The 103,887-nt window shown below is 38.3% G+C and overlaps 3 protein-coding genes across 5 annotated transcripts in view; all 3 read left to right on the forward strand.

The window, feature by feature from the left end:
- LOC134822003 (uncharacterized) overlaps positions 1–8,734 on the forward strand; it is a 68,901-nt gene extending 60,167 nt beyond the window's left edge. For both annotated transcript variants that reach the window (XM_063832837.1, XM_063832836.1), the window contains 14 exons: positions 433–605; positions 809–899; positions 3,494–3,631; positions 3,859–4,015; positions 4,190–4,327; positions 4,545–4,628; positions 4,936–4,998; positions 5,133–5,216; positions 5,530–5,669; positions 6,020–6,208; positions 6,788–6,903; positions 7,185–7,290; positions 7,561–7,702; positions 7,882–8,734. In XM_063832837.1, the coding sequence (XP_063688907.1) occupies positions 433–605; positions 809–899; positions 3,494–3,631; positions 3,859–4,015; positions 4,190–4,327; positions 4,545–4,628; positions 4,936–4,998; positions 5,133–5,216; positions 5,530–5,669; positions 6,020–6,208; positions 6,788–6,903; positions 7,185–7,290; positions 7,561–7,702; positions 7,882–7,952 (1,692 nt within the window). In that variant the 3' untranslated portion in view covers positions 7,953–8,734. The remainder of the gene's footprint in view (positions 1–432; positions 606–808; positions 900–3,493; positions 3,632–3,858; positions 4,016–4,189; positions 4,328–4,544; positions 4,629–4,935; positions 4,999–5,132; positions 5,217–5,529; positions 5,670–6,019; positions 6,209–6,787; positions 6,904–7,184; positions 7,291–7,560; positions 7,703–7,881) is intronic.
- A 7,447-nt stretch (positions 8,735–16,181) lies between these two features.
- Positions 16,182–63,166, forward strand: LOC134821714 (uncharacterized). 2 transcript variants are annotated; one of them, XM_063832447.1, is made up of 22 exons: positions 16,182–16,349; positions 34,928–34,982; positions 35,232–35,329; positions 38,368–38,408; positions 41,686–41,779; positions 42,012–42,124; positions 42,653–42,807; positions 43,116–43,191; positions 43,633–43,745; positions 44,284–44,405; positions 45,080–45,144; positions 45,428–45,555; positions 48,361–48,499; positions 48,749–48,857; positions 48,962–49,123; positions 50,880–50,962; positions 53,549–53,620; positions 56,866–56,996; positions 60,617–60,839; positions 61,160–61,321; positions 61,448–61,533; positions 61,715–63,166. In XM_063832447.1, exons 1-22 carry the CDS (start codon positions 16,201–16,203, stop codon positions 61,868–61,870), a joined length of 2,532 nt encoding a protein of 843 aa, XP_063688517.1. In that variant the 5' UTR covers positions 16,182–16,200; the 3' UTR covers positions 61,871–63,166. The 2 variants fall into 2 exon arrangements, with proteins under 2 accessions (XP_063688517.1, XP_063688518.1); XM_063832448.1 differs by having other exon boundaries at positions 16,200–16,349; positions 50,868–50,962.
- Positions 54,430–56,335, forward strand: LOC134822115 (neuropeptide FF receptor 2-like). The gene has a single exon (XM_063833011.1). The coding sequence runs from the start codon at positions 55,029–55,031 to the stop codon at positions 56,181–56,183; it is 1,155 nt and encodes a 384-aa protein (XP_063689081.1). The 5' UTR covers positions 54,430–55,028; the 3' UTR covers positions 56,184–56,335.
- Positions 63,167–103,887: the final 40,721 nt, after the last annotated feature.

Here is a 103,887-nt window from a genome sequence, read left to right on the forward strand (position 1 = left end):
TGGGACTGGGGGAACATTAGGAACATTAGGAAGGTTAGAATATCACTATCTGAGTTTGGGTAACATTAATATATCGTGATGTGTGTCATCAACATTGTATTTACAGTGAGTTTTTAAGCTACTCATTGTCCCTCGATTAGATAGACGCAGCTAAATGTAAAAAAATTTATTGAAGCATTAAGTTAAACTATTTGTCTGGATGGGTCTAATCCACAAATTCATATTTTATAATTATTTTTCTTACTTCTCACCAAGGTTATAACACATTCTGACATATTTACCGCCGGTGCGGTTTCAAAAACAATTAGATACCTATCAAACCTAAGAACCTTTTTTTACTAGAATTTTTCAGAACATTTTGCAGGATCTTGAAATTTTTAAAATGTAATTCATTAATGCGTATAATTCTAACGACTTTTACCTTATTCTCAGGTGAATTGCGAGACGGTGATAGCGCACTGTGACAAGAAAAACGACTGCTTTCCTTTGTTGAAGAGTAGAGACCGAGTATGTTCAGGGTTCACGGTTCAGAACCAGCTGTGCATTCCTGAGTGTGCACAAGCCAACCAACTTCTCAAGGACAACTTCGTTGGACAACACATGACGTGAGATATGAGCTAATTTTCTATTTATCTGCGTGTAAAACATATTATGCACACGCTTACAGCTACTTTTAAACAATGTTGGTAAAGAAGAAGGACTATAAAACCACCTGCAACTAGTGACCTGTCTAGTGACCGGCTACTAGTGACCTGTCTGTGATGTTTACATATTCTAACAATGTTCATCACCTTTTATATATCTTCAGGACCTGTAAGTTTGAAACACCCTCGCACGAAACCACTAAATTCAGTAATCTCATCATGTCCTGCCTGCCAAGAGATACTGTGGTGACTCAGGTAACTGCACAGATTGTAATCCTCCACTCCTTTTAACGAAGCTGTATCCATGACAACTTGGTCATGTGGTCACGTGGTCACGTGGATGAGAAATCAGAATATTTGCGAATAGGGAATTTTATTTGTCCATCAGCTCAAGCTATTTAATTATTCTATAATAGAAGTTCAAGTATAGAATACCAGAGTATTTCCTCGAAACCCTTCACCTCCAACTATTAACTTATTAATAGTTCAAAGTGTAACACCTTTGGTCAGTGACATAACCACGGCTCCGGTCACGACAAAGGAGTTATAACCCCGGCCCTGTAAAGTATCTGATGGCATTTTGCCAGAGCTTGTACCCTTTTTAAAGCTTGAGTACAAACTGCTGAAACTTTGGGCATTTTAATTTACAAAACCAATCTCTCCAGCATTTCGTGAAACCATGGGTGTCTAGAGGTTAAACCCTTGATTCAGTGTTATCCATACTGAGATAGTTTGAGTTATTCCTATCTATGACAAGCTGCACTGCTGGGGCTTGGGCTCCCGCCTGTATAATAAGGCCTAGTCAGACTCTCCAACTCCTAAATTCTTGAAATGTCTATAGAATCTGGAGAAGAGACTCGACATAAGACATGTCGAGTCTGTAAAAACTTTAATTTGCCATGATGGACAAATAACATACTTTGTCATCACAACATCAGAGACAATTGTAAAAAATATATAATTGCATTATTATTAAACTTACAACATGAAAACATTATCAATCATGTTGTGTATTTTGATTTTGCTAAGGCATTTGATTCTGTAAATCATGATATCCTTCTTCATAAGCTAAAGACCTTATAAAACATTGATGGTACACTTCTCAAATTTCTTACCAATTACCTTCAAGGCCGTTACCAAAGAGTGGTTATTGGTAATGAGATGTCATCTACCCTCTCAGTTAATTCTGGTGTCCCCCAGGGCTCTATTCTTGGTCCCTTACTTTTTGTATTGTTTATCAATGATATTCCTCCTGGCCTTTCGGATAATACTGATATTGTTTTGTATGCCGATGATACAAAAATCTGGCGTAAAATACATTCATCTTCTGATAATACTAATTTACAAATGGATATAGACTATCTCTCTGACTGGGCACTAAGAAACAAAATGCGATTTCATCCAGCAAAATGTAAAGTGCTTATTGTTTCAGGAAAACCATCTTTATCTCCTCCATTCGCATATAATCTTGATGGCTCTCCTCTTGTGTATGTAGAGTTAGAAAAAGATCTTGGAGTCGATGTTACACCCAAGCTAAGTTGGAATAGTCAGTGCGACAGAATTTATACTAAGGCCTGCCAACAACTTGGTATGGTCAGAAGAGATGGCCATATTGTCATTGATCAGAAACGTCGCCGGGCGCTTTACCTCTCCCTGGTTCGTAGCCAATTCGAAAATTGTTCCATAATCTGGCGCCCTTGTAATAAATCACTTAGTGATAAATTAGAAAGTCTCCAAAAGAGAGCTATTAAATGGATTCTGTCTGAAGAGGGCCGCAGTTATCCACCTGAGCAATATGTCAAAAAGTGCAAGCTTGTCGACATTCTCCCTTTGTCTCAAAAGTTTGACTTGAATGATCTTATTTTTTCCCACAAAGTTCTTAACAATTTAATTCCTGTATCGCTGCCTCACTATCTCTCTTTATATCAGGGCACTTCTCGACTAAGACGTTGCCACCTCGACAGTCTGTCTATTATGTCATCAATTTTACCTAAGTTAAGTCAGAATTCACACACCACATGTACCTCAAATAGCCCACTGGCAAAATCATTTTTCTACAGAACCCATATACTGTGGAATGGACTCCCTTTACAGGTAAGACAGATTGTGTCTACTAGTCTTTTCAAAGCTGAGGTCACTAAGCATCTCTGGAAATGTTTATTGGATAGTGAAACAACAGTCTAGCCTAGTCTCTTTGCTCCCCATATTATTATTATTTTTGTTTTATTAATTTTTTTTTATCTACCTTCCTATACTTTCAACATCATATCACACTTCACCCGCACACCTTCTCACACATTAATGACCATTTCAGACCTGTATCTTATGTATCTGGAATTTGACGTATTGACATACCAATTTTGACTCTATATCCACAGTTATTCACCATGGATTTGTTTGTTATTAAATAGTTTTTCATAAATTTTTGGATTTAGATTAATTCGATGTAATGGGTCCAAGTTACTGCGGACATAGTTCACTATGTGTTTACCGTGTTTGGGTGCCCATCATATTTTACAGATGGGGGCGATATTTTGAACGATTCTATTTTATATTCATCTATTGCTGTACTCTGTAAAATTTGAAAAGTATTTAATAAAAAAAACCCTAAATTATCACATCATTCCGGCAATATAATCAAACTTTCAAAACACAAAACGTCCAATCTGAATAAAGAAATATCTAAAAATAATAAACAGCACATACTACAACATCCTACAATATCTGGATCTGACACATGTAAATTTGTAATGATCTTTCTAATTTCTAATTTCTAATTTCTCTTTTTGATTATAATGTCAGGATACTTTTCACAGTCGAAACTTATTTACTGATACCTCACTCTCCAGAGTCCGACATATCGAACAGAGCACCCCAGCAGACCTCTTGGAGACTGCAAACGACAGTTCATGGAGTGTACCGGGAATGACGACTGTATTAGAGGCTACAACAAGGTCATGAAGGAATGCAAGAAGAAAGCTGCTAATGTGAGTCCTAGAGAATAATTATTAAATAAAGTGGAAACGGTTTTATTAGTTAAACTGGGATTCAGCTCTAACCGTGCAGAACTTTGGCCTTAACAGCCGATGAACTGTAGAATTGAAAACATCATTGGTAGCTGGAATCTTTTATTTGAATCTCGTAAGTATTAAGCTGTTTGCGTTCATGAACACGTATTATAATTCATCCCCTTAACGTGCACATCCATTTTCAGAAGTTCGAGATATCGACATGTAACTCGAAGTGCGTGACAGCAGTGGGGCAGTTCAGGAACCTAGCTCAGGGCAGTGCCCTCTGGGGCTGTTCCTGTACTGGACAACTAGCATCCAGGAGGTGTGACGTCATCAAGCATACCTTCAGCGATATTTGCAGTAAGGAAGAATTATCATGACGCCATTTAGACTTTCTATATTTATGGTTCATTCAAATTCACAAAATTAATAAAATCGACCGCTTTACCAGACTCTAAATTTCTAATTTCTCCTCTTTAATGTTAACGTTGTCTGTATCGTGTTTAACGTTTTAACGTTATCTTTACTGTGCAGGTAGTGAACCGTGTGTGGATGTCGGGCTGCGGGATGAATGTGAACAATGCGCCAAAACCAAGTCCTGCAACAGTGACTGTGGTCTTCTCTGTAAGAAAACCTGTCAAAGATGTCCTGACTCCGTTCAGCCCGATGATCGTGAGTAAATAAACAAAAAGTACTGTTTATTTTGGAAGCGCAGATTGTTCGTGTCTTGTTGTTTTGGTATTTAGATTATTTAGATTATTTAGATTATTTAGGTATTTGGTATTTTGCTATATCACTATTTCGGTATTTCGGTATTTACTGTTCACTTTTTTTGAAATTGCACTCTTATTGCTAATTGTTACTGTAATTGTAATATTTCCTATTTCAGCAACTACGGACGGACCATCCAACAAGCCTCTGACACTGAGTACACAGGATGAGACATTGGCCACCTCCCAACCTACCCCAACAGGTTAATTATTAATTCGATTGTTTAATTAACTACATAATTGTTTGATTTAGATAATGTTTTCCTTATCAACAAAAAATGGGCGCACGATCATAGGTAAACTGTTGAATTAATTAAAACTTAAGATTATAAAGCTATCTGACTTGAAAATTTGATATCTAGATGAAGTCCTGAAAGTTATTTTTCTAAAATAAGACTTGAGAGTTGTATTTATAAATTGAGACTTGAGAGGCTGCATTTATCACAAAATTGATATGTGACAACCTCGTGGAGATCAAAATTATTCGTTTGATAAATTTCGTTTCCTCAGAAACCTTACAGATGGAAACTAAAACTACATCGGAGAAGAAAATCTTACAGAAATTTTACAAAGGTAAAAATTGTAACTTTTTTCAATCCACTTCATACTTTCATAGTTTCATTTTACTTCGAATGCTTTGTTTTTTAAATTCGCCATTCCAATATACTTGTCCATTGATAGTATCCTAACTTAATGTACAATTTCAGTAAATGTAACATGTGAAGATTACATGAGTGTCAGGATAGATTACAGTGCTGAAATAGACTACTCACCTCATTTCACTGCAGAAGGTATTTACTTAATAGACAAATTAATTTGCTTATTAAATAAATAACAGCAGTCTGTTCCTTGTATGTACGTGTTATTCCTTCATTTAGTAAAAATATGAGCTGTATTCGAAAAGCTGATGAAACATAAAGTGTAGCTAAGAATTCGTATATACACGGTGCTGTGTGGCCCATAACTATAAGTCCGCGTGTAAACGTTTGGGCTGACCTATGGGCCACCCTGTAGCAAATTAAAAGCAATTGATAACCAATCAAAGCCTCACAAAATCTCATACAACATGTCTAAAACCTGGAACTAACAGTCTCATCTCCCCAGACAAGTCATGCGAAGTGGAAGGATCTCAGGGGTCTCACACAGCTACCCTCCGACTAAAATATAATCCACCTGACTGTGGAACTAAAGTTGTGAAACCTCATGCCTCCTCCGGTGCCCAATACAGGGTCATGAGAAATAGGGTCAGTATTCTCCTCTTTTATTGGCCCGATAATTTGCTATTTTGTTTTTATCTTGCTTGTTTGGACAGTTCACTGTTTTGCTGACAGAAAAGTATAAACGAAATTGTCCGATAGTCTATCAAAGTATCAAGACATGTCTAAAACTTAGTCCATTGTTTTTCTCTCTTTGGGTCAAACCTAAAAACTGTGTCACCACCGTTATTATCTCATAGTCACACTTTGTCAATCGGGAAATGATGCAAATAATTTAGATTTTCTGTTGTTGAAATCAAAAGATTTATCAAGAAAAGCATAATTCCTTTATTACCCCTTTATTACCCATTTATTACCCCTTTATTATTTCATCACAGATATACGTAAGAAGCTTAGCCGGAGGAGGATACGATCCTATACAAGAAATAGAATGCCCGATTCCTTTCGATAAACCACCTGCAGAACCCATCGAGATGTCTTTTTACAGCGACAGCCATTTCACAAGACAGTTCGGATCTTTTGTTAACGAAGTGGACCATGATGTTTTATATCTTGGAAATAATAAGGTGAAATATTGAAATATCTTTTGTTAACGAAGTGGACCATGATGTTTTATATCTTGGAAATAATAAGGTGAAATATTGAAATATCATCTGTTTTTACTCGTTTAAATTTGTATAGTATTAGGCTTAAGATTAGAAAACAGGTTAAGGAGAGGATTGAGAGACTTATTTTGCGGACAAACTGAACAATTCACGGTTATTACTCTCAATCATTCTCAAAAATGTCCATTACGATTAAAGAATGCAAACTATCACATGCTATGCATGGTAGCCCGTAGCCATTATACATGGTATGCATCTACATTCTACTTCTCAAATTCCTCTTTACTGAATTTTAAAGACCCTGCCAGTGCTGTACAATTCTGGCTACGTTTTGTAAGAAATAATTTCTATCGTGTTATATTTCCAAACCAATACATTGTTTGAAGACCTAGCCATAATTCTTCCTGTGTATTACAATTGTAGCTTACAATTTATAAGCGAAGATGCGGTTTCTAAGGTGATATTTTCCCATGTGATCATCTCAGACAGTCAAACTATGGAAAATTTCGAAGATCATACTAACCCTCATAATTTTCACAGACTGTTTTCGTGGAGCTGAAATCAAACGATAGCAGCAGCTTTATATTGGAATCCTGCTTCGCAACTCCCAACGGAAAAACTGATTATCCACATCCTCACTATTTCATCAAGAATGGGTAAGAATAGTTCGTAGTAGTTGTCGATGTTTCAGGCTACGGCACAAAAATTCGTTATCACAATTTGGCATTCTTTCAGAGCCGAGAAAATACATGAATAACACCATGGTTCAAATGAAGTATACGTATTTTACTATCTCGCAACTTAGCCAAAAAGTTTAGCTTGGAAATCTATTTTATGGCTTGTCTTTCATCACCTATCAAGTACTCAAGTCTTTCAAGTTCCGAACTTGTTCACACTTGCTTTCCTGTTGAAAGTCGGCTCACAAGTTCTACCCCAGGTGCAAAGAAGACGACAGCTTCACTGTGGCAGACTTCATACCTGGCACTAGAGCCAGATTCAGCTTCTATCGTATTATGTTCTCTGATAACAGATTCTCCGGGCGGGTAATTCTCAGATTTTAAGTGATTTTTAAAACAGACGCTGAATTAAACTAAATTAATAAGATTTTCATTTAACTATACCTGGATATTTTCACCTCACCCTTTAGAACCGCTCTGACGTGGTTAGTACCTGACAATTGTGTAAGTTGCTAATCATATGGGCGGTATTATACAAGCACAAAGCACATTATTTCATTTCATTTAACTATACCCAGCTGATTCTTTAAAATAAACTTCCAACAAAACTTAACTTTTAACGACTTTTTATTTCAGGTTTACGTACATTGTAACGTGCGGTTCTGTGTGGAGTCAGATCCCGACTGTCGTGTCAACAACTGTCGGATAAACGAGATGGACATGTTCGAGAAACTGTCCGTGTCCCAGGGACCTTACACCTACGCTCTCGCTCTGTCAAGTTAGTTATTCTTAATCTTATGAAATAATGTGATTATGATAAATCGGGATTCTGATTAACAATTATTATTAACTAATTAAGATAAAATTGTTCTAAAAATGATTACCCGGTTCACAAAATTAAGATACCAAATATACATTTTGAAACACCTTTAATTCTTAATGAAATTTTTTCTTCAGGAGTATCCAGGACGTCACATAATATCCTGTTGTTGGCTATCTCTTCACTACTCCTTCTAACCATCAGATGATAGGCTCACCGGCTAAGGACTGTTCAGTGTTCCCACACTAAACAGTTTTATCTTTACTCGACCATTCACCAGCCGATATCCCTGATTTACAAAGCCGAGAAATTGGAAGATTCAACAAAACATGTTAGAAGACCCTAATGGTACAGTGTAACACAACACTAAATGACATTAAGGAACTGTATGACATTGATAACGCTGTTGATGCAGTAAGAACACTATTATAATGTGCAGTGCGTCATGTAGACCCTTCTTATTTGATAATTGACTTCAGAATCTTGTTGAATGGATAATTTTATACGTTTCAAATAACACTTGGTGATTGCAGAATCATGATCAGTTTTCCAGTGATCCCAAATGTGTGCCTTTTTGTCGTACTTGAACTTCCTGAACAGCAAGCCTCAACTTGTAGCAGGTTAAAACGTTTAACCAGAAAGTTTAAGATTTCCCGTTTTGAATTTTGTATATACTTCTTAATTCTCATTTCCCGTGGGAATGTTCATTGTAATAATTTTAACCCACAACATTCGCACGGTCAAATGAGCCATGAACGAAAACTTTTGATTGAGAGAATTAACCATCCATGCTCGATTAAATTGCGAGCTTTTCATCAATGTCAGTTTTTTGTTAAAGCGCGAGCGAACTGAAATCATGGCTACAAATCTGAAATAAAAAGTTTGTTTTGTTATAAATGCATGAATATTGTTGTTATTCTTAAATTTAATATTTATAGATTTTTATTTTATTTATGATTAAATGGTGTTTCAAATCGCTTCCACTTATATAAATTGCTCGCCTCAATTTTTAAAAATTCTTGTGAAAAGGCTTTAAGGGTATGAAAGTAATCTAAAACGTTGTAATTTTGGACGCTGATAGTGATTCCAAATCCCCCCCCCCCCCCCCCCCCATTGCATGATGCATGTAGGGTTGATTGTTGACGGATGTTACTCGTCTAAATTTCTTCGAAGTAGCGCGCGCCGGGCCAAATCATTAACAATGGTCAAGGTTGATTGACGATGTCGACCCATCAATAAAATCGTTGTTTTGCAACGCACAGCAACAATCGTCGATGCGAAGCAAGAATGCTAGTTTATGCGGCGCGTCGAAGCGGCGAAGTCCTTCGATCCAGATGTAAGGTCAAAATGAGCTTCTCTGGCACAGGAGGCTGAAATTAGGTTTTCGATCAAACGTTGCCATTTAATTACATGCACCATGCGAAACGCTGCCATTTAATTCATTTGAACATTGTACTTAACGGGTGATACTCGTAAAATATTTGTTGCATACAGCTAGGACTGTCGACGAGTCCAACTCGGCGCGCGTCCTGGTAGGTTGTAAACTTACAAGCGAGGCCCATTGGACGGGCCATTGGTGCATCTCGCGTCGCCAATATTAGGGGGTGCACGATAAAAATAAACTTGCTCGGATTTAAAAAATTTTGGACCACTGTTTTCTAGAGCCTGTGAGAATTTTCACAATACCAAATTTGTCATACCTTTTTGAAAAGATCAGTGAGTTTCGCCTAGGTGCCATATTTAATGGTGCGCGGCTTTTGGAGCAAAAGTAGGCTCATTGAGACGAAACTTTTAGTACTAATATTTTAAGATTTAAAGGAATTTATTTTCCAAAAGTTTTTAATCTGAACACAAGGGTCCCCCCTTGTGTAAAATTTTGAACAAATTTTCGTGCTTTAAATATTATAATTTTGATACCAAAAGTTGTGTCTAATTAATAAAATGAATAAGTTCATTACGATCCTGTAAGAATTATTTCAAAATATTCAATATTTTAGGAGTTATAGGCATTTTAAGCAATAAATTAACCATTTTTCGTCCTTTGTACACTTTTGCAATGCACAGGAGACCCACATACATTTTAATGTTATCGTGCTACACTGCGAATTTTCATTATTAACAGTTAAAGGCAACTTTTGGTACCAAATTTATTAAAATCAGAGACAAAAAATCTGTGCCAACTCATGGCGCTTATTACATACACTACAAAGTAAAGCTTAGTATTAACGGTTGATACTAATTGTAAAATATTTGTCCCAATTTAAGCTTGACTGGCCGTCGACGAGTTCATCTTGGCGCGCGCGTTTCGGTCATTGTTGATTGTGCATTGACAAATTACTTGTATCACGTTGTGACCTGGCCCATTTCCGTTTCACTAAGTTTTTACAATACAGGGGAGCCGCGCACTCGTGCGCGGCGGGTCATACAACCAACAACGTATGACAACAAATTACCAACCTTTAAATAATAGCACGCGCTGCGGGTCAGTCCATTAATAATGGATAGCATTGTGCATGTTGCGCATTCGATTGGGGACCAGCTTTTGGTACACTGGTCAATGTATACTATAATATTAAAGTATTACAATTACATAAAATTAGATAAATATAAATTCCCTTTGCTTAGGACGTACCAAAATATCCAAAAATGAAACGATGCACCTTAGCACACAACACAATACATAAACAACTGGCAGTGTATCCTCAGAAAAGAGCCCTATAGATAAACCTGGCCTGGGTGAGACCTGCATTGCGATTGCTATTCAGCGATGTGTGCTCTACAAGTCATCACATACCTGAGTTACAATCACGGTTGCAGTTTATAATTTTTAATTTTCTTTAAATTGATTTGCATGGCAAAAGGTTCACATCAATAAAATTAATTAATATGCTTACAAATAAAGTCTATTTGATATTTTAAACAAAATCAACCATGACCAAATTATTGTCAAAATGTTTTTTGAAAACTGCAAAATAGATTTTGGCATGTTCAAGAATTGCCTGAATAAGTTTTTCTCCGCGATTTTGTCCTGACGGAGTGTTTCTATTGCTTCAGCAATATCTTTGTCTCTAGTCATCTGTGCCTCTCGGAGCAGATTCTCCCCTAACACAATAAAACACTGAAGGGTCTTCTGATTAGATGGAGCATCACTCCCCATTATTCTGCTCAAGTAATCTGCTTCCAGGTTACCCTTCAGCTAGTAAGTAAGTAAGTAAGTAAGTAAGTAAGTAAAGATTATGACATAACATCATCACAAGTGTCTACAAAATATCATTGCACTAAATAAAAAAATAATTTAAATAAATATATTTTTCCATCAACATTAATAATTTATCAAATTCAATTTTATTAATTAATAAAATCTAATACATTATCTATAAATAATTCATTAATACTTCCCAGTGGAATAAAGATTTAGTAATTAAGATTCAGTAATTAAGATTCTCTAACTCTAATATCCAACGGCTGATTTTCCCTCTGGGATCTTTCTGAATGAATATATGAATGTTGCTCAGTGGCTCATGATCCGAATAAAACGTGATCCTTTCATATATAATAGCAAAAAGCTTTACACTTTTTGCTGGCACTTAAAGTGATGCCATAAAGTTCTAACTCCGTAGCAAACCAGTTCTTGTATTCTTTGTATTGGAGAAACAAAGATTTCAATGCTCTAATCTACAATTTGACGATTAAGTTCTACCCTGGTGTCAGCAACAAAATGATTACCTTGAAATGAAAATATACGGTCCGTACATAATTCTTGTATTACATGAACTATGACATGAATAGAAACAATGTTTTGTATACAAGAATATTTAAAAATTAAATTGGATAGTGCATTTGTAAATGATATTGACTTGCTATTAAGTTTGTAAGTTGATAGGTCAGCTAGTCGGCAAGAATGACGGGTTGATGGAATTTTCGTCCCCACATATCGGTAGATTTTGAACCATTAGAAGGACTGAAAACTAAATTTTGATGGAGCTTGAGGCATGAATTGCTAAGCCAGAAGCTTTGGCTTTTTCTTGAAGTGGGAGCAGAATTCCTTATCTTAGCAATGTTTTTGGTTCCTGGTTCAGGTATTTCCATCTATCTGAATCTAAGAATTGGATTTTGATTCCAAACTCACATTGTCCTTCTCGTGACATGATTTGCTCTCCAGCACTTGCAGCAAGGATGTCAAGGGTATTGATATGTTCTGACATGGTGTGGAGCACAAATCAGGTTGTACTACGATCTAGCACCTTTCTTGCACTCTCACAACTTGCCCCTACCCTGCAACTTCCTTGCCCCGCTAGCTGCCAGTCCTTGACAACTTCCAATAGCAAAGATCAACTAGTCATTTACAAATTGAGCACTATACAATTTTGATTGTTTTAAATATTTGACTTTGTAAAATGAGCTAAAACATTGATTTATTAGTTTCATTGATTTATTAGTTTCATTGATAAAGTTCTAACTCCGTAGCAAACCAGTTCTTAGTATTCTTTTGGTTGAGGGTTTCGGAGTGATAACCAATGGGTTTGAATGAACTATCCCTATCATACTGCTCTAGCACACTCCTCACTGCAATCTTAGAAGCGTCTGTTCTTATTTAAATAAATCACAAATGGCAGACCAATCTGGTATGATCAGCGAAAGAGCAGCATGATTACGCGATTCAACAGGAAACATATCACAGAATAACCGTAACCAATAAATCTGCAATTGTAATTGGCTAAGCCCAGGAAGCTTTGTAGCTCTTTTCTTGAAGTGGGAGCCAGGAATTCCTTAATCTTAGCAATGTTTTTGGTTCCTGGTGTCAGGGTTTTCCCATCTATCCTGAATCCTAAGAATTGGATTTCTTGATATGCAAACTCACACTTGTCCTTTCTCAGTGACATGATGTTGCTCTCCAGCACTTGCAGCAGGATGTCAAGGGTATTGATATGTTCTGACATGGATGTGGAGCACACAATCAGGTTGTCAACATACGCATCTAGGCACCCTTTTCCTTGCACTCCTCTACAATCTTGTCCATACACCTCTGAAACGTTCCCTGTGCATTCTTCAAACTGTCTAGGATGCCAGTTCTTGCCTAATTCAATATGTCCTTCAACTTTGCTGTCATATAGTCATCTTTTGTCATGGTTGTTCCACTTTGGAGGGAACTTCTTATTGAACCTAGAAATTCTATTCAATGAAACAATAAGTTTTATTTTACATTCCTTTCATAAATAAAATAAGAGCTTAAACCACGAATTAGTTAAAACTAGAAGTAAACCTGAGGAAATATTCTTTAGTGGTTGTATATAATTATTTAAAAAAAACTTTATTTGTTAGTATTTTTATTATGGAAAGTGGTTGAATTTAGTGAGACAAGGTCAGTTTCTCTATTGTCTCAGAAAAATTTCTACTTTACAGTAGGCAATGCTGAGTGGCAGGTATGACGGACCAAAACGCTTGGGGCTAACAATGGCCCATTGTAGGGGCAACCCTCCTCATCATGTCCTTTTCCACCACAACAGCTACAGACTCTTTGGTCACATAAGATGACCTGTCTGCTTACAGATATCACATATTGGTCTGTCTTTTTTTTCAAACTTGCCATCTGAATGGACAGAATACATTTCAGTATCCTCCTCATCTGTCATTTGACTCACTTATAACCTTGAACGAAGCTCATCCACATCCTTCAGTAACTCCCGAGCCCATTGAGGTACTTGCTGTTCTTGCTCTGCCTGGAACGCAAATGTTTCACTAGCCAAAGCCTCTGAACTTGTTGAATTCTTTTGAAGCTTTTCCATACAGTCCTTGAAAAAACTGGCTTCATCTAGTTCGCTTTTGATTTTATCTTTCTTACACTCAAATAGCTTCTTCCCTTCGGGTACGTTTGTCAGAAACCGCATGATGAAGACATCAGACGGGATATTAGCGCGTCTGGCTACCTCCAGTTGGAAGAAATAAGACCGTATCCCATCATCGAAGTATTAAATGGAAGCAAGTTGAAAAATGTCATGCTTTCGGCGAACTGACATGGTGGGCCATCTATGAGATCTTCAAGGAACTTAAAAACTGTCGTCAAATCTGCCTCTTCTGATGCGGTGAATGCAAGTTGCTTCTCCCACTCAGTCCGGTGAATATAAACTGGTAAACATGCAAGCTGCTGTTGAGGTTTAAGGGTTGCTGTAGCTGCTAAGAAAACCTTCTTAAACTGTGCAATTTTCTTGCCTTTCCAGATGAGGAATTTCAATTGCCGTTATTATTCTTTGAGGATATAATGTAGGCCTGTAGTCTGGGGCAATGATAAACAACTGAGTATAATGAAAGTGCATTCGAAGTATTAACTCAGGAACATGTAGATAACAATATATCCTGAGAGATAACAAAGTTAAGGTAAAAGTATATAAGCCAAAGGTCCTATAATATAAACCAAAGGCGTAATATATAGAACTGGAAATATATAGCCTGACACTCTTTTGATGCTCTATCCTTCATTTCCTTGACTAAGTCTCTTTGGTTTTGACGTTTTTCTAGACATCGATCTGGACAGACAAAAACAGTTTAAAACTTTTCTGTCATCCAAAGATTCTTGGCGGTAGCATAAGCTGGTCAACAACAATAATTAAGCTTGATATTTCACTTTGACCAGCTGGGCAGTAACTGTATTGTCCCAACAATTGGGACAATTTTCAGTTTCTGTCCAATGTTTTGAAATATTTCTTAAATACTTTTGAAATGCTGCCCCCATTATATTTTTCTAATATCCTGATTTTAGAGAATACGCTGGCTTCTGAATTCCTGTTCTGCTGTAAAATGATCTCATTACGTATCTCAGTAGAACTGAAACAAGTCATAAAACAAATTGACTAGCTCAGGCTTGTTCAACTTAATTTCTATCTTATCAATATCACTAATGATTGCATAAGGTTTCTTCAACTGCATTAAGGCATATTTGCTCCAGTTAATTCCATTAAGTAATTCTCTTTCCGTTACAAGGTGAGGCTGTGGCGGTAAATCAAGCTGTGTAGAATACTAAGTGATAACATAGGTATTAGATTAGGTACAATTTAGCAACACATTTAACATTTTAATTACTGTGAAAAAGTGTAATTGCAATGTCAAAGCTTTTTGACTTTTGTTACTGAATGAGTCCTTTTTTAAATTGCCTGAACAAGGTTCTCTTATAACTGTTGTTTTTTTGCACTTAGAGCCCTCGACCTCAACACCTAAGTAAGGCGGTATTTATTAACTGAAACTTTCAAAATCCCTATATATTGCGTATAAAATATTTTGTTGACAAAGGAACTCATTACCTTATTTTAACTAATATATTCCGTTTTAATCTAATAATATGATATTGGTATAATGTTTAGAAAGTTAGAATGTTACAATAATATTATGTAGTATACGTGCGTTAAATATTAGGAAGCTACACATCAGGCCCTAGTAGGGGGCCTTCATACATCTGCCCCCAGAGGACAACGCCTTGTAGACGGCTCCACCCAAATAGTGATTGCCAATGCTCTAATATTTGAAAGTATTTCACTCAGACAACTTCCTATATAAAACAAGGACTCCCAGCATTCTTCCAGCTACAACAGTCTGCACACAGTTCATTGTGTCATTACTGATTACGATGCAACAACTTTTTCAATTCACAAACATCCCTTTTCTAAAATTAAGTTCAACCAAAAACCGAGAAAAAATATCTTTGTAATACTATATAGTAGAGGACCGCAGTAGGAATTTGGTCGTGTTCGGTTTAATGGAGACAGATGATGAGAAACTATCCGATAAAGTAGACGAACTGTTTGAACAAATCGAAGTAAAACCACGCTATGAAGCTGTCAGGATTGGAAGGAGATTAGCCGACAAGACCAGACCTGTCAAAATATCGGTCTCAAATACCAACAGTGTCCACGATATATTATTGAAATCGAAAAAACTGAAACTGAGTCAGCACCACAAAACAGTTTTCATTTCTCCGGATCGGTCATCTGAGGAGCAAACCAAACACCATCTGCTGGTATTGGAAATGAAACAGAAGGCAAAGGAAGATTTGAATAGACGCTATTATATCAGAAGTGGTATTATTTGTTGTGAGGACAAGATCCTAGACTAATTTAAATTATTTACGACATTGTCATATTCATTTTCACGCTTGTCTTTTTCACTCACCCTTTAGAGCCGCTCTGACATGGTTAGTAGCTGGCACTTGTGCCGGCAGCTAACCATATGGGCGGGATATAAGCACATTATTTCATTTCATTTCATTTCATAGTACAGCGAGAGTTGTGAAATTTATAATTACTTAAATTTTGTTTGCTACTGTAACATTATAGACACGCACGTAGCATATTATGTAGTTGTAGTATTTAAGTTTCCAGCTGTTCTTGCATAATGTAGTAGATAGTTTTATGTTTTATACTTACTTTTAAGTACCATATTTTATACAATAACTATTTATAGGTATAATGATACGACATCAAGTTTCATTCATTTTGATTTGCTTGCTTTTCCACCTGTCATCATGTCAAGAAGATGTAGCAATTGGAGAGGGATTAGTGACGATAGAGGCATCATGTGACATGACCATCAGCTCATGTACTTCACCTCCCTGCCGGTTTGTGGACACTGTTTACATTAAAAAATCAACGTGATTAAAAAGTTTGGTACATATTATGTACCAAACTTTTTAATCACGTTGATTTTTTTCCTTCAATTAGAGCTGTTATACAACAATGCATACTACGTTTTGAGTTTTGTTTATTTATTATTTGTTTTGACGAATTACTTTGAATAACTTAAAAGATTTGACAATTTAAAGGTTTATATGAATTTATACCGGTAGAAAAAAACTAGGCCTGTAATCTGAATGTGATCAGAGCCCTTATTTTTATCATAAGTTTATGAGTCGTGACACTTAAACATCAAAACAAAATTGAATAAGCAAATAAGTTCAAAGTTAATCACATAAAATTCAAATCTTCATTTTTAACCAAATGATCTTCGGAGAGCACCATATACGATGTTAGTAGCTCTGGTATTAGGAGTGCCACTCAGACAGACGATCACTGCACCAGGTCTAGTACTCATAGCAAGTCTCACTCCGTAGAAGAGTCGTCCAAGGAACATCTCGTTGATCACTCTTACAAGATCGGCATGAGAGGCCCTTTTCTCGAGTAGCTGTCGTCCTTTGAAAGCTTTATCGATGATACTTAGCAGCATGTCGACAATCTTTGAGAGGTCAAGATTCACGTCAAGTTCAATTGGGCCTTTAACTTGAATTTTGACGTTAGAAAACATGGGGTTTTCGTTGTTGGGTGCTCTGACGATTACTTCAATTGGCTTTGTTTCTGTTCCTGGGACAACGTTTCCATCTTTGTCCAAGATTCTTCCCGATGCTGCTACAGAGAAATGGAATTCTTGTGGCCTCGCTAAGAACATGGGGGATTTTGTGAGGGTTCCTTGCACAAACACCATATCGTTGAAGATTTCTCCAAAGAAAATCTTCAGAATGCTCCCTACATCAATAGCAAAGGAAGATCCAGGTGGGAGGAAGGTTCTGGAGGCAGTGTTAACCACAAAGTCAGATACAGAAACACATGTCATATGACCATCCTCAGCTTCAGGAAGAGGTAAACGTCTGATGCCACTGTGGTTGACACCCTTGTTATTGACAGGCCTCACCTCCATACCCACTCCTGCAACCATGTGTCGGCTCCAGGACCTGAAGTTCCTGACGGGGAACTCCAAGCGGAAGAGGTTGAGAACGTTGATGTTGGTGGGTAAAGCCTGGAAGACACTGTTAACCATCCCATCTCCGTACTTCTTCACTCCATTGCAAACTCCCTGGGTTACACCAGGCATCAGACCTTGGATAATCATGTTGGCCAGATAGTTGATGATCCCGCAATGGAGGTCAACTCGTGGCCGTCCAACGTGGAGATTACATCCCATACCTTGACTCCTGAACTTACCTCCGGCTACACTGAGTCCAGTGTCCAGCTGAGCGTTGATGCCATCTCCGTAAGTGTCGAACTGTCCTCCCACTCTAATTTTTCCTATAAGTACGTTGATGTAGACAGCAATCTGGGCGGTGAGATGTACTCTTCCGTTGGTAAGCTTCACTCCCAATCTGTTCCTCTCCATGATGATGTTCACGTTGGCAGTGTCCAAGGTCCTCACTTGGAATGACTCCAGATTGGCTGGTCCGAGCCGCATGTTGTTCACCCTGGTGTACCTCTTGATCAGGTCGTTGACTTTTCTGATCATTCCCCTCATCATATTCTCCACCACTTGGGTCCCTCTTGGGTTCAGTCTCCCGCGGAACGTCTCCGTGTTCACTGCCTCCCCGCTGAGCGCCAACGCTGCTATGAGTAGTACCAGTACTTTCATCTTTAGAATGGTCTAAATAAATGTGAGCTGACCAGAGAGATTAAAGATTTGAATTTTAAACTTTGATTTGGGTGTCATTTATACTGGATAGTTGCAGCTGGTACTTTAAGCAGATGTTCTGTTATTATTCATCGTGGCGTGAAATGTCCCATAAACCCGGCTTCCAATACAAAAGAAGTTTTCGAAAACAATGAAGGTCAGACTTATCGATAGATTTGACACCTATTTGAAAGTATCCATTGTTTGCGGAAAGTAACAGTTTGATTGATTTTTTTTTTTGGGAACTGGGTTTTACTACCCCAGTTAATGTTTACTAAAATAGATATTGAACAGCAATTTAATAAGATAAAAATCGTACCAGCGTACTTTAAAATCTGTATGATTCCTGAAATTAAAAGTAGCTATGACCATTAAGAGTTAAATATATTGTTTATATTCCCCATCATGGACTAGTGGCTCAACAAAACTGCGTCGGAAATTAAAGCTCAGCTAAAGCCTGAAGACTGTTCAGTCTTGTTTAGAAAATAACTACAGCTACCAATATGTCCCTCACAAACATGGTCCAAAACATATCAAAACAGCACACGAAACACACACTCAAAAAAAGTTGTCAACCGTTGCTCTCATCGGCACAATAAATTTGCCCGTTCTTTATGTAAAACTTTTTGGTCGGTTCTGCAAGTGCCCGCTTCTTCATGTCCTGTACCAGATCTTTCCGGAGCTTCCTCTGTTCGACAGACCGATCAGGGCTCAAGAAAACTGTCTTAAACTTCTCACTCTGCCGCAGGTTCCTGGCATTCCTCAGAATCTGATCAACGATGAGCGAGTTTGAGGTGATAACTTTAACTGGTCGCGTTGAGTCAACCGTTTTCTTTTTTCCTATTCTCTGAGCCTCTACTTTTGGCTTTATGCCAATAGTTTCCAGAACTTCACTGACTTGAGATTCGAGCTTCTCTTCTTTTTCCTCAGGCAGACCGAAGATAAGAAGGTTCCTGCTGCGGTCCTCCTCTGCAACAATAGTCTTGACTACAGACGTCAATGCTTCCGGGCTGATTACTGGAGACTGTGCTGGAAAACTTTGAACGACTGAGCTGTAAGATTGGAACTCCGCTTTCACTGAATCAGCTACTGAACTTGACACAGTTTTCTTCATCGCTTCAAGTTTCTCAGTCTTGCAAGCTGATAGCTCGGCCTGAACACCGATAACCTGCTCTTGCTTCTCAATTAACTGACCCTGAAGTCTGGTCAACACATTCTTATACGCTTCAACGGTCTCCATAAGATAGTTCGTATACTCAAAAGATCGACCACACACATCGACAATCTCCGGCTTATTCAGTCTGTTGAAGTTCTTAGCATCCGCAATGTCCTTTAACTTTCCGTACGGCTTGCCAAATTTCTTCAGAGTCTCTTTGCTCCAGGTGAACATCTCATTCCACATGTAATTGATACTTCCAAAGTCCAAATCTGCCATCGTAAAGATCAGCAGAACAAGCTAGCAGCGCAGTAGCGGTGCAATTATCAAAAGATAAGCAGTGCGATAACGAGAGCTAACAAATTTAAAACGGCAGTGAGAGTGTATTATTAAATAAAAAGTTTATATTTTCCAACTTCAGGAGGTTTTGTTTGTTGTTTGGGGACCGGTTTTTGGTACCCGGCCAATGTTTACAAAATAATATAATACATAACAATATAATTTTATTTAATATGCGTGAATATGAAAATTGAAAATGTTGATTACGTCTATTCATTAAAAACAAAAACAGAAACTTTAAAAATTAAAACTTGTATATCATGATTTATTAACATATAGTGACAAATAATTTGATTTGATACGACAGATGATCACACGCACTGTTTTATAAGCTACTTGAGGTTAAAACAAAAAAGAATAACTGAGCCCATGTCTTATCAGCACCTGCTAGCGCTATCTATATGATGCTATTAATATGACAGTGAATGGGCAGTGAAAAAAGTGGCATATGGTTGATAGTGACTAGTGTGCTAACCGTCTGGTTTTATTTATTCCTTAGTTTATTCTCGGTAGTTGATTTGTTGTGTGCCTGATCTTGTCGATTTACGTAGCCCGGGTATATTATTCTTCATCGTTTCCTGAGCTTTGTAGTTCTATCATTACACGCTTCGCTGATTTCTTATATATGCTTATTGAGAAAATGCTAGATGGGCAAGTTATGCGACTAATGTTGTGCTCGGTAATAGCTAATATAGGACCTTTATACAGAACACTAGCGCGTAGATCTGGTTGAGAGTACGTTGTTAGCCAGTCGATATTGTCGTCATAAGACGTGCCATACTTTGGTATATCGGGAGGAAATAAGTCTTTTATCGACGACGGCAGAAGGCCAGGCATGTAAGTTATCTTGTGCATCAGAGTCAGAGCATTTTTTATGATGACCCTGTTTACAGATAATATTTCGTACTCTTTAAACGTAGTTTTAGTATGATCCGGAAGCTTACCGTCCTTGTAATAGTAATTCACGTAGCCCGGCATAACTGCTCGTATTCCCTGCTTTTGTTTAGTGAACAGTGATTCAATATGGGATTTTGCAGCAAAGCCCCAAACTAGTGAACAGAAATTTAAGTGAGATTGTACAAAACTTTGGAAGATCTGTAAGCGTGCTTTGATTGGTAATTTGCAAAAGCTGATAAATAAACCAGCTTTCACAATAAAGTCATTAGCGTACGTGTGAACTGTGTATTTGAGAGGCTATTCAGTGAGAGGATGAATTTAATAACTGATCTCTTGCACAACTCACGAATAATTCAGATGTCTCATATTATAAATGTAAGATATTTCTGATGATGATAACAGTGAAAATCTAATATATATGGATACAAAGAGCATTTTACAATGTGCAATTTTATAATAATATTAAATCCGTTATAAATAGATGTTCTTAACAAACTTCTTAACGGCCATGTAATTGTGTTGCTGTTAAAAATTAGAGTGCTACTCTTGGACAGCCGTCTGAATACAATATGCTCTTAAGCGGACATTTTGTGTGACACAGTAAGTTTCCCGTTCTAACTTTAACATTCTGACATAAATGACGAAAAATTACGGCTCGTTTCTCACAATATTATGGTAATCACCAAATAAGAAAATATAAATTGTGCTTATAATACACACTGGTAGGAAAGTGATAGTGCCGTAGTTAAGTGTACCAGCTATCGAGATCGTGAGACTATCATTAATCATGCATGCTTGCTCTGGCATGTATTTGTGTACATCATCATATCATCATACACACGTGATATATACATCATCTATAATCCCTATAATACACGTAACACGCGCGTCTCTTTTTATCATAACGTTTAGTCGTTCATTCCATGGCTTCTACATGCCTTTGATTTTATCTTATCTCGTATTTAATCTTTCATTATCACCACATTTTGCCGTCAAACTAGGCCTGTAATCTGAATGTGAGCAGAGCCCTTATTTTTATCATAAGTTCATGAGTCGTGACACTTAAACATCAAAACAAAATTGAATAAGCAAATAAGTTCAAATTTGATCACATAAAATTCAAATCTTCATTTTAACCAAATGATCTTCGGAGAGCACCATATACGATGTTAGTAGCTGTAGTAGTAGGATTGCCACTCAGACAGACGATCACTGCGCCATGTCTTGTGCTCATAGCAAGTCTCACTCCGGAGAAGAGTCGTCCAAGGAACATCTCGTTGATCACTCTTACAAGATCGGCATGAGAGGCCCTTTTCTCGAGTAGCTTTTGTCCTTTGAAAGCTTTATCGATGAAACTTAGCAGCATGTCGACGATCTTTGAGAGGTCAAGATTCACGTCAATTTCAATTGGGCCTGTAACTTGAATTTTGACGTTAGAAAACATGGGGTTTTCGTTGTTGGGTGCTCTGACGATTACTTCAATTGGCTCTGTTTCTGTTCCTGGGACAACGTTTCCATCCTTGTCCAAGATTCTTCCTGATGCAGCTACAGAGAAATGGAATTCTTGTGGCTCGGCTAAGAACGTGGGAGATTTCGTGAGGGTTCCTTGCACAAACACCATATCGTTGAAGATTTCTCCAAAGAACATCTTCAGAATGCTCCCTACATCAATAGCAAAGGAAGATCCAGGTGGAAGGAAGGTTCTGGAGGCAGTGTTGACCACAAAGTCAGATACAGAAGCACATGTCATATGACCATCCTCAGCTTCAGGAAGAGCTAAACGTCTGATGCCACTGTGGTTGACACCCTGGTTATTGACAGGCCTCACTTCCATACCCACTCCTGCAACCATGTGTCGGCTCCAGGACCTGAAGTTCCTGACGGGGAACTCCAAGCGGAAGAGGTTGAGAACGTTGATGTTGGTGGGTAAAGCCTGGAAGACACTGTTAACCATCCCATCTCCGTACTTCTTCACTCCAGTGCAAACTCCCTGGGTTACACCAGGCATCAGACCTTGGATAATCATGTTGGCCAGATAGTTGATGATCCCGCAATGGAGGTCAACTCGTGGACGTCCAACGTGGAGATTACATCCCATACCTTGACTCCTGAACTTACCTCCGGCTACACTGAGTCCAGTGTCCAGCTGAGCGTTGATGCCATCTCCGTAAGTGTCGAACTGTCCTCCCACTCTAATTTTTCCTATAAATACGTTGATGTAGACAGCAATCTGGGCGGTGAGATGTACTCTTCCGTTGGTAAGCTTCACTCCCAATCTGTTCCTCTCCATGATGATGTTCACGTTGGCAGTGTCCAAGGTCCTCACTTGGAATGACTCCAGATTGGCTGGTCCGAGCCGCATGTTGTTCACCCTGGTGTACCTCTTAATCAGGTCGTTGACTTTTCTGATCATTCCCCTCATCATGTTCTCCACCACTTGGGTACCTCCTGGGTTCAGTCTCCCGCGGAACGTCTCCGTGTTCACTGCCTCCCCGCTGAGCGCCAACGCTGCTATGAGTAGTACCAGTACTTTCATCTTTAGAATGGTCTAAATAAATGTGAGCTGACCAGAGAGATTGAAGATTTGAATTTTAAACTTTGATTTGGGTGTCATTTATACCGGATAGTTGCAGCTGGTACTTTAAGCAGATGTTCTGTTATTTATGAAGATCTTTCTTTTGTGGCGTGGCGTGAAATGTCCCATAAACCCGGCTTCCAATACAAAAGAAGTTTTTGTAAAACAATGAAGGCCAGACTTATCGATAGATTCGACACCTATTTGAAAGTATCCATTGTTTGCAGAAAGTAACAGTTTAAATAAAACGTTTCTATTTTCCAACTTCAGAAGGTTTTAAAAGCTGATAAATAAACCAGCTTTCACAATAAAGTCATTAGCGTACGTGTGAACTTGAGAGGCTATTCAGTTAAAGGATGAATTTAATAACTGTTCTCTTGCACAACTCACGAATAATTCAGATGTCTGATGATGATAACAGTGAAAATCTAATATATATGGATACAATGAGCATTTTACAATGTGCAATTTTATAATAATACTAAATCTGTTATAAATAGATGTTCTTAACAAACTTCTTAACGGCCATGTAATTGTGTTGCTGTTAAAAATTAGAGTGCTACTCTTGGACAGCCGTCCGAATACATGCTCTTAAGCGGACATTTTGCGTGACACAGTAAGTTTCCCGTTCTAACTTTAACATTCTGACATAAATGACGAAAAATTACGGCTCGTTTCTCACAATATGGTAATCACCAAACAAGAAAATATAAATTGTGCTTATAATAAACACTGGTAGGTAAGTGATAGTGCCGTAGTTAAGTGTACCAGCTATCGAGATCGTGAGACTATCATTAATCATGCATGCTTGCTCTGGCATGTATTTGTGTACATCATCATATTATTATCATACACACGTGATATATTATACATCATCTATACACGTAACACGCTCGTCTCGTTTTATCATAACGTTTAGTCGTTCATTCCATGGCTTGTACATGCCTTTGATTTTATCTTATCTCGTATTTAATCTTTCATTATCACCACATTTTGCCTGAGAGTCCGTCAGGTATAATAAGATAATACTCGTGTGTTTGTTGAAATATTGACAAATGACGATTATTATTACACTGCCGCGAGAGACAAAATTTTATAATTCTCCGACTTAAAATTAAGGTCATTAGTTACCTACCTATTAGTTAAACACTTAAACTGTTTGAATTCTGTCTGACTCTACATTATATGCCTTAAATGCACGTCTTAGCTACCACAAAATAATAGTGACCGCAGTCTAGTACATAAGAGGCTAATTAAGAGACCGATTAAGAGACCGATTAAGAGACCGATTAAGAGACTGATTAATAGACTAATTACGAGACTAATTAAGAGACTAATTAAAAATTAACTATGACGTAATATGAACTAATTTCTCTTATTCGTGGTAGTGGGGTAATCGACATTTGAAAGTTGGAAATAGTGAATATACGATGGTGAAACAATTCTTTAACTATGCTACCCCCTCCTTAAGATTGCATTGTTCACGAAAGACCGAGAGAGGAACCCCTTTAGTGCACAATTCACGTGATATTATCTGCATATATACTCCTGATTTGCTCTCCTTAACAGTGGGGTAGTAATCAGCCCCGCCGTCCACCCTATCAATGAGATAATATATTTGAAATAAAAATGCCCAGTTTTGCTGATCCCCATATTATCTCCATGTTATTTTAATATGGATATATCCATGTCTAGTATAGTATGAAGAGGTCTAGTGTACCTGTCTACCCAGTAGATGTGTCTACTGAGCCTACCACTTACAAGGTAAGATTGTAGGCTCAGTAGACACATCTACTGCCTTATTGCACAATCTCTCAAGTATCACTACTCATTACGATATCGGTAGTTATACTCATTACAATATCGGTAGTGATACTCATGATGTATCACACTTTAACAGTAGGGTAACCATCCACCCCGCTGTCCCTGACATTATTTAGAAGAATTCTCTGGAATCTATGATAAATATATGGTAGTATTAATGACTATCGGTGTTGCACCGTGGTTATACTCAGTGATATCAAGACATGTGAACTGTGAGAGTGTCAGTTGCGATGCTAATGTAAAATGTAATTATATAATTGTATATCAAGTACCTAATGTATTATGTGTCAAGCATAATGACGTATCCACTTTATTACCCATATTAATCATACGGATCAGACATGTGGATCAAACGTTTAACAATGTATAGGCACAGCGAGTTATTAACATTATTTGGTGGATGACTACCATTGCTGGAGGAGTACTCCTTCATAAAATGTAATGTTAATAACTACCGTGATAATGGCTGCTGACAGGTTACATATTCATGGGGATGACATTATCGGTGTTTAGTGAAGGTTTAGCTGTTCTGGGATCAATTAGACTTCCAATTAGGAGGGAGATGTGATGAGTACTTTACATAATATTCTGTAGTATAAGTTGGTTAACAACTGTTTAAAATAAGTCAGTTCATTACTTTAGCTTTAGCTTCATTTCAGACCATTTAAGATCCAGATACTGTTAGGGAGGTTAACCATGTTATGTATTTTGACACGTGGCAGTGATTCTGAGATCTGATTGGTATATCAATGTCACGTGCCAGAAAAACAGTGCTAAATAAAACACTGCAGCCCTGCTTATCACAGACCACGTGACCAAGTTAATATCACGTTACTTAGAACTTTAGAAGTCGGTGCTAATTTCCGTTCCTCGTCTTCAATTTTATTCAAATATAAGGTGTTCCAGGTTATAAGTCGGTGCGAAATTCCGTTCCTCATTTCAGATTTAGTTGAAATAGATATGACTACTACTACTACTACTACTAAAGTTTCAATATTTTGGAGTAATGTTCACTGAAAAGCTCCACACACCCCACTAGTCAACATCTCACTAGTAAATCACAGTCAACTGCAGACAAATCGCTATTTAAACAGCTGCACTGGCAAACATTATTGGATAAACACAGGGAAGCATATCTATTGTCTGTAGATACATTGTTACTATAAACGTTCATTATGGTCTGTTTATAACTTTTTGTTGGGCTGTGCTTGTACGTTAATCGTGATTATTCCTTTAAAGAGACGGTCTGAAGAAACAGAAAAGACAAATTGCTGTCACGTGACAACCCACTGTTTTACCAGCAGCTGTAAGGTTGACCGCTAAAAAGCAGAATTACTTGTTTATGACATAAATTTCATTATAAATGTACTAATAATTTCATGATTCTTACAGTACATGTTAAGTTGTGACGACACTGCTACACACAAGTACTTAAACAAGCACACAAGTACTCACAAGCACTTAAACAAACACACACACACACACACACACACACACACACACACACAAGCACTTAAACAAGCACTCAAACAAGCACACTCACACTCACACTCACACTCACACTCACACACACTCACACACACATACACACATGCACACAGCCGATATAACTTTGTATTTAATCCTCTTCTTACATGTGTAAAAATACACAAGTACAACAATACACTACACCAGGAAATCAAAATCTGTCAGCCAGCCTGAGAGATCTAACCGAACTATCCCGTACCGCCCGGTACCTGGCCATTTATTACACTAATTTCCTAATTTCTAGCCCAGATTCCCAGGTTACGTCACTTAAAACTAAAGCGGGTGATAACTAAAACAGTAAAACGGGTGTGCCAGTTTAAGAGCTATTAAAGCTTTAAAATTATCTAGCTGACCAAGAATATTTTAAATATGTTAAATTCTTTAATATGGAATGAAGCAGCATACTTCTGACCGGGACCAGACGATTTCAGGCATTTTATATTTGGTGATTACAACAGTTCTGACTGACTTATTATCCGTAAAATTTGATTTGATTTGAGATGAATTGAGGTCCGCTGTAGTTTGGTTTATGGAGGTTAAGTTAAGTGAAACACGCCTTTTATTTGAGGATTGAACAATGAAATTACAAACGATATGTTTTTTGACTCAGCTAATCTCACAAGAGGTAAAGTACCTCCAAAGTCTCTTAATCAAGATCCAACATAGATATCCCAACAATCATTAAGTTCAAAAAGTTTGTTGATCAGATTTACACAAAACTGTCTCTCATACTCAGACTATTCTGCAGTTTGATTAGCTTGATCCTGGAATTTTATTAGGTCATGTTACATTAATTCTAGAAAATTGAAAAATAATTGTATAGTTGAACCAGCGGGGAACCTAGAAAAGAAAAGGAAATCATTCTAAAGAAATCCTGAAAGCTCACCCATGTAGAAGTCATGGACTATTATAGAATATGGACTTGTGATTTTTTGATGACAAAAACACTGTAGCGTCAAGAATTGTTGACAATTGACATGATCTGATGATTCGTCAGTGTATGGGAAAGAAATAGCTCTCGTGATTATAATGGGAGAATAGTTGATTACAGATGGTTAAAGATATCAGCAATTAGTATTATCATTATATACAATTAATAGTGTTATTATCATTATAATATGCATAGTATGACAAGAACAAAATAGCCACTGAATAGGAAGAATATAAACATTAAAACAAAACCAATCTTATTCAAATATTATGATGAATTGATATAATACTAATACAAACATGATATTAATATTTAAAGCATAATAAAATGAAGCGATAATGAGCATAAAATACGATATTAAGCACCCCATTCAGCACACGAATTAAAAAACACAAAACAAAAATAGAAGGTGAATAATTTCCTTTTTCTGGCAGACAATCTTCTTTTCTGGCAGACTGTCCTTTTTCTGGCAGACTGGCAGACAGTCCGTTTTCTGGCAGACTGGCAGACATTCCTTTTCTGGCAGACTGGCAGACTGTCCTTTTTCTGGCAGACTGGCAGACAGTCCTTTTCTGGCAGACTGTCCTTTTCTGGCATACTGTCCTTTTCCTGACAGACTGTCCTTTTTCTGGCAGAATGTCCTGTTCAAAGGCAATGAGTGCGACAAACTGTAGACAAACTGTAGACAAACTGTAGACAAACTGTAGACAAACTGTAGACAAACTGTAGACAAACACGACTGGAAAAATAACTGCTAATAGTCAGATCAGCAGAAAGATTCATAATAAAAAACAGGCTCTAATACCCCAGAACTCTTCCTCGGGGACTCCTCACTTTCATAACTTCTGGTTAACTCCTCAATCAAATCATTACAATCCATTCTCACATCATCAGGTCCACTGTCAAATTCGTTACAACTATCTGAACTACCAGCACTATTGTCATTTCTCTTTCTCGTTCGGAGCTTTAAGACTTGACATGACTTTATGAAACATGAAACAATTTTATTAACATAGGCCCTGAATTCCTCCAGTCTCCAATAATATATGATAGGATTAATAGCGGCATTAATGGCAACGCTTGAAATATAAACAATGCTCGGCATATAGAGGGAGAACCACCATGGTTCTGATGACAAGGCTGCAAACACACTGGAACCACTTAGGATCTTGATAACCAACGAGAAGATGTACACAGCCAGGGGAGCTTGAAATAGCAGATAGACAGCCATGTAGGATGATATTGTCACCATAGCTTGGAGTTGGAACCTTCTGGCTACTCCGAAATTGGCAGCTGCTCTGGCTCTGACTCGCAGCAGTTTGTATGTTATTATAAGGTAGCAGCCCAAACTGATAGGTATTGGAAGACAATATACTAGTCCAGGAATATGGGATAGAATTAAACTTTTAAGTGACTTAGGTTCGATGTTGTCGGCTGCAAAACCTGGGGTACAAGCTCCTATTATACCTATGTAGAAGAACTTTTCATTGTAAAAGAAAGGGCATATCTCAAGGACGAGGAGAAATACCGCAACAGCAATAAGCGTTATCTTCATTTTATTGATCGTTACCATCAAGGGGTTGTAAATGTTCATCACACGCATAACACTGGCGATGCAAACAATGTTGGCAGAGCATCTTGAAGCAAAGCTCCATATAGATCCCCATACCTGACATATCAATACGTTGGAAAAAGCCAAAGGACGTCTATCTCCGAAATGGGATATCGCTGGAAACACTGCAAGGGAGCATATAACTAGATCAATAACAGCGGCAGCCCGCAGGATTATTTTAAATTTGAAAGCTGTGGATCTTTTGAGGAAGAAGATGAAGGTGATGAGGTTGGTCATGATGCCAAAACAACAGCAACCTGCCAACAATGACCCCTGGATTATGGCCAAGACTTTGTCATTGCTGCCATCAATTCTCCCTTTGAATGCTTCCACGACATTTTGAAATGAATAAGGTTGAGGTTTTCCCGGACCAGACATAATCTGCCACTTTGCTGAAGTGTAGATGTTAAGTGAGCGAGTCTCAGGTTTGCACGATTGGTTTTGAATTGGCTGAAAATTTATTTCAAAAATATTGCTTGCAGTAAAAATATTCAAACAGAAAATCTAATCACTATAATATTAGATAGGAGCAATACAAGTCACTGCTATCAAAATATGACTAACAACGCTCACACTAGATGCAACCGAAAACTTCAATTAATTTAGACTGAGATTTAACGGCTTAGTGGCTCAGTTGGTTAATCCGGGCCTGGTATTGCTTGAGGTACCAGGTTCGATTCCCGACTCTGCCACTAGCCGTGGGGCGAGCGTCGTCGACGCTCAGCTAAGGATCCTGAGTGGTCTATGCAGCCCCCTGGTCCACTCAGCCAAATACTCGAGAAATCGGGTGTGAGGGTTAAATGAGGAGCTGCCCATTGCAGCAAAGTCTCGGGCGAAGAAAGTATGGTACACACTACCTTAACCGTCACTGGCCTAATGTATAATTGAATCCTTCGGCTTCCTGTAATTGGCTGGTTACACACTTGTGTAACAATGTGGCTGTTGGAATGTCCGAAGTAAAATAAGAGTTGAGATAAAAAAATCGACTTCGGGATCGCTGATCCTTTAAAGGATTCTTAACGCGTTGTTTCAATACCATCTTCCTCCTATTGGTTTAGCGTGTTCAATCCTCCCGAAGTATTTCATGTCTAATCAGCAAGCAAAGATCAAACAAGTTTAGTCACGCGAAAATCAAACTTTTAAATGCTCATTTTAATTATTGTGTCGTAACAGCGGTTTAATTGCCCTGTAAGATCCTTCAATGAAACGATCATAAAAAAGGTATTTCTGTTTATAAATAGTTGTATGTAATAAAACGTATGTCAGCGCTTACCCCTTCATGCGTAGTGTGAGTTTTAAATGATCATTTAAATTCCTCGCCGGTCAAAATATAATGTAACAACATCTTAGATCAGACTAAAAAATCAAAAATGCCAATAAAAATTTAACTGATATTATTAAATTTGTAGATCTACCTGTCATGAACTTTGTCAACGGTAAAATAAATAAATCAAGTGGTACCCGGTCGTAAAATCAATAATAAGTTCAAGATTCACAACCAGCAAGAGTACGAGATAAACTCATGTGATCCTCAGTCTCTCAGTCCTCACTCAGCAGGAGTTGGAGAATGGGGACGCGTTGTGAAAGCCACCGTAAGGAAGGCTTACTGTCGACGCCGACCAATCAAAAGAAGAAGACTGGCTAACTGGTCACGTGACAAGCGTTTGTAGAGCACGTGACTTCAGTTACACGTCTACTAGTTCAGTGGTGATTTCAGCGAGAAACCATTATAAAGTTATAAGTACTGACAAGAATTAAATTTCGATGCAGTCCGAACTCCGACATTTATATTAAATTACAGTACTGGTGCCAATCATTTGTTGCTGCACAAAGAAATGATACAGATTGATCTCAAGGATCTTAAAAGATCTCAAAGATATCAAAAGTTCACAAGAATGCTGCCTTTGACCCTGATCAGCTGATCAAATCTTTAATTTGCCCCAGTATCTACTATTATAGTATTATAGCTTACCATGGCCCTTTGTACCTGCTTCTTTGTTGAGTTATGTGTGACGTTAATTTGCACCCACTTTCGAGCAGATTGATCTGATCACTATTATAGCAATACAAGGTTTAATGATAATAATGTTGATGCATATTTGAAAATAACCATTATTAGCGTGATTAGCAAAAATTAATGTTGTAGCACCTCCCTGAGGCTAAAAATGTTGACTTGAAAATGCTATTTTGGACGGCAAATAGCGAATTTGCACGTGCAAATGTGTTTTTTATTGTAACATTTTACACGAATTTGTGCTGGATCTATTTTTTTTTCTGCGTTCTGAAATTTAATTTTTTTCCCAATCCTACGAAATTTAGCATCAGCGCAAGAAGCCAACAAAAATCTTATTCCTACGTGCAGCTTTCCTACGTGTAGCTTTCAGCGGGTAGACCCGTTGAGCAATATGGGAGGTCTAGAATCCTTTAATTAAAGACCTTTATCTTTTCCTGACTCCTGAAGGGACTATGAAATGCTATTTTACAGGTGAGAACATGACGTGTGCTAAATGGAAGTTTCGTTGACAATATTATCTGTATAATATTATTCTGGTACATTTATCATAACCAGTAACCACGACTTGCTGCATTCTTCAAGGAAGATTTGTGGGTTATCCTATCTACTATTGGTGACTATTCTGAGTTTTGTCGCTGTGGGTAACCGTAAGCTAAGATACCTGAATAATAATAGCAGTAGAAAGTTGTAACTATAGACATGTGAAATATTATATGCCTATCTTAAAAGTTCTTCCTGTGACAATCTTTAAAAATTAAATTGGGAAAAAACGTGGTCCATCTCGTGCTAACTTTCCTAATGTTTAGTATGTATTTATAATGACCAGGGTCTAGTATGTATCTATATCTCTATATCTCAGGAAAGTTGTGTAATAATACCATGGAAACCCTGCTTGGGTTTCCTAAAAGAACACGTATCTTGAGCGACCTCGTTGTGACGACCATGTTATATTAGACTGACGCCTAATAAAAGTGACTATGCCGTAATTTTAGCGTCAAATGTGTTGACAAAATACTTAATACACCGACTAATTAATTTATTTTACAGCTTAGCATATCCACATGTTTAGCAGAATTGGAACTCTTCTCCAATATTCTCACTTTCTTACACTCATCGCCTATTATAATAGCTGTGTTAGCGTAAAGTTTAAATGTTAGAGAGAAAACACTGGCTAAGTCCACCTAAAGTCGGTAAACACAACGTTGTCGTCACTCTTTCTGAGAATTTCTAAACGTCTAAAGGTCTGGGATTCCAGCTCATGATTGTCGTAAATGCGCGGGAACCCAAGTCAGAATCACTAATCAAGGCTTCTAAGTTTCCCTAATTCACCCAGTTCTCCTCTAATTACCCGTGGTTTGGTTTGATATTTCATAAACCATGTGTACTTTAAAATCCAGGAAATACTAGTTTCCATGCCAACAAGCCGGTTAATTTGTGAGTCTAACTTGGAGCGCGTCCTGTGATTGGTCAACAGTCTAAGGTCCTGTGTTGTGATTGGTTAATGGTTGGTCACGTGAGGTGGTCTGCATGTTTGGTGCGTGTGGGAGTCTGACGGTGACTCCCTGAACCACACGCAAATGTAGTTAACTACTAAAAACTGTTTAAATCTAATCATGTATTATGTATTATGTATTATGTATTATGTATTATGTATTATGTATTATGTATTATGTATTATGTATTATGTATTATGTATTATGTATTATGTATTATGTATTATGTATTATGTATTATGTATTATGTATTATGTAGTATGTATTATGTATTATGTATTATGTATTATGTATTATGTATTATGTATTATGTATTATGTATTATGTATTATGCATTATGTATTATGTATTATGTATTATGTATTATGTATTATGTATGTATTTTGTGAATGAAATCCCAACCTTATCCTATCTTATCTTATGATTTCTGTTTTCAGGTATGTTATCTTTCATGAATAATCTGATTATCTTGCTGATAGCCTTTTGAAATACGAATGATCTTCCCTTTACTGCGTTGTTTGCTATGTTCTTAAAAATTTTCGGTCAAAAAGAGTAGGCATGTAGTGAAAATTGCGAAAGCAGAATCGGGTAGGGTGGTGACAGAAATAACAGCAAACATATTATCGAATAGTATATAAACTATTGATAAAGTCAATTATATCTAATGTAAAAGGTCTATTAATATATAATGTTTGGTATATAAGTATATACTGGTAAATCCCGGAATTCGACTAATAATATGTCCGGAATTTGCGGTTCTAATGTATCTCACCCCACAAGTAGTAGCTGCACACGCCCTACGGGTGAATTTAAAAGCTTTAAACATGGGACTAAAATGTGCACACCGACCCTCCTTATTGATATTTGGTGCACGTGTTCATTTGGCGCACGTGGAGAACAAACACCACTCTGTACGCAGCATGTGCAGAGTAAAAACGAGTTATAACATCTAAAGCTGGGCTGCACTTCCGGATCTTTAGAACTACAACATGGCAAAATATTATCCACATGTTGTCCAGTGTCCACCCGGCGTCGGTCAGGAAGTTTTAAAATTTTACGGTAGATTTAAAACTTTTAAAATAATATAAGTCTGTTTCTTATGAGGAGTAACATGAATGATTGATAAGACAACTGACGACCAAATTTAAAATTTGATGTTCTGAAATTTGATGCCAAGACATTGAACCCGCGGCATGATCATTGAACCGAACTCTGACAATAACCAAACGAATAGTTCTAGATGTGAAGGATCATATTCATCCTTCTGGACACAGGACAACTGAACCCAATCGTCACTAGATATCCTTCTGGACAGCGCGTGAACAATACAAAAATAAATTTGTTTGGAAAACAAATAGAATAATATATAACAATATAATTTACAACAATGTATATCGACCAGATTTGAATCATCAATTAGTTGAGTCCATAGGACTCATAATTAGCTAAGCTTTGATACAAAGCATGCGAACTCAAAGTCGCTTTCACAACTTTTATCAACTGAATTGACAGAAGATCTGGTTCCTTTTATATACAAGAATAAATGAAGAAAAAACACCGGCTCCTCCTGCACCTGCTCCATTTGCTACACCGGTTCTTCTAAATTACATTTCGTAAAAAAATGGTACCATTTCCTAACGCAAGCTCACTTGCTCCTTCGTAAAGACCAACTCACATAATCCTTTGGTGGTTTTAAGCAACTTTAAATCGAAGGTGTCCGATAGAACTTAGAAGGTGTTCGAAGATAATGATATTATCTTAGAACACCCTCGATATTAAATGAAATTTGCTATGTTTAATTAAATAAATGAACGTTCTACAAATTCCATGGAATAAAGCGTAGCTACCGAATGCCAAGCTGGTCAGCCACTGAACCGAAAAAAAAATTGGAAAAATACTTAGAATTCTCAAAATTCTAAGTACAGTAAAACCCCGATTCACTGTATACCCCGATATACCGCGGCCATTTCCTTTCCCCCAAATAGGGCTGAATAGGGCTGAACAAACATAATGTAAACCAAACAAACCCCCATTTACCGCGGACCCCCATTTACCGCGGATGTTTCCTTTCCCCCAAACTCCGCGGTAAATCGGGATTTTACTATACCGAGAATATTTTGAAAGATCGAAATTGTTGAACCTAATTTGAAAAAAATATATAATATGTAGTAGATAAGATTAGGATAGTGCAAGATTTATAACGAACAGCTTCTGATCCTCGAAGGAGGGAGCAATTAGAGGAAGCTTCGTAGTTTTAAGGAAATGTGGTCAAGATAAATTTAGTGTGTCATTTATAGGGTGCTGTAATCAGCAACAACAATATTGCAGCGCCCAATTGTTGGTGCGTTTATTATGAACATAGGTGTGCGAATCTTGATTATCTAATCTTATTTCAGATTTGTTTGTCCGAAAGATTGCATCGCAACCAACTTCACCGGGGATTACACAGAGGTTGGTAGTTCATTTTACAAATTTTTAGCGCTCCTTCGATGTAGGCAATGCAGTATTTTTGCAGTATTTTTAATTTTCACAGTAACTGACTCAGTACTGTCGCAGTACCTTTTTGTCACAGTTTTGTTGTCGACATACTATCGCATGACCGATAGTTTGAGCTACAACTTCAATTATATAATAAATATAATGTTTTTACCAGTTTCGGGAGTAATAAAGTTTATTATTATCAATAACATGTTTTTGCAGGAGAGCGCACCTTGCAGAGACGCACAAAGCTTATTCTCTGCCAATAACGCTGTTGATATGTTTAAAGATGGGAATGGGACGTATTCTCTGATATCCAGGTTAGAGCCTTTTTAGTGTTTCTTCTCCTTACTCTTTTGGTCAGAAAATCTTATAAAAATTTTCACTGAAACCCTAGGCCTAAGTAAGCCATTTCTGTGCTGCCTGAAAAGTTTTTAGGCAGCACAGAAATGGCCTAAGATGGGAAGCTAAGGGCAAATAACTACAAATGAGAAACTTAAGCATCTGGATTCAGGACAGTATTCAATTTTTGGTATCTACTAAACAATGGTGCACTTTTCCTTGCCAATATCTCTCATTATCTTATTACTGTAATTTATATTACTCAAGTCTGAAAATATATAACACTCTCAGAGACGGGACTTGTAGGCAAGAAATTGATACCCTGGCAAGCCACCTTTGAACCTGACCATGTTTTACAATCTGAGCCCGAGTATTAATTGCCTGCTCTCTTCCCCTATTGGCTGAAACAATACCACGTGGCAGTATTTGATTAATAAGGGGTTCTTTGGAGAGTGCAGAGAGTGCAAGGACCATGTTTTGTCATCACGTGTTATCACGTGACATAGCCTTGGGTTTTTGGTAGGTCACGTGATGCTTTGTATTACAGCACGGCCCGGAGTTGCTTTACTATTAATGTTAGGGTACAGTCAGGCTGTCTTTACTCGTTGGGTAATTAATAGGGTGCATGTGTTGGGTATTGTATTTTTCAAGAACATGATCCTACACGCAAATTTTATCCAATTTATGATAAAAAATATGACTTATCTGGTAAAATCAACCAGATCTAACCTTTTTGACCTAGAAATAGGCTATATCTGGGGTAGAGTTCATATGACAACTCTATACATAGAAGCTATAAATTAAGAAGTGAACATGATCTGTTGATCTCTCTGAACTTACGACCGTTAACTTGTTCGGCAGTGAGTCGCATCAATGAATTCAGGAGAAATTGGATATTATTAAGTGTCTTGGAGAACTATCTGCTGTATTCGAGAGTCTTCTTGGGTCCTTTCAAGGTGACAGTCTCTCCGGCAAGCTTTTCACTCTTGTCCTAGCAGGAGCTCTTATAGAACTACGCCATCGACTAGCAGAATCTCCCCCACACATACCCAATCCCCCTATTTCAAAAGAAGGTATGCCACTGGAGTCAGCGTATTCAGATGATTGTAACTTCATGAACGTGGAAAAAGAATCCTTAGAAGCTATCCTACCAATAGCTAAGGAAGTCTTCAAGGAGTTTAACCTGTTCATTAACACAGAGAAAACAGAATTTACCCATGTTTTCCTCGCTCCTGTTGGGGAAACAATCCCTGGTCGTGATGATACCATGTTACGTGGAAATGAAGATTGGCGGAAGAGTAAGATTCTTGGGTCATTGTTGTGTAGTGAAAGTGATATAGCTGCTCGATGCATTGCTGGGAACAATGCCTTCTATAAGTTCACCAAGATCTGGTCTCAGCAGAATATCTCCGTTACCAGAAAGATAGCAGTATACGAAGCCCAAATTGTATCAATCATCATGTACAATTGCAGTAGTTGGTGTCCTACTGCAAAGTCACTAGAAAAACTAGACATTTGCCATAGAAAACACCTTAGATCATTACTGAACATTTATTGGCCTCATGGAACAATATCCAATGCAAACTTATACCTAAGATGTAACTCAGTCAAGCTATCAGATCGTGTCCCTAAAGCAAGGTGGAAGCTCCTAGGTCATATCTTGCGTAGTGCTGATGACTCCCCCGCTGCATTAGCGTTAAAGTTTGCTGTCACAACAAACTGTAAAGGGCGCGTCGGTGCGCATCGTAAGAATTTGTTCAAGATTATTGTGAATGATTTGACCCGTAGAGGTTTAAAACTTAACTCTTTGAATGATCTTAATAAGCTTAAGATATTAGCCGATGATAGAGTTGCTTGGAGAAACAAATTTTAACTCTAGCTGTCTTGATCTGTACTGATCACCATTTTAGGATGACTTGATTTCTTTTAGGGGTTTTGAATATTTTAATGGTGTAAACAGTTTCTTAATAATAATATTAAGTGTCTTTTGTGTACACTTTCTGATTAGCACATCGGTTGTGTAATGTGTTCCTAAGAATAAAAGAAGAGCGAAATTACCGCCCATTTTGCAATCAGACGCAATACGTGCGGAAAATTGACAATTTAATTGGCGTTTCGGTCATGATTGCTACTAGTTATTGTTCGTGAAGCACATATTCAAATATTCAAAGAACTTACTATCCAACCTAACAATTTTGGCATATTTTAGGCACTTTTAAATTTTTATCACTCAATAAAGTTGGCACAATGTTAACCCACCCTAATTGTGGTGAAATTGACGGCAGCCTAATTATATTCCTTGCTTCTTACAAAATACCTAACCTAACCTGTCAAGCTACCTTATTATACAGTTGTTATATACGTTAACCTAACTCTGCTCTGTATATTTTAGATTTACTACTGCCCACTGTCTACATATAGAGCCAGTAATAATAATAATATTACCGTCTGTCTACAGTTACTAGCAACATCCCAATTACTGTAAGTCTCATATCCTCTATTTACCTTCAGCCCTGAGATACCTAAGTAGGTACACACATGCGCATGGGTTGGTAAAGTTCTCATTATCTGCCCTGTAATGCCCCGAGGTAGCAGGAAATGAGGTCGATTATCTTGTTACAGACTGGCCGGTCTACTTTATTATGTCTTCTTCCAATCACCGGCCTCCTTGGCCGGGTATTATTGCACAAGATTTACAAAAATGGCTGATTATCCCTCGTAACAATATTTATAAGTTGCGGGATGGTTCGCTCTCAACTTGCAGTAGCGCGCGGTGCATAAATTTTGAAAAAAGCTTGCTGCAAATCACTCAGTAAATTCGCGCGCACACTATTATCTGGCACTGTCTATGTGAAAAAATTAATACATTTCCCGCTTGTACAGTCGTCTCATTTTAATCATTACATACATGCATGCTCATTAACATTAACTGGTCTGACCAGCATTGCCAAAGAGATGAATATGCAGCTAGATATTTTATGCAGATAAAACTATATATTTATGAATAACATTTCAGTGTGCATACGGCCAGCGTTGGACGAAGAAATTCAGAGCCATGTAAGTTGGATTTGCAGAATTTATGAATAGCTTGTCATTTTTTGTCAAGGACGTTTCTAGGATTTGAGTGCACGATATCACATCGTTTGAGCGTGTGGGTAGCAGTGGCCTGCTGTTGACTGCTAACGCATTTCGTGCGTAGTAGCAGGCCCCGCGTCATGGGGCAAAAATTATTGGCGTATGCTTGATGTTATTCATGTTTGTTATTATAGCGGTCTCATACTTATCAAAACAAGCTCCGGGCCGCTACCATCTGAATATTGTATCATATGATACATGAACATGAACTATTTCTAGACCGCTCAGTGCTCATCAAACTCAAGATCATTTGGGTTTGACCCGGCCAGGTCAGACTAAATATCGACAAAACTTGTCAGGATCTAGCAGAGCTGAAGATTTGGCTAAGAGAATGGTGCAATTATCAGTAAAATTTTATGGTATAAAATGTATTGTAGTCTACAAATATTTGAATATTGTTGAAACATGATTAGATCGGCGAGAAAGCAACAAGGCCAGCTCTGATAATATGCAAGATGATCTTAATTCAAGATGAGGGATTGATAAGCCCTGAGTTTGCTCAAACAATGGCTCGAGTTCAGAAAAATAACGACTTCATGCCTGATCACCAGTTGGAAGCTCAAGAAAATCAATGTGGCTTAAAAGAAGCACCACTAGAAGACAGATGAACATATTGTGAAGAGCCCATTCGTTAGAATTTCAATTCAATCGGTGGTCTCGGCCGGGCGTCAATTGAATAGCGACTCGGTCTGTGGTCGTATTGTTATCACTTCTTAATGAGACCACCGGCATTATTAATGAGAGATTATCGAGAGGTGCAGAAGTAGAGATTATAGAGATTTAAGATGCTTTACCTAACTCTCTAACTCACTCCTCGGAGTTAGGGGTACCAACATATGGAGAGGCTAATATAGAAAATACTGTTTCGTGCAGTGAGATATGGTAACTTGGAACATATCGATGTGGACAACTTCATACTGTTAAGTGGAGCGTAGGCGCTTAAATAATAAAGCCTTGAGCAAAGAACTGTACAAAATTCGGAACTGAAGACTGTAATTTAAACTATTCTATCGGAATTGGAAGTATGGAAGGGAATCGTTTGAAGTTTGAAGTTTGCGGGTCACGTTTTGAGAGACAAAGAGATATTCAAGAAATGATCCTCACGAGGTGTAACCATAGTTCCATCTTAATTTACGTATTTTTTTATTGAAATCTTTCAAATCGATCAATTACATACAAATTTACACAATGAATGAACAACATTAAATTTTCTCAAAAGTATAAGACTCCGATAAAATCAGATTTTCTAGGACAAAATGTATGTAATCAAAGGACCTGAGGGTCACCAAAACACAGATGTTGAGAGCAAAATGCACCTCCTGCACAAGTATGGGCCCACGAAAATCTTAAATTTTAAATAGAATTTCAAATAGAAACACACAAAAATATCAAAAGCAATCAAATCATATAATAAAGTGAAATCCATGATGTGATGACATGCACTAAAATGAGAAATGAGAAATACAGACAACAGGGATTTAAGCTCCTTATGAACATATTGTTAGCTTTAGGTAAACTGCTTCACATCTCTGTCTCGAGGGAAAAATCTAGATCATAATCAAAGTCCTCCGGCATAATTTTATCCCACATGTAGGAGGTCAATTTGCTTTTGAACTCAGAAATAGTCTCTATCTCACGTATATCTAGAGGAATATGATTCCATTTGGAATGGGTCCTAAAGTAAAAGTTCTTAGCAAAAGCGTTAGAGCTTGCTCGTGGTAAGATCGAGCTTACAAAACATAAGGGGTCCATGTGGCTATTTCTTAACCTTGAGTGGCCTTGATATGGTTGCAAATATGAGGATAAAGTGACAGGAATATGTTGCTTCACAATTTTAAAGAAGAAAATAAGGTCAAGAAAGTCGAAGCGGTCTTCTATGGGCATAATCTTAAGCTGTCTGCATTTCTGAATGTATGTGGATGGTGGATAACTCATATACTCCTCGCGAAGAATCCACTTAATAGCACGCTTTTGGAGGCCCTCCAGCTTGCTTATCTGGGATTTTGTGACCGGTCTCCATATAACTGAGCAATGCTCAAATTGACTTCTCATTAAAGTGAGATACAGTACTCTACGACGATTTACATCTTGAACAAAATAGCAATTTCTCCTTGCCATGCCTAATTTTTGGTTGGCCTTTGAGAGGACTTTAGAGCACTGGTCTTGCCAGTCGAGATTCTTGGTCACAAAAACACCCAAATCCTTTTCATGATCGACATAGTCAAGTGCGATTCTTCCCATGGAGTATACAAAGTTAAAGAGTGGTAGGACACTAAGGAGGGAAACTGTTTCGGATATCCTTCCTGCGACGGTGAGGACCTTACATTTGTCGGGATGAAATCTCATTTTATTAGAAAGAGACCAGTCATGGAGATAATCAATGTCCTTCTGCAGTCGCAGGATATCAGACTCCGAAACAATCTCACGCCAAATTTTAGTATCATCGGCATACAGTGACAGTTGTGTGCCAGGTGAAGAAAGAAAATTCATACCTCAAAGAAATTCAGAGAATCATGTTTAGTCAAACTAAATTGATTTAAACTGTCGTTTAGCTATAAAAGTATAAAGCATTTGTTTACAAATAAGCTATTAATTCCTGGATCCAAACCAACAATATGAACTGTCCGTGTCCTTTGAACGCCAAATTAAGTGTGCTCATAACTTTGACAATTAAATCTATTTATGTCACAGCTGGGTTTTGTGATCACTATTTTGCTACCACTAGGAACTACGTTAAAACTGACTTCTTTTATAATTCATACAGCACTATATATCTATTACATTTATTGAGAACTATGTAACGTGATGGAAATATTTTAAACGGGTCATATCCTGTCCAAACCCAGGATGCTTAACACGAAGAATTTGTTGTAACTTTGTATGAAAAGCTTTAATACGTATGTTAAATATCAGATATGCTTCAAATTACGTACTTCAAATTACATACTGAATAAATAATATGGAATCATGATAACCCTGGAATCTGGATTTAGCTCAATGGGACCTTGATAATGGCTCCTTTGACTTCAAAAAGAAAAACGAACCTTAGCATAACGCTTCTGAGCGGTCACGAAAGAGTTCATGTTCATGTCTAACATGATAAAATAAAAAAGGAATTCTCAAAATTGCAATATGAGAATGTGACTGCAAACTTTTTCAGTAACAAATTTTCCTAAATATTGTAACTTTTTATCCTCAGTTTGTACAGGAGACCTTAGTCTCGCTAACGATGCCTCCATCTGTATCGTAACCTGTTCTCTGCCTGACTACGAATGTCCACGTCAGTTCAAACAGTGAGTATTTGGGTGTAAAAAAAATAGATTACGATTTCCAATACGACAACAAGATATTCGAAAATCTAGACGTCATGATTTTGAATGAATAAAGAAAAATCGAATCTATTATTCAAAGTTCGACATACACATTGCACATATTGCACATATCGCGGTGTTCTTTCTGACAATCAATTATTTTTAATCGCACTAACTCTAGCTGTCCTGGTAATACAATACTTAAATATTTTAGACGTTGTGCCTGCCCGTGGAGTAAGCCTATACTAAAGGATATAAATAAAGGAATATGTGTGAGAAGTATACGGGATTGTCCTCCGTATAACACGTATATTCTACCTAAAAACGGTAAGTTTTTTTCTGTTATAACACGTATATTCGACCTAAAAACGGTAAGTTTTGTTCATTTTTTGGCAACATTTCATACAGTTTATTGTTTCTAAATTGCAGTATCGAATTCTAAGTAGGGATAAACCTGTCGATCAATTTAACTAAATAGTCTTTTAGCTTTTCATCGTATTAGTCCGTTCTTTAATTGCTAAAGCTAGATTCTAAGATGCAGTTATATTATTAAACTGTTCTATTCAACTGAAAACGGGGTTTAGCTATTTAGTGCTTACGGACCATTTTGATTTTTAGTCTAACGAAAATTTTGCTGAAACAGCAATTTAGCTGTATAACCCTTTAACTTTAAAGTCCACGCTTCATCTCACCTTCAGGTCTATTATAATTTAACTTTATGAAGTCCAATCTCTAATTGCTACTGAAAACTGAAAACGGGCTTTAGCTATTTAGTGCTTACACGGACCATTTTGACTTTTAGTTGAATGAAAATTGAAATGTCGGACAACCGTTTACGCTTCATCTCACCCTCAGGTCTATCAGAATTTAACTTTACGAAACAGCCGGAAGACTTGATCAAGAAGCGGGGAGATAAGATAAGGATGCAATGTACTGTTAACGGTAACACCAACTATCAGTATTTCTGGTACAAGTCCCAGACTCTCGTCATGGGCTCTCATTCTATCAGCGTGAGTTTTACTTTCATTTCTGACGCGAGAGGGAGGGGAATTGGGCACTATATCATCAAATCAATGCCCAATGGTCTGGGTCATTATCAACCAATTTGGAGCACCCTAATACAAGGTCAACCTTTCGTATAATTCAATTATGACATTATATAACCTGGGGACCCCAGCATTTTTTTAAAAAGGCTATTATGTTCATATTCATAAACATATAGATTCGGCTGAATGACAGGCTGAGCGCCGCCCAGTAAGATCAAGACATCATATTTATACCTTATATTGTTAACTATATTAAACTACCTCTCTTTCAGAGATCCATAGACGGATTCCTACAACAGACGGGTAACCCCTACTACGACATCAACTCTGTACAACCATCAGATTCAGGTTAATAAAATTATCACAAAATGTTTGGTTTTTTAGCTAATGGTTTGTTTATCTGGCTCTATACTAGTTGATTTGATCAAAAACGTTTTACTAAAGCTTATTAGCAGAACATTTATGTTTAAATCGTATCATGGTGAGTCTTTTTTGGCCCACTACGGGATGATATCTCATTACTCATTACTAGTATCCGTGACAAAATAAAAAACGATCGATTTACACTTGAACCTGATCGTATATATACGATCAGGTTCAAGTGTAAATCGATTTTTTTTTCATGAATCAGTTATGCTCCGATAACTGATTCATGATATTATATATATATATATACATTATCATGAATCAGTTATCGGAGCAACTCGAAATGTTTGATCAATGAGAAATGAAACCACTTTTGACTTAAAGTTAGTGAATTAGGAAATAATTAATTAATTTGTGTGACAGGATATTATCACTGTGTGGTGAGGACAGGAGATACAGTGGCGGGTATGAGGGATCCTAAATATGGATCCAGAGACGCCAAGTACTCCATTATCTCCAATATTGGATATCTAAAGGTTTGTTATTTCCGATATTGGATATCTTATGGTGTGTTATCTCCAATTGGCTCAGTGGCTTAGTTGGTTAATCTGCTTGTCTACTGGCCCTGACGTTGCGAGTTCGAATCCCAGTTGGGCCAAGATTTCAAAATTGATGGGCAGCCGTCACTCACCAAACCATGGTGTGAATGGTAGTGGCTCTCATTAGAGCTGCGAAAATAACACGAGTGCATATGCCTGGGGTTGCGTCCCGACTATGCTGCAGGGAAATCTGTACCGAAAGGACCGTGGCCGCACCGCAAAAGAAAAGGAGATCGGCCCCTCGAATCTCGATCCTAGCTTGCTAGGTTCGCCATTGTTGTTGTGTTGTTGTATCTCCAATTATATTGGATATCTTAAGGTTTGGAACTATTAGAATGGAAATCGTATCAGTAAGGTTTTCTTATCGTGACTAATACATCTGTGATATTGGTATTTCTTTGCTGTACCTATTAAAAAGGTTCTATGTAACCCTTATAGTTTACAAATAACACTGTAATTTCACTATAATTGACAGGTAGCATATCTGGATACACCAAATCTAGGTGACACTGTTACCATAGTGACACAAAAAGAGACCCTAAAAACAGTGCTGCCTTGTGACCTCCCCAAGAGTGAACCTCCTGTAGAGGCTGTCTGGTAAGGCTCACCAAATACATGATTACTAATTACTTATTATAATTACTAATTATTATGAATTACTAATTAGCTTGGTTAATTCATTAGAATAAATCAATTATTTGGCACTTTAATCAAACTAAGCTTAGGATTTGATGCCATTTGTTACAAATTTGGATAAAACTGCAATGAAACAAATTTAAATTATATCATAAAGAAACCTAGTGCATTTTATGGTTGTCAAAGGGGCATGCAACACGTGCAACCTGTGTAGTATTGCAACCTGTGTGGTATTGAAACCTGTGTGGTATTGCTCAAACCAAACCGTAACCTAGTAAAAATTAGTGGTTTGGGGCATTAAATAGAGTGACGGCTAAATTAAAGTTTAAAATCTAGGTCTCTTTGGAAATATAAAACTACAATCTGTTTGCTGACGTGTGCCACTTTAAGTTCATATAATAATGAATGAATAACATGACAAGCTTGTGGACAGAATTTTATTAACATTTTATGGCGATTTACAAAATATTCTCTTTGATAATTTCAAGGATAGTTTATGGACTGAAGAAAACTGCCAGATTGGTCAACAAGGGGATGTTTCTCAAATTTGTACCATTACATAACAATTAATAAGTTTATTTGCTTTTCTGAATAATTGTTCAGTTTTTGTAATTAGCTAATGAGTCATGATTCAGGTACAAGGGAGACAAAGTCGTTAACGATAAACGAATGTTCGTCGTACCTCAGGCTCAAAAAGCTGGTTTGGAATTTTAATTCCTTAATTTTATTTCAAGATGAGAATCATTCGTGTTTAATCCTAATTGTTTCGATTTTAGTTATCGACTTTAATTTTCTACCTCCCAAAACAAGATTGATGTCAGAATGGCCTACTTATATTCCGGCGCACGCCGCGCACGCCTGAAATTTGTTCTAATATTAATCACCAGTTAAAGCAACAACTAGCAGGTACTCAATAGTCACTCAATAGTCACTCAATAGTCACATAATAGTCACTCAATAAAGCAACAAGATTAAATCCTTAGGTGACAAAGCGAAGCGGGGCTCCCTCTACATCATCATGGCAGAAACGGGAGATGCTGGTGTATACACCTGTAAAGCAACATACGGAGGCGAGACTTTCGAGGTCGCTAAAGTAAACCTCGAAGTAACGGTGGGTTTTATAGTCAATAATATTGTCTAAAAATGGTATGATTTTAGCTATTTAAAGTATTTTTAAAGTATTAAATAGTCCATTAAACTTCAAGTTCTGAGGGACGAATAACTCACGGTTATCAAGGTAGTGGTATTTATCAAATAGCGAGAATAAAGTCCTAGTAGTAGTAGTAATAATAAGTATGATAATGTTCGAATATACTGGATTGATTCAAGTGGTAAACACCTCCTCTACAGGGAATGATAGGACAGCCGATCAGTGACCCGGAGATAGTGGTCCAGGTAGCAGGTCGAGCTCGGGTCACCACTAACCACACCACTAACCACACCTCTAACCACACCACTTACCACACCACTAACCACACCTCCTCTACAGGGAATGATTGGACAGCCGATCAGTGACCCGGAGATAGTGGTCCAGGTAGCAGGTCGAGCTCGGGTCACCACTAACCACACTACTAACCACACCACTAACCACACCTCCTCTACAGGGAATGATTGGACAGCCGATCAGTGACCCGGAGATAGTTGTCCAGGTAGCAGGTCGAGCTCGGGTCACCACTAACCACACCACTAAGTTCTAACCACACCTTCTCTACAGGGAATGATAGGACAGCCGATCAGTGACCTGGAGATAGTTGTCCAGGTAGCAGGTCGAGCTCGGGTCACCACTAACCACACTACCACTAACCACACCTCCTCTACAGGGAATGATAGGACAGCCGATCAGTGACCCGGAGATAGTGGTCCAGGTAGCAGGTCGAGCTCGGGTCACCACTAACCACACCACTAACCACACCACTAAGTACTAACCACACCTCCTCTACAGGGAATGATTGGACAGCCGATCAGTGACCCGGAGATAGTTGTCCAGGTAGCAGGTCGAGCTCGGGTCACCACTAACCACACCACTAACCACACCACTAACCACACCACTTACCACACCACTAACCACACCTCCTCTACAGGGAATGATTGGACAGCCGATCAGTGACCCGGAGATAGTTGTCCAGGTAGCAGGTCGAGCTCGGGTCACCACTAACCACACCACTAACCACACCACTAACCACACCACTTACCACACCACTAACCACACCTCCTCTACAGGGAATGATTGGACAGCCGATCAGTGACCCGGAGATAGTGGTCCAGGTAGCAGGTCGAGCTCGGGTCACCACTAACCACACTACTAACCACACCACTAACCACACCTCCTCTACAGGGAATGATAGGACAGCCGATCAGTGACCCGGAGATAGTGGTCCAGGTAGCAGGTCGAGCTCGGGTCACCACTAACCACACTACTAACCACACCACTAACCACACCTCCTCTACAGGGAATGATAGGACAGCCGATCAGTGACCCGGAGATAGTGGTCCAGGTAGCAGGTCGAGCTCGGGTCACCACTAACCACACTACTAACCACACCACTAACCACACCTCCTCTACAGGGAATGATAGGACAGCCGATCAGTGACCCGGAGATAGTTGTCCAGGTAGCAGGTCGAGCTCGGGTCACCACTAACCACACCACTAACCACACCACTAACCACACCTCCTCTACAGGGAATGATAGGACAGCCGATCAGTGACCTGGAGATAGTTGTCCAGGTAGCAGGTCGAGCTCGGGTCACCACTAACCACACCACTAACCACACCACTAACCACACCTCCTCTACAGGGAATGATAGGACAGCCGATCAGTGACCCGGAGATAGTTGTCCAGGTAGCAGGTCGAGCTCGGGTCACCACTCACCACTAACCACACCACTAACCACCACTACCACCTCCTCTACAGGGAATGATAGGACAGCCGATCAGTGACCTGGAGATAGTTGTCCAGGTAGCAGGTCGAGCTCGGGTCACCACTAACCACACCACTTACCACACCACTAACCACACCTCCTCTACAGGGAATGATAGGACAGCCGATCAGTGACCCGGAGATAGTTGTCCAGGTAGCAGGTCGAGCTCGGGTCACCACTAACCACACCACTAACCACACCATTAACCACACCTCCTCTACAGGGAATGATAGGACAGCCGATCAGTGACCCTGGAGATAGTGGTCCAGGTAGCAGGTCGAGCTCGGGTCACCACTAACCACACCACTACACACACTAACCACACCTCCTCTACAGGGAATGATAGGACAGCCGATCAGTGACCCGGAGATAGTTGTCCAGGTAGCAGGTCGAGCTCGGGTCACCACTAACCACACCACTAACCACACCTCCTCTACAGGGAATGATAGGACAGCCGATCAGTGACCCGGAGATAGTTGTCCAGGTAGCAGGTCGAGCTCGGGTCACCACTAACCACACCACTAACCACACCACTAAGTACTAACCACACCTCCTCTACAGGGAATGATAGGACAGCCGATCAGTGACCCGTAGATAGTTGTCCAGGTAGCAGGTCGAGCTCGGGTCACCACTAACCACACCACTAACCACACCTCCTCTACAGGGAATGATAGGACAGCCGATCAGTGACCCGGAGATAGTGGTCCAGGTAGCAGGTCGAGCTCGGGTCACCACTAACCACACCACTAACCACACCACTAACCACACCTTCTCTACAGGGAATGATAGGACAGCCGATCAGTGACCCGTAGATAGTTGTCCAGGTAGCAGGTCGAGCTCGGGTCACCACTAACCACACCACTAACCACACCTCCTCTACAGGGAATGATAGGACAGCCGATCAGTGACCCGGAGATAGTGGTCCAGGTAGCAGGTCGAGCTCGGGTCACCACTAACCACACCACTAACCACACCACTAACCACACCTTCTCTACAGGGAATGATAGGACAGCCGATCAGTGACCCGGAGATAGTGGTCCAGGTAGCAGGTCGAGCTCGGGTCGGACAGACAGCAACTTTCTTCTGTGCAGGAGTCGGTAACCCTGTACCTACTGTCTCCTGGAGCAAGGAGGACGGTGAGTTCTGAGTTCTGAGTTCTGAGTTCTGAGTTCTGAGTTCTGAGTTCTGAGTTCTGAGTTCAGTCAAGGTTGCAGTTTCATGGTTGCAACCGGGTTAAATGGCATGCTGGTTTTGAGCAAGTTTAAATTAAACTTGCTCAAAACCAGCATACCTTTTAAACCAACCCAATTAAACTTTAATTGGGTTAACCTACAATATATTTAAGGGCCGGTTAAAACTACTTCTTTAAATGTAATGAATTACAGGCACGAGAATTGTTGAAAGTGATACGGTGGGGCTGTCAAACTTTAACAGAAAGCTCACCATCGCAAACGTTCGGCCAGAGATGACACGAGATTTCGCTTGCACTGTTCGGTAACGGCTTGAAATTTGTTATAAAACTGCTTTAACCTGAGTCCTGACTAGTTTTACTCTTGGCGTTAATGAAACTATTAAAGCTGATATATAATCCTCTCCAGATCAGAGAACAGCATGAACTCAAGGAAGACCATCCTTTACCTTTCTATCATGCCCTCGTCCTACCAGATCAACTTCCAGGAGACCCCCTCCTCCCAGATCATAAGACCTAATGTGTACACCAACTTTACCATGCGGTGTGCCATAACCGTGGACCCTGTTATGTAAGTGTCACGCTGTAGCCTGTATCACGCTGCTGACATGTGTCTAGGTTACCCTTTTTTTGGGACAGTACCTTCTGTATGCAATACGTGCACGTTTGAAATACATGTTTTGAACAGAATGTGGGCACGTTATGAATGTTATCATGGTTCTAATGTTTTCCATTTTTTTTCAATTTTCTGTATGTCAGTCTGTATGACTATAATACATAAGCAATCAATAGGCACGTATACAATGTGGTATAGCAATCCATGATATGTAATAATAGGATGGTGCGGATTTTATGGCCTGATGAAAAATAACGATAGATTATATTAATATTATATAGTTCGGAGTTTCGCTGCTATCTGGTCAGGACCAAACCACCAAACTAGTCAACCACTCGAAGGACCTAATACTAACTGCCACATATTTCCAAATATCCCCCACTTTTTCTTTAGACGATTTTTATGCTGATCGAAACTTTTGTACGCGCACCGGTTTAGAAAATATAAAAACCTTTGTTATTTAAATTTACAATTTTTTTAAATGTTTAAATTGAAAACCTCGGGAATGTTCGGCTATTGTTTATATCATTCAGATGTTCGCGATTAGTACAGTCTCATATTAAGGTCAATCGACGCTCAACTTACTTTATGAAGAGAAATGAGAAACTTAAAAGCAAAATTCAAGCACAAATCAATTCTTTAATTACAGTTCAATGAACCACCAGTACCAACGTCTTACTGATGAACGACATAAATTTGCCTTATAAGCTCTCAAAATTTAATTTGCCTTATGAGCTTTCAAAACTCGAATAAATACTATTTAGTTGAGTCCTAGCTTTAGTAACTGTATTTCGGCTCTAAAATCATTATTCCTCGGCCAATTTTTTATTTTTTCATGCTGATTTGGAGGATATTAAAGCATTTGACCCTGCCAAAAAAGTTTCAGTTGTATATCTTTTACGGTTTTTGCAGAAAGTTGCGTTAAAGTCGATGCCGTGGTGTCAGTAAAATGGCACAGATATATATATATCGTCTCGCTTTATATATAGTAAGATTCTGTAAAACATTTTTTCGTCGGCTGTGTACTAGTAACGCAGTTGGTAAAAACGCCAGTTTAAGCCAACCTGTGTTTAGAGGTTGCGAGTTCAATCCCCGTCAGGGGCAGTTCTCAACATATAACCAAAAATGGTAATCTTTTTTTGCTCTTATGAGTGGGTCAATCATTTATTTTGAATTGTAGTTGACGAAGTGAGAGTCTCCACTCAGTGTGTTAAAACATAATTCTTTGTCGACAAAGAATTATGTTTTTCGTCAACTACAATTCAAAATATATAACCAAAAAGGAACGACCGATCACCAAACCATGGTATTGGTGTTGCTTAGCACAAAATGGTACACGGACTAGGCCTTGGAAAAATTAATTGTTGGTAGTTGTGATGGGCTCCTCGTGCAGAAATGCATGAATATCTTCCTCCTTGCTAACACTTGCGTGAGCACTGAGCTTGGAGAAGCATCATGAGCGGGCGTTGCCAGGTAACTGGCTATCCCGTGAATGGAAGCTTGTGTAAAAAAAAGGGGGGAAAAGTAGAATATACTAAATATCTGTAAACATTTTGTTTTGCAATTTGCATGACACAATGCATGACATTTAATACAATATTCTGTCCACCTGCAATCCTGCATGTCTTTTTTGCATGTCTTTTTTGCATGTCTGTTGCATGATTACATGTTGCATGATTCACTAACCCTGACTCCTAAGTCTCTACCACAGTGAAGCGCCGGTTATGTACTGGATCAAGAACGGAGCCTCGCTGGACATGAAGCCTCCCAGCAGAATAAGAACTGAAACTACAGGTAAGTGCGCAGAATAAGAACTGAAACTACAGGTAAGTGCGCATAATAAGAACTGAAACTACAGGTAAGTGCGCAGAATAAGAACTGAAACTACAGGTAAGAGTGAAGAATAAGAACTGAAACTACAGGTAAGTGCGCATAATAAGAACTGAAACTACAGGTAAGTGCGCAGAATAAGAACTGAAACTACAGGTAAGTGCGCAGAATAAGAACTGAAACTACAGGTAAGAGTGAAGAATAAGAACTGAAACTACAGGTAAGTGCGCATAATAAGAACTGAAACTACAGGTAAGAGTGAAGAATAAGAACTGAAACTACAGGTAAGTGCGCATAATAAGAACTGAAACTACAGGTAAGAGTGAAGAATAAGAACTGAAACTACAGGTAAGTGCGCATAATAAGAACTGAAACTACAGGTAAGTGCGCAGAATAAGAACTGAAACTACAGGTAAGAGTGAAGAATAAGAACTGAAACTACAGGTAAGTGCGCATAATAAGAACTGAAACTACAGGTAAGAGTGAAGAATAAGAACTGAAACTACAGGTAAGTGCGCATAATAAGAACTGAAACTACAGGTAAGAGTGAAGAATAAGAACTGAAACTACAGGTAAGTGCGCATAATAAGAACTGAAACTACAGGTAAGTGCGCAGAATAAGAACTGAAACTACAGGTAAGAGTGAAGAATAAGAACTGAAACTACAGGTAAGTGCGCATAATAAGAACTGAAACTACAGGTAAGAGTGAAGAATAAGAACTGAAACTACAGGTAAGTGCGCAGAATAAGAACTGAAACTACAGGTAAGTGCGCAGAATAAGAACTGAAACTACAGGTAAGTGCGCATAATAAGAACTGAAACTACAGGTAAGTGCGCAGAATAAGAACTGAAACTACAGGTAAGTGCGCAGAATAAGAACTGAAACTACAGGTAAGTGCGCAGAATAAGAACTGAAACTACAGGTAAGTGCGCATAATAAGAACTGAAACTACAGGTAAGTGCGCAGAATAAGAACTGAAACTATAGGTAACTGCGCAGAATAAGAACTGAAACTACAGGTAAGAGTGAAGAATAAGAACTGAAACTACAGGTAAGTGCGCATAATAAGAACTGAAACTACAGGTAAGAGTGAAGAATAAGAACTGAAACTACAGGTAAGTGCGCAGAATAAGAACTGAAACTACAGGTAAGTGCGCAGAATAAGAACTGAAACTACAGGTAAGAGTGAAGAATAAGAACTGAAACTACAGGTAAGTGCGCATAATAAGAACTGAAACTACAGGTAAGAGTGAAGAATAAGAACTGAAACTACAGGTAAGTGCGCAGAATAAGAACTGAAACTACAGGTAAGTGCGCAGAATAAGAACTGAAACTACAGGTAAGAGTGAAGAATAAGAACTGAAACTACAGGTAAGTGCGCAGAATAAGAACTGAAACTACAGGTAAGAGTGAAGAATAAGAACTGAAACTACAGGTAAGTGCGCATAATAAGAACTGAAACTACAGGTAAGTGCGCAGAATAAGAACTGAAACTACAGGTAAGTGCGCATAATAAGAACTGAAACTACAGGTAAGTGCGCAGAATAAGAACTGAAACTACAGGTAAGTGCGCATAATAAGAACTGAAACTACAGGTAAGTGCGCAGAATAAGAACTGAAACTACAGGTAAGAGTGAAGAATAAGAACTGAAACTATAGGTAACTGCGCATAATAAGAACTGAAACTACAGGTAAGTGCGCAGAATAAGAACTGAAACTACAGGTAAGTGCGCAGAATAAGAACTGAAACTACAGGTAAGTGCGCAGAATAAGAATTGAAACTATGAGTATGAGTTAAGTGTGCAGGAGAAAGGAAATATATTATCAAAGCTGGCAGTAGGTAATGACTAATGATACAGATAATGAAAGTTCTAATTAGTAATAAGATAGTTTTGTCGCTGTAAGACAGTTTCATTCATTATAAAGTTTTAAGTTTCATCCATTCCTCTCAATTCACCAGTCCAATCTTTGTCCTATTTTCCTATTTTAATTGTCAGTAATCAACGTTTTGTGGTTACTCTTATAATGACAGTTGTCTAGATATCTTAATGTTAATCTGTATCTTGTTGCAGAAAGAAGTGTGTAACTAGGTGGTAACTAGGTGGTAACTAGGTGGTAACTAGGTGGTAACTAGGTGGTAACTAGGTGGTAACTAGGTGGTAACTAGGTGGTAACTATGTGGTAACTAGGTGGTAACTAGGTGGTAACTAGGTGGTAACTAGGTGGTAACTAGGTGGTAACTAAATGTTAATCTGTATCTTGTTGCAGAAAGAAGTGTGGGTAAAGTGGTAACTAGGTGGTAACTAGGTGGTAACTAGGTGGTAACTAGGTGGTAACTAGGTGGTAACTAGGTGGTAACTAAATGTTAATCTGTATCTTGTTGCAGAAAGAAGTGTGGGTAAAGTGTGTAACTAGGTGGTAACTAGGTGGTAACTAGGTGGTAACTAGGTGGTAACTAGGTGGTAACTAGGTGGTAACTAGGTGGTAACTAGGTGGTAACTAGGTGGTAACTAGGTGGTATCTAAATGTTAATCTGTATCTTGTTGCAGAAAGAAGTGTGGGTAAAGTGACCATCAGAACGAGTAAACTAATCTTCGACACCCCAAATGAAAGTGACAAAGGTTAGTTTTCAGTTGCCTTATTAGTTACTTTAATGTTTTAAAATCCGTGGACGCTGGAGGCCCTAGTGTTCATAGGTATGTCTGTTCAATTTAATTCTGTCCGTCCAAATAAAAATCCGTTCAAATTCAAGTATCCCATTGCAAACTTATTATCCAGGATATGACTACTTTTTAATTTCGGACAATTTCAATTTCATCCGGACTAAATTATATAATATTGATTAATTTTCTTTCTAACTTCCTAATTCTTCTTCCGTTTTTCCACATCACCGTTTATTTATCTTTTATTCAAGTGTACACTGTACGTGTATGATAACTACTAAATGTTTACTTTAGTGCTGAATAAGAGCGATGCTCTGTTCTCTTTCACTCATTGTTTACTACTTACAGATACAGTCTGTTTCTAATTTATTACTTTCGTTTTTGTTACTTTCTTCACATATTTCAGCTGTAGTTATGCAAGGCTTCAACAAGTCTGAAAGTCATATAAACATAGGCTACATGATAGGATTCACTGTACAGTGTACCGTCTAGGTTGCCACAATACATATTTTGTAATTAATCATTTCATATTCCCATATTATTCAATCCAACAGACTTCAGATTTATATCATAGTAACATGTGCCCGTACTCAGATTTGTCGTGTTGAGACTTGGCGATCAATATCACTGGTATTTACACATTCTTCTCAGCGTACTTACGTTGCAGCAACTCAGAGTCAGACGCAATTAGTTCTGGCAACTCTATGGTTATACATTTTTTCCTTTTTTCCTGCGTGTGCCAGATATATTTCTTGTATGACGTATTCTTCTACAGTCCACAGAACATTGTCATGGCCCTTATTCTCACTTCAAAGGAAGAGGTAAAACAAATACTAATTGGTTTTCACTTTTCTCTATGATGATATTAGGCTACTAAATTTTAAGTTGAGTACTAAAAGCAAAGATATCTAATATATCATGACTTTCTCAAGAAGTAGGACATAGATCAAAGAGCATGGGCAATGGCACTGGGACTACCAAATTAATTGTTTCATTTCTTAGCTTCCTTTGGCAGTCACAGGCTGCTATTACAGTATTACTTTTAACCAGTAATCTCATTTGACTAATTCGTGTAATGTGGGCTCTTTTGAGAGATTTCTTGATTAATACTTTATCAGTTACCGATTTAGAGAATTAATGGTTGAGATCACTGATAATTATGGCCTGACAGTTTTCTCGTTAGACGGTAGACACGCTAGGAGCTCTGGACGAATTTTTGACCGTAAGATTGATTAAAAGTGGTCAGGTAATGATTGACTGATCTGGGAATCTCTAAAAAACCGCCATTCCAAATCGAAGCACTATAATCAATTAAATAATTGTTAATAAATTAGCAATCTCCTGAACCTTCCTCTCGTCCAGAATAATGACACACCAGGACAACATGACATCAGGACTACATGAACACCGTAGTGAACGTTACATCTGGATCCTCTTCAACACCATCGTCCTCCTTTCCTCCCTGATCGGAGACACCGTCATCCTGTACGGGACCATCAGACACAACGCTATCACCCTGCACAGAGTTGTAGTGGTCCTCATCCAGCACCTCGCAGTATGTGATATATTCCTAGCTGTCTTCAGAGTCTTCCCCACCATTGTGTCTCTCATCACGGACAGATGGGTCTTTGGGACGTCTCTCTGCTACCTCAATGACCATGTACATTGGTTGTGTAACCCCCTGGTGATGGCCCTGACATGTGCTCTCTCCATTGCTAAGTTCCTGTCTGTAAAGTTCCCGTTCCGAGCTGACACCTGGACCAGGAAACAAGCTCACATTGCATGTTTCGTCCTCTGGGGAGTCTGTCTTATCTCACCTTCTCAGCTGATCCGTGCAGTCTACAGTAAACAAAACTCAATGCATTTCTGCTACATTGACTACTCCTGCAGCTATAACATGTCCATCAATAACACTAATGCTCCCACATGGCTGTACTACTCTACTTCTACTTTCTTGCTTATCTCTCCCATTCTTATCTCATTCCTCCTCCTCTCCACCTGCACACTCCTACTGGCTCAAGCCTGGAAAACTGCTCGCAGATACCGGCAACATCTCCGCTGGCAGGGTATTTTAACAGTCACGCTTACCACTGCTGTCTTCTTTGTCTCCTTGGGACCTTACTTCATTGTCAAAACAACAAACGATACTGTTGAATACCATATCTCAACTCAGAGAGCCGTGGAGTTTCTTCAAAACATCAACATTATGGCAAACTTTTTTGTGTATTCTCTAACGGTGAGGAGTTTTAGGCGGTTTCTGATGAGTATGTGTGGGGTGGGCAGGGTCAGCATATCAGTTACCCGGACTGCTGATAACCAATATAGTCACGTGTATTTGTCACAAAGACAACGTTCATTGCAGCCCATGAACGTGTCACCAAGAAAACGGGAACGTTCATTGCAGCCCATGAACGTGTCACGGGGAGGTCGTCATCCGAGTCACATGGCTGTTTTATCAGTGATAAGAGCAGGACAGAGTCGGCTGCGAACACAAGACGTTCTAAATCAATCATCTGTGTGAACATCGAACGTTTGTTTGATTTTAACATCATGGTAGTACTATATATTTCTTAATTTTATCTTTTTATAATACACTTTATCGGACGTTATTTGACCGGACATTGGGTGAACGGACATAAAAATTAACACTAGGGCCTCCAGCGTCCAATTATTGTCCGTTCAAATAAAGTCCGATAAGGCCAGCTATATTAATGTTGTAGTGTTGTAATTAGTTTAAAATATGCTATTTTAGGTGATATTACGATACGTTAAACGTTTCACTTAGTTTCCTGATTCCAGTGTTATGCAATATCGTTATTATTTTCTACAATCATTTTTTCTGTACATTTTGATCGTTTCTTTGTTCACAAAATATACGAGACACTGCTATGGTTTTTTTTTTCCTTCATATTAAGATATTAGCTCGCCCAAACAATTTAGTCGGCAGCCTGGAAACAATAACTTTTAGTCTATGAACTCTCTTAAAAACAATGACTTTCGACTTTCCCAAACTATAAATACTTAGTCGTTAACCTACAATAATAAAATTTAAAATCATAGGAAGACCCAAACGCGAATTTCATAGATATCTATAATCAGTAATCTACAACCTTTCCCTACTTTTAACTTTTACTTTCAACACTACTATATAACGAATAATTCCTACTTTTAACCTCAATAAATTTAATAAAACTATTCTCCAGGTGTGTACCAATGTATAGTGGAGAACAAAGAACAGATGCGGCAGGCTACTGCGTACGTTGACGTGGAAAAAGGGATGTCTTATGATGTGTACTATCCTCAAGAATATAATGTCATTACTAATAAGATGAAGGTTTGCTAATTTGATATTTACTTTTCATACAGCTTATTTATACTATTACTCCTGTATATTATAATTAAGATATGACATCATTACTAATAAGATGAAAGTTTGCTAATTCAGACATAATTTTGGTCAATACATATAACATCCAAAATATTAATTCTCGATCGACAGGCTTTTTAAAATGACTGAAATTGTCTTCTCATATATGCAGCGTACTGAGTTATTTGGGATTTGAGTGAATATTACTATTAATTATTATTATCATCCAGAAATTGATGTAAAATTCGATTTCAAGAGAGCGGTTGAACAAAATACTAGGGGACTGTTATAGGGACTGTAGTAAGTAAAAATATCGGCTGTTATTTTAGCCGTTATTTTGCGATAGTCTGGGGGCTGGGGGGGGTTTGGCAATGCCCCAAATGGCATTAATATCAATTTTCAGTCAGACAGCGTCTGATCAGAACCTTACCGTATTATCATACTGGGGTGCTAAGTGCTTGGAGCACGGTTAACGCACGATGCAGGTTACTTAAGGCACGGCTAAAGAACGGACACTTAACGCACGGTTTTGGCACGGTCAAAGCATAATGGGTTACCCAATTTTCTAAAAAATAGTGATGTTACAAATACATATAGATATCACCGCAGCCTTGAGGGCGGTACTAAATATTGCACGCGCGTGCGCGTGCAATATTTTATATCTCCACGAGGGCGCCAGCCCGAGGAGGAGATATTTTCGTATAGCACGGAGGGCCCAACGGGCCCGAGTGCTATACGATAGTTCCGCCCTCATGGCGAGGAATGATATCGTGTATATCCATGAGCGGGCGCTTCTCAAGTGTAGTTGTAATGCCACTAATTAGATGATCATTTACTAAGTTTTATAAATGTAAATATATCAACAATGTAATATATCCACAAGTGGGCGTTTATCACGAAGCTTCAGTTTCCAACAATCACAGCAAATTAATGTACAAGATTTCAGAAATTTTACGAGAAAATCATGTTGCTTTTAGTTTAAGATGTAGAACAGGCCAAAATGACTGACTATAGAACGAAAAACCGGCCGCTATCAAACAATGTTTCAGCTCATTGTTTCATGTACATATAATTTTATTGTAAACGATCAAAATATAGGCCCTCTCTCCCTCTCTCCCTCATCTCCTTATCTCCTTCTCACCCTCTCTCACTCTCTCCCTATAATCTTCCTTTCTCCTTCTCCCACTCTCCTTACCTCCCTCTCTCCCTCTACCTCTCTCCCTCCCTGAAACCAGAACAAGCACCGCCAGTCGCCACATAGCAGCTGCTACTACCACGTGAGTTGTCATTATCAGTTACCAGGGTAACCAGGGTTACCCGGGTAACCAGTTACTAGAGTTTCTGTAGCAGCTACTGAGTGACTGGACAATCAAAAGTAGTAACCCAGAGAGCTCGAGATCACAGTCTGATCATAGACATTGAATATGAAAGTTAAAGATCAAATTTAAATGGCAGTTTCAAAACAAAAACAGGGCAAAATATCTTTCGGGAACACAATAGAATAACACGTAAAATGTCGGCCTAAATTTCAAGGTTTATCAACTGAAATAGTGAACTGAAAATGGTAAACCCAAAACAATTAACGATACTGAAAAAATCACCGGCTTAGACTTAACGTCTCCACGAATTTGGTAACCATAGTAACAGTGTGTCACGTGTTAATTATGAGCCAATCATGGCAACCTGCGTGATATAAGGTAAGCTCAGAGTTCAGAGTTGATGTACATTCTTTACATCCACATATTGCCGTGGGAACTATTAAAGTGTGCTGTGTAGTGTGTAAGTGTGGATCAATAACACTGTTCAGTGTTCAGATTTCATGTCATCTGCTCACGAGATGTATCATCAGCCCTACCGGACACAAAAATATATCGCTACTGGACAAATTTCATGCGGGCTATATTGGCTGTATTGTTACTTGTCACGTTAATTGTCGTCTGCTCGCGTGCTGTATTTTAAGCGGGCTGGACGCGCACTGTGTCTTCTAACATCGGGCTGCGAGTGCTCAGATGACAAAATATAGCCCGCTGGTGGATATAAGCTCTGCACTTCTTGGGTTAAGACTGTAGTATGCCTATTGCTAATTCACTTAAAGCACAAATTTTTGCTTTTTTTGCGATTCACAATAAAAAATACTTTGTAAACCGAGACGGTGCCCGGGTGGTTCTAATAACCAATTTTAATCTTAACAACTATTATAGTTGAACTATATAATAAAAATAGTAGTAATCCCTCACAAGTCACAAGGGCACTGCACTCTCAATAGGAAAATGCCACACTGTGTAGATCAGCACTTAACGACGGAATTTAAACCTCATCTGTAAAATATTGCGAAAACTTAAATTTTTGTATGCTTCAACGGCCAGAAAGAATAATTCTACAAATAAAATTGTTTATCACAACGGGACAAGTCCACATCCTCTTAAGAACACTATCGTCCCTAATATAATAGCAAGACATGTATTTTAAAAATACACTCTAGTAAAAGCCTCACTCATCTCACTGATCTTTCTTCAGTATAAATTGTCCCTCCTTTGATGTAGTGGTGCTTGTTTGGATCAGCGTTCTTCTTATTTTGCAAGTTTTGAACAAGAAGTCTATGCTCAACTCGATCATCCAGTGAGCGGTCTGGACTAATGCAGACTGAACTAAACTTCGCTAACAGTCGCAGCTTTCGAGCTTGACTGAGTATCTGATAGGCTATACAGTATACTGGAACTGGACAGAGTAACCTTGACTGGCCGAGTAGTCTTCTCCTTCAACTTGCCAACTCTACTGAGCTCCATTGCTGGTTTCAGTCCAATCTCCTCAAATATGTCTCTGGCAGTTCTGTAATCTGTCCAAGTCTTTACTGGAATCTTCAGGCAAACCGAAAATCATGATGTTCTTGCTCCGGTATTCTGCTTGCACCACAGACTTGACGACTTCCTTCAAAGTCTAGGAGGTAACTAAACTTTCAGGTTGACAAACCATGACGTTTTCCTGAACTTCATCGCTGTACGATTTAAACTGACTTTCTACCGCGTCTTTGACGATGGTCTGCGCTGCCTGCAACTGTTTCTGCAACTGTTTTTCTTCGCAGTCAATTATTGATTCCTGAGCGCTGATAACCAATTTCTGATTCTCAATCAACTGATTCTTGATCTAGCTCATTACGTTTTTCATCTTCTTTAACTTGTCATTTTGAAAGCGAACCAAATGAAACGATTTTGACAGAAACGCTGCAAACATTTCTTTATCCGTTAAACTTAATGACCTTTTAAGCAAAAAATGTTTGCACTGTACAGAAGTCATGATGTCGAACTGATTCATAACTTTTGCCATCCAATCCTCAGCTTTAAACATAATACTGTCAATCTCCTTGTCGGCCACAGCTGCCATGATGCAAGGCTATAAAGCCACAAGGTGAAAGGCACAATATATCACCGTTAAACAAGGCGAGATAAGAAAGCAGATAAGAGAGCGAATTAAACAGACGTATGCTATTAGAGTATTAGTGTAGGGCTGAACTGAAATACACCATCTACTAATACAGGTGATATGGGTGAAAAAGTGGGAAATGTAAGTGCTAACACTATTTTCTCCAGATAGATGAAGCGTTCGAGCACTGTACTAAATGGAAACCGAAAGGGAATCTCGTCACTATCACAAACAAAAACGAAAGTGAAACTGTTTTCCGGTTGCTTGTAGAAGCTGGACTTACCAAAGCTTGGATAGGGTTAACAAGTGAAACTCCGCTACGGCAGGCTGGTATTTGGAAATGGCAGGCTGGTGATCATGTAACAGATGATTTTAGTTATTGGTATTCAGGTAATTTGCTTAGGTTACTGGTATTCAAGGGATCTGATACTTTTCTTCTTTTGATTGGTCGACGTCGACAGTAAGCCTTCCATACGGTGGCTTTCACAACGCGGTTATTCTTTAATAGTCAGACTGTTAGATAGTTCAGGTTTCCGTTTACATAAGTATTCTTTTGGTGCCATATAACGACTAATACTACCTTGTTCTAATGATCATTTATTACTAACCTTTTGGTTTTTACGCAAAGTACTTTCCTCGTGACAACTTAATTTTTCTGATCATGGTTTCCCACTCCCAAAACAACAAGCACGAAACTCAACCCTCCTCAGGAAATCCTGATAACGCGTTAGGAAACGAATCTTATGCAATAATGGACGTATCCCGAGCAGGCCATTGGTTGGATGTCAACAACGACCAAACATACGCATTTGTGTGCAGTAGATACACTGCTAAGTGTCCTTCAGTCGCCAAGTTCTTTAACAATTCAGCTAGTAAGATTCAGGGTATTTTTACCTTTTTTTTATAATTTTAACAGATACACAGAATTCGTCAGACTCTCAGATGCAGTTTTTATTATATTCTAATGAAACTTTAATTCTATGTTATCATTATTGCAGAGCCAGTATCAGGAAGCTTGGGACCAGCAGGTGGGGCTGAGCAGGAGTACGATGTGGGCAAAGTGATCGAGGTCACATGTGTTGACGTGAGTACTTTTTAATGCAGGGTTTTATTGGACAGGGTAGTGAAGTCAATGATCAATCCCGACATCGGGATTCCCGAATCGCGGGATTTCCCGACCGGGAAATTTTCTCAATTATTATTTTGTACTGGAAGCTCCAAAAGATATACAAAGATTTGGAGTAGTATTTACACTTTAACTTCAGGACGCAAGAAGCAACGTTCAGCTGAAGGTGACGTGCCAACCTAACGGCATGTTCTCTCCCTCTTCCGTTCCCTGCCCCGTCAGGTCACGAGCTCATCACGTGACGGGAATTAGTCACGTGATCGTGGGACTTTCCTTGTTTTTATTGTACCGGTGAGGTAGTGAGATATTGATTATAGGGATAGTTGGAGAGTTTGTTTGTTGTTTAAGATGAGTTGAAGGAATGGTGAAGATATGGGACCGATTGTGTTTGAAGAAGAAATTAACACTGACAAATGACACTCAGAATGTTGATTTTTGATCAAAATTGATTCCTTGAGGACATTGTTGGATAATACCTATTTATTGCTTAAATAATTTCGATAATGATGCTAAATTGAATTTTATCTAATAGTAATATTAATTTATTTTTGTCAACTGTAAGATAGCATTAGCATAACTGTTGTTAAATATTGTGAGTGATTTATTAAAGAACAGTTTTATAGCCCTCAGTCCAATGATTTCCAGAGAGGGTCATTGATCGATCGCCGATCATATTCCTAAATATTCGTTTAATTGGAATTTTATGTTAAATAGCACTATGCTAAAACTAAAAACATGAATTACTATCAGCCCTGATTCCAACCACTCTCTTTCATTTCGCGTGATAAAATTCGAATAATATTTTCGGTTGGCATGATTAGGGCAGACGATATTCTGATTGAATAAACTTGCTGTATTTCTTTATATGTTGTTACTTAAAGTTAAAAGCCGTTTTAAGACAAAACTAGTTCAAGTATACGATTAATAGTTTAATTGATCGTAACTCAAATGGACGTCCTACAAATTTGTTAAATAAGTGGATGTGTTCCAAATATCTACATTTATTTGTTGATCAAATGAACGGCCCTAATATTTTTATATCAGTATCATTCAAGAATATTAACGATTCAAATATTTAGTTTTCACATTATTTTGGGTGTTCTGGTAAACAGGATTGTTAGTGCAATCCTTAATTTGATTTTAGTTGTAGCTAAAATTGAGTTTAAGGATTGTTAGGTTACCCGAATTAGTGCTCATCACCAGTCACTATACTAGTAGAAATGTTAAACTGAATTGGTTTCAAATTTGCATAAATCATACAGTTAAGGCGTGTTTTATGTTTGAGATTGTTATTCAACGTTTACAGAAATGATCGCTTATGGAAGATAAAAACCAAACCAGTTTTCATTTACGACTAGTTGCTTTCTATAAGTATAACGGATGAGTACACATCTGGGCTAGATTATAGATTAATGATAAAACTAAACATTCTATCAAAAAATCACTACCTCTGCAGCGTACACGTTCCTATTATGTTGTTTGTTAATATTTTTTCGCAATTTCCAAGTGCAATGTATTTAAATGATAAAGTTAAGATTAAAATAAAATGTTCAATTAATGTTAATTTCTAATAAATATTTTAATTTTATCCAATATGTAATCTTCTTTATTTTCTCAGTATAGAACCTACTTAACCACTGACACTACCCACTATAGGGCACTTTAATACTAATCGTCCAGTGGATACCTCGGGTCCGGCCTTCACTTTTGAATATCAGTAGAACTCTCTATGCGAAAATACTATCGTCAAAGAACTGAAAATGAGACAGAGTTTGGGACAAAATGAATTTTACATTTTTTTCCCGGGATTTTGACTTCCAGTTCTTCAATTTGGTTTCATACCATCATCAATTAACTGACTAATTGGTCTCTGGGCAAAAATTCAATCCAATCTGTCAAATTCGTGTTCAGAAATTATCATATTTGAAAATGGGACAGAATTTGGAAAATATTAATTTTCGTTTTGTTAAACTTTCTGCAGTGAGCTTTCTCCGACCAAAATCAAACTTCCAGCACCTCAATCGTGTCATATGCCATAAGTAATTAACTGGCTAATTGGTTGCAGGTGAGAAATTCAGTCAAAACTGTAACATTTCGGTCTTGGAAATTTCATCTTCAGAAACTTTAAAAGGGACAGAGTTTGGGACAATATGATTTTACAATTTTATTCGGGATTTTGACTTCCAGTACCCCAATTTGGTTTCATACCATCATCAATTGACTGACTAATTGGTTTCTGGGCAAAAATTTCATCTAATCTGTCAAATTTGTGTTCAGAAAATTTAATATTTGAAAATGGGACAGACTTTTGAAAATACAACTTTTCGTTTTGTTAAGCTTTCTGCTGTGGGCTTCCTCCGACCGAAATCAAACTTCCAGCACCTCAATCGTGTCATATGCCACCTATAGTTGACTTACTAATTGGTTGCAGGTGAGAAATTCAATCAAAACTGTAAAATTTCGGTCCTGGAAATTTCATCTTCAAAAACTGAAAATGGGACAGAGATTGGGACAATATGATTTTACATTTTTATTCGGGATTTTGACTTCCGGTACCCCAATTTGGTTTCATACCATCATCAATTGACTGACTAATTGGTTTCTGGGCAAAAATTTCATCTATATTGTCAAATTTGTGTTCAGAAAAATTCATATTTGAAAATGGGACAGACTTTTGAAAATACAACTTTTCGTTTTGTTAAGCTTTCTGCTGTGGGCTTCCTCCGACCGAAATCAAACTTCCAGCACCTCAATCGTGTCATATGCCACCTATAGTTGACTTACTAATTGGTTGCAGGTGAGAAATTCAATCAAAACTGTAAAATTTCGGTCCTGGAAATTTCATCTTCAAAAACTGAAAATGGGACAGAGATTGGGACAATATGATTTTACATTTTTATTCGGGATTTTGACTTCCGGTACCCCAATTTGGTTTCATACCATCATCAATTGACTAACTAATTGGTTTCTGGGCAAAAATTTCATCTATATTGTCAAATTTGTGTTCAGAAAAATTCATATTTGAAAATGGGACAGACTTTTGAAAATACAACTTTTCGTTTTGTTAAGCTTTCTGCTGTGGGCTTCCTCCGACCGAAATCAAACTTCCAGCACCTCAATCGTGTCATATGCCACCTATAGTTGACTTACTAATTGGTTGCAGGTGAGAAATTCAATCAAAACTGTCAAATTTCGGTCCTGGAAATTTCATCTTCAAAAACTGAAAATGGGACAGAGATTGGGACAATATGATTTTACAATTTTATTCGGGATTTTGACTTCCGGTACCCCAATTTGGTTTCATACCATCATCAATTGACTGACTAATTGGTTTCTGGTCAAAAATTTCATCTATTTTGTCAAATTTGTGTTCAGAAAATTTCATATTTGAAAATGGGACAGACTTTTGAAAATACAACTTTTCGTTTTGTTAAGCTTTCTGCTGTGGGCTTCCTCCGACCAAAATCAAACTTCCAGCACCTCAATCGTGTCATATATCACCTACTTTTGTTAAGCTTTCTGCTGTGGGCTTCCTCCGACCGAAATCAAACTTCCAGCACCTCAATCGTGTCATATGCTACCTATAGTGGACTTACTAATTGGTTGCAGGTGAGAAATTCAGTCAAAACTGTAAAATTTCGGTCCTGGAAATTTCATCTTTAAAAACTGAAAATGGGACAGAGATTGGGACAATATGATTTTACAATTTTATTTGGGATTTTGACTTTCGGTACCCCAATTTGGTTTCATACCATCATCAATTGACTGACTAATTGGTTTCTGGGCAAAAATTTCATCTAATCTGTCAAATTTGTGTTCAGAAAATTTCATATTTGAAAATGGGACAGACTTTTGAAAATAAAACTTTTCGTTTTGTTAAGCTTTCTGCTGTGGGCTTCCTCCGACCGAAATCAAACTTCCAGCACCTCAATCTTGTCATATGCCACCTATAGTTGACTTACTAATTGGTTGCAGGTGAGAAATTCAATCAAAACTGTCAAATTTCGGTCCTGGAAATTTCATCTTCAAAAACTGAAAATGGGACAGAGATTGGGACAATATGATTTTACAATTTTATTCGGGATTTTGACTTCCGGTACCCCAATTTGGTTTCATACCATCATCAATTGACTGACTAATTGGTTTCTGGTCAAAAATTTCATCTATTTTGTCAAATTTGTGTTCAGAAAATTTCATATTTGAAAATGGGACAGACTTTTGAAAATACAACTTTTCGTTTTGTTAAGCTTTCTGCTGTGGGCTTCCTCCGACCGAAATCAAACTTCCAGCACCTCAATCTTGTCATATGCCACCTATAGTTGACTTACTAATTGGTTGCAGGTGAGAAATTCTGTCAAAACTGTAAAATTTCGGTCCTGGAAATTTCATCTTTAAAAACTGAAAATGGGACAGAGATTGGGACAATATGATTTTACAATTTTATTCGGGATTTTGACTTCCAGTACCCCAATTTGGTTTCATACCATCATCAGATGACTGACTAATTGGTTTCTGGCCAAAAATTTCATACAATCTGTCAAATTTGTGTTCAGAAAATTTCATATTTGAAAATGGGTCCTGGATATTTCATCTTCAAAAACTGAAAATGGGACAGAGATTGGGACAATATGATATTTGAAAATGGGACAGACTTTTGAAAATACAACTTTTCGTTTTGTTAAGCTTTCTGCTGTGGGCTTCCTCCGACCGAAATCAAACTTCCAGCACCTCAATCATGTCATATGCCACCTATAGTTGACTTACTAATTGGTTGCAGGTGAGAAATTCAGTCAAAACTGTAAAATTTCGGTCCTGGAAATTTCATCTTCAAAAACTGAAAATGGGACAGAGATTGGGACAATATGATTTTACAATTTTATTCGGGATTTTGACTTCCAGTACCCCAATTTGGTTTCATACCATCATTGATTGACTGACTAATTGGTTTCTGGGCAAAAATTTCATCTAATCTGTGAAATTTGTGTTCAGAAAAATGGGACAGACTTTTGAAAATACAACTTTTCGTTTTGTTAAGCTTTCTGCTGTGGGCTTCCTCCGACCGAAATCAAACTCCCAGCACCTCGATCGTGTCATATGTTACCTATAGTTGACTTACTAATTGGTTGCAGGTGAGAAATTCAAACAAAACTGTAAAATTTCGGTCCTGGAAATTTCATCTTTAAAAACTGAAAATGGGACAGAGATTGGGACAATATGATTTTACAATTTTATTTGGGATTTTGACTTTCGGTACCCCAATTTGGTTTCATACCATCATCAATTGACTGACTAATTGGTTTCTGGGCAAAAATTTCATCTAATCTGTCAAATTTGTGTTCAGAAAATTTCATATTTGAAAATGGGACAGACTTTTGAAAATAAAACTTTTCGTTTTGTTAAGCTTTCTGCTGTGGGCTTCCTCCGACCGAAATCAAACTTCCAGCACCTCAATCTTGTCATATGCCACCTATAGTTGACTTACTAATTGGTTGCAGGTGAGAAATTCTGTCAAAACTTTAAAATTTCGGTCCTGGAAATTTCATCTTCAAAAACTGAAAATGGGACAGAGATTGGGACAATATGATTTTACAATTTTATTCGGGATTTTGACTTCCAGTACCCCAATTTGGTTTCATACCATCATCAGATGACTGACTAATTGGTTTCTGGCCAAAAATTTCATACAATCTGTCAAATTTGTGTTCAGAAAATTTCATATTTGAAAATGGGTCCTGGATATTTCATCTTCAAAAACTGAAAATGGGACAGAGATTGGGACAATATGATATTTAAAAATGGGACAGACTTTTGAAAATACAACTTTTCGTTTTGTTAAGCTTTCTGCTGTGGGCTTCCTCCGACCGAAATCAAACTTCCAGCACCTCAATCATGTCATATGCCACCTATAGTTGACTTACTAATTGGTTGCAGGTGAGAAATTCAGTCAAAACTGTAAAATTTCGGTCCTGGAAATTTCATCTTTAAAAACTGAAAATGGGACAGAGATTGGGACAATATGATTTTACAATTTTATTCGGGATTTTGACTTCCAGTACCCCAATTTGGTTTCATACCATCATTGATTGACTGACTAATTGGTTTCTGGGCAAAAATTTCATCTAATCTGTCAAATTTGTGTTCAGAAAATTTTATATTTGAAAATGGGACAGACTTTTGAAAATACAACTTTTCGTTTTGTTAAGCTTTCTGCTGTGGGCTTCCTCCGACCGAAATCAAACTCCCAGCACCTCGATCGTGTCATATGTTACCTATAGTTGACTTACTAATTGGTTGCAGGTGAGAAATTCAAACAAAACTGTAAAATTTCGGTCCTGGAAATTTCATCTTCAAAAACTGAAAATGGGACAGAGATTGGGACAATATGATTTTACAATTTTATTCGGGATTTTGACTTCCGGTACCCCAATTTGGTTTCAGACCATCATCAATTGACTGACTAATTGGTTTCTGGGCAAAAATTGTATCTAATCTGTCAAATTTGTGTTCAGAAAATTTCATATTTGAAAATGGGACAGACTTTTGAAAATAAAACTTTTCGTTTTGTTAAGCTTTCTGCTGTGGGCTTCCTCCGACCGAAATCAAACTTCCAGCACCTCAATCGTGTCATATGCCACCTATAGTTGACTTACTAATTGGTTGCAGGTGAGAAATTCAGTCAAAGCTGTAAAATTTCGGTCCTGGAAATTTCATCTTCAAAAACTGAAAATGGGACAGAGATTGGGACAATATGATTTTACAATTTTATTCGGGATTTTGACTTCCAGTACCCCAATTTGGTTTCATACCATCATTGATTGACTGACTAATAGGTTTCTGGGCAAAAATTTCATCTAATCTGTCAAATTTGTGTTCAGAAAATTTCATATTTGAAAATGGGACAGACTTTTGAAAATACAACTTTTCGTTTTGTTAAGCTTTCTGCTGTGGGCTTCCTCTGACCGAAATCAAACTTCCAGCACCTCGATCGTGTCATATGCCACCTATAGTTGACTTACTAATTGGTTGCAGGTGAGAAATTCAATCAAAACTGTAAAATGTCGGTCCTGGAAATTTCATCTTCAAAAACTGAAAATGGGACAGAGATTGGGACAATATGATTTTACAATTTTATTCGGGATTTTGACTTCCAGTACCCCAATTTGGTTTCATACCATCATCAGATGACTGACTAATTGGTTTCTGGCCAAAAATTTCATACAATCTGTCAAATTTGTGTTCAGAAAATTTCATATTTGAAAATGGGTCCTGGATATTTCATCTTCAAAAACTGAAAATGGGACAGAGATTGGGACAATATGATATTTAAAAATGGGACAGACTTTTGAAAATACAACTTTTCGTTTTGTTAAGCTTTCTGCTGTGGGCTTCCTCCGACCGAAATCAAACTTCCAGCACCTCAATCATGTCATATGCCACCTATAGTTGACTTACTAATTGGTTGCAGGTGAGAAATTCAGTCAAAACTGTAAAATTTCGGTCCTGGAAATTTCATCTTTAAAAACTGAAAATGGGACAGAGATTGGGACAATATGATTTTACAATTTTATTCGGGATTTTGACTTCCAGTACCCCAATTTGGTTTCATACCATCATTGATTGACTGACTAATTGGTTTCTGGGCAAAAATTTCATCTAATCTGTCAAATTTGTGTTCAGAAAATTTTATATTTGAAAATGGGACAGACTTTTGAAAATACAACTTTTCGTTTTGTTAAGCTTTCTGCTGTGGGCTTCCTCCGACCGAAATCAAACTCCCAGCACCTCGATCGTGTCATATGTTACCTATAGTTGACTTACTAATTGGTTGCAGGTGAGAAATTCAAACAAAACTGTAAAATTTCGGTCCTGGAAATTTCATCTTCAAAAACTGAAAATGGGACAGAGATTGGGACAATATGATTTTACAATTTTATTCGGGATTTTGACTTCCGGTACCCCAATTTGGTTTCAGACCATCATCAATTGACTGACTAATTGGTTTCTGGGCAAAAATTGTATCTAATCTGTCAAATTTGTGTTCAGAAAATTTCATATTTGAAAATGGGACAGACTTTTGAAAATAAAACTTTTCGTTTTGTTAAGCTTTCTGCTGTGGGCTTCCTCCGACCGAAATCAAACTTCCAGCACCTCAATCGTGTCATATGCCACCTATAGTTGACTTACTAATTGGTTGCAGGTGAGAAATTCAGTCAAAGCTGTAAAATTTCGGTCCTGGAAATTTCATCTTCAAAAACTGAAAATGGGACAGAGATTGGGACAATATGATATTTAAAAATGGGACAGACTTTTGAAAATACAACTTTTCGTTTTGTTAAGCTTTCTGCTGTGGGCTTCCTCCGACCGAAATCAAACTTCCAGCACCTCAATCATGTCATATGCCACCTATAGTTGACTTACTAATTGGTTGCAGGTGAGAAATTCAGTCAAAACTGTAAAATTTCGGTCCTGGAAATTTCATCTTTAAAAACTGAAAATGGGACAGAGATTGGGACAATATGATATTTGAAAATGGGACAGACTTTTGAAAATACAACTTTTCGTTTTGTTAAGCTTTCTGCTGTGGGCTTCCTCCGACCGAAATCAAACTTCCAGCACCTCAATCATGTCATATGCCACCTATAGTTGACTTACTAATTGGTTGCAGGTGAGAAATTCAGTCAAAACTGTAAAATTTCGGTCCTGGAAATTTCATCTTTAAAAACTGAAAATGGGACAGAGATTGGGACAATATGATTTTACAATTTTATTCGGGATTTTGACTTCCAGTACCCCAATTTGGTTTCATACCATCATTGATTGACTGACTAATTGGTTTCTGGGCAAAAATTTCATCTAATCTGTCAAATTTGTGTTCAGAAAATTTTATATTTGAAAATGGGACAGACTTTTGAAAATACAACTTTTCGTTTTGTTAAGCTTTCTGCTGTGGGCTTCCTCCGACCGAAATCAAACTCCCAGCACCTCGATCGTGTCATATTTTACCTATAGTTGACTTACTAATTGGTTGCAGGTGAGAAATTCAAACAAAACTGTAAAATTTCGGTCCTGGAAATTTCATCTTCAAAAACTGAAAATGGGACAGAGATTGGGACAATATGATTTTACAATTTTATTCGGGATTTTGACTTCCGGTACCCCAATTTGGTTTCAGACCATCATCAATTGACTGACTAATTGGTTTCTGGGCAAAAATTGTATCTAATCTGTCAAATTTGTGTTCAGAAAATTTCATATTTGAAAATGGGACAGACTTTTGAAAATAAAACTTTTCGTTTTGTTAAGCTTTCTGCTGTGGGCTTCCTCCGACCGAAATCAAACTTCCAGCACCTCAATCGTGTCATATGCCACCTATAGTTGACTTACTAATTGGTTGCAGGTGAGAAATTCAGTCAAAGCTGTAAAATTTCGGTCCTGGAAATTTCATCTTCAAAAACTGAAAATGGGACAGAGATTGGGACAATATGATTTTACAATTTTATTCGGGATTTTGACTTCCAGTACCCCAATTTGGTTTCATACCATCATTGATTGACTGACTAATAGGTTTCTGGGCAAAAATTTCATCTAATCTGTCAAATTTGTGTTCAGAAAATTTCATATTTGAAAATGGGACAGACTTTTGAAAATACAACTTTTCGTTTTGTTAAGCTTTCTGCTGTGGGCTTCCTCTGACCGAAATCAAACTTCCAGCACCTCGATCGTGTCATATGCCACCTATAGTTGACTTACTAATTGGTTGCAGGTGAGAAATTCAATCAAAACTGTAAAATGTCGGTCCTGGAAATTTCATCTTCAAAAACTGAAAATGGGACAGAGATTGGGACAATATGATTTTACAATTTTATTCGGGATTTTGACTTCCAGTACCCCAATTTGGTTTCATACCATCATCAATTGACTGACTAATTGGTTTTTGGGCAAAAATTTCATCTAATCTGTCAAATTTGTGTTCAGAAAATTTCATATTTGAAAATGGGACAGACTTTTGAAAATACAACTTTTCGTTTTGTTAAGCTTTCTGCTGTGGGCTTCCTCCGACCGAAATCAAACTTCCAGCACCTCAATTGTGTCATATGCCACCTATAGTTGACTTACTAATTGGTTGCAGGTGAGAAATTCAGTCAAAACTGTAAAGTTTCGGTCCTGGAAATTTCATCTTTAAAAACTGAAAATGGGACAGAGATTGGGACAATATGATTTTACAATTTTATTCGGGATTTTGACTTCCAGTACCCCAATTTGGTGTCATACCATCATTGATTGACTGACTAATAGGTTTCTGGGCAAAAATTTCATCTAATCTGTCAAATTTGTGTTCAGAAAATTTCATATTTGAAAATGGGACAGACTTTTGAAAATACAACTTTTCGTTTTGTTAAGCTTTCTGCTGTGGGCTTCCTCCGACCGAAATCAAACTTCCAGCACCTCAATCGTGTCATATGCCACCTATAGTTGACTTACTAATTGGTTGCAGGTGATAAATTCAGTCAAAGCTGTAAAATTTCGGTCCTGGAAATTTCATCTTCAAAAACTGAAAATGGGACAGAGATTGGGACAATATGATTTTACAATTTTATTCGGGATTTTGACTTCCAGTACCCCAATTTGGTTTCATACCATCATTGATTGACTGACTAATAGGTTTCTGGGCAAAAATTTCATCTAATCTGTCAAATTTGTGTTCAGAAAATTTCATATTTGAAAATGGGACAGACTTTTGAAAATACAACTTTTCGTTTTGTTAAGCTTTCTGCTGTGGGCTTCCTCTGACCGAAATCAAACTTCCAGCACCTCGATCGTGTCATATGCCACCTATAGTTGACTTACTAATTGGTTGCAGGTGAGAAATTCAATCAAAACTGTAAAATGTCGGTCCTGGAAATTTCATCTTCAAAAACTGAAAATGGGACAGAGATTGGGACAATATGATTTTACAATTTTATTCGGGATTTTGACTTCCAGTACCCCAATTTGGTTTCATACCATCATCAATTGACTGACTAATTGGTTTTTGGGCAAAAATTTCATCTAATCTGTCAAATTTGTGTTCAGAAAATTTCATATTTGAAAATGGGACAGACTTTTGAAAATACAACTTTTCGTTTTGTTAAGCTTTCTGCTGTGGGCTTCCTCCGACCGAAATCAAACTTCCAGCACCTCAATTGTGTCATATGCCACCTATAGTTGACTTACTAATTGGTTGCAGGTGAGAAATTCAGTCAAAACTGTAAAGTTTCGGTCCTGGAAATTTCATCTTTAAAAACTGAAAATGGGACAGAGATTGGGACAATATGATTTTACAATTTTATTCGGGATTTTGACTTCCAGTACCCCAATTTGGTTTCATACCATCATTGATTGACTGACTAATAGGTTTCTGGGCAAAAATTTCATCTAATCTGTCAAATTTGTGTTCAGAAAATTTCATATTTGAAAATGGGACAGACTTTTGAAAATACAACTTTTCGTTTTGTTAAGCTTTCTGCTGTGGGCTTCCTCCGACCGAAATCAAACTTCCAGCACCTCAATCGTGTCATATGCCACCTATAGTTGACTTACTAATTGGTTGCAGGTGATAAATTCAGTCAAAACTGTAAAATGGGACAGAATTTGGAAAATATGAATTTTCGTTTTGTTATTAAGGAGCAGTCTAGTGCTGTTTCGAAAGAATTTTTTGAGCCTGTACAGACCAAGGCACCCTAGTTTGCAAGGAACCCTCTTTTCTGTACATTATGAGTCGCATGTTCCCAATACTTCACCAGGGTCAGGTGACTTAACCGCTAGATTTAGTATTATGATTTTTCAATTTTCTTCGGGATTTTGACTTCCAGTACCTCAATTTGGTTTCATACCATCATCAATTAACTGACTTATATTGATCCCTGGGCAAAAATTCAATCCAATCTGACAAATTCGTGTTCAGAAATTGTCATATTTGAAAATTGGACAGAATTTGGAAGATATGAATTTCCAGCACCTCAATAGTGTCATATGCCACCTATAGTTGACTTACTAATTGGTTGCAGGTGAGAAATTCAGTCAAAACTGTAAAATTTCGGTCCTGGAAATTTCATCTTCAAAAACCGAAAATGGGACAGAGATTGGGACAATATGATTTTACAATTTTATTCGGGATTTTGACTTCCAGTACCCCAATTTGGTTTCATACCATCATCAATTGACTGACTAATTGGTTTTTGGGCAAAAATTTCATCTAATCTGTCAAATTTGTTATCACTTCGAGATGGCCAGGCCTACTCTCATGCTGTCTATATGTGATGATTAATTCTGAAAAACTAGGGACAACTGGGGAATGATCCCAGAACCTCGAGATTTCGCGTCTCTTGCTCTACCAATTGAGCTACTGACCCTGATTCTCAGAGCGAAATCACCACTCATATACAGCACAATTTCAGCACAATTAGCATGAAATTGTGCTGTATATGAGTGGTGATTTCGCTCTGAGAATCAGGGTCAGTAGCTCAATTGGTAGAGCAAGAGACGCGAAATCTCGAGGTTCTGGGATCATTCCCCAGTTGTCCCTAGTTTTTCAGAATTAATCATCACATATAGACAGCATGAGAGTAGGCCTGGCCATCTCGAAGTGATAATAATAATTAAATGTTTCGCAGATTGGCAATCATCGGTGTTGTTGGTGTTGTACATGCACTGCACTGATAATGATATCACGTTGAACGTGTAATGTAAATATAGTGTGGATACATGCGAATATATATTCTAAATAACTGTCAAATTTGTGTTCAGAAAATTTCATATTTGAAAATGGGACAGACTTTTGAAAATACAACTTTTCGTTTTGTTAAGCTTTCTGCTGTGGGCTTCCTCCGACCGAAATCAAACTTCCAGCACCTCAATTGTGTCATATGCCACCTATAGTTGACTTACTAATTGGTTGCAGGTGAGAAATTCAGTCAAAACTGTAAAATTTCGGTCCTGGAAATTTCATCTTTAAAAACTGAAAATGGGACAGAGATTGGGACAATATGATTATTTGATTTTACAATTTTATTTGGCATTTTGACTTTCAGTACCCCAATTTGGTTTCATACCATCATCAATTGACTGACTAATTGGTTTCTGGGCAAACATTTCATACAATCTGTCAAATTTGTGTTCAGAAAATTTCATATTTGAAAATGGGTCCTGGATATTTCATTTTCAAATACTGAAAATGGGACAGAGATTGGGACAATATGATATTTGAAAATGGGACAGACTTTTGAAAATACAACTTTTCGTTTTGTTAAGCTTTCTGCTGTGGGCTTCCTCCGACCGAAATCAAACTTCCAGCACCTCAATCGTGTCATATGCCACCTATAGTTGACTTACTAATTGGTTGCAGGTGATAAATTCAGTCAAAACTGTAAAATGGGACAGAATTTGGAAAATATGAATTTTCGTTTTGTTATTAAGGAGCAGTCTAGTGCTGTTTCGAAAGAATTTTTTGAGCCTGTACAGACCAAGGCACCCTAGTTTGCAAGGAACCCTCTTTTCTGTACATTATGAGTCGCATGTTCCCAATACTTCACCAGGGTCAGGTGACTTAACCGCTAGATTTAGTATTATGATTTTTCAATTTTCTTCGGATTTTGACTTCCAGTACCTCAATTTGGTTTCATACCATCATCAATTAACTGACTTATATTGATCCCTGGGCAAAAATTCAATCCAATCTGACAAATTCGTGTTCAGAAATTGTCATATTTGAAAATTGGACAGAATTTGGAAGATATGAATTTCCAGCACCTCAATAGTGTCATATGCCACCTATAGTTGACTTACTAATTAATTGCAGGTGAGAAATTCAGTCAAAACTGTAAAATTTCGGTCCTGGAAATTTCATCTTCAAAAACCGAAAATGAGACAGAGATTGGGACAATATGATTTTACAATTTTATTCGGGATTTTGACTTCCAGTACCCCAATTTGGTTTCATACCATCATCAATTGATTGACTAATCGGTTTTTGGCCAAAAATTTCATACAATTGTAAGCAGTGGACACTTGCTTCCCGGTTCGAAGTTTATTTGCATTTAATTAAGGGTTTGGACAATGGAAACGAGCGGGATAATAAAGGGTAAACAAAATTAAACTATGAAACAACCCAATGAATAATTCGACAACCTCTACTTCAAATCCTAATTAACCAGACTCGTATCGCCCATAAACGCCCAGCGATCTAGCGCTGCAACCTAAAACACGGATAGCACGGTCAACTCGCCTTGACCGTGCCTAATCTAGGTGCCCTGAAACAACCACTGTTGGTTCTTCCTCTTGCTCTGATCTAGACGCCCTGAATCAACCATTGTCGATTCTAAACCTCTAACGACACGTTCCATCCGTGCTCACCAGGCCCCAACCATAACTGGTCCTGGTCCCTTACACTAGTCCGGTATCAACCATGACCCTCTATCGAATAGGGTGAGAATACAAACAAGGGGTATAATAAAGGTGCCCAAGGTACTTAACTGAACAATGAATAATCGAATATTTGCTCAACCAACGCTTAGTCACTTAGACTCATATTGCCTCAAATACTATGCAACAAATTCCTAATTACTCCGATTCATACTGCCTCAAATATTACGCAACACACTTCCTGCCGTTAATCCTGCCCTTAATCTAGCTTTACCTATCTGAGTCAACCATTGCTGACTATTCCTCCCGGGCTCTTACTCTTAGTCTAGCCTTATCTGTCTAAGTCAACCAGTGCTGACTATTCCTCCCGGGCTCTTATTCTTAATTTAGCTTTACCTATCCGAGTCAACCAGTGCTGACTATTCCTCCCGGGCTCTTACTCTTAGTCTAGCCTTATCTATCTGAGGCAACCATTGCTGACTATTCCTCCCGGGCTCTTATTCTTAGTCTAGCTTTATCTGTCTAAGTCAACCAGTGCTGACTATTTCTCCCGGGCTCTTACTCTTAGTCTCGCTTTACCTATCTGAGTCAACCATTGCTTACTCTCGCTCTGCCAGAGCCCAGTGTTGTCAAGACATCCCCTGGTGTCGGACCAACCATTGTTGACCCCGGCCACAACCAAGCCTGATAATAGTAACTACGTAATGCTCCACTATTCTACGGCCGCCAATATTATACTTACCACTATAACCATCTACCTAACTAAACGACCTAACCTTAACAGGTTCTAGCTACAGAACCTGCCCGGTATCAAAATGACCCCCCTCTCGATCGGGTAAACTGGCACTCCCTATCTCAAAAGGCTAATCGTATTTTCCTCTCGCCCCTGATAGTCTAAACAATCTACCATTTCCCGGGAATCTGAAACTATCCTGTCGATAGCCGCAACAATGTAACACTAGTATTCTGTAAACACTCCATAACTCAACCTCGTGCTGACCAAACATATGTTAAACTGACCTCTCTGCACTAATATATGCCCAAAATACTACCGTCACATACTGGACCCCACGACCGCCTTATTATAATCATTACACTATCTACATATTACACAATATTACCCTTAATTCATCTCAATTAATCACTGCTTACACAACTTTACAAAATATGTTCTTTCTTAGAACCTTACTATACTGGTACAATAATTTAATGGAAAATCTCTTACTATAGACCATATCTCTTGCCCGATCACAGCTTACACAACTTTACAAAATATGTTCTTTCTTAGAACCCTACTATACTGGTACAATAATTTAATAAAGTTTCACAATATCCAAACTTAACGGCTTACTTTATCTGTCCATTTTCTCTTTCGTCTCTTCTTATCCCCGTCTCATTCTTCGTTGCGAACATCCTCATCTGGATCCGGTCCCGAGTCTCCGTTTGTTGTTCAACATATCTTCTTCTGGCTCTCGCTCCAGATCTCCGCTCCTCGTTCTGAATATTTTCCTCTGGATCCCGTTCCACGTCTCTTGTCTCCTTCCAGATATCTACTTCTGGATCTCGTTCCATATCTCTTTTCTCCTTCCAGATATCTTCTTTTGGATCTCGTTTCATGTCTCTTTTCTCCTTCCAGATATCTTCTTCTGGATCTCGTTCGATGTCTCTGTTCAGAATACAAGTTGATGTACTACGCATCTCAATCCGTGGGTTTAGTGTCACTGTCTTTCTTGTACTCCAGGTATGTTCACCATCTTCTCCTCACCGCCCCTGTTGGGTGATACTCTCCGATAGTTATTTATTAAGACTTCGTTTTAATTTTCATTTCAATATCGACAGTTCTTTCAGTTCCAAGTAATTTCTGATTTATCTGATTTTTTGTGATCAATGATGTTGCACTGTTATTTCGATATAACTACTGTTATATAAATCTTATGACTCATTCTGACTGTTATATATCGTACTGTGTCTCCCTTTATCAGTACCTGTGCCTCCACAAAATGTGTATGTCGACCACTTGGTATCACATTTGACATTGATATTAAGACCAAGTATATTAAGCAGCCTAAAAGAAAGATCTTTAATTATAGTAAAGGTAATTTTAGGGGCCTGAATTCTGAGTTATTTAGCATCGATTGGATAATATTTGAGTGTAATGATCCTTATCTTGCCTGGAGTCGATTCAGAGGAGTTCTTGATGCACCTGTGACCGATGGATCCCTAAAAAGACCATTAAGTCTCAGTTCCAGCCCCCATGGTATGACTCCGAATGTGATCGCCTCCTACGAAATAAGGGAAATGAGAATAAGGCATAAGGGAGCAACTCTGAGTCTCATAAACAAAAGTTTCGTGCATTTCGCACAAAATTTAAAAATTGAAGACGAAAGAATGAGACTCAGTGTTGAGGATGACTCCGATGATGCTCTTATCTCCAAGAAATTCTGGACCTACGTTAAATCTAAATCAAAGTCAACCAGATCCCTGAAACTGTCAATATCATAATCGCTTTCGAAACAATCCATCTGATCAAGCTGCCCTTTTTAACGAATATTTTTATGAGCAGTTTCTCAAGAGGCGATTATGGCATTGACATAGATTTTCGTGATGATTGTTTTCAAGTCTTGTGTTTTAGTAGAAAGATGTTCTGTTGATTCTTAAAAAGTTAAATCCTAAACAAGGCCCTGGCCCTGATGGGATTCATGGGAGAGTCCTCAAAAACTGTGCCCAAAGCCTTGCATACCCACTTAGTTTTTATTTAACCTGTCTTTCTCGAGCGGATGCATACCCCCTGATTGAAGTGGCACTTGTAGTACCAGTGCACAAAAAGGGCGATAAGTCTTCGTTGAGAACTACAGGCCTATCTCGTTAACATCTCTTGAATGAAAGTCTTTGAAAGGTGCATAAAGACTGCATTATAGTACGCTGCGTGTTCTGATCGTTGGATGACCGACAACACGGTTTTGTTAATGAACGCTCATGCACAACCCAAATGATACCTTTCACAGACAATCTTGCACTTGCATTGAATAACAGGTCCAGGACTGATATAATATATTTTGATTTTGCGAAAGCCTTTGATAGCGTTTCGCATGACTCATTTTAGTAAATTAAAGAATATTTTTAATGTCGATGGACTAATGCTTAAATTTATTAAGTCCTATCTTGAGGGCGACAACAACAAGTAGTGATAGAGGCCAAACGTCTTCTACTCTACCATTCGGTCTGGTGTCCCTCAAGGTTCTCTACTCGGCCCTTTTGTTTGTAATATTTATAAATGACATGTTCTCCTGTGTCTCTGAAGGCACCAATATCGCCCTTTATGCAGATGACACTAAAATTTGGAGGGAGATTCTTGGTTACCCTGACCATCACATAATCCAAAATGACATCAATAGATTATATGATTGGTCAGTGAGAAATCGAATGAAGTTCCACCCCAAAAGTGCAAAGCCCTCTCTGTGTCCCTGCAAAGAAACGTGCTGGATAACTTGCCATTCAATACCTTCTTTTATAAACTTTCTGGAAGTGATATTGACTTTGTGCCCTCTCAGTCAGATTTAGGAGTCGCAATAAAATCCAGGTTTAATTGGGGTGCACAATGTAAAGCGCTTGTTTCCAAAGCTACATCTAGACTTGGACTACTTAAGAGAACATGTCATTTCACTACTGATAAAAGGCAGAAAAGATCGTTCTATTTAGCGTTAATTAGGTCTATATATTGAACATTGTTCTGTCATATGGTCCCCTCAATCTGCAACTCATCTCACAGTTTGTTGCTATCCAAAAGAGGGCTATTAAATGGATCAATGGTGAACCTTACTCCAGTTATAATGACGATAAACTTGCTACAGAGCAAAAGAAACTAAATATTCTCCCTGTTAAACAGAAGTTTATTTATAACGATCTTATGACCTTCTATAAAATAGTGAATAGCATATTATATTTAATCAAGTTTATTTTTCTCGTTAGTTGTCATCCGGCCAAACATTAAGCAACTTATATTGCAGTACCATTTATCATTTAGTAATCAAAATATGTCATTGTAATTTTGCATGGCTGAAATGTAACGCTTGATTTATATATATAATGATTAATTGAATTTTCAAATAAAAAAAAAAATGATAAACTGATTACACATCCCACCTCACCATATCTCTCCTTTGGTATCATCACCGTATCAATACTAGACTCTGTGTCTAGAGAATCATGTGATTTTTTCTGCACTTGACACTAACTGAGACGCAATTGAATTGTTGTACCTTCTGGTTCTTTCACCAAGTTCCAGACGTTGATGTCTTCCTTCCTTACAGAATTTTCTTTCCATCCAGGTCCAATTACACTTGCTCTCTGCCACACATCGTTGGTATGATCTGCTGACTTATACCTAATGACATCCTCACTCTTAAAGTCTAATACCTTATTCCTCTTGACTACAACCTCTACCCAGTCTTGATTCTCATCAGACGAAGAAGCACTCTGAAATTCATCAGGCTCACTTGTGTCTCTATTTTCATCACCGACACTTTCTGACTTCACTTGTTCACTACTGGTCTCTACATTACCAGATTCTTCAATTGAAGTTTCAGTTCCACTCGAAACTTCCACTCCTTCTGCTGATGGTTCATTGCTTACTTCCTCTGATTCATTCGGACAGACTTCATCTTCACTGTCACTATCACTATCAACAATCTCCTCTTTCCTTACACTCTCTTCCCTACCAGTTTGTTCAATGGTATATTTCTCTGATTTCATATTTTCCCATAACATGATATCTCCCACATAATGACCTGATTTGGTCACTTTCAGTTGTTGCCGTTCTCCGCCAATCATAATCTGATCATTCTCTATGTCTAATGATACCCCCAGTTGCTTCATGCTACATCTAGAAAACAAAAAGGGTAATTCTCCTGGAACCACAAATGTTTCTAACATGAAATCTCTGTTACACAACTTGACGGGTAACATGACACATTTGATAGATTTAACCGCGTGTCCGTCTCCAAAACAAAAACTCAAGTTTCTCTCGACTTCGCTGACCTTTTTCTTCAACTCTTCAGGCATTGACTCTAAGAATGTGTTCAACCAAACATCACCACACACATTACTGGTTGTACCAGTGTCAATCAACACCTTGTTCAATGTCTCATTGACTAACAGCACTGTCTCTCAGTAGTCATTGTCAATTTTGTTTGATTCTTTACCATTCCTGCACGACTGATACATACACACTGAGCCCGAATCCTTCTTTCGAACATCATTAACATTGGGATTATGTTGACAATCTGCCCGGAAATGCTTATTCGAATCACAAATTGAACATCTTGCTACATCGCCTGTTTTGTGACTGATAGCATTTAACTCATCTTTGTAGTCTGAGTTATTCCTTTCTTTTGAATTGAGCTGTTTGTCTCTTTCCCATGGTCTGCTGTCATTTCCAGATCTCCCTCTGCCATTGGAGTAATTGTTATAACCGCCAGAAGAGAACGATTTCCTTCCTCCTTGTCCTCAATTATTGTAGCCTTGATAGAATGTATATTCTCCGTTATCACCACTGATGTCAGTATCCTTTTTCATCAAACTGACCCCTATGGTAATGCACATCCGATCCAGGTTCTACCTTAATCTTCACTGTGTCTAACTCCAGTCTGGATCTACGACAGAAAACAGCGTCACCGAAACACCTCTTCAAACCTTCCTCAATTGCTTTACTTGTCAACTCTTGAGTCCCCATTGCAGCTTTGATCAATATCTGTTGATCTTTGGTCAGGTTGGCCTGAGTTAACAACCTGTATGCCAACATACCATCATGATAAATTTCTTTCTTGTCATTAAACAACTCTCCGATCCGGTTCAATCGTCTCTTGAACTCAGCGCTATATTCTGTCATTTGCATTTGTTCCGGTCTAACAAACTTTTCTAGATCATCAATACCTAGAAATATACTCTGAGTATATATACATATACTCTAAGCGTGTTGCAAAATCTCTTGCCTTGAAATCCTGGATTCTCAAGACACACACTGCAGCCTGCTTAGCAGCTGCTATCGAAGTTCCCAACTCCCAGATGCCGACTTCACGTATCCCCTTCAAGTAATCCATCCCCTCTGTCGACAAAGGCGGTTGGTCTCCTCCCATGTCTTATCAGTTATCAGTTCTTCTACCTGCTACCAATGATACATTTCTTTCGTCCATAGCTTTCTGTACAAGAGGATCTTGCCCTCTTTGAAGACCTCCTTGGCCACCGTGTCCTTGCGTACAATCCATTACAATATGACCCTGTCTCCCGCATCCATAACAAGTAGGGGTCTTTCTACATTCCTTTGCGAAATGTCCATGCTGTCCACAGGTGTAACAGGCACCGATGTCTCTTCTCGGCCGGTTCTCTTCCATCACTCGGTTTATCACTCCCTCATCCATCTCTATATCCTCCTCGATTTGGAACAAAAGTTCCTCCTCATTCTTTGAATGCACATCACATAGCATCTCTGTCCTCCTCTCCAAACTCGCCTCTACATTTCTCTTCTCGTCCCGGGTTAATCGTAGAGTCTCCACTCTCCTCTGTGCCTTGGGGTCCAAGTACGTCATGATCATGTCCACTAAGTCTTCATCCAAGATGTCCGCAGCATTGGCAAATATTTTAAGCCCGCTCAGGAAGGTTCTAAAGCTGTGTTTCCCCAGCACAAACAACCGAGGTTTCATTAATGGGTATTTCTTACCCGCTGCTCTGTTCGCTTCTCTGATTCTCCTCTTTTCGGTCTCATTCAGAATGTCATTCTCCTGCATAGCTTCTAACTTACCCTCTCTGAATCCATCTCTTCTTAGCTGTGCTCCCTGCTGCCTCAATTCATCATACTACTACTACTACTATGTCGGAGCTAAGTCCGATCTACGCCAGAAAACCCCCTCCATATATCCCTGTCCCGCATCAGGGTTCGCAGTTCCTCTTTAGAGTTTGTCCCAACTTCCTTCAGTAACATAGACAAGTAGCTTTGTCTTGGTCGGCCTTGCTGTGCTCTACCGTGCGTAGGTTCCCATAAGACTAAATCACTGGCAAGTAGCTCAGGATGTCGGATGCAGTGTCCCGCCATTTTTAATCTCCTGCTTCGTAACTTGTTTGACAGCCTTGGGAGGCTACCATACAAAGTTATATTGCTGACCTTGTCCTTCCATGAGATACCCAGCACCATACGCAACATCTTTGTGTATGTCCCGTCCAAACTTTTCTCTTGAGCCTTTGTCAGTGTCCAGGTTTCTGATCCGTAGAGCAGTACTGATTCACAAGCCGCTATGAACAATCTAATCTTTAGGCTCTTTGAGAGTTTGGATTTCCAGATATCCTTCAGTCTATATAGGGCACCCCACGCTTTTCCCTTTCTAACCCTTATCTCCCTATCTGTGCTCTCAATCCAGGAGCCTTAGTAGATGAAATCATCTACATTTTCTATGGCTTCCCCGGATCGACTTTGTAGGTCGCTAGATCGATCCTCCATATTCAGTGTCATGACCTTGGTCTTGCCTTCGTTTATGTGTAGTCCCACGCTTGCTGCCGCCGATTCTACTCTGAGCAGGAACTCGTTAGCCTTGTCCATGTCCTCAGATATAAGTGCTATATCATCTGCAAAGTCCACATCGGTGATTATCTTGGGCCCCACTCTTCTGCTTTTTCTACGTTCGAGGGTGAGTCCAAGTCGCTCCGCATCATCGCCTATGGCTTGCCTCATACAGTAGTCGATGACTATTGCAAAGAGGTAAGGTGCTAAGGTATCACCCTGTAACACACCTGCAAGTATCTCGAACAATTCAGTTTCTCCGTCTGGAGTTAGGACTTTGGCCATTGTCTTCTCGTACATGAGCCGTATAAGCTGCACGATTTTGACTGGAATGCCGTAAGCTTCTAGAATCTTTAGCATTTTCCCACGATGTACACTCATCATATTGAGTCCTTAACTCTTCGTTTGCTAGCTCAGCCTCCTGCCGCGCTCTCATCATTACCTCATTAGCTATCTTTATCTCTGCCAATTCCTCTCTCAGTGCCGCTTCCATGATTCAAATTATTTGTTATATAGTAGTGTTGAAAGTATTAAAATAAAATACAAACACTGTCTCTCTCTTCAACAATGTACTAATTAAAATACAAAAACTGTCTCTCTCTTTTCAATAATGTACTTATTAAAATACAAACACTGTCTCTCTCTTCAACAATGTACTAATTAAAATACAAACACTGTCTCTCTCTTCAACAATGTACTAAATAAAATACAAACACTGTCTCTCTCTTCAACAATGTACTAATTAAAATACAAACACTGTCTCTCTCTTCAACAATGTACTAATTAAAATACAAACACTTTCTCTCTCTTCAACAATGTACTAATTAAAATACAAACACTGTCTCTCTCTTCAACAATGTACTAATTAAAATACAAACACTGTCTCTCTCTTCAACAATGTACTAATTAAAATACAAACACTGTCTCTCTCTTCAACAATGTACTAATTAAAATACAAACACTGTCTCTCTCTTCAACAATGTACTAATTAAAATACAAACACTGTCTCTCTCTTCAACAATGTACTAATTAAAATACAAACACTGTCTCTCTCTTCAACAATGTACTAATTAAAATACAAGTGTACAGGTCAAATGTAATAATTAAAGCTCTCGCTTATCAGCTCTCTATTGCTCGGTTTTTACTCTAATTGATAAATCAGTGTCTCACACCGTCACTCTCAGTCAGTTCCTCATATTCAAATATTCGGACAGTCAATTCAACACTCTCTTCACAGAAAAGTAGTCCTAGTTTCTTTCATCATAATACCATACCCCGGCACCCCTCAAATTTCAAAACCCCTTCAAAACGTTCCAAGTTTTCAAATAATACACCGCTCTAATTCCCTACAAGTGACGTCACCACTCTCTGAATAACCTCTCCTCAACCTCCAATGCTAGCATCACCTGGGTCTTATTTATATAATATCTCTTCCTCTATCTCTTCCTCTATCCTTGAAGTGTTGGTCGCACAATTTCGCCAGCCCACTCCAAACTCCCCCTCTCGCTCTCTCTCGTGATATCACAATATGTAGCGCTACAAAAAGAAAACAAGTCCGACACACTACAGAACGGTTCAGCAGGCAGCCACTCCCACTGAGGCTCTGGTGGCTGAAAGTACAGGGTGGCCCAAAAGTGACTACCCACACGCAACCTTTTAATAACTCACGTAATTCGTCTTCAAATTACACAAAAATTTCATAGATTATAGATATGGGTCAAACTTAGATTTCCTGAAAGTTTTGTAAGCCACGCCCAATTATAGTGGGCGTGGCGTGACACTCCCTCTTTTTCACTATTGTCTTCATAAAATGAGAACGCTTTAAGCTAAGAACTCCAAATTTTTTGCACACATTTGACTTGATAATTTAAAACCTTTCCAAAAGTTTCAAGTTCATTGTTCAAAATTTAGCTGAGTTATGACCATTTCAAAATTCATCGGATACGTGATCCGAGCACTAAGTCAGTGATCTCTGCACTTGGTTAATGGCCTGTTTGGCTCACATGCACCGCTTGATTGGTTGCAGGGCTTGTTAGCCCTGCTAGTCACAGGTTCGTTCCTTACAATCGATAAAAAGAAATGAACCATCCATTGAATCATCGAAAATGGTTCACTATCCTCCCTATACTGCGGAAGAACGATTGTTTGTCTACCTGAACAAAGAGAATGGGGAGTTCTGCCCTCAGCTTAAACGACAATTTCAAATGAAATTCAACCGACCATCCCCTTGCCGGAAAAGCTGCTTTGATATGCATCACAAGATCAAGTTCACTTTTTCTGCAAAAGACGAACCGCGAGGACCGAAGAAAACATCACCATGGTTATTTGTGACGTGATTGATACACCTAAAATTGGCACCCGTAAACGAGCTCCTGCCTAGACCTCAGCAGAACATCCCTTCAACGAATCCTAAAGCGAGATCTTTCTAACCGGGCCTATCGGATCACAAAGAAACACCAACTTTTAGACCGTGATTCCTGATTTTCCTGAAAAGGTCACGATCTGGTGCGCCATCAGTTCTCGTGGAAACCTAGGACCTTACTTTTACGAAGAATTTTGTGTTTTCCTGTCTAGCAAAGTCATTATCGGTATCCAATCAATCATGATCAGGTCGTCATCTCCTCAGTATGTTTGGTAAAGCCTAATGAACCTCATTAATACACGCTAACGCCTTACTCTTGATCAGATTGGGTGACGAGATCACTGATTGAGTGCAGAGATCACTGACTGAGTGCTCAGATCACGTATCCGATGAATTTTGAAATGGTCATAACTCAGCCAAATTTTGAACAATGAACTTGAAACTTTGGGAAAGGTTTTAAATTATCAAGCCAAATGTGTGCAAAAAATTTGGAGTTCTTAGCTCAAAGCGTTATCATTTTATGAAGAAAATAGTGAAAAAGAGGGAGTGTCACGCCACGCCCACTATAATTAGGCGTGGCTTACAAAACTTTCAGGAAATCTAAGTTTGACCCATATCTATAATCTCTGAAATTTTGGTGCAATTTGGAGACGAATTACGTTAGTTATTAAGAGGTTGCGTGTGGGTAGTCACTTTTGGGCCACCCTGTATGTCAAGTCTGCCGTCTTAAACTTAAAATAAGACCCGGTTATCCTTGAATCTACTCATCAAACACTCTCTCGAACCAATCCCTCAACGGACGGACATATACTCCTCAAAATAACCCCTCCTAAACTGTGCCTCTCCGGTATCTAACCCCCTTTCCCCTCCATGATGAAAGAAACCCCAAAAATACCATTTAAACTCTACACTTCACCGAGCATTCATTTACTGCTCTTGCACTGCACTAGTCTAGCAACGGCAACTGACAACACTGTATTATATTACGTTTACGTACATATAAACAAATACTCCTGACCTCTGTCGTCTCACTCTCACATACTAAATAGTCTCCATTACCTTAATTAAAATACAAAACAAACTATCCTATAATAAAATAGGATCTACCGTTCGCGCCATTTGTAAGCAGTGGACACTTGCTTCCCGGTTCGAAGTTTATTTGCATTTAATTAAGGGTTTGGACAATGGAAACGAGCGGGATAATAAAGGGTAAACAAAATTAAACTATGAAACAACCCAATGAATAATTCGACAACCTCTACTTCAAATCCTAATTAACCAGACTCGTATCGCCCATAAACGCCCAGCGATCTAGCGCTGCAACCTAAAACACGGATAGCACGGTCAACTCGCCTTGACCGTGCCTAATCTACTAATCTAGGTGCCCTGAAACAACCACTGTTGGTTCTTCCTCTTGCTCTGATCTAGACGCCCTGAATCAACCATTGTCGATTCTAAACCTCTAACGACACGTTCCATCCGTGCTCACCAGGCCCCAACCATAACTGGTCCTGGTCCCTTACACTAGTCCGGTATCAACCATGACCTTCTATCGAATAGGGTGAGAATGCAAACAAGGGGTATAATAAAGGTGCCCAAGGTACTTAACTGAACAATGAATAATCGAATATTTGCTCAACCAACGCTTAGTCACTTAGACTCATATTGCCTCAAATACTATGCAACAAATTCCTAATTACTCCGATTCATACTGCCTCAAATATTACGCAACACACTTCCTGCCGTTAATCCTGCCCTTAATCTAGCTTTACCTATCCGAGTCAACCATTGCTGACTATTCCTCCCGGGCTCTTACTCTTAGTCTAGCCTTATCTGTCTAAGTCAACCAGTGCTGACTATTCCTCCCGGGCTCTTATTCTTAATTTAGCTTTACCTATCCGAGTCAACCAGTGCTGACTATTCCTCCCGGGCTCTTACTCTTAGTCTAGCCTTATCTGTCTAAGTCAACCAGTGCTGACTATTCCTCCCGGGCTCTTATTCTTAATTTAGCTTTACCTATCCGAGTCAACCATTGCTGACTATTCCTCCCGGGCTCTTACTCTTAGTCTAGCCTTATCTGTCTAAGTCAACCAGTGCTGACTATTCCTCCCGGGCTCTTATTCTTAATTTAGCTTTACCTATCCGAGTCAACCAGTGCTGACTATTCCTCCCGGGCTCTTACTCTTAGTCTAGCCTTATCTATCTGAGTCAACCATTGCTGACTATTCCTCCCGGGCTCTTATTCTTAGTCTAGCTTTATCTGTCTAAGTCAACCAGTGCTGACTATTTCTCCCGGGCTCTTACTCTTAGTCTCGCTTTACCTATCTGAGTCAACCATTGCTGACTCTCGCTCTGCCAGAGCCCAGTGTTGTCAAGACATCCCCTGGTGTCGGACCAACCATTGTTGACCCCGGCCACAACCAAGCCTGATAATAGTAACTACGTAATGCTCCACTATTCTACGGCCGCCAATATTATATTTACCACTATAACCATCTACCTAACTAAACGACCTAACCTTAACAGGTTCTAGCTACAGAACCTGCCCGGTATCAAAATGACCCCCCTTTCGATCGGGTAAACTGGCACTTCCTATCTCAAAAGGCTAATCGTATTTTCCTCTCGCCCGCCCTGATAGTCTAAACAATCTACCATTTCCCGGGAATCTCAAACTATCCTGTCGATAGCCGCAACATTGTAACACAAGTATTCTGTAAACACTCCATAACTCAACCTCGTACTGACCAAACATATGTTAAACTGACCTCTCTGCACTTAAACTGCAATAACTGTCGACTACTATAATATATGCCCAAAATACTACCGTCACATACTGGACCCCACGACCGCCTTATTATAATCATTACACTATCTACATATTACACAATATTACCCTAAATTCATCTCAATTAATCACTGCTTACACAACTTTACAAAATATGTTCTTTCTTAGAACCTTACTATACTGGTACAATAATTTAATGGAAAATCTCTTACTATAGACCATATCTCTTGCCCGGTCACGGCTTACAGAGCTAAACAGTAAACACCGACACCATAAAATACCGGAAATTTGCACTTTCAAAAGTTGAACAACAAACTAGTTTTAAAGTTCCAACTTCCAAGTACTATAAAAGGCTTTATATTTAGTTTAAAAATAAAATCCTCAAAACTTGAAAATGTAATCTTTACAGACTGGAAGCGTTAAAAAAATGTTTGAAAAATTCGTCAATGTTTTTGAAACCTTAATTTTTGATGCTTTGATGGTTGATTGTGTATGATTTAAGGATTGTACATTAATTATTAATTTAGCAAATATTCCGGCACAGAAAAATTGCGATTCGGCAATTCGGTAAATAGTACGCCCATTTTCCAATACCGTTCAGGAGCGTGATCCATCATTACGTGATTCATCATCACATGAATCATGATCCTTCATTTACAATAATTATCAATGTCTACAAACTGTCAAACTGAGAAACTGAATTAAAATTTATGGAATCAATATCTTTCCTTTGGTGGAAGGACCTAACCCCGGCTGTGGGTCCTGAGAGTATTTTCTTTAAGGTGATCGACCGCATGATATCAATCAACTGTTTTTATCATATTTCAAGTGAAGTATACCAAAAAGGCCGATTTTATCAAGACTAAAAGATTAACAGATAACTATAATAAATGAATATCAATAAACTTTTAACCAGGTTTGCTCACAGTTTAATTTGAGAGTTTATATTTGGATAATGAAGCTATAGAATTAAAGTTTCCGTTACATTTTTTGCACATTTTAGTCGTAAAACGTTATAGTTCCAAACTTTTTTGGATTAAGAAACCACACTTTTTATTTCAGGTTAAATGCATCATTGAGTCAAAGATCACTATTTGTTATAACTAATGGATCTCAATCAAAATCAGCTTCCACCCAGGTTTGCTCACATTTTAATTTGAGAGTTTATCTTTGAATAATGAAGTTAAATTAAATCCTTCAACTACCTATAAATTACAGTTTGCAAAAACATCTGCAAATTTTAGCCGTGAAACGCTTTACTGTTTTATTAGTGCAGCACTACTTTTGCATTACACTTTGTATTTTTATTTAGTTTAAACGCAACATTAAAGTCAAAGCTCACTCTTATAGATATAAAGCTATAAAAACTAACTAGTAGTGTAACTACAATAACTTCGGTAACTAGTAGTGTAACTATAATGGTAACTAGTAGTATAACTTCAATAACTTCGGTAACTAGTAGTGTAACTATAATGGTAACTAGTAGTATAACTATGGTAACATGTAGTGTAACTATGGTTACTAGTAGTGTAACTATGGTAACTAGTAGTGTAACTATGGTAACTAGTAGTATAACTATGGTAACTAGTAGTGTAACTATGGTAACTAGTAGTGTAACTACGGTAACTAGTAGTGTAACTACAATAACTTCGGTAACTAGTAGTGTAACTATAATGGTAACTAGTAGTATAACTATGGTAACATGTAGTGTAACTATGGTAACTAGTAGTGTAACTATGGTAACTAGTAGTGTAACTATGGTAACTAGTAGTATAACTATGGTAACTTGTAGTGTAACCATATTAACTAGTAGTGTAACTATGGTAACTAGAAATGTAACATTAATTTCAGTTCGCAAATGGACTCGCCATTTTTAGCAGGGTTGTAAAAAATAATAGAAATAGGCTATGGCATTCTATGGATTTTGATTAAGGCTTTAAACTTTCTATAATTAACGTCGGAAGTGAGGTAAAATATACGTTAGAATAATGTCGTAATTTCGTTAGGTTTACTGCGCCGTTGCAAATAAGCTAATAGCAACATTAAGAGATTGCACGTGTGCGAGCAAGAAAAGATTAGCAACAAGCGTTGTCGAGTCATGCTTTATAAGTTTACTAAAAAACCCGTGGTCACAGGAAGGAAGCTAATAGTATTTTCAATAAGTTTAAATCACGTCAAAAAATATCCTACACAACCGGAGATACAGCCTGATGGATATTTATCCATCAGCTCTCTGAAGACCTTAACGAGCTGGAAGAAGTTGAAGTGCCTATCATCAATTCGACACGAGTAACTCACTTACTCTGGGCTGATGATCTAATACTGCTTGCCCTAAATTCGATGAGTCTCCAGAAAATGCTCAACACTCTCGAATCCTACTGCCTTGAGTGGGGCTTGTCAGTTAACATATCTAAAACAGCTATCATGGTTTTCAACCGTGCTGGGAGGATACTAAAAGAAAGCAAAAACTTCACTTACGGCCAAATATCCATCTCCTCTGTCCGAGAATATACCTACCTCGGCATAACATTTACTCTTACTGGAAGTCTGAAGCTAGCACAAGTGAAATTGAAGCAGAAAGCTATCAGAAGCTACTTCTCACTCAAAAGTATGATTGACCTACAGTCAATTAAGAAAACTGTGATATTTAAGCTTTTCGACGCCTTAGTTCTCCCTATCGCCTCTTACGGTTGTCAGATATGGTTACCCCAGACCAAATTCACGACGGCATTCTCTTCCCGGAACAAGTTCCCTCAACTCAAGGAAATTGCCGAAGATCAGATCGAGAAAGTTCACCTCTCCTTCCTAAAGTGGACTATAAGCGTCGGCAAAAGAACCTCCAATGCAGGAGTGTGGGGCGATACGGGTCGATACCCTCTTGCTATTGAGGCCAGTCCCCAAGTATTTAACTATGTTCGAAAACTAGAAAGCATGGAAACTTCCGGATCGGACGCCCTTGTTCGACATGCTTTCACAGAACAAAAGAAAATGGGCCTATCATGGTACTCCGGCATTACGTCGATGAATCAATTTCTGGCAGAAACGAACGAAAGGCAACTATCACCCATTCAGAAACGAGATGTTCTCCGTTCTTGCTTTAGAACGCAATGGGATGAAGAGAGACAGCTCAACAGAAAACTTGGATTTTACAATTCGATTAAATCAAGTTTTGGTTGTGAAAAATACCTCTCTCTCTATCTTCCATATAACCAGTCAAAAAGACTAGCCCAAATAAGGACTAGCTCTCACCGCCTAAATATTGAAACGGGACGCCATGGACAAGTCAGAAGAAACAACATCCTAAATCGTATCTGTCCTACATGTTCCACTAAGGACAAGAACACTCTGGAGTACATGGCAGAGTTACCCTTCTTTGATCCCATAATTGAAGATGAGGTTCATGTGCTTAGAACCTGCCCCCTCTACCAAGACAACAGGGACCGCCTTAGCCCTGAAGCTAAAACCAACCTCTTCGAGGGAATGGATCTCATATTCACTCAACCAAAGCTTTTAAGAGAGATTGCTAAATTCTTAGTTAATATAGATGTACTACGTTTCCCGAGAGACTTAGCTTAAATTATGATATTTGTTTCTTCACGGTTTTCGTATCTGATTTCTAGGTTATGATTTCATTCTTGTATTGTCAAGCCAGGAGTGTTAGGGCTTCTCTTGACCAATTAACGTTTAATCCGTTTAATCCGTTTAATTACAGCCAATTAAAATGTTGCTCGTACTAAACACCGCGTAATTACCACAAAACAGATCAAAATGACGCTAAAACAATCATTGCGCGTGCACGTGCGTGTAACAATCCTCTTTACCATGGTTACTATGCAACTTTTGCTTTTACCTAATTTGCACGTGGGCGGTCGTACATACATTTTTATACAGAAATAATTTTTTGAATTAGTTTTGGAACACAACAAGAAAATTGAAAATAATCTTGTGCGACGGTAGGGACCCAAATGTCGTTTCTTACCCAAATAAACTTTAAGGAGGCTTCTCATCAGTAGCCGCACCTCCTTACTCGGTTTCTGAACTGGAATTTTATGGGCTTCCAGACGGCCAGACCGAGTATTACCATCCCATCCTTCTAGAGTTCATCACAAGTAGCACCCACCTTGAAGATCTTTGAACCCAGACACACCCCATTGGCGAACAAACCTGAATATAATCTTACATGCTCCCGAAGGAATCCCTGGTTTATGGTCTTTCTCAGCGTCACCAGTACTTTCACTAGAGTCACCAGCGCTTTCACTGTAGTCATCAGCCCAATCACTGAAGTGTACAGAACTACAGTTGTGGAACACAACAAGAAAATTGAGAATAATCTTGTGCGAGGGTAGGGACCCAAATGTCGTTTCTTACCCAAATAAACTTTAAAGAGGCTTCTCATCAGTAGCCGCACCTCCTTACTCGGTTTCTGAACTGGAATTCTATTGACGGCCAGACGGCCAGACCGAGTATTACCATCCCATCCTTTTAGAGTTCATCACAAGTAGCACCCACCTTGAAGATATAATTTAAATTTAGAAAACAATCCCGGTTCGGTCACGGTGAAAATTCGGCATTTTGTTGTATTTCTAAAACACTCTCTACGATTAAGTTGAGCAAGGCACTGTGGTCTGTGATGCAAAGCAAATTTGAGATTCCTCTAATTTATTTCTGCCTCCACAGATGATTGTGCGGATATCACAGACTTTATAGTTGGGGGTGGGGGAGGGGGTGGCTTTAGCTCTAGTCGAATCAGATACTGTCCTGCTGTCAAGGAAACCGATTCTTGAAATCGTGCCATACCTTAGAGCCTTAGTTAAGTGTCCTTGCGTTAAGTAACCCTTTTGTGTTTTCTTTGTTAACTGCACTGGTCGGTTCCTATTCTGTTAGTACAATAAATGTGCATCTTCAATTATATTGATATTTATAGTAGGTTAGTAGCTGCGCCGTTATTTTTGCGAATCACACTGTTGGAACAGATCACTAATAACACTTTAGATTTACTACCTTATCGGACCTTATTTGGACGGACATTACTTGAACGCTGGAGGCCCTAGCGTTCATCTTAATGTCCGTTCAAATAAACTCCGTCCAATTAATGTACGTCAAAGTTAAAGTCCGTTGAATTTTTGTCCAGAATGACAACTTTTTAATTTCAGTCAATTTCAATAGCTATCATTAGACTAAACTATATCGTTTAAAAATCATTTGCTAAAATTTAAAAACGTCAAAAAAAGATAAACAAAACTCGAATTTTTGATGGTTTTGATTGCCTTCTAGTGTTCATATTAATGTCCGTTCAAGTAATGTCCGTTCAAGTAATGTCCGTCCAAATATGGCCCGACAAGGTTATCACATTCTAAGCATCGTCAGTAGTACGGTCATTTCTCGTTACAGATCAAATTAGCTCATACGGGAGGGATTGTTTCGAAATTATTTCCGTCCTTAAATCGAGGTATTTTTGAAATTCTGTTATATCATTCTCTTCGCTATCCTCGCCAATCTTAAATCCGGATATTTCTCAGTCTACTCCACAAAATTTTGTTCTCAGATTACATTGGTAAGTCGTATATATTCTGACTGTTATCTAGCACTAATTATCGGATCATCCACACCCGACCCGGTGTCTATGATGGCTACGATCACGTGACTATGAGATATTAACCGTTTCTCCTCACCATGATGCTGGATTCTGAACCAAATCTGCGAAAGAGTAGCATAAACTGGTTGGTACAGAATACCGTATCAAAATGGGACAGGTTTATTGAAAAAATCGATCTTTTGTTTACTTTTCCAGGTTATCTAGCCTGTAGAAATCTGGGTATAATATTTATATTTCTTAAGTCGCACAATACAATGATATTACTCATACTATATAACATAATATAACATAATGTAACATAATATAACATAATATAACATAATATAACAAGTGTTACCAATATAACTAAAGCTGTACAATTTGATGATAACAATCACTTTAAGTGTGACACTCATGTTTGTGATTGGACGGATCGGTGTCACGTGACATAACACCTCTATTACAATTGGTCGCTCGTTGAGGATCACGAAGCAAATCAGGGCTGCCCGTCATCATATCAGAATAAATGTAATCCAGTTGTTAGTATGATTGTTATATTGTGGTGTTCGTAACCTACCTTCATTGTGTTTCTTTTGACTTTGTTATCATGCTCTGCTCTAGAAATTGTGATAGTAATTAGTACCTGTTCGATTTGTTAAGGAGACGATCTCCTTGTTGTTATGTTACAGGATCAGAATGTTCGTGAGGAACAGTCACCAAAATTGAGTTGCTTACCTGCTGTGTGTTTTCGTACTCTGGTCTTCACTCAAGTTGCAAAGCTGCAATAAACGTATCGCAAAGAACATTTATATCTGAAAATTGTGTTAGTACCAGTTTGATCAGTTAAGGTGAGGATTGCCTCGATCTTTCGGTTTCAGCTTAACTCCCTAGGTCATGAGTAGAACCGAAGGATCAAAATATATGTTGCTTGTTGCTCGTATCAACTATAAAACATCAATTTTGAGGGATAAGGAAGTGTCTGAAACCTAGCTAAATCGATTTTCGTGCAATTTTAGGTCAGAAACAGTCATCAAAATGAGTTAATAAGAAGGTCGATTTCTCGATTATTTTTGAGCTTTCGTTCAGAAAATAATTCGGGGCCTTCAAAGGGGGGGTAACAAGAAGGCGTTACAAGTGTTACAAGCGTTCCATAATACAAAATATGTATCACCTCCTTAACCCGCCAAACAGGGGCTTACCCTAAAAATGTATACAAACATGAGTAGATGGGAATGTGTGAAGGCCAGTCATCAAGTGACTCCCAGCCACTCACAGCACGCCCCCAGGTCACGTGACAGCACGTCACGTGACAGATCACATGTCATGTAACCACGTGACAAGCTCGTCAATCAAATGTCAAGGTCACGTGACATTTGATTGACCAATGAGGAGCCAGAACGTCATGACGAATCAATCAATAATCCCGACTAAAGGATCTAAAGTCTGATTAAACGGTTGCCAAGCAAGTTCCTGTTATTTGATTACCGGTCACGTGTTTAGCTTAAGCATCATGTGACATGAATGTTATTTGAACCTCGAGATCACATGACAGGAGTCACTTGATTACCCGTCAGAACGTCATGATGAATAAATTAATAATCCCGACTAAAGAATCTAAAGTCTGATTAAACGGTTGCCAAGCAGGTTCCTGTTATTTGATTACTGGTCAAATGATTCTTCACGATTTACCCCGGTCCAGTCACCACTCCAAATAAGCAGAGGGTGTCATAACGAAATGTGGTGTAGGGTTACCATTGCATCACTCCCCCCCCCCCACTCCTCCTGGGAATTGCAAGTCTTATCATCAATTTTCTGACATTTAAGCAATAGCTACAGTATCTGAACCACATTTTCACCCTTTAAGATATAACAACTGTTAGGTAGCATAGTGGTTAGAGCAACCGCCTTCTGCACAAAAGGTTCAGGGCGAATCGAATCCCATTGTCACCCTGCAGTCTAGGGAGTAGCAAAGGCTCCATACCATTGACTATTATTAACTACTAAATTTGCGTGTTATAAATTTGGTGAATTTCAAGAGACGAATAAAACTACCGTTTAATTGATAATTTTTTTGTTATCACCATAATTATAAATTGAAATCATCAAGAGTAAGATTGGGTACATAAATCAATCTATAACAGTTGTATGTTAATGGGGTTCTAGTACTGGTAGTTAGTTCCATCAACTATTTATTCAGATAAAGTTTGAGAATCTTATCGACAATATTTGTGTTTTCGTTCATTAGTTTGTTTACATCAGATAGACTTGTAGTGGTGATAACTGCATCCAATAGAGATCGTTCTTCCAAACTTAAAATATCTGTTAGGTCTTCTCCGCTGTCAATGAAACGCTGCTTCAAGACAACAAACAATTCGGTTTTCATCATGTATGAGAATAAAATGTCAAAACATTTATTTTGCTCTTTACACAATTTACTTTGTAACAGGACGTCTAGAGATTTAAGTAAACTCGATATCTTTTTACTGTTTGGTTGTTTGATTGGTACTCCTTTCCGCTTGCCTACGTGTTGCCAGTCAGTATCAGATTCTAACTCTTTAGCACTATATTCTTTGTTGGACTCATCATCGCTACTTGTTACACCACTAAATTCATCATCACCACTACCTGGTACATCAGAGTTAGAACCACCTTGCTGAGATTCTTCAGAAACTATTGTATCAGCATCTGAACATACAGAATCAGGACCCTCCATTTTAACATCAGTCACATCTGAGTTAGTTTTTGACAGCGGCAGTAGAATTGCAGAACTTTCATCTGACTCTCGGTTCTCTCGATGATACCTACTAATGTGTGAGGACAGACTATATTTATTGGCAAAAGACTTGTCACAGAATGAGCAGGTTACAGAATTCATAACTGCAGTACAAACGTTTTATAATGCTATGCAACAACCATTATATAGCAATAATCGCATAAAATCGCAAATAATCGCAAAATAATCGCATATAATCGCATATAATAGCATATAATAGCATATAATGGCATAAAATTGCAAATAATCGCATATAATTGCAAAATAATTCCACAAAATAGCATATAATAGCATATAATCGCATATAATCGCATATAATAGCATATAATAGCATATAATCACATTTAATCACATATATAATCACGTATATTATCTCTTAAAATCACATTTTATTATTTATACTCGCAAATAATTGCATATAATTGCAAATAATCGCATATAGTAGCAGGGTGAATATGATCCAACTTACGCATTCAACCTATTAAAGATCTTTTCAAAGATTTATCTTCATGCTGATTGCCAAGCATCATCCTGGAGATGGAACTGTAACTCTTGAGTCTACCAAAGACTGCACCCAACATGTAGGAATACTTCCTAGTGGGGACTTTAAAGGACCACACCAGACAGGACAAGGAGATCATGGTAAATTCTACGTCAACTAGTCAGACGGAGATCATCTTCGAGATCTATCACTTTCTGGATTATAATTCATAACCAGTAGTCGGCGCACCATTGATTTCTGCTTTCAAATGATAACTGCTAATACTCTTGTCGATTTTATTGCACAGAAACCAGTATTTGACCGGGACCGGGAACGGGAATAGCTCAAAATTGTCAATCCCGGTCGATTACTGGTGCATGCAACTGGCCAGGTTTAGGTATCAGGTGATTTTTCCTGCAATTTGGTAGTTGTGAAACATCACCTTGGATTTCTGTTGTCACAAAACGTACCTTTTTAGACCTTTTCTCAAAGCATATAATAGCATATAATAGCATATAATCACATATAATAGCATATAATAGCATATAATAGCATATAATAGCATATAATAGCATATTATCGCATATAATCGCATGTAATATCATTCGATCACATATATAATCCATTGGGTGGGCGAAAATTGTCCCCCGACAATTGACCCCCCGATAATTGACCCCTCGACAATTGACCCCCCCGACAATGTAACTCAATACAACATCACCTCATACCATACTCCTCACGGTTCTCTTGATCTAGGAAGAATGCACCTTTGTTGTGATGTGCCACACTCCACATGAACAAATCCGCTAAATACTGAATAAATGCCGAATACTGAATGAATACTGAATGAATGCTAAATGAATACTGAATGGATACTGAATGAATACTGAATGAATACTGAATGAATACTGAATGAATACTGAATGAAAACTGAATGAATACTGAATGAATACTGAATGAATACTGAATGAATACTGAATGAATACTGAATGAATACTGAATGAATACTGAAAATAATCGCAAATAATAGCATATAATATCATATAATATCATATAATAGCATATAATAGCATATAATAGCATATAATAGCATATAATTGCATATAATAGCATATAATAATAACATACAATCGCATTCGGTAGACTCAAGAATTACAGTTCAATCGCCAGCATATAATTGCATATAATAGCATATAATATCATATAATCGCATATAATAGCATTATATAATATCATATAATCGCATATGATAGCTTATAATAGCATATAATAGCATATATAATCGCATTCGGTAGACTCAAGAGTTATAGTTCCATCTCCAACATATATTTATATAATCGCATATAATAGCATATAATATTTTATAATCGCATTTAAATGAATACCAATGGTCGTTACGTTTAAATAGATAAAATTAAATGTTTTAAAAGAGCGATCCATCTGGAGAAGTAGGCTAGGCGGGATTTGAACCCGCATTGTCCTGCATAGGAAAGTTGCCGTTAACTCACTAACCTGAGGCTCCAGATGGACCGCTGTTAAAATGAAAATATGAACATGTTTAACAAGATCGTTACGAATATCACGTGACGGATGCTATTATAACGTACTTGCTTCTTATTGGTCAATTAACGTGTCACGTAACCTTGACATTTCATTTACGAGCTTGTCAGTTTAAAATAATACATTATAGTTATAAATGGCTATGTGGCACAGTTCGTTAGTCTGCCTGCTTGTGAAATGTCTCGCATTCACAGGGTCCCGGGTTCGATTCCCGTCTGTGCCACTAGCTATGGGGAGAGCATCTGAATTTTCCAAGAATCTATTCATGTGGAGTGTGGCAGTATCCATTCAGTATTCATTTAGCATTCATTCAGTATTCATTCAGTATTCGGCATTTATTCAGTATTTAGCGGATTTGTTCATGTGGAGTGTGGCACATCACAACAAAGGTGCATTCTTCCTAGATCAAGAGAACCGTGAGGAGTATGGTATGAGGTGATGTTGTATTGAGTTACATTGTCGGGGGGGTCAATTGTCGAGGGGTCAATTATCGGGGGGTCAATTGTCGGGGGACAATTTTCGCCCACCCAATGGATTATATATGTGATCGAATGATATTACATGCGATTATATGCGATAATATGCTATTATATGCTATTATATGCTATTATATGCTATTATATGCTATTATATGTGATTATATGCTATTATATGCTATTATATGCTTTGAGAAAAGGTCTAAAAAGGTACGTTTTGTGACAACAGAAATCCAAGGTGATGTTTCACAACTACCAAATTGCAGGAAAAATCACCTGATACCTAAACCTGGCCAGTTGCATGCACCAGTAATCGACCGGGATTGACAATTTTGAGCTATTCCCGTTCCCGGTCCCGGTCAAATACTGGTTTCTGTGCAATAAAATCGACAAGAGTATTAGCAGTTATCATTTGAAAGCAGAAATCAATGGTGCGCCGACTACTGGTTATGAATTATAATCCAGAAAGTGATAGATCTCGAAGATGATCTCCGTCTGACTAGTTGACGTAGAATTTACCATGATCTCCTTGTCCTGTCTGGTGTGGTCCTTTAAAGTCCCCACTAGGAAGTATTCCTACATGTTGGGTGCAGTCTTTGGTAGACTCAAGAGTTACAGTTCCATCTCCAGGATGATGCTTGGCAATCAGCATGAAGATAAATCTTTGAAAAGATCTTTAATAGGTTGAATGCGTAAGTTGGATCATATTCACCCTGCTACTATATGCGATTATTTGCAATTATATGCAATTATTTGCGAGTATAAATAATAAAATGTGATTTTAAGAGATAATATACGTGATTATATATGTGATTAAATGTGATTATATGCTATTATATGCTATTATATGCGATTATATGCGATTATATGCTATTATATGCTATTTTGTGGAATTATTTTGCAATTATATGCGATTATTTGCAATTTTATGCCATTATATGCTATTATATGCTATTATATGCGATTATATGCGATTATTTTGCGATTATTTGCGATTTTATGCGATTATTGCTATATAATGGTTGTTGCATAGCATTATAAAACGTTTGTACTGCAGTTATGAATTCTGTAACCTGCTCATTCTGTGACAAGTCTTTTGCCAATAAATATAGTCTGTCCTCACACATTAGTAGGTATCATCGAGAGAACCGAGAGTCAGATGAAAGTTCTGCAATTCTACTGCCGCTGTCAAAAACTAACTCAGATGTGACTGATGTTAAAATGGAGGGTCCTGATTCTGTATGTTCAGATGCTGATACAATAGTTTCTGAAGAATCTCAGCAAGGTGGTTCTAACTCTGATGTACCAGGTAGTGGTGATGATGAATTTAGTGGTGTAACAAGTAGCGATGATGAGTCCAACAAAGAATATAGTGCTAAAGAGTTAGAATCTGATACTGACTGGCAACACGTAGGCAAGCGGAAAGGAGTACCAATCAAACAACCAAACAGTAAAAAGATATCGAGTTTACTTAAATCTCTAGACGTCCTGTTACAAAGTAAATTGTGTAAAGAGCAAAATAAATGTTTTGACATTTTATTCTCATACATGATGAAAACCGAATTGTTTGTTGTCTTGAAGCAGCGTTTCATTGACAGCGGAGAAGACCTAACAGATATTTTAAGTTTGGAAGAACGATCTCTATTGGATGCAGTTATCACCACTACAAGTCTATCTGATGTAAACAAACTAATGAACGAAAACACAAATATTGTCGATAAGATTCTCAAACTTTATCTGAATAAATAGTTGATGGAACTAACTACCAGTACTAGAACCCCATTAACATACAACTGTTATAGATTGATTTATGTACCCAATCTTACTCTTGATGATTTCAATTTATAATTATGGTGATAACAAAAAAATTATCAATTAAACGGTAGTTTTATTCGTCTCTTGAAATTCACCAAATTTATAACACGCAAATTTAGTAGTTAATAATAGTCAATGGTATGGAGCCTTTGCTACTCCCTAGACTGCAGGGTGACAATGGGATTCGATTCGCCCTGAACCTTTTGTGCAGAAGGCGGTTGCTCTAACCACTATGCTACCTAACAGTTGTTATATCTTAAAGGGTGAAAATGTGGTTCAGATACTGTAGCTATTGCTTAAATGTCAGAAAATTGATGATAAGACTTGCAATTCCCAGGAGGAGTGGGGGGGGGGAGTGATGCAATGGTAACCCTACACCACATTTCGTTATGACACCCTCTGCTTATTTGGAGTGGTGACTGGACCGGGGTAAATCGTGAAGAATCATTTGACCAGTAATCAAATAACAGGAACCTGCTTGGCAACCGTTTAATCAGACTTTAGATTCTTTAGTCGGGATTATTAATTTATTCATCATGACGTTCTGACGGGTAATCAAGTGACTCCTGTCATGTGATCTCGAGGTTCAAATAACATTCATGTCACATGATGCTTAAGCTAAACACGTGACCGGTAATCAAATAACAGGAACCTGCTTGGCAACCGTTTAATCAGACTTTAGATCCTTTAGTCAGGATTATTGATTGATTCGTCATGACGTTCTGGCTCCTTATTGGTCAATCAAATGTCACGTGACCTTGACATTTGATTGACGAGCTTGTCACGTGGTTACATGACATGTGATCTGTCACGTGACGTGCTGTCACGTGACCTGGGGGCGTGCTGTGAGTGGCTGGGAGTCACTTGATGACTGGCCTTCACACATTCCCATCTACTAACATGTATCACCTCTTCAGTCTTCAAACCGCCTAATATATATAACAGGGGCTTACTATTAAAGTAAACAAACATGTATCACCTCCCCGCCAGTATCCACATCTATAGAACACTCGATTTCACGATCTCCAAATAGTTGAATGAACCCTCCATTTTGCGCCCTCCATTAACTTATTAAGTTTAATGCAAATAAACATACCATTGTACGAAATTATTCCCCTATAATTAATAAAACTTATTTATCCAATTATGAATCATATTCCTTCTCCCATCACGTGACCCTACCCTACAAATTGACAAACTGTTTACCGTCCCGCTACCCATCATTCCTTCCTACGTGTCTTTAATTTAACTTATTAAGTTTATTCGACTGTTTGCTATGTTTTATTTTACTTCTTCAAGATTGCTAAAGTTGATGAGAATTTAGGAGCACTTTTTACAACGACGATATGAGGTGCTTCGTGATCTCATCTTTGATAGGGTAAGAAATACTGATATATATGTGTCTTTTCTCAAATAAAACACATTTTTCTATTCAAGTTAACTTAATTAATTAACACTTTGAAGAATAAGAGGTTCGGGTATATACATTTTAAATAAAAATTAGGTTGAGTGGACCGTCCCAGTGTATTCATTTTCCAAACAAACGGAAATGATCTATCAATTTAAATAACTTACTCCGTAACGCATGGCTTGTGCCGCGTACTACCTCCTATCATGAATTATGAATGAACAGACCGACGTTTTACAAGCTAACCTCTATAAGTCTATAATCTATATACCGTGCCACTCTATATCGAGTACCTCGATATATCGGCCCCTTCTTTTCCCCAAACTTTAAGTTAATTAGCTAGTTTTGTAGAAGAAATGTGATTTATCATAATAGCTCTTATCGCATTTTGTGTCGACAACATGTTGAGCTTTATTCCATGACAATACCACACAATTGGAACCAAACACAAGGGCTGTGTTCGCCAACTTCGTGTCCCCCGCCCTTTTGTTCCCCGCCCTCTTGTTCCCCGCCCTCTTTTTCCCCGCCTTCGTGTTCCACGCCCTCTTGTTCCCCACCCTCTTGTTCCCCGCCCTCTTGTTCCCCGCCCTCCTGTTCCTTGCCCTCTTGTTCCTTGCCCTCTTGTTCCCCGCCCTCTTTTTCCCCGCCCTTGTTCCCCGCCCTCGTGTTCCCCGTCCTCGTGTTCCCCGCCCTCTTATTCCCCGCCCTCTTGTTCCCCGCCCTCTTGTCCCTCGCCCTCTTGTTCCTCGCCCTCTTGTTCCCCCTCATCTTGTTCCCCGCCCTCGTGTTCCCCGCCCTCTTTTTCCCCGCCCTCGTGTTCCCCGCCCTCGTGTTCCCCGTCCTCGTGTTCCCCGCCCTCTTATTCCCCGCCCTCTTGTTCCCCGCCCTCTTTTTCCCCGCCCTCGTGTTCCCCGCCCTCGTGTTCCCCGTCCTCGTGTTCCCCGCCCTCTTATTCCCCGCCCTCTTGTTCCCCGCCCTCTTGTCCCTCGCCCTCCTGTTCCTCGCCCTCTTGTTCCCCCTCATCTTGTTCCCCGCCCTCTTGTCCCTCGCCCTCTTGTTCCTCGCCCTCTTGTTCCCCCTCATCTTGTTCCCCGCCCTCGTGTTCCCCGCCCTCTTGTTCCCCGCCCG

This window comes from Bolinopsis microptera, chromosome 10 (genome assembly GCF_026151205.1).
Source record: "Bolinopsis microptera isolate Bmic1 chromosome 10, MBARI_Bmic_1.0, whole genome shotgun sequence".
NCBI lineage: Eukaryota > Metazoa > Ctenophora > Tentaculata > Lobata > Bolinopsidae > Bolinopsis > Bolinopsis microptera.

What these genes read in the sequence shown, in the direction of transcription:
- LOC134821714 (XM_063832448.1), top strand. Translation starts at nt 16,201, where the DNA reads ATGATACGACATCAAGTTTCATTCATTTTGATTTGCTTGCTTTTCCAC. An exon ending in AAGTAAACCTCGAAGTAACG is followed by an intron (nt 45,556 to 48,360) that starts GTGGGTTTTATA and finishes CCTTCTCTACAG; the next exon opens with GGAATGATAGGACAGCCGAT. An exon ending in ATAACCGTGGACCCTGTTAT is followed by an intron (nt 49,124 to 50,867) that starts GTAAGTGTCACG and finishes CTGACTCCTAAG; the next exon opens with TCTCTACCACAGTGAAGCGC.
- LOC134822115 (XM_063833011.1), top strand. Translation starts at nt 55,029, where the DNA reads ATGACACACCAGGACAACATGACATCAGGACTACATGAACACCGTAGT.